This window comes from Caloenas nicobarica, chromosome Z, assembly GCF_036013445.1.
Source record: "Caloenas nicobarica isolate bCalNic1 chromosome Z, bCalNic1.hap1, whole genome shotgun sequence".
NCBI classification, from domain to species: domain Eukaryota; kingdom Metazoa; phylum Chordata; class Aves; order Columbiformes; family Columbidae; genus Caloenas; species Caloenas nicobarica.
The window spans coordinates 15,055,452-15,199,630 of NC_088284.1; the positions used below are offsets into that span (position 1 = coordinate 15,055,452).

General features: G+C 38.9%; 2 protein-coding genes and 1 long non-coding RNA gene across 7 annotated transcripts; 2 read left to right on the top strand and 1 right to left on the bottom strand.

Annotated features, from left to right (window-relative positions):
* Nucleotides 1-3,750: 3,750 nt before the first annotated feature.
* On the top strand, nt 3,751-36,016 carry ANKDD1B (ankyrin repeat and death domain containing 1B). Its single transcript, XM_065657348.1, has 15 exons — nt 3,751-3,826; nt 6,931-7,034; nt 8,309-8,407; nt 10,568-10,666; nt 10,762-10,866; nt 12,008-12,106; nt 14,287-14,385; nt 16,192-16,320; nt 17,200-17,298; nt 18,915-19,013; nt 22,756-22,854; nt 31,451-31,546; nt 34,586-34,784; nt 35,495-35,626; nt 35,958-36,016. The coding sequence occupies exons 1-15, from the start codon at nt 3,751-3,753 to the stop codon at nt 36,014-36,016; spliced, it is 1,593 nt and encodes a 530-aa protein (XP_065513420.1).
* A 1,387-nt stretch (nt 36,017-37,403) lies between these two features.
* On the bottom strand, nt 37,404-67,607 carry POC5 (POC5 centriolar protein). Of its 2 annotated transcripts, XM_065657037.1 has the most exons (12): nt 67,572-67,607; nt 63,731-63,830; nt 59,619-59,766; nt 51,453-51,649; nt 50,890-51,066; nt 48,137-48,241; nt 46,680-46,859; nt 45,411-45,573; nt 41,450-41,565; nt 40,529-40,642; nt 39,483-39,659; nt 37,404-37,826 (listed from the first exon to the last, which is right to left on the bottom strand). In XM_065657037.1, the coding sequence occupies exons 2-12, from the start codon at nt 63,812-63,814 to the stop codon at nt 37,677-37,679; spliced, it is 1,611 nt and encodes a 536-aa protein (XP_065513109.1). In that variant the 5' UTR covers nt 63,815-63,830; nt 67,572-67,607; the 3' UTR covers nt 37,404-37,676. The 2 variants fall into 2 exon arrangements, with proteins under 2 accessions (XP_065513109.1, XP_065513108.1); XM_065657036.1 differs by lacking the exons at nt 59,619-59,766; nt 63,731-63,830; nt 67,572-67,607 and adding an exon at nt 67,447-67,515.
* Nucleotides 67,608-67,758: 151 nt separating this feature from the next.
* Nucleotides 67,759-99,911, top strand: LOC136002368 (uncharacterized). Of its 4 annotated transcripts, XR_010607901.1 has the most exons (6): nt 67,759-68,042; nt 83,767-83,888; nt 87,518-87,632; nt 95,917-96,110; nt 97,277-97,410; nt 99,381-99,911. It is a non-coding gene; the product is annotated as an uncharacterized LOC136002368 (long non-coding RNA). The 4 variants fall into 4 exon arrangements; XR_010607903.1 differs by lacking the exon at nt 87,518-87,632 and having other exon boundaries at nt 67,759-68,057; nt 99,381-99,909; XR_010607900.1 differs by lacking the exon at nt 87,518-87,632 and having other exon boundaries at nt 99,381-99,907.
* Nucleotides 99,912-144,179: the final 44,268 nt, after the last annotated feature.

Genomic DNA, 144,179 nt, shown 5'->3' on the forward strand with positions numbered 1-144,179 from the left:
GGGGAAATGGTTAGCAATCTGCTTCACCACTTGGACATGTATGTTGTCTATGGGGCCAGATGGGATCCATCCAAGCGTACTGAGGGAGCTGGTGGAGGTGATCACTGAGCCACTTCCGATCATGTATCAGCAGTCGTGGCTGACTGGGGAGGTCCCAGTTGACTGGAGGTTAGAGGTGGACTTGGAAGTGTTAGGTTAACAGTTGGACTGGGTGATCTTAAAGGTCTAAGTAATTCTGTTATTCTATGATTAATTTGAAATCTGTTTTCATTAGCATCTGGATTTTTTATATAGTTATGTTTAACTTCATGTATGAATTATTTCCTGTGTGTGAGCCATTCCACAATTACTATATGCACAGTTCTGAAGAACATGAATGATCTGGGTTGGCAGCGGAGGAGAAATTTTGTGTATGTCTCTTATATTTTAAGGTAGATATATATTCTTTATCTTGAGTTCCTCTTGTAGTTATGAATGAAAAATATGACATTTCTGTGATCTTAATGTTTTTCTCTCCACCACTTCTGAAGAAAGGATGACAGTATACGCATGACCACAAGGCATTTTTCTATAAGGAGTATGCTTGACATAAGTGGGACAGGCATAGACATCTCCCCACAAAGAACAAGACTTGCCTGAGTTTATCTTGTAAATCCTCAATACTTAGAAACTTGGGCTTTAGAGTAGCATTTTCCTATTTAATCTGTTTAGTGGTATCTATACTAATATCTTCATTTACTTTTGAGCTTTGAAATATCTTGCCCACAGAATGTCTTACTATGGTTGGATATCACGGTGACCAATTTTATTTATTAGTTGTCTAGCCTGAGTGTCTCGAAAACTTTATTTCTAGCAACTCTCATGTTGGGAATATATAAATACGTTGCTTTATGAGATTTTGTTCTCGAAGTTTCTGAAGATCCATTTTGAAGTGTCGGTAACAGGCAGGAACATCAGCAGGAGAGAGTTTGGGCTTGAATTGCTCTGCCTGTAGCTTGATCCATGTTGGAATTATTTTTGGGATCGTTTATCACATCCCCATCTCTCTCTCTCACACTATAGTTTGCAGATCCAAGCACGAGACTGGAGCCATCAAGATTCATGCTGTCACCAAGGGAGCTGTGAACTAAGGGAGCAGCCCGCAGGTGCCCGAGTTTGTTGGGCAGCTGGTGTTCTGGGGATCTCTGCTGTGTTGTTTCTGATTGCCATTTTTTATGTTGAAACTGGGCCTCTCCGTTTCATTGTTCTAATTACTGCTCGTAAGCAAAGGCAAGTGGCAAGAGGCAGGTGTAACCATACGGGATGAGGGGTGGAATGAGTATAACTCAAAGGTGCTGCGGTTGCACAGGCTAGCAATTCATGCACCACAGGATTCAGAATCCTGCAGAGTTCCATACTTTCAGTAAAAGCACACACTTTAATACAGATTAATACACAGTTCAAACATAATCCTTGCTATCTTGACTTGATCTTCAAATCTCATCTTCTTTTATGGGACATAGTTTTTGATTGTTCCTCTTTGGATACTATTTAACACACTTTTGCTGTACCGTTTTTCTTTATATTGGTTTTACTTTTTATGTATTTATTACTACTGTTATTTTAGATATTAAAAAAACGGGCTGAGTTCCTGGCAGAGAGACAGACGTGTGAAGTGAGGAAGATGTTCCAGTGCTCCCTTGCTCTGGATTCTGTACTTTGTTCTGGATTCTGCATCTCTGATAGTTTCTGCGTCACTCCTTCTGTGGGTTGCTGAAGCCATTTGAAAGAGTCACAGTTGTGGGAAGTGGGTAGGGAATGTGGTAAATTTGCTATTTGCAAAGTCTGAGCGCATAAAACATAGTTGTACTGGCAAAGTAAGTTAAGAGACCAGGAATACACTGTGAAATAGTATTGTATGACAATAATTAGCACTGGAAACTAACAGCTGATTTAGAGATTCACACTCTTAACTCATGCTCTATATGAGGCTGCAAATCTATTCCTCCTTTGGTGCCAGCTTTTTAGGCAAACCTAATCATTCCGCAGTTGTCTGTTGTCTCTCATTTTGAAAAGGAGCATTAATGTTGCAAAAATGGGTCTGTATTACTAGTCCAGTCACCATACAGAAATAAAACTCTTCCTCTTAAGTAATTTCACTGGAACATTTGACTCACAGGAAGCAAGTAAAAGTGAAACTTCTGTGATTCAGCTATGGCTAAATCAGTTACTTGTTTTACTTGTTCTTCTCACTCTGGGTTTATTTTCACAGGGTTTTTTTTGTTGTTGGTTGGTTGTTTTTTGTTGGTTTTGTTTTGGTTTTGTTTTCAGCTAACATTTATCTACCGGAATTACAGTTGATGAAACTGTTGTATTGATCCAAGGTGTACCAAGTGTAAAAATTCTTATATATCACAGCCTGACTGTATAAAAAATGTTTAAAGAAGAAAAGAACTGTGAAATTTCTTCAGGTATGATAAGCAGAATCTAAGTAACTAGTTTTTTATCTGAATCTGCTGAATTTACAAACACTTTTCCATCTTTCAGATTAATTTTACCATGGACATGTACAGTGTTAATTATCCTGGAAGTTAAGACAACTGTGTAATTTAATTGCAAAGAAAAAAATACAGTGAAGGATCTCAAATGTGTCTTCAGGTGTGTAAGGCTGAATACCAATAGTCCTGCTATTCTTTCCAATGTTTGTTTTGAAATGACAGCAATATCAAAGGCTGTTTTTAAAGTAGAGTTAAACATAGTCACTTTAAACAATTTTTATACCCTATCTCAGAAAATCATTGTCTACATGAAATGCAATACCAATGCTGGCTTAAGTAGACCAAAGTAACAGTAGACTTCAAGATAAATTGATAAATGGGTAGATCAGATGGGTTTCAATATGTGACATCATAAAAACCGAATGTTTGGAGATGTGCATATTGATTTAGATTGGACTTCGACAAAAGCGAATGAAACTATTGTCTGCCTGAAAATGAGGAGTCTTGAGACTGGATCAGTACTGCCACTGCACATGCATATTTCTGCCCAAAATTTGACAGAAGCACGTTAGTCTCTCACATCCCGAAGCTGTGTGAAGCTTGCAGGGATGCAGGGACAGTCACCCTCTCTTCAGCCCAGTGAGCACTGGTTGACAGCAGTGAGAATAATTCATAAGAGGAGCTTCCCCCCAGAATGGCCTTCAGCCTGCAGAGAGAGCTCCATGACTACCCGGCAACCAGTGACAAAGCCACCTGGCTCCAGGGGTCCTGTGCACGCTGTGATGCCTTTGTGTGTCTGCACATGTGTAGCTGGGTCATTGCTTTTCAAAAGTGCTGCTTGTTTGTGCGACGGTTTGGGAAGCACTTCAGGAGCAAACAGGACTACGTTTCGGTCTTGTGTGTGCATTTCTGGGTGCGAATTGCTATTTGGATGTAAGGCTAGCCGCTAGAGAAGGCCTGGGGGGGGACAGTACAAGGCTCACCCTGTTTGGTGCCTAGCTAGTATCAAGAAATTCTGTTTATTTAGCTCCTGGTTTCTTTTCAAACAAACTCTTAAAGCTGCTCTGCACCTCTCCCTCCTTGGATGACACGGCCAAGCACTGGGGTGCTGCTGGCGCCGCGCTGGCAGGGGCGCGCTGGGCCGGCCGGGTGTGCTGAGCCAGCTCACAGCCCCAGGAACCGGTTTGTCGGGACCAGCACAAGGCACCTCCCTCGGTGTCCCGGCCTGGGGCCCCTTCCCTCGGGTGAGGAGGAAGAGCAGCCGAGGGCAGTGATGAAGGGGCTGAGCCGCCTGCTCCGCGCCGGGGAGGACGCCACACACGGAGCCGCAGCGGCCAGCCATGACGGCCGTGAGTGCACGGGGGTCGGAGGCGGCAGCCTGGGCCTGGGCCCCTCGCTGCGGGCGGGACAGCCCCAGCTGCCTTGCCTGGAGGCAGCGTGCTGCGCCTCGGGGCTGCTGGGGTGGTGGGGTCCGCCTGAACCCCCTTTTTACCTCGACCAAAGAGCAAAACGAGCAGTGGCAGCGGGGGAGAAAGGAGGAGGTTAAATGTGATCTGCTTTATACATAGTAAAAGACATCCATGAGGACGTGTGGATGGATTGGGAGCTGGGGTTTGGCACGTCCATCTTCCAATGTTCAGGTCCTGCAAACGCCCCAGTGCCCCTCTTTAACTTCAACCCCGATGCTGTCCAAGGGGGTTCGCTGGGATGAGTCACATCCCAGGGGCCGTGCACCTGCCAGCAGTTTCACAACTGGTCAGAGCCCCCAATTTGGGGGCCACACAGGCATTGGACCTTCTGGCCTCCTTGCACTTGGTGGCGCAACTCCCAGTGACGGGTTCTCCAGCAGGTTTCATCCCATGAACCGGTTTATGGAAGAACAGTCTGCTCCGATGTGGGCTGCAGGTTGTGAAAATGGGTTATTTGTGGAAACTGAGCAGTAATTGTTAAACACTACCACGGTCCTGTCCTGTGATCGCAACGTGACATCCAGGACCTGTTCTCCAGGGCTGTGCATCCTGCTTCCAGGCTGGCAGAGAGGGCAGATAAAGAAAATAAATTAATAAAATGTCACTGTTAAACTCAATAGGTAGTTTTTCCCATGACTTCTTTGGATTGGAAAATTATTATTTTAGAGGAAGATTCTTGTGACTTAAGAAAATAATTACTTGCCCCAGTCATTTGATTTCTGGTAAAAAACAAGAAAACATAGAGAAAACATTGAAAATATTACCAAATTATTAAAGATATTACATAATTTTTAGAAACAGTAGAGTAAAAATTATTTCGTTGTCATTTGAATCTGAATATTGTTATTATTTTTCTATTTTACCTCCTTAGAACTCAATTCAGCTTCCTGGGTTTTTCCATGTGCTTTTTGAGACAATGACAGATTTTCGTCTTATGGATATAACACCAGGAAATTAAAAACGAGGTGATGGTGGTGATGGAAAGATTTCCATTCTCTACAAGTACTGAAACTTCCGGTGCAGTTTTTCACTTCATTGGAAGTCATCCTTATTGTGGTATTACTGAAAGACAAATTGAGGCCAGTAAAATAAGAAGTAAATATAAGAAAAGAAAACTTTTAAGTACCTCAAAGTTTGTTGAGGAAGACTTTGTGTTTTCAAGTTAACAAAGCAACTGACTTTTCTGCATCTTTTTACTTCCTTGCCTTTCCAAGTGAGGGGAAATGTTGTCTTGTTCAATACATTGCAGACAGGGCTTGTTCCCGAATATCCTTGGATGCAACAACATTTGTCTTTGCATCCTCATGTAAGATGCATGTATGAGTGTTCATCAGCAGTCAGTAGAAACGAATGTGGCTTAATTATGACTAATTGCAGCTAATTGGTGCCCTTTGTTTTGTTTCCATATTTGCCACAAATTTACCTTGAGCAAGATATCCTGTGAAACTTGGGTTACCCATGTTTGAAATCAAGGTAGTGGAAACGTCTGCTGGATACTTCTTTAGCGTGTAGACTACAAAAACTACACGTGATTAGTTTATTCTGCAAAGATCCCTGTTCATGATGCCAATTTTGCTGTTAGCCACAGTCCTTGCCACAAATGCCAGGGGTGCAATCTTATTTGCAATGGGAGTTTTTTTGTTTGGTTTTTTTTTTGGTTTTGGTGGTTTTGGTTGTTCCTTCATGTTTTCGGACAAGCCAGTAATATTCTGGGATTTGCAGAGAATTTTGGGAGGATGCTTCTGTTGTCACAGGGAAATTCAAAACAGCTTCACAAGTGTCCAGTTTAATTTCTAGCTTGTTTTGTACAGTACAGCTGTGATTAATCCCCCTGTGATTATAATCATGGGTAACATGTAAACTGCAATAAAGTTAATGTCATACTGATTCTCCTTAGTATGCTCTGCAGCCATCCTGACTCAAGCTGTGTTCTCATTAGGCATTAATGAACTTAGACATAATGCAGTGGGACGAACTTGCATGACAGGCCTCTAAGGAACAGATAATTGCTGCAGTTTCTATTTCAGCAGAGAGTGCTGTCCTCCTTGGTGACACAATTGGACAAGTGGCTGTCAGGCCAAAATATTCTAGACGGAATATATCTAAGTTATTAACTTTTAAAGTGTGATATGTGATATGCTGGGAAATTAAAGATATCTATTAACATTTTTGCAACTGATTTAACTGATCCTCTAATTTCCTGTAAGTGTTAAATGTAAAGGTAGAAACATGATAAATACTCTGAGCTCTAAATTAGCTAAACCAGTTATCAGACACTGGAATTTTGTTTTCCAGAGTTACTGAACTATTGGTGTCTAAATGCATGCTGCAGCTACTTTAGTTGTCCAAACATTCATTTTTTAGTCAAGACCTTAAAGGAAGGTCCTAATTTAATAGTAAATTCCACACTGTGACCAAGTTTTGGGTTCAAGTATGCATCTTTTCTTTTTTATTTAATCTGTAAAACTCCTGGTTGTTTTGTTTTGTTTGTTGATTGCTTGGTTTGGGGTTTTGTTTGTTTTGTTGGGGTTTTTTTTAAGATGGATCATACCATTTAGCTACTGCTATACACTTTTGTGTATTTTGGTGGTGTGTTCTGTTTTAAAACTGTTCCGAAAATAGGAAATAAATGCTGTGGTCTGTGCCACAGTTCACTGCTATGCCTATAAAATGCTCTGGGACCCATTTAGATGTGAGAGCTTCATAAATGAACTCTTGCTCCTGTGAGCAGTGCAAATAATGGTAATCCATGCTGTGAAAAGTCTGCCTCTATTTGCACTTAAAAGTTGAAAGTAGAAACATCAACCAGATGTTTCTAGAGGAGAAAAATGTAATCCTGGAACACTTCTATGGTGAGAAGCAAATAATTCTCATAACATATGAAATCAGGACAAATAACAGAAGGTAAGAACAGTACGATCATCCCTTAAATTGCTTATGGCTATTTTTTTAGTAATACATTTTTTCATCATGTTTTTCCACAGTGTTGCCAGATGAGAGAGAATTTCAATATGCTGCTAAAATGAACAATTTGGAAACCATGGAAAAGCTTTTTAAAAAGAATGTTAATATAAATGCTGTAGATACTGTGAGTATGAAGCATCTGACACACCACTGATCTGAGATGTGATTCCTCGGGGTTGCATGGTGGAATCCCTGCCATCTGCAAAGCAGTGAGAATGCATGAGTCCCTTCTAGGAGCCGATTAAGAAACATTTGACACCTCCACTATGGGCAGTAGGATTTGTGCAGCATAACTCACAGGTCTTTGCATTTAGCCACTAGTCTGTGCAACACATCAGAAACTAAGGACTTCTGAATTGTGGTCCCTGCTCAAATATTTACTCTTTGTTCTTGGGTGATTTATTTCTTGAGTTCCCCATCTTTCAGAGTGGGAGGACTTAACCTTACAGTGACTTTGAGAATGAATTTATGCTACTAGCATTACAAATTTCAAGTGTGAAGTGTTATGTTTGGTTTGTGTGGAGCCTCAGGAGCGTTCTACCATGTCCTCTGGCTTCGGGCTGAGATCAGAGTTCGGATTTACCCTAGACAGATGAAAATGCATCAATTATGCTGATATAAACTCTAGGTCTAAAATCTGAGGATGTATACTTCACAGTAACAAAATATAGTGCCATGTTCCGCAGTAGAGTGCTCATGATGTTAAACTCAATTATGCTCACTTTAATTGGAAGCAAAACTCTCTCCACTAAAGTTTAATTCAATTTAACCAATGCCTTTTCAATTCACACCATTAGTTACTTTAGTGAAAAATTATTCGAATGTTCCTGATAAGCCTTGAGCCTATTCACCTGTGTGAAATTACTCACTGTTTGCAAGGTAGAAGCTTTCATTTACATAGATAATGACTCAGTCTGGGAAGGTGACTAATACTGAGTGAAGGAGGAATCTTGTGCATTGCAGAGGTATAGCCAAAAGCAAGGAGGTATCAAAAGCAAATCTAATTGCATAAATCTAGTCCTCAGCTTTTCAAATCAAACCATATAATAAAATAAAAACCATGGATGCTTCTTGTACTGTATGCCTCTCTTATAGGCAGTATATGATTACTTAATCCCCTTAGACACTTCAGTGAATTTCAGTGAAGGGATGATATTACATAGAGCGACTGAATCATTCTGGTTCTACAAGAAATCTTTCAGATCTATACCTAAATTATATTCAAGGGAACAAAAATGTATATAAAGACCAAGAATGGTTGTTGCAGGAGAAATATGCAAATGTGTATATATTGACAAACACATTTGTTAATAATCAAATAATTCAGAAATCCTGATCACCTACACAAAGAAAAGAACTGTAATATAAACCTGACAACCAAAGCTTTGCTTATTTCAGCTGAAGCGCACTGCGTTCCATTTTGCTGTTGCGAGAAGTCATATAGCAGCAGTGGATTTTCTTCTCCATCACAAAGCTAGACTTGATATGGCAGATCAGGTAAGCTGGCTTACATGTTTTGATTCACACAATACAGGAACAACTTAGGAGAAAAACAAAGGTAAATGTTTGTCTTACGCTCTGCATTTTGCAAAGTTAAGTGCTTGCTGTAAATGCTTCAGTTTGTCTCAAGAATGCAGACGTTCATATGAAAAAACATTGTTAGTAGAAAAACACATTGCCCAAAGATCTGGCTATGTCGGAATACTTGAGTGGGAGCAAGGGTGGTTGAAGCCACATGTGCAAATACTCCGTCTGTGGGTATTTAATCATTGGCCACTTTATACTAAAGCAATCACTAAGAGAGAAAATTAGCTCTGGGGATCGCCAGGAGCTCAGAAGGTAATTGCTTGTGTTCTTTTCCTCCGTTTCTATGTGAGTAGCTTAATGCAAAACTGTCAGCTACTCTGCAGCCACCAAGACATTGAGAGTTCAGTAGCGTATGGCTGACTTGGTTGGGCCAGATGGCGATCCACATCCATTTGATTCAGATATTAAAACCAAATGTATGGTATGTTATTAATAAACAGGATATTCAAACTAGGAGTCTTCCAGTCAACTGAGTAATAAAAATAGATGAATCATTTTACGTTTTTCCCCTGCTTGCTTCTTTCTCCTTATGGCAGTGTTTAAGTTGTAAGAAAGAGAAATTCCAGGGTTGTTGAGGGACAAAACTACCTTGTTTCCACATTGAGCTGGAATGAAAATGAGACCTATTAGTTCCAGTTACCAGTGGCTCCTGGCTTGGGCATCTGCTTGCAGTGTAGATAAACTATCCTCATTAGCACTGCTTGAATTGCCCCAGAATGTTGTCCTGAGCCGCTCTGCCAGTGAATATCTCACATGCTGCTTTCAAGAAATATGACTGTCTTTCTGGAACCTGTCAGCTCTTAAGCAAATCTTGGACTGTTGTAAGCAATGTTTCCCTTTTGTCTGGCAAACTGAAAGACAGTGCCTGAATGAAGAACTCTAAAATTAATAGTCTATGTTGTAAATGCTAATACAGGAGTTCTGCTAGAAGTGGACAGTTTTATTTAAGTAGTATTGCTCTCCCTAGCAATAGCTAAGAAATGGATACCTGGATCTTTTATGGGGTACCGTTTGGTATAGTGTTAATGTAGTTTTATTCTGTAACTATGCTAAATTATTCTTTGCTGCCAATTATTTTTCAGTGGCTGTCTTCCGGATTCATTGAGGCAATAAGGTGACTCAAAACATTTTGTGGGTCCTTTAATTACCCTGATAGGATGCATTGAGACCAGCCTGAAAATATAGACCCTTCCCCCTTGATGGAGTTCTGTTAGACACTCCGAGTCTCATTCTAGTCAAGGATTATCTTTTAATTATTAGCTGTCTTTAATTCTTAGATGAAGCCTTTTGTGCAGCCAGTTGTTCAGAAGACAAACTGGGGAAGAGTTGTAACACCTGAGGAAGTACCTTGATCCCTCTTGCGTCCTTTAGGTTCCTCTGACTCCACCTGTCAGGTGGTTTTATGGTGGAATATGAATGGTGTTTACACAGTACTTAGCATGATGAGCCATGATTTATGGTGCTGCACGCATACACAGTACACACAAATTGAAGAAGAGATGTGAAAAAGTTACAGAGATCTGAGGCCAAAATGGGAAGCAAAGTGGAGACACTGGCTGGAAATTCCTTATATCTATTCCTTCTGGCTCTGAGAAGTTAATGACGGAGTTGAGTTTTTTTCCTGTAAGAGAAGAACTTTTAAGAGAACTTGAGAGAAGAAAGGAGGACCTTAAAAAGAGGCTAACTGGAAAATTACCTTGTTTCATGGAAATGTAGTTGTACATATCACCACCTGAAATGTCATCTGCTATACTCAGTGCTAACTATCTACATGGTTTCTGGTGAGAGGAAATAATTCCAGGTAGTATTTTATCCCCCAGCCTTGATTGATACTGTTCTGGAGATGCCAGACCTTCTGTCAAGAGGGGTAGCCTAAATATTTAGCTAGGTCTTGATGCACGACATTTAGCTTAACTTAAGTGAGATGAAACCCACTCACAATGCCAGGTGATAACACTGATTTGCTAGAGCCTACATAACAGAACCCACTCATACAAAGAATTAATTTAAAAAAAAATTTGGCATGAGGTATTTTGATGGTAATTTCTGCCTTTTTCATTGTATTTGAAGCACGGCTTGACAGTGATTCATCTTGCAGCTTGGAATGGAAATCTGGATATAATGCAGAAATTAATTAAAGCAGGTGCTGATCAAAAGGCTAAGAATGAGGTTTGTTGATGACAAATTTTTACCAACTCGAAACATGTTTATGTTGGAAAAACATCATACTTGTTCTTACAAAGTTACTTATTTTTTTTTTCCAGGAAGGAATGAACGTACTGCACTTTGCAGCTCAGAACAACAGTGTTAAAATAGTTGATTATTTTCTTCAAGATCTTCATCTTAATGAGCTGAACAAGCCTGATGGGGTACAGTATGTTTCTTTCTGTTTATTTCTTTGATGTCATGAGGCATCTGTTGTTGGAAAAACAATCCCCCCTTAGGGAATTCCAATGCATTTTAATTTATTGCCAGTTACATACACTTTCAAATACTGGTTTGGGTATTGAGAAACAAGTAAGACAAACAGCCAGACAAGCACCTAAGGAAAACACCTCTTTGCCTGTCTCAGCTGAACTCCACACACTTCTCCTCCTTCCCCTGCTTCCCTTGGTTTTGTGGCACATGATGCTCAGTCCTATTGGTGATCAGTGGGAGGAAGAGGAGGTTGGAATAGGTTGGAGTAGTCCTGATGGTACAAAATTCCAAATTCTTCCTCAGCGTGACAAGGCTGACAAAACAGAGTTTAACAAAACAAACCTTTGTGGTTTAGGCCTTGGGAAGGAAAGGGTAAAGAAGATTTTTCTTTGTGTCAAGTTTATTTCATAATGATCTATTACTTGCTTGCATTTTTTTTTCTTAGACATTTGACATAGGCCACTATGAGGTAGCCTTTGATAACTGATTAGATAGCCTCACCGTCTGACCGGTGGTATTATTTTACATCAAGATAACTTTCTGCGGTTGAGCTGCAAATGGTTGGAAAAGTTTTGTTAGTTTAACCACCATGAACACAACTCCCTAATGTATAGCATTAAATTCAAGCCTCCTGGCTGAAACTTCTGAGATGTAGTCACTGTGGTCTGTACTTGCAGAATTCAGATTAAATATGTTATGTCATGGAAATAAATCTTGCAACTTCTTTACTGCCTGTTTCTGAGCATACTCAGACTTCTAATGAGACAGTTCTTTTGATAAATAGTTCCATACTGAGAACAATTAATAATTAAATATTTTGAGGACGTTTTCTACCCTATTACCCATTCTGAACAGTTCTCAAATATTTTCTTCAGGTGCACGATCTGGTGTATAATTTTTTTACACTAAGTAAATGTTGCATCTTTTAAAAATTCTTACTCTTCTTGTATATATCTACTTTTTTGTTGATTTACTCAGTCATACAACATATAGATTTTTATGCAGATATGCATATATACATGCCAAATATCTAGTAACTGGAAGCAAAGTAGTTTTACTTCCAATATCACTATGTTTCTTTCTGTTTTCTAGAAAGGTAAAAAGCCATTTCTTCTGGCATCTGAAAAAGGCCATGTTGACATGATAAACAACTTGATTACTCTGAAGCTGTTTACATCTGAAAAAGATAAGGTAAAGATTGCTTTTCCACAGAAGTACAACTAAAAATGTGCTTGTGAAAGATTATTTTGTTTTAGTGTAGTTACTACATAGCCAAGTGGCATGAATAAGCTGTGCAGACATCACGGTGGTGGCAGTAATATATATTGGACCAACACATGTACAAGGATGATGATTTTTCACTAATTAAGCAAGGACAATGGAACTTCTGCTCTTATTGCCAAGAGACTTTTCCATATGCATTAATAATTCATGTAAAGCAAGACTAGCATATACTGTCTGTTGGGAGAAGTGAGAAGGTCTGGTAACTAAGGTGTCAGCCTTTGTACTGGGAGATCATGTTTCCAGTTTTTTCTCTGCTCAGCTGTGTCTGTGCGTCACTGCTAAGTCCTGCGTGACTAATTTTTCAAAGTTGTTTAAATACTTCAAGATGCAAATAAACACTCGTTTTTCAGAAGTGCCTAAACACTTCAATTTGGTTGTTTGCTTTTGACACTGCATTTTAAGGTGTTTGAATAACTTTTCAAAGTCTCCCCTTAAATTTCCTTACTCCTTACTTCACTATTTGTGGAATGAGCATGTCAGTGTTTCTCTGCATCTGAGGCAAGAAGAAATACATTAAAAATCATAAAATGGTCACATACTGCATTTATAGACCGGTGCAAACAAGCACGCAGGAAGTTATGCCTTTTCAATTTTTTTTTTAAATTTTAGTTCTGATGATACTTTAAAAGGTGGAACTTGGAACTCTAATATGCTAAGTAGTTTATCAGCAGCAGTTAAATAAGTGTTGTCCCAGGCATCTAGCAGGCTGAACATGTAAAGCAGCAACAATGAGAGGTGAATGCTGAGGTCCTAAAGAGTAAGTAAGAACCCAGGACAGCAGCTCCAGTAACGCATCTCATGGGTCACTGAAAGCAATCGCACTGTCACCATCAGTTAACAAATATACCTCTTCCAAAACTGTATGTGAATTTTCTGCCCCTCCACCTCTGTAGTGGTCTGATTGAAAAGCTGTTCTGGATGCTCAGTTATCTGAAGGTTAGGATTCTTCTCCTAATTGCCAGCTTCAGTTTGTTTCTAGCCAGTTCTATACTTGCTCTTGTGCCAGCATTGTCTTTCAGCTCAAAAGATGTTGCTCTTCCTGATAATCACAGAATCACAGAATCACAGAAAGTTAGGGATTGGAAGGGACCTCAAAAGATCATCTAGTTCAATCCCCCTGCCAGAGCAGGAACACCTAGGTGAGGTTACACAGGAAGGCGTCCAGGCGGGTTTTGAATGTCTCCAGAGAAGGAGACTCCACAACCTCCCTGGGCAGCCTGATCCAGTGTCTGTCACCCTCACTGAGAAGAAGTTTCTTCTCAAATTTAAGTGGAACCCCTTGTGTTCCAGCTTGAACCCATTACCCCTTGTCTTACTGTTGGTTGTCACCGAGAAGAGCCTGGCTCCATCCTCGTGACACCCACCCTTTATATATTTATAGACATTGATGAGGTCACCCCTCAGTCTCCTCTTCTCCAAGCTAAAGAGCCCCAGCTCCCTCAGCCTTTCCTCATAAGGGAGATGCTCCACTCCCTTCATCATCTTTGTGGCCCTGCGTTGGACTCTCTCAAGCAGTTCCCTGTCCTTCGTGAACTGAGGGGCCCAGAATTGGACACAATATTCCAGATGAATAATAATATAGCTCACTCTGTTTTTGTTTCCTTGTTGGTGTGCTGGTTGTGATGGGGTTGGTTGGTGGGTTTTTTTTGGTTGGTTGTTTTTTTCCCCCTTAATTAGGTAGTGAGGATTTGTACTGATGGCAAAGAGGATTGAAGATTATGACGTTGGCATCAAGGCCAGTACAAGATTACATATACTTACCTAGGTTTTGTCTATTTATCTTTAAAACAGTGGTTTTGGGGTCTTGATGTCCCCATCCTTGTAGGAACCAGTGCCCAAAGTTTTCTTCTGATTCATTCTTTAGGAGTCAGAATTTTAGACCTTTTTGAATGTCTGCATACATATGAAAAGGTTCCTTTCAGATTAGTCTGAATCTTGGGACATGCTGTGTGGATCTGCCTCCTTCTTGTATGTAAAAGAGAGGTGGAAAGACCAAAGGCTTTGTGTTTAAGTGCATGGTGGTTTTACTTATTGTTTCAACTTTATTCTCCCTTTTAAATGATCTTATCTGACATTTTAATTTCAAGGAGGGAAACACAGCATTGCATCTAGCTGCCAAAAATGGTCACAGCAAAGTTGTAGAAATTCTGCTTGAACAGTGGGAGGAAATAAATGAACTCAATCAGGTAAGGACACAAAATTATTGAAGGAGATAAAGTCTGAGGTTTGAAAAATTGATTAAAAATAACATTTCAATGGAATAAACGTTGCAGTGAGTAGACTTCATCAGTTCTGCTGCTTTTCTGTTTTCATCCTATTTCATTGTTCCTCCTCCAATAAATTCAGCTCTATTATCTCCTTCAATGTCTCTTTCTCTGTCCTCTGTTCCTCACACAATGGTCCTCCCTCCATCTCACAAGCCGTATCTGCTGGTAGAAGGAAGCAGGAGGACCTAACCTCCACCTTGTTTCCTGCCCTCCAACAGTTCTTGCCATGCGATCCCATTCCTTTTACTGCTTGCAATAAGGCTGTTCCCTGCGTCAATTCAACATACATACCATCGCAGGCACCTCAGCAAACAGGTCTTAGATTTGCACCTTGTTCATTTGATATCTACTAGTTGCACAGAATGGGCTGCAGTCATTACCTATCCACTTTTTCTTTTCTGGGTTAGTGTTGGTGAGTTCAGCCAGCATATTAATAAATTGCATATTAGCTGTGAAGGTTGTATCCCTGAGCTGATGCATTCATGAACATAATATTAAGGCTTAACGGAGGGGTAGCGGAATGAAATGCACACTAAGTATGCAGCTCAGTGTTCTTGCTTTGCAAAGGATCCTTGTGTCTTCTGCTTCTTCTGTGGGGCAGCTGGGATGAACTGGGTGAGTTAATTCACTTTGCTGTGGGCTGACATGCCCATTGCAGAAACCTGTCATGTGGTTGACCATCTGTTCTGCTGGCCCAGTGGGTGAAATGAAGAAGGGACACCCACTCTTAACCAGGGCCCTCCTCTTCCTTAATCAGCAACAGATTTAGGGGTTGAAGGTTCTCTCTTATCCAGCTTGTCTGTTGTTTCCAGCTATGCAAGATTTCAGGCACACAGGCCTCTGTGAGATGTGATGTCCTCGTGTTTCCAAGCCTGGTCTAGTAACGTTGCTTCTTCTCCACACAAAGCTTGCACTGCTTGTGTCCCACTTTGCCATGGCTGCTGCTGCAACCTTCCTGTCCAGCTGGAGATGTTCTGCTCTGTGGATAAACAAGTGTCTCTTTCCCCAGCATGCACAAAGCACTAAAATGTAATAAGTTTACCAGAGTAATGGTGGCAGGACTTCAAGTCAAAATCAGGATTTATTGATGCTTCAGTGAATGCTGAAACAGTAAAGTACTTTTCAGTAAACTTTTGTGTATTTTAGGAGTTGAGAAGCAGGGATTAAATTATTGTGCAGCTGATGCAACTTATTTTAGAGACTTGCTGTGAAGACATGGAGACTTTTTTGGGGTGAGAAGATTTGAAATAAATATGCAGCAGAAGTATATGCCAGAAGTATTCCTTATCACTAGCACTAGAGTTGGGAATCCATCAGAAATCCATGGCATTTGGCTGACAGAAATCAGTACTTATGATATGTGCCAGTATGCTAGCGGTGTTGCCTGATGTTGAACAATAGCAATTGCTACCCACCATCTTTGTTTCTGTGCCTGTTGCTAGCAATTGTCTTCAAAAGGAGCACAATTAATGTTTATGAACTAGTTATCTGTATCATAAACCTTACTGTACATCTGTCAACATAAATGTCATCCATCACTGAAGTGTTGGTGAGTTGCCATTTCACCTAAGTGTTACTTTAGGAGTATTCAGGTTGTGTTCTCTTGTGACCGTCTCCTCTTTTGTATTGGGCTGAATGAGTCTGATCGAGCTAACCTGTTTTATATCACAGCCTTACGGTCATGTGGCTTAAATTGGAACAGATATTTTCTCTCTGTTGCTCTAGAAGGGAGAAACTCCATTTTACTTGTCTGTTGAAGGTGGTCATGAAAAATGTGCTGAGCTCCTACTGGAAGCGGGGAGCGACATCAATATTTTAACTCAAGTATGTACACAGTATGCCTCCAGCATGCAGGTACTGGGACATCCTGGGCTGTGGGAAGAACCTTTTCTTCCCTTTTCTGTATGTACTAATAGTATATTTCCTCTGCTTATTTTTATGAAATGGTGAAAAGATAAAGAAATTAATAAAATAGAAATGAGAAGGTAGAGAGCGCTAGCAGAATAAAACTGATGTGGAAGAAACACTGCATAGATATATTTGACAGAGTACTGTGGTGGAACTTTTTTATTTACTAGGTGTCCAATAATAAAATATATGCCTAAGAAATGGAACCAACTAGGGTAATTGAAAAATCTTCCTTTTTGACAGTGCACATGATTGATCTGATGACAAATGTGTTCTCCACATCTGGTTTCTGGACACCAGTCCAGCTTACATCTGTTGCATGGCCTTGGCTTGCCTGCTGCAAGAAGTTTATGATTCCAGCAGACTGAGAGCTTGTTTGTTTTGGCAGAATTAAGAGAAAATTTTCTATTAATTTTTTTTTTTAAAGCTTGTTAATATGACCGTACATTTTTGTTAAAGGTCAAACTGAATGAATAAGACTAGGAGACATGTTGGCTTTGTCACTGTCCATGGTGCAGGACAGCTGACAATGTTGATTTATCTCTTTCTTAAGAGAGATTGAAAAGGACTAAAGAATACTAGTCGTTTTAGCATGTTTGTTGTGATATAGTAAAAACGGAAAGTTCCTTCAGTATTTACAAAGTCACAGCACACTAACTGCTGATCCACTTCATTTTACATCATTTTATCAAAGGGAGTTTTTTAGAGGGAGTAGATCATAACACAAGTTTAAATGAAGGATTATTGTGTATTAATAGCTCTCTTTAGTACTGTTTTTCCAGCAACAAAAACATAAGTTTTTGTTGCCTATACCATTTCTTTCAGAACAATAGCAGTGCTTTGCAGATTGCAATTCAGAATGGACACTTATCCTTGGTTACTTTTCTTATTGATAAGAATATTGACCTGGTTCCTAAACCTGAGGTGAGTGTAAATCAACACAATCTTTCTGCTGCTGTTCAGCATGTCCTGTCTTTTATGACCTTTCTTGGAATTCAGACAGCTGAATGAGATTAACTAGTTGCTTTATTTTTTCACTATAAACATTATTATGTGGTTTATGGATGTTGGTTAGCAATATGTATGGACCAAAACAGCCAAGGTCCTGTTGCTCAAACACAGTGAGTGCCTGGGCAGACTGGTGCAGAGCAGTGTAGAGGTGGCCAGGCTAAGCCAAGGACTGGGCCTTGTGGAAGATAAGCAACATACCCTGCTTGAACTAAGCAGCAGTAATACAGGCATCCCTGTGTGCTATGGGCAAAGAGTTACCACTTGTAACTGGTTTTGAATAAAGGTGAATAAAAGGTAAATAAAAGGTAAATAAACACTTCAGTGTTTTCACTCTCTGCACTCAAAGCATATGCCTTCGAATTCTGCATGCCACCATTCTTTGGGGTTTAAAAAGAAAGACATATTCCTAAAATTCAAATCTTGCCTCAATTTAGATATTACAGTTTTTGTCACATCTGAGATTTTCTGTGAATAGAAAATTTTTTTCCACCTCTACAGTACAGGATGGAAATGGAAACTGGGCTTCATGACTTATCTGCCATGATCACTGGCCTGTTGCATAATGTTACCAAGGAAGAACAATTTATGTTGTGCTTGAAATGATTTGTTTTAAAGATCAGGAAGTTGTTGTGCTGTACTTTCTCACTGGCTTTCTGTAGCAGAAGCAACTCATAAAATTGAGACTTAGCTTTTGGAAACATTTCCAGTGCAGTGTTGTATAAGCATTTGCTTTATTTTTCTGTGGCCCTGAAGAAATGACTGTGGTTTATAAAGACAATAATGAACTGGTGTCTGGCACCTGTGAATGGCACTGCTATGGAATTATTTTTCAGCTGTATATAACACGAAACTGATGAGTCACCTATTTAACATGATCTCGCCAATCTAATGTTTGGATTGTGACTGGTGTTGGACCTGTGCCTCAGTTATTTTAATGAATAATCACTTAAATTAAAAAAAAACCAAAACAACAACACCTTATTTTCTTTCTAGCTGTAATTTGTCTTTTATAAATATGACAGCAAGTCAGTTTAGTATAAAGAGTATTTCCATGAGCAATATGTGACAAGATTTTTTTTTTCCTGGAATGTAGATTTTGACATCTGTTTGCTCAATACAGAATTAATCTGTCTCCAGCCTATTCAACTGTGGGCAAACTCAATTTTCTGAGGGAACAGTAACATTACCCTAACCTCTCTATTGTCAGCCAAGTCTAGCAGTACATTCGAGGTATGAACACATAAAAGCAGTGTCTTGCTGCATTCCTAAATGATGACACACTGATATACACCCTGTGCACTCAACACTTCTGGGTTTGCAGCTGTATTTGTCTACCTGCTGCTGTAGGTGTTGCAGAAGCAGGCTGCCATTTCAGGATAACTCTGCAGCTCAAGTTGTGTTTTCTGCAGTCTTGAACCTTTGCTAGAGCGTATCACCTCTGGTGGATTTTAGTAACAAGCTCTTTTCCTGTTTGAATGAACTTCTAATAATGTCCCCAAGTTTAATAGTTTATTATTTTCCCTCCACAGCAGAAGAATTCCTCTCTCCATCTAGCAGTCATCAATAATCAACTACCAGTAGTAAAAAGGCTCTTGGATAGCAATCATGATATAAACTCCTTAAATCACGTAAGAAAAACTGGGCATTAGCATAACTTCACTGGTAAAGAGGAGATTATATGGATTTTACTTGATTTTTTTTTTTTCCTTATAAGCTCAGGGTACAAAAGAATAGGAAGGAAGAGGCAGTTCCCTCCTTATCTTTTTGCGTGCATGCATGTGTATTAGTCACTGGTACACACTGTGCTCATATTGTTTGTACAAGATAAAGATAGTAAAATGTTACATACTCAGAAAATATTTTGATCAATTTATTGTTTGAGTGTTACAATTCATGCATAATAAATGACAGAAATGTCTCAGAGGTATTGATCTCAGAGGGAAACCCAGTGCAGAATGTCACTTGGCTGGGAGTTAATTTTTTTTCACAGCAGCCCCTATACTATGTTTTAGATCTGTGACAAAAACAGTCCCTGTAAGGGACCAGTGTTTTATGTGTTACTGAACAGTGTTTGCACAGCACCAAGACTTTCTCTGTTTCACATTGTGCCCTTCCAGTGAATAGAGTAGGGGTGCACAGGGAGTTGGGAGGGGACACAACGGAGCAGATAACCAGAGCTGACCCAAATGATGCTGTACACCACAGAACATCACACTGAGTGATGAGGTTACAAGTCTCTGTGGTGCAATCGGTTAACACCTTTGGCTGTTAACTGAAAGGTCAGTGGTTTGAGCCTAGACAGGGATGCCACCTTCTGTTTTCCACATCATTAACAGGATTGTTTGGCCTCTGCTTGGAGGCCTGGTTGGTTGTTGACCAGTCTGCTGTAGACCACCTCCACCACCACTAATCCCCTGAAGTACAGGATACCCTCCTCTGTGGAAGGCCATGTATTTACTTTGGTGGTGGCTTGCTTGATCCCTTTTTTGCTGTACAAAACCTCCTATAATTGTTCATGACCATGTTCAGCTTTTGCTGTATCACTTGCTTTGCCTGGAAGACCTGTGATAAAAGCACTGATATTTTTGGGCCCCACGCTACTGCTATTCAGGTACTCAGAGAACCATTCCATAGAGAAAATGAGCAATTACACCATTCTCCTTTTTGTCTTTGAGAGATGCTTTCTGGAGAGATGAACAAATAGCACCTACCCTTTGTTGTCCTCCAGGATAGGTGTCTCCCACCTTCTTGTAATGGCCTCTCAGCTCCTTGAATATCCTTGTATATTCAGGCTGTTCATATTAGTGTGTCTTGAGCCTGATTTTTGATTATCATTCATAAGGTTAAACAACTAATTGGGAATGCCACACAGGAATATGCCCAGAGGCAGTCAATCCTTGGGTGGCTGGGTGTGTGGGAGGAGCTGGGCAGGTGCCTGGGGCTGTTATTTGCCTCAAATATCTTCAGAATTCATGCATGATCAGGCATGTAGTCCCAGGTAACTGGTACACCATTTGAAGGAGGGGAGCCTTCCCTGCCCTGATGAAACACAGTAACTTCTAATGCTGTGTTGAGGTCTGATCCATGTCTACTGAGCTGCCATCCAGTGTCCTCAAAAAGTAAAGATGATCTTTCAATCAAGGAGCACACAAAGGGATGCTGAGAAGGTCTCCTGATCTGAAGCCAACCGTATGGACATTGAAAAGGTCACTCAATCTAAGGGCACACAGTGAAGCTTAAGCACAAGTCCAGCCCTCAAGTATAATAGTTGCTCCTGTACTCAAGAAGAAATGGTGGAAGTGAACATTGACTTGGTTAGTAAGAAAAGCAGCAGCTCCTGCTTGAGGGGTGGAAAGGGAAGAATCAGAAGAGACAGCCTGACCTGCAGCAGGACAGGGAAGAAACAGGAAGGAGAAAAGAGGCAGAAACTACCTGGTCCCCATCTTGAACATTGTATGAGACATGCAGCAAGTATTAATCCATGAGCAAGGTGAGCGCATTGCTACCTGGTTGCTCCAGTACTGGTAAGGTAGGGAAGCCCAGCAGCTGGGGTTGATCACAAGGGACTATGAGAGTGACAAAGGGATCAGAAGGGAGATGGCCCACCAGTGAGCCTCTGGAGGTGGCTCTTATCAAGCGTGAAGGCAAGGTATCTCCTCAAAGAAGACATTGTAAACCAGCAAGACAAGTAGACTACCACAGAATAAGTTATCTCTGTAGGAGTTAATGGTGGCGGACGTGGTCTACAGTGACAGCCAGGCCTCCAAAGATCTGGATGACATCCGGAGCTCATGGTCCATGTGGCAAAAATTTGTACAGATCTTGTGGATGCTGTATGCTGGCACCCTGGCCATAATGGACCAGGCAGACATTGAGGCACCAGCCTGCCAGCTGTGGTGCTTTAAAGAGAATCTCTCTTCCTCCTCCTCATCAACCCTACTTCTCAGCTGTGGAAATACTTCCCCACCAGGTCTGTGAAGTCTCACATTGGGCACTACTGTTCCCTGTTTGGGGAAACACACCCTGGTTTCCAGTGTGACAGGTGGGGGGAAATCTATAGTTGGCTCCTTTCCATCCATCATTTTATTGCTAAAGATTGATTTATACACATTTTTGTGGGAGACAGAGGCTGCAATTTGCAGCTGTGGTCAAGTATGAAGATAAGCTCTTCTGTCACATAAACCAGAGAATTTTGTAACCTTCTTGAACACGTTTTAGAAATTATTTGAACTTTGTCTCTAGCATGTCTGAAATTATAGACAATAGCTACATACATACCTATAAATTACTGCAGAAAATACTGTTAGGGGAAATTTATGAAGTCATGTGGTCATAATGTGTATTCCCAAAAGAGCTGATGAGTGACTCTGATGAGGAACCCTGAGGCTGGTGTTTCTTGGTGTGTTAGGTCTTGGTGGTTGACTCTGCAACCTTTAAGTTAAGATCTGACGGCCAAAAAAGTTCTCTAACTAGACCTACAGAATGTAGACTTGCAACATCAGACAAGCACAGGCACAAAAACATTCAACTTAAAAGGATGTTGTGTCACATGAAACATGCTACGGGACTTGTCCAGACATGCAGGGCTTCCAGAAACAATGGCATATCTTATTTGCTGCTGTATTACAACCATGGGTGGCTGGAATTTCTTATCCTAACATTCTGTAGAAGGATAAATAAATAAAAAGGTTTCATTTGAGTATATGCAGCTGTGTAGAGATTACACAACCCTCATTTCAGAGGCAAAGATTAGGCTTGAAGGTGAATGCCCCTTTAGCTGTACTTCTTTATTGTCTAGTTTTGTCTAATGCCTTTTTTTTTTTAATGTGTGTGTGTGGTTTAAGTTTCATCAAACCTGTTATGGACCGGTAGACTTCTTAGACTTTTGCTACATATAACTGTTTTGTGGCGTGGTTGGCAACAAACCGTATTGTGCACTGCGGCACAATGTAGCATTGAAAATTATGGATGACCAGTTGTCTTTGCATGAATATCAGCAGGGAAAAGGTTACTCAAGGGGACAGTATAGGCAAGGGTCGGCAGTTGCATGAAGCACTCTGTCCAAAACACCTTGTTTTAAGAGGGAAGAGAGAGAGCTCATTATGTTACAGTACATTAGAGGGGCATGACATCAACTTTTTCCTCAGCCAGATAGAACTCCTGCCTGGTTTTCCTGCAGAGATCCCAGATGCTCTCTTGTTTTTCTGAAACAAAACTGGCAGTCAGATCACTTAAATTATTTCATTCTGTTCAGTATTTTCTAACCAAGGCTGTCTCTTGTTGTGAATCTTGTTTAGATTCAGATTGTGAGCACTCTGCTTCCAGGAGGGAGTTTGGCTTATTTTATTTCTTCGGTGTCATTAATTCCAGAGGCAGGAAACCCCTCTACATCTGGCAGCTGATCTTGGCAATGTGGAGCTGGTGGAAGTGCTGCTGAAGGCAGGCTGTGAACTCAAGACCATGGATAAGGTAGATTACATTCCTCACCTATGCAAGGATTATGTGATTTTACCGTTTGTTTTATAAACTGGCAGAGATACAGGAAGCACTTGTTGCCAGTTGTCTTTCCTAGGTAAAGCTAACTGTTAGCTGTTACAAAGAAAGCCTCCTTTTAATATTGCCATACCTGCAGCTTGCAGAGATCTCAAATGGTTTTAGTGAAGAGCTGTAAATCTTCCAAGTTCCGTAGTTTGAAGGGTACACAATGCTGCCAGAGGCCTCTGATGGAAAAAAGGACTAGGCTTACAGAGTGAAAAACAGCCTTTAGCTGTTTCAACAGTGCACCCACAGACAGGTTCATTGCCAGGAGAGGCATAGGTACTGCCAGCTTCACTAATCACAGTGACAGCGAGTTTGCCCTTTAGAACTCCGGGCCATCTGCAAGTGATGGTGCTGTGTCCCTGAGAAGCTGTCCCAGATCTGTTCAGGTGGGCGCTTAGACTCTGTTGCTGAAGTTCAGCCTGGAAAGACGGAGGCAAGACTGGCAACAGCTGGAAGAAGTACCAAAGCAAAGACTCTCTGGGGAAGCGCTTTTCAAAGGACAGAGTACCAAATCCAGTTTTTACAAATTTTGCTAAATTACTGGAAGATTGATCTGTCCCTTTTTATAATGTTACCACTATATTGATTTTCTTTATGACTGAGTTGACAAATTTTATGTTTATCATGAGCAAAATCTGTGTCTTTAGTAATTTTAAAAAGTAGTTTTCATGTACAAATTATCCTGATGAGAAGTTAAGCTATGGTGTGGGATCATCTCTTCCTTCCTAAGCCTGATGTGAGGCTCTGGGCTGCGAGTACGGATGACACGGTTGATAAGTTTTGGGAGGCTGAGGTAAGACGACGCATTGCAGTTAAGCCTTCTGACTCAGAGTCATGCCTATGCTTGCCAGAGAGATGTAATTCTCCTGCAGGTTGGCCAAGAATGAAATCTTGTCCACTTTAGACAGTGCCTTGGCCATTAGAAAATTCTCTCTACCTATCACCAGGGGGATCTGAATCGCGAAGCGGATCTGAATCTGCGGCAAAAGTGGCAGATTTTTGGTGCAGGCAGGTGTTTTCTGAGGCAGGAGACTGCCAGGGCAGTGCTAGGAGCCATCAGCTCTGGCAAGAGTCGCTGATGAGACCTGGGCATTGCTGGGACAGCTGTTACCACACCTTTCAAAAGCAGCCTATGGAGGGCTAGTGACCAGAGCAGGTAAACAGAGTGGGAGAATGCAGTTTCGTAACCGTTTGTGCTGTAGGGCCTGCAGAAAGGGCAGGGAAGCTCTGCCAGCTCAACCAGGCAGTATGGTGTCCACCTGTCAGAAAGCCGTATCTTCCGCAAGGCCGATACCCAGTGCAAGTGATGCAGCCGGCCAGACCAAGACCTGGTGGGAAGACGCTGCCACCCAGGTGTCAGACTGCAGGGTGTGCCCTGCCCTTATACCGGTGCTGGATGGCAGCAGCGAGCACAGCTGTGGGAGGTGTGCCCAGGCAGAGGAACTCCTCTGCTTAGTGACAGAGGAACTCCTCTGCTTAGTGACAGAGCTCGGGGAGCAGGTGAGTAGGCTGAGGAATGCCAGGGAGTCCGAGAGGGCGATAGACCACTAGAGTTGCACCCTGCCTTCCCTGAGGCAGGTCCAGCAGGTAGACAGGGCACACGGTACAGAGGACTCGCTGTCCTCTGCATGGCGGAACGCGATGGCTCAAGGGATAGGGGGCAATGGCAGCGTGTTTCTGCCTGGCACAGCGGGACAGTCTCTGCTGTGACTACCCCACTTGCCCAGCTTCCCTTGCACAACAGGTATGAGGCTCTGCAAGTGAAACCGAACAACAAAGCTGAGGATGATGGTTCAACTAAGCTGAAGGTGCTGCAGAGATTGAGTCTATGCCCTTCATTAAAACTGGTGCTATAAAGAGCAAAAGGGAGGTCACTGTCACAGGAGACTCCCTTCTGAAGGGAACGGAAGGTTCTATATGCAGATTGAACCCACTTCTTAGGGGAGTTTGCTGCCTCCCTGAGGCCAGGATTAAAGGCGTGAAAACTTCCTGCCCTAGTGCAGCCCTCTGATTATTATCCTCTACTAATTTTTCAGGTAGGCAGTGATGAGACCGAAAAGGGAAATCCAAAGGCAATCAAGAGAGACTTCAGAGCCTTGGGATGACTGGCTGAGGGATCAGGAGCACAAGTAGCGTTCTCATCTGTCCCCCCAGTTGCAGGGAACAATGAGGGAAGACCCAGGAAGACCCACCAGATCAATACCTGGCTGCAGGACTGGTGTCACTGGCAGAATTTTTAGTTTTTTGATCACAGGTCGGTTCACATGATACCTGGCCTGCTGGTGACGAATGAGGGCACATCTGTCTCAAAGGGAGAAAAGGCTCCTTGGGCAGGAGTTAGCAGGGCTCATTGAAAGAGCTTTAAACTAGGTTTGAAGAGAGGAGGAGAGAAAACCAGGAGAAGCAGAGATAAACTCAAAGATGGCATGCCAGCATTTGAGGGATGGGGTGCTAGTGAGGCCCTTTGGTCTGCTGTCTCGGTGGACATAGGGGATCCAGAGCTGTGCGGTAGAAGAGACGTAAGGGTTATAGATCTGTTAGAAACCACGGAAGCACCTGAGAATGGCCACAAAGGAATTAGGGCTTCTGTAGTGTCCTGGTTCGATTTTGGGCTCCTTCAAAATGATCCCAAGAGTGAGATAAAGACAGAAATGAGGTTAAATGCCACCTATTGGGCCGATTTATTCCATCAATTAATTATGCAGAATGGCGAGAGAGAGACACAGGGAGAGTAACGAAATTCAGAAGGAAAACTAAGCATGTATTTGAGAAGATAAGCAAGAGATAAGCATCACCTGGATTCAGCGCCGTCTTCCATCTGCCCCATTGGTACTGGCAGGTCTCAGGTTTCAGGTTCTCAGTCGTGGGTGGCCACACAGAAGGTCTTTTCGTGTGCCTTCTTATTGCACTTGGTGACAGGAGTTGCCCGGACAAACTGCTGGCCTGGTCCCAGATGTTGGTAGCTCATATTGCTTGAGCTTCGATTAAGCTTACACAAGCTTTAAGCATGTTCTGAGTCCACAAACTGCAACCCACAGTGGTAAAGTATTTTCTACCTTACATGAGCTTTCTTCACAAAATGCAACTCACAGTGATCAAGCCTTACTGTGATTAAGCATTTAGAGCAAGTATTTACAGCAAGCACAACAAGCAAGCACTGTGGGTAAACATTTTCCTGCCTTGTTCCCCTGAGCAAGCAGGCTTTGAGACAATAATTCATATTATTTCAGCAAGCAGGCTTTGAGATAATTATTCACAATCCCTCAGCTTCCCACGCTCACACCATGGGCTAAGAACCACCGTTTCTCACAGCTTCTCACTGGAAAAAGGGGACAGGATCAACAGCCCATCTGAAGTGCATCTATACGAATGCAGGCAGCATGGGCAACAAATAGGAGGAACTGGAGGCCACGGCGCAGTAGAAAAACTACTATATAGTTGCCATCACAGAAACATGGTGAGACGACTCCCACAACTGGAATGCTGCATTGGGTGGCTATAAACTCTTCAGAAAGGATGGGTGAGGAAGGAGAGGAGATAGAGTAGCCCTCAATGTTAGGGAGGATGTTAGAGAGTGTTTTGAATGTCTGGAGCTTGATGAGAGTGACAATGGGGTCCAGTGTTCATGGGTAAGAATCAAGGGGAAGGGCAACAAGGCAGATATCCTGGTGGAGTTTCTTACAGACCACCCAACCATGGTGCAGAGGCAGATGAAATATTCTATAGGCAGCTGGGGAAAGTCTCATGATCGCTAGCCCCTGTTCTTATGGGGGACTTCATCTTACCAGATGTCTGCTAGAAATACAACACAGCAGAGAGGAAGCAGTCTAGGAGGCTCCTGGAGTGCATGGAAGACAGCTTCCTGGCACAGCTGGTCAGTGAGCCTACTAGGGAAGGCCCCCCACTGGATCTGTTGTTTGTGAACAGAGAAGGACTTGTGGGCAATGTGATGGTTGGAGGTTGTCTTGAGCATTGCAATCATGAAATGATCAAGTTTACTATTCTTGGAGAAGTCAGGAGAGGGGTCAGCAGAACTGCTGCCTTGGACTTCCAAAGGGCAGTCTTTGGTCTGTGTAGGATGTTGGTTGGCAGAGTCCCTTGGGAGGCAGTCCTGAAGAACAGAGGAGTCCAGGAAGGCTGGTTGCTCTTCAAGAAGGAAATCTTAAGGGCGCACAAGCAGGCTGTCCCCATGTGCCAAAAGACTAGCCAGCAAGGAAGAAGGCCAGCCTGGCTGAATAGAGAGCTGTGGCTGGAACTCAGGAATAAAAGGAGAATTTATAACCTTTGGAAGAAGGGGCAGGCTACTCAGGAGGAATACAAGGATTTTGTGAAGTTATGCAGAAAGAAAATCAGAAGGGCCCAAGCTGAACAAGAGCTGAGCCTTGCTACTGCTATAAAAGGCAACAAAAAATGTTTCTATAAATCCATCGGCAACAAAAGGAGGGCTAAGGAGAATCTCCACCCAGTGGTGGATGCGAGGGGGAGCATAGTGACAGAAGATGAGGGAAAGACTGAGGTACTAAATGCCTTCTTTGCCTCAGTCTTTAACAGTAAGACCAGTTGTGCTCCAGGTACCCACCCCCCTGAGCTGGAAGACAGGGAAGGGGAAGAGAATGAAGCCCCAGTAATGCAAAGGGAAACAGTTGGTGGTCTGCTACACCACTTAGACACCCACAAGTCTATGTGGCCAGATGGGATACATCCAAGGGTATTGAGGGAGCTGGTGGAGGTGATCACTGAGCCACTTTCATTTATCAGCAGTCCTGGCTAACTGGGGAGGTCCCAGTTGACTGGAAGTTGGCAAATGTGACATCCATCTACAAAAAGGGCCAGAAGGAGGATCCAGAGAACTACAGGCCTGTCAGTCTGACCTCAGTACCAGGGAAGGTCATGGAACAGATCATCTGGAGTGCCATCACATGGCACGTACAAGAAAACTGTGCGATCAGGCCCAGTCAACATGGGTTTAGGAAAGGCAGGTCCTGCTTGACCAACTTGTTCTCCTTCTTCCTGGGGTGTACCAGAAGGGGTATGGTTAGTAGGTCGAGGGAGGTTCTCCTCCCCCTCTACTCTGCCCTGGTGAGACTGCATCTGGAATATTGCGTCCAGTTCTGGGTCCCTCAGTTCAAGAAGGACAGGGAACTGCTGGAGAGAGTCCAGCGCAGGGCCACAAAGATGATGAAGGGAGTGGAGCATCTCCCATATGAGGAAAGGCTGAGGGAGCTGGGGCTCTTTAGCTTGGAGAAGACTGAGGGGTGACCTCATTAATGTTTATAAATATGTAAAGGGTGAGTGTCAGGAAGACGGAGCCAGGCTCTTCTCGGTGACAACCAATGATAGGACAAGGGGCAATGGGTACAAACTGGAACACAGGAGGTTCCACTTAAATATGAGAAGAAACTTCTTCCCAGTGAGGGTGACAGACACTGGAACAGGCTGCCCAGGGGGTTGTGGAGTCTCCTTCTCTGGAGACATTCAAACCCGCCTGGACGCCTTCCTGTGTAACCTCACCTAGGTGTTCCTGCTCCAACAGGGGGATTGGACTAGATGAACTTTCAAGGTCCCTTCCAATCCCTAACTTTCTGTGATTCTGTGATTCTGTGATGAGATGACCTGCTTAGTGGATGAGGGATTGTGGATGTTGTTTACCTAGACATCAGTAAAGCCTTTGACACCATTTCCCACAGCATTCTCCTGGAGAAGCTGGCAGCTCAGGGCCTGGATAGGTGTGCTCTGTGATGGGTAAAGAACTGGCTGGATGCTCAGACCCAAAGAATTGTGGTGAATGGAGCCAAATCCAGTTGGTGGCCAGTCACGCGTGGTGTTCCCCAGGGCTCAGTGTTGGAGCCAGTTCTGTTTAATCTCTTTATCAATGATCTGGATGAGGGGATTGAAGGCACCGTCAGTAAGTTCATAGATGACACCAAATTGGGTGGGAACGTTGATCTGCTGGAGGGTAGGAAGGCCATACAGAGGGATCTGGACCAGCTGGATCATTGGGCTGAGGCCAGTTGTATGAGGTTCAACAAGGCCAAGTGCCGGATCCTGCACTTGGGTCACAACAACCCCAGGCAGCGCTACAGGCTCGGGGAACAGTGGCTGGAAAGTGCCTGACAGAGAGGGATCTGGGGGTGTTGACTGACAGCAGCTGAACACGAGCCAGCAGTGTGCCCAGGTGGCCAAAAAGGCCAACAGCATCCTGGCTTGTATCAGGAACGGTGTGGCCAGCAGGACTAGAGAAGTGATCATGTCCCTGTACTCGGCACTGGTGAGGCCCCACCTTGAACCCTGTGTTCAGTTTTGGGCCCCTCAGTACAAGAAAGACATTGAGGTGCTGGAGAGAGTGCAGAGGAGGGTGATGAAGCTGATGAGTGGCCGGGAGCACAAATCTGATGAGGAGCGGCTGAGGGAACTGGGGCTGTTCAGCCTGGAGAAAAGGAGTCTGAGGGGAGACCTGATCACTGTCTACAACTACCTGAAAGGAGGTTATAGCATGGAGGGTGTTGGTCTCTTCTCCCAAATAACAAATGATAGGACAAGAGGAAATGTCCTCGAGTTGCACAAGGGGAGGTTCAGATTGGATATTAGGAAAAATTTATTCACAGGAAGGGTTATAAAGCATTGGAACAGGCTGCCCAGGGAACTGGTTGTCACCATCCCAGGAGGTGTTTAAAAGATGTGTAGATGAGGTTCTTAGGGACACGGTTTAGTGCTAGAGTTAGGTTATGATTGGACTCGATGATCTTAAGGGTCTCTTCCAACCAAAATGATTCTATGATTCTCTGATTCTATTCATACTCCAAGGGCAGGCACAGAAAATTACTTCTTATTGCCTGCTTTGTCCTTAAGCACCTGTGAGCCTTTGGGCTGGATAGTGCCCTGGTATTACAGCAGTGTTGATAGAATTCAGGGCATATTAAGAGAATATGGCTTTGAGCCAGCACAAGTTCTGTCACCTTTCTGCATTGGTTTTATTTCTTGGAGCTCTTCCCTTGCCTTTTTGCTGGATGATGCCTGAGGCCATGCCACTGCTGGGAACATTTGCAAGTACAGCCCTTTGTAAACTGAATTGGTGCTGAGATGCCAAAAATATTAATGTCCCTTCTGAACAGGAGGGAGGAAAAAGGGAAGCCTGCTTTGATTGCACAATGTTTTGCTGGCCTCCATCCCCTGGCAGCAAGAGTCTTCAGTCTCTGGATCACGTCATGCATCTGCATGAGTTGCAAGCTGTTACAGCTTAGGAAATGCTCTCTTGGGAGCTCTTCTTTCCTCCCATCTGCAGACATAATTGTCGTTGGTTGTGACTGATAGTGGAGAGAGTGCTCCCTGCTGTCCTACACGCGGATGCAGGATGCCAGTGGTGTCTGCACAAGCACAGGAGGCCAGAAACACCACCTTTTTCCACCTCTCCACTTCCCTGTGAAATGCAGAGCACCTTTCCAGAGATGGGAACCAAGAAGCTCTTGTGGTCTCTGGACTATTCACATATAAAGTATGTTTATGTTTTAAAGATTTTATGAAATATACATGCTTTGGCTTCCAATGTGATACTTTTCTGAAAACAGGCTAACTAGACTGATCTTGAGTGGAACAAGGAGCTAGAACTCAAAAGGTATATATTACAGAATTTTATAATAGCTGGAGAGTTGAAATGCCTTATAATTTAATTACTGAACCTTCTAATTAAGGGGTTGGCTTTTTTTAGGTCTAATTTTCTAGAATGTCTAGCACTTGATATGTGGAGAATACCTTGAACATTTACATCTGAGGCAGCTCCACTCTGCAAATTTGCTCAAAACAGACAATTGCAGAGAGAGCTGGACAACTGCAGAGAACCCCTTAAAGCCACTGAGATGCCTTGATATCAAAGTGCTGATAGCAGAGATGGGTTCAGGTAGACTGAGAAATCCTCTGCAGCTGGAATTAAAGCAATGGCTTTTAATTCCTTTTGCTGCCTGTAATACCCATGAAACATCACCCTCAGTTGTGCTCACTTCAGTTGCCGTAAGAAAGTAACCCTCTTTCCATCGTGTGAGCCAGCTTCTTTTACTATGCAAAACAAGATGCAGGTTTGCCCTTAAATTTGGAGTTTTCCAGCTTTGCCAGCCTATCGGTCTGAAATGCCAGTTTAACCATAACCTGGGAATGAACTGTATTTGAGGTAGTTTTTGGCCTGTGGATGCCTGGGCTTGCATGAACTTGGAAGCAGTGACTGGAAAGTGTAAGCTGGTATAAGGTAAGCATCAGTCTGAGTGCAGGAGGTTTCTGGAACCAGCTGTACCTCACCAGAAGTACTTTAGGGGGAGTTCAGTGAGGGGGAAAATTGACCACCTCTCGGCTGAGGGAATGCAGCTCGTGCAAAGAATAGAACTTTGATTGTAGCTACCCTGAAGCCATAAAATTGTAGTAATATGTTCTCTTGAAAAAACTGAATGGGGGGTCTGTAAACAAAGATCCTTTGATTCTTCTATGATATACTTATCCTCACATATATAATGTTCCGATTCACTACCTCTGCTTTCAGCATGGGAAAACTGCATTAGCTGTGGCATCAAGGAGCAATCACACCCTCATTGTAGATATGATCATTAAAGCAGAAAGATACTATGCCATGAAACAGGTAAGAGACGTCTTTCCTTACACTGAGGAGAACTATAAGGGAAAAGCTGATTCTGATCCTGAAGTGCCTTTTTCCTGAGGTGGTTCCTTTTGGCAGGTTGCAAAACTGGCCTTGATGAACTGATATTAGGAGTGGGAACGGGGAGGTCTCTACTCTATCTGGGTTTTATTCCTGACTGGCTGTGAAATTGTAGGCAGATCTTATAATTTTCCTGCATCATGCTCTACACACAGAGATAAAGGGATGGTGGGAGATTCTGACCTAAATTCAAACTGTGCTGTCAGCATCAGGGCTGGGATGACCTAAATCCACATTGATCATTGTGTCCTCTGGGACAGCAAAACCTGTGGAGTGTGAGTGTCTCACTCCTTTGCTAGTTAGGGCTCAGATGCTTTGGCAGGAGCCCACTCTTCTGTTTTATATGTGTTAATTATAAAACACAATCAATTAAATGGGAAAGAACCGGGCAACAAATATGAAGGACACAGCTTAGATTGACCTCTGATAGAATTTCTAACCTTCTTACCTTAGCTGTTATTTAAACATAGGCTGTTTAATCACGGCCCTTGGTAATGGGCTGAGAGTCAGATGTATTAGAGTGTAGATGACAATTATTTTGGCCTGTGTTGACTATTCCATGTCACTTATGAATCTGTACACACTCCATAGGTGATGTCTGAACAAGAAAAAGTAAGCTTAGTACCTCTTAAAATCAAAGGAGTGTTTGGAGCTTGACTGCTGGTGAGGCCCATTCCAGACTCATGCCTTGAAACTCTGACCCAGCCCAAATGGGACTTGAAAATTCAGGACATCTCATGTCACAGGGTGTTAACTGGGACCATTTAGAATTCTGAGAAAGCTTATTTATTCCATGAGCACCAGAGCTAGCAAACCAGGGCAAAAGGACTGGTGAAAGGAATCCACTTGACTGTCAGCTCTTGCACTCTCATTGCTGAGCTGCCTGACAAATCTGTCACTTCCTTCTCATTCCTGCTTCCTGCTAGGGAGTATTTGTTTTACCAGGTCAGCCAAGCGCCTCCCAGGGCAGTAAAAGCACACTGATCCTGCCCAAGTGCAGGCACATGAATTAGCCCGGCTTCTGCCACCCATGCATGTTCAGATCTGCGACACTTAATGTTGCTGGGCATCCTGCTGGTACATCACAGACCTGGATCAATTATCATGAAAGACACCTGCCCACATTCCCTGTGTTGTGCATATTTGATCTGTGCCCATTCAGCTGGAGTTGTCAGGTATATTATTTTATTTTTTTGTTTAAAGGAGAATTAGAAGTCATCTGCTGCCAGAGAAGACATGACACATCTGACAGCAGTGAGCCTGTAATGCTCCTAACCTCTTGGCATTGTTTACTGAATTGTCTGAGGAAAAGAAAACATGCTTAAGCAGATGGTTTTCTGCAAGAGCTGCAGACATGTTGGGAAAAAGAAACCTAAGTGTCAGTATCCCATTACCTGAAGCTAAAAGCACAGCATTTGGGAGCAGCTTAGATCTTACAGTTATGGAATATGACATTGTTCAGGTGGTGTTGCCATTCAGGAAACTACAGCACTTTTAAACCATTAATGTAGGAACTTGTCTTTTTGTCACATTGAGATGACTTATCACCTGTGACAAGGCGTTAGTTACAAAAGGAAGTGTCATGTTGCTATGAGAAAGCGCACAACACTGGTCTGTGTGAGAACATTTTGTTCTGTTTGCCCTTTTCTCTATTTACTGCTTCTGCCTAATCGCACTCTATCGCTGCCCAGCCTGTTTTTGACTGCCGTTGCCTAGACACACAATTAGCAGCAAAGAGAAGCTGTAATGCTGCAAAGGGAAGAGAAAAAAAAGGTTTTTCTTTGTTGTTTGCCCTATTAAATTTTTTAAAAAAATATTTTTTCTTTTTTGAAGCTGTCCTGTAGAATGTCCTAAACCTTACCTTGCATGTGTCAGGAAGCATGAAATAGTCTGCACCATAAAAATGGAACCAAACATATGTGACAATGCTAATTGAACTAAGTTTTTCTTTTTCTTGCAAGACTCTTATAACATTAGGAAATAACTCTCTTGTTGTATTTTTCTGACTTAAATCTGGAATGGAATAATTTTTGCTTAGCACTTCTCAAATGTGGCGTGTTGCCATTTCCTTCTTTGCTTGGTATCTGCTTTGTAATCCTGGATCAACCTCCTGTTTGAAGCAGGACTAGCATGTAAACAAAATGAAATATCAAAGTAGTTTGAACATACTTGCACTAGCAGTGAGGCTCTTCCCTGGCACCACTCTGTGAGTGCTGAAATCACTGCTAGACATGACTTTTGCAGAGGTGCCCAAAGACGCAACCTCATCACTCCTGTTCCAGGTGAGCCATTCATACGGTAGCAAAATCACTTCTAATCTGGAGGGTAAAATGCTTGTGGTTTTGGTATCTACCTGATTTTGCTTATGCAGGCAATAAAACTAGATCCAGGTTCAATGTGCACATGCCTACTGGTGCTCAGGCACTTTGCTGAATTCTGAACTCTGCAACCTAAACCCAATGGCCCATGCTGCCATCAAGTGACCTGGTAGTCCCACTTCAGCCAAGCAGAGCTGACAGGGCAGAGGCAGGAGTGGCTTGAGCAAGTGCCATGCCAATGCTGCAAGCTTCGTCTCAGGGAGAGTAAAAACTGTTCTTGAAACCCAACCGTGTTCAAAACATGACATATAAAGCAGAGGGAGCCAAGGAACACAGCAATGCTAGCGTAGTACTTGCTCTTGTGTATCAAGTGCCACAGCAAGAAAGTGGTTTATTTTGCATTTAACTCAATAAGACACAGCAGCAGACATGGGAGGGCTTTTTTTCTGTTCTTTTCAGACTGTAATAACACCGCCCATGCTAAGACAATCTTCCAAAGAGCTCTAATAGCCAAAAATGGTTCCTTTTCCTGCACTGAGCAAATCACCTGTCAGTAGCTACGTATGGCTGTACAGGACACACTATTTACTGCTTGCTAAGCAAACATTCCCAGCTTCAGTAAAAAGTTTGGTTTCTTTTTCAGGAAAATGTAGCTGATAGTGATGATGGGTCAGACTTTGGCTTGTCTTTCAAACAAGATCATGGTACACAGACCAAGCAAATCCGTTCTGCACTGTGGAATCTAGCATACAACCAGTTAAAACCCCAGGAATGGAAAAAACTGGCCCAGTGCTGGAAGTTCACAGATGAACAAATTAAAGCTATTGAAGAACAATGGACAGGTAACAACACCTGAATGGCTAGATATAATTTATAAGCTATAAAAAACACAAGGCAGAGTCGCTTTTTAAATTGGGTCTCACAGATATGTCCTGGCCATGCTGTTCTTATTTAAATTATGAAAAAGAGCAGTGAATAGATAGAAGCCTTGTCCCTGATTCCTGGGAAGTGGTGCTGTAGAAGTACAGGCCAGTTCTCCCTCTTGGCTTGAAGAAACCCTCATCTTTGGAAATCAAAAACAGAGGCAGTGAGCAGCATGCAGTGGTCTTACAGGTCACGCTGCAAAGTGAGAACCTGGGGGACCTCATGACACACGAAGACCTTGTTCACACTGTGTCTTCACAGCTGCCATGAAACAGCAGTTTCTGGTTCCAGGCATCTCAAGCACTGGGAAAGCAATAATTCTATAGCACACATTGTTTGTGTTTACTACTATTCCAGAGTATATTTCCACACATTGAGCAAAAATGAAAGGAAAAGATTAATTTTAAGACTTATCAGCTTCCCCCTCCCCTTCCTTACAGTAGCCTTAGGATAAAACTAGAATTTTTGTTTGGGGCTTTTTTAACCTTTGTAAACCTCAGTGTTACTTTTGCTTCTAGGAGAGAAAGGAAAACAGGCAAATGAGTAGGTTTTAAAAGGTCTCAGAACTCTAAGAGGGCAAAAGCACAAAATACCATCATATGCAACAAATACTTTGTGTATTGCATAGGGAAGAAAAGCTATAAGGAACATGGAAACAGAATGTTGCTCATCTGGTTACATGGTATATTGCTGGCTCATCAGAATCCTGTCAAGCACATCTATGAAGATCTGGTGGAAGCAGGACTTCAGCCTTTAGCTGGTAAGTTGTGCTGCAGTGTACAGAGCACCTAACAGTGTCCTCTGTGCAGTGCTGCAGCCCCCGCTGCTGCTGGCGGGGTGGGACTGTGGTGGGGCTGAGGGACAATCTGCCTTCCTGGGAACCTGCCCTTGCTGGGGAAGGGGGTGAGGTTGCTTGAGGAAGAGAGTTTAGGTGCAAGGTGAGATTTCTAAAGGAAGATAAAAATGCACAAACTTTGCTTCCCTCCTTTGTCCTGCAAACACCATTAAAATGATTGACTATCCTTCAGTTAGATTGGTCTGACATTGTAAGAAGTGGAGCATTTCAAGCGTTTCCTCCTCTTCCTCCACAGAGAAGATCAGAGCTGCAAGGAGTGCTGACATGGACTCCAGAAAATGTGCGATTTCATGAGTTCGTCAATAAAACATGGCATATATGATGGAATCACATGCCAGGTGGAAAGTGACTTTCAAATACAAATAATATGTTTTCTAGAAACAAAAGCCTATTTTGAAGTTGTACGACTTTTTCCAAGCTTGAAGAACTTGCACTCCTGAAATACTGGTTAGTTTTTTTTCTCATATGCTTGCTATAATATCATTTAAAGAATTTAAGAGTGAATGGCCTGCTGGTAATTTATGACTATACTGCTAAGCAAGAACCACCCCTTGTACAATTTCTACACCTGGTTTAACATTAATAAACTAATTCTGTATTGGAACTGCAAATTAAGCTACTCTGTGTTTGACATGAAATGTAAATGAGATGTTTTCTACCTGAAAAAAATTAAATTTAGTAAGTGAAAATTACATGTATAAGTCAACACTTCCAGAAATAGGTCTCATTTGGGATTTAGGTGTTTATAAAGTCTTGTTAGGATTATAGTGTTCCTGTGTGAAGGGGGCTTTTCTCTTGTTTAATTAGTGAGAGGATTAGGACAAGTCTTTCCTTTTCAGTATTTGATTTATGTAGTGAAAACACACAAAAAAGTACTGTCTAAAACCACGTGTGGCTGGCTGCAGAAGTTTCTACAATGGCATAACCTTTGTATACATACTCAAAAAAGAACATTTGATATTTAATATTTAACACATTTATCATTTATTTACCTATTTCTTGGTCATATCTTGAGTTGATATTTGGTAGTATTTTGCTGAACATGTTTACATGGTTTCTCATTGAGTATATTTTACATCTGAAAAACTATGTAAAATGTCTATCTTTGTAGTCTTCTCTATAAGAAAACAGCAGTAGTTTTATCATGTAATGAAAGCATTGAATTGCCTTGTCTATGTATAGCTAGCACTATTTTGTACTAAATCTTACTGTTTGTAATGAAAAGATGATGATTTCTATCTTAGTCTGAAGTTTTACTCCTAACCAACCTCTTGCGTGAAACCTGTTTTGACACAGCTGCAGAGCACCACAGGAATATTAAGAACAGACTAGTAAATCCTCTGGTTTTGGAATTAGTGACCTAAGAACACTAAATCTTAGATACTGAGAGGTAGGCATCAAGTTCTGCAACATCAGCTTGGAAGACGAGAATGTTTAACAACTTGACAGACTCAGTACCTCGCATGGCCCAAGTCGCACCGTGGGTGTGAAGGCTGCAACCTTGTTATTCTTCATTTCAGTATGCCCTTGTAGGATATCATTAAAATGCATGTCAACTATATTTAGTTGCATAAGCAACTAAAAAAATGTGTAACAAATTAAATTTTCACTTGAAAATAGACACTGGTAACATTAGAACTAAACAAAGAGATTCAGACAAAACCCACATTCTATCCTTTATTTAAAAGCGTGCAAAAGATTCCTTAAATAAAAAGTGTTTATCTTAATAAAATAAGTTCTCACACAGTCTGGAGGTAGAACAACATTTCAAGTTCTCTTATCCCCCTTCAGTTATTTACTATAAAAGCACTTTTACTTTAAAAATCAATTTTTCTAGAAAAAGTTAAAAACATGATACATACTTTAGGCCTTGCTACGTCAAATATGAAAAGACTGGGAAAAGGTTTAAATTGTACCTTGATGAAAACCCCCACTGGTCGAGAAAGATATTCACTCAGTCAACAACTTTTATTGACTGAACACTGGTATGAGTTTGGCCCTGAAGCATTCGCCCAACTTGTCCTGCAGGTCTCACAGTGGTAGAACCAGAAGAATGGAGCATGGTTCGAGGATATTTAGCAGCAGTGGCTTGGGATATGGTTTGCTGAAAAGTAATCGCATACATCAACACTTAAATTCCCATTAAAATAGCTCTAAGTGAGCTGTAGTTTAAAAAGAAAGATTTGCAATCCAGAAAACTGAGATAGAGTTAAAAAAAACCGAAACCAAAACAGATTACTTTAACAGAATGAGTAATATTTTTCCTTCCTTATCTGTAACATACTTTTAAAAACAAAGTACTAAACTTCCAGTTAACTATGTACTCTGAGCTTTTATCACCTCAACTTTATTTCAGGGATGGTTTGGTTGTTTTTCTACCAAATTGTTCAGAATTCTCCTGTAGTACTAATATAATCATAATTCCTTTTGAAGTTCAGTATTTGCTATGAGGAAGTCTCTGAAAGGTGTCTGGTCTCTGAAAGGAAAAGGTTTGCATTTATTTAACAAAAATTAATTATCTCCCCAAAAAACTAGCCACCTTATTGTAATAAACAGCAGTCATTCTGCTTTTAATCAAGGTAAACTCGCTCCTCTGTCAGATTAATTCAAGAGAAATACATCAATTTGATTGACTTCGACTTCGGCATTTATCTGTAGAAAGAGTATATGAAATATCTCTGTGACTGTCATATTTATTACATTCCTAGAAGTCAGTTTTTTTGGTACAGTAGTTCAGGTACCTGTCACACTAGTCATACAATCTGAATCCAGAAACTGTTCTTCACGAAGGAAGTCTCACACCAAACCTCTAATCCACTAAGGACATTTAATTTAAATAAAAATTACTGCTTAGGAGCCTAAATTCATGAAAGCTGTGTGCGGCCTACCACAGGGCTCTGTTTCACTGCAGGAAGTGCGTGAGAGCAGAACATTCCTCAGACAGACAGTTACCAGTATCTCCAGCTCAAATTAAAGGACCTGATGTAGCTTTCCTTGTTCTGGCAGTATGACTGAAGAGAAACTGGACTTTCAGATAGCACAGAGGAAACTCAGATCCTACTTTACAGGTTAAAACATAAGAAATCATCTTCAACTGTTTCATACACCTCCAATCAAAACCATTTTTTTACTCAGATTGGTCTAAAAGTGTAGCAATTGCCTAGGCCATTTAAGCCACTTTTTACAGTCTTTTTGTATATTTGTTTCATACCCTATTAATGCACTTATTTCAGTGTTTTCTTCAGGATAAATGTGAGGCGTATGACTCAAAACACAACAAGCAGCAGGCTTCACAAATCTGATTGCCTTCAGACAAGTGTTTGACTTTTTTCAGCAATAATTTGCTACGCTCAGTCTGTCACTCTCATCTATATCTCTATCACCTCTGGTTCAGTCTCTCTTCCTGCTATACACCATGAAGCTTGTCTTTAAGCGGTAGTTGCATGGTGACGACACCAAACATTGCTGTATGAACTGACCACTTCTGCGAAGAGGAAAACTCACAGAAGAGCTGGCTTAGAAAGAGACAGCCAAAACTACTATACCTGTGAAATAACAACTGCAGAAACAAGACAAATAGATTAAAGTGCCAATATTTACTTCCTCTCATCACCTTCTACCCAGCACAAAGACAGTACTGTTTGTATTTTAAACAGGACTCAAGTCTGGGCCTTATTTAATCTCTCTTCATAGGGGTCATTTTTCTTTAAACTACTACCACATGTGTTGCAATAAGAATACAAATATAATTCTGACTTACCTGAGTGACTGGATGATGTTTTTCAACAATGATGGAACTCACGGGTGGAACAACTCCCATCACTGCTAAACTACCACAAATTCTGGCTTTTTGTCCCACATCAGCTCGGCCTGTGATTCGAGCAGTGATTGTTCTTCCTGCTTTCTGTCGAGCAGATGTTATTACTTTCGCCACAGGCTACAAATAAATTAAGTATTAGTTGGTAAAAAATGCTACACATAATATTTATAATGCTCTAGTATGCCTGCTTAATCAGCCATATGCCTAAACAGAATATGGGATGTTGCAGGTAATCCAGTTATGCTATATGAGACTGAATTTGCTCCAGATAGTTGTAACCTGGTTTATTCCATCTTTTTCCACTCTTAAGCATGAGACAGCGTTTCAAGTAAGTGACTTCTACACTGAGGGGAGTATGGCTAATTTGATAACAAGCAGCATGGACAGTTTATCTTTGCTCACTGGCTGCATACTTGAGTGACAGCTGTACGCACTTCCATCACCCTGGAAAGTCTTTCTAGCAGTGACAGCACAGATATAAAAAAGCTTCCATGCAGTAAAATGCTGCATCTTTCTCTGACAGCTGGTAGCAAACTATATCAGATGGGAAAAAGAAAGGAGAGCAATGCAGAAGACAGTGGAGAAAAGTAAAAAGGACAGTATAGCAACAAATACGGAAGAGGGAATGAGACAGACATTTCAAACAGCAGGATGCTAAAAGCAGAACAAAATGGTATCATGTGAAACACCAAGTGTTCCTATTGCGCCATATTTAAGGGTACATGCACTCTTCTATTCTTCATTCTGTCACACTTCCCCCTCCAAAAATAATTTAAAATTGCTCCTAATATAAATGGGTTTCTGTAACATTAATCGGCATTTGCAAGCGAGTGTCTTCACTAGCAATCTTCACATTTGAGGAAACTAGTGGCAGTTTCCTCAAATCATCTTTGTGTTGCTCTGAAAAATGTGGAAATACTGATATCAAAGCTAGTATCTCTTATAATTATGCCTTAAAAAAAAAAAAGTAAACTTTAGCATGTTACCAGTTTTTGAGCTGATGCCACACCAGATCCTGCAGCTGTGCTAGTGACAATTACTGGAGAATCTGAGTCCAGTCTGGTCTGAGAAGTGCTTGCATGACCCAGGTGGGTAGAAAACTGTGAATGAAACCAGAGTTCACAAAGAATTAACACAACCTTCTAGAAAATCAGTTTTATTACTCTTTAGGTAGTCAGGTTTTTAACTATTTTAATTACCCTTCTAAATTTAAACTCTTTGCAGATATTTTATCTCCAGGTTTTACTGTTTTCTGGCTAACTTAAAAATATTAGTCTAAAAATTGTAGAAATAGCATGAATAACATTTGATACTATTATAATAAGAAATCAGGAAGAGAGGCAAGCCCATCTTCTCTTTTCTAACCTCTACTTTAGTGTGAAATTGTTCTACAGTGGCAACATCTTCAGCACGGCTCCAGGGCAGGTCTGGAACATTTAAGCTGGATAATGATCTGGCTAAGCTGACATGACAAGACAATCAGCTGAGTTCTCTCAGTGTCTCTATGTGTTACACTTTTAAAAAAGAAGCTTCAAGTCAAGCCAGCTTTTCTTCTTTTCAGATTATATTAAGCTCAAGTGGGTTTTTTTGCAAAAAACTCTTCAAAGCTTTTTTTCCAGAAAGAACCTTGAAGAGCAAATTCTGCTTATCATAGTGACCCCGTCTTCATTAGTCTAATGCATTTTCACTAAAATAAAAAAACAGAGCTTAATGAAAGTACAGCAAGCCACAGTAGCTGTACCCCAGTCACTTCACTTACACAACACAGTCTGAACATACCCACAGGTTTCTTTTTATGCTTAGACTGTCTTCAAATTCCTTCCAACCAAGGAAGTTCATTTTTGTCACTACGAAGTTATAATATATAATTATATTTTAAAATAGTTCTGTTCCAGCTACATGCTTACCATGTCTTCCAGCTGAAGAGTAGTTGCTGGTGGAGGTGGAGGTGAGGGCGGATTTTGTGAAGAAGGTAGCCTTCCTGCAACAATGGTACCATTATAATTTCTCCTGCCTCCTACATCTATTATTAGAAACATAAAGTAATGGGATCAACACATAATCTAGCAAACCCTAAGGGGAAAAAAAAAAAAGAGAGAAGTCACAGTAAAAATTTTACTATTCTTTTGGGATTTCTGTATAATCTAATTAAAAGGATCAGCCTGTTCCTTATAAGTGTGTATACATATATACATAAAATTTCCTGTATTTTAGCTTTCTTTTCAGATGCTTGGAAATAATATTTTCCAAGGGCCTTGTTTCTGTGCTTTGCCTCAGCATCCCTCTGGCACTTGTCACACATGGTGCAAATAACCGAGGTTCTCCGTACTGCTTACCAATACTAAATCCAGCGTGCAAGAGCTGCTTTTACACGAAGAACCAGTTCAGGTAGAGAGCAGCAGAACCCAGGCCACTCTGGGCTTCTGTGTGGGTAGAAGATCTTTAAGGGGGTGTCAATAAAATAAGACGCTATTTTAACTTTCCTGAGAATGTACTGCAATTTCAAGGAGCCATAAATCATGCTCAGCAGCACCTTGTCTCCATGTACAATGGCTGGACACTGGCCACATCCTGGCTGTAGGGCTGGGACAATTTATGGGCACCCTAGAGTCCTCATCTCCCCCCACCAGCTGGCTAAGCCTGGGCTTGTGCAACATCCAGCCAGGATTCATTTGCCATGCAATGCAGACATCCTGGGGAGGTCAGATCTTCAGACCTATACTCAGTATCTTTTTCAAGCAGTTTCAGCTTCTTCCTTCAGAATACAAACTTCCTTAAAGGAAGCAGATATTCTTATTTACTCTTCTATTTCTGAACCAGATGATGCTGGCAGCAGCTCCAGGGCAAGGAAACTTTGCTCATTCCAGGGACTAGAGTGACACCAAGTGGTAGTTCATGGTTTTTTGTTTGTTTGCTTTTTTTGTCTTGAAGTGAATGTGAAAAATATAAGGAAGGTAGTTCAAATCAGTGCAATTCTCAAAGATTTCAAGAGTGACAGTATGCCAGAATATGCATTTTGTACATATATATGCACACAAACACTAAGCTTAAGCATAGACAGGACCAACACATAGTTACAGACCAGTCAGATCTGACTATGTTCCTTAAGTTACTACGTTACAGTGTTAGGCTTTTTCAAGTCATGAACTCTTGTGGCTTCAATGTTCCTTTAAACAAAGAGTTTAAAAAGAATAATTATAAAAAAAGATCACCTGTCAGTAAAACAGCCAGATAGATTTTAGACCATCAATGTTGTTATAGACTCATTAAGGTTGTGATACTTGTACACTATTAATAACCTACATTATAATGTATACTATATGTATGTTATTTGTATATTCTATGCATACTAAATACACATTATAATAAACTAATAAGAATTAATCTGTAAAAGAACCAAATTCTGCTTTTATTTGGAATGCCAGTAGGTGGCACTGCAGTATTCACATAAATACATAATCACTGACTGACGCTGGCACATGGAAGTTTTAATGTCCACAGATTACAAGACTCAAACAAATCACAATAACCATCTAATCTGATGTTTGAAGTCCCCTGATGTCCTGATCACTGTTCTGTTATGCCCGAGGAAGAATGTAAATAAATGGTTGTACAACCATATTAAATAATTATGTAACTAATTTCACTAAAAGCACTGTCTGGCTGTAGCAAGAGAGATACTGTGCCTGGGGCAGGGGAGAAGGTGGTAAGAGAGGCAGTGGGAGAAGACGACAGGCATGGGACCAAGGACAACAGAAACTATGAGATGTTATGACACCTGAAACTACAGGAAATTAACTACAGGAAATTAAAAAGCATGATGACGCACACCCAAGAAGTTGGGTACAGGCACCTTAGTGTTGTCCGGCACAGCAAATTCTTTAGGTACTGTGCCTGTGCAGAGTATAAGCTTCTGCTTCACAGTGCCAAACAAGCAAAATGTCTGGTCCATGAATCCCAGGGGTTGGTCATGGCAGCTCTAGAGCTCAGTTTTCCTCATTTCCTTCCTACTTACCCTCTTCTTTACAGGTTTATAGAAACAACACTTTCCTATTTCACACCACTCAGATACTCAGCATCATTTTGGTGACCCACTGGCTGTTGCATGTTTTTGGAAAACAGTAAAAAACCAAATTTAAGATAAAGCTTCAAGAGAGAGTAGTTCTTAATTTATAACGCAGGGAAAAATAAAGTACCTGGGCAATGGCCTGTAACTTTATTCCCAAACTCAGTATTGTTTGACAAATCCTTCATTATTAGCATTCCCCAAATACTGATCCTATGTTTTTTACTAGCGCATAGCTACTGCACTTAGCCAATGTCATATTCTAGTTTCCTAAGCAACTGTACAAATCCTGCTTATGTTTAACAGGCTCAGACCGCTGCTCAGGTAGGTCTCCTCTTACAGCTTCTTCAGGTTTTTATTTCCTCTTCATATCTACATTTTTAGGAGGAACTTCTCTGAAGTAGTTCAGAAATTTCTGGTATAAGATTGTTAAGTTTAGCCACTGCAGTTACTTGTCTAGCGCCATTAACAACTGCTGCCAGTACAGCTGGTTGTTAAACCACATGTACTGCTGTGACATTCCTGCTGGCACAGCTATTTTCTCTGTAATGTAGAATGCTGCACCAGCATGATTATGCTTCTACAGCTACAGATTGTCTCACTCTGAGGGGGTGATTTCATTGCATCAGTAAGGGTGTGCATTTCTTTCCCATGTAAGAGTGTGCTGCTGATATAATTAGACTGGAGTTTCCTTTTCTGGCACAGAACTCCAACCAAATACAGAACCTGGGAGATTTACTTGCCCTTTTTGCATTAAAAGGAAAGATTAAGAAAGAATGGAGAGCTGTCTGGGACAAGCAGATTCATTGCACACTGAGATTCCAGAGAGTAAAGAAGGGTTTTCCAGGATTTCCCCCTCTCCCTCCCATAACCTGGGTGCTGACAGAATTCTGGGTAATCTTCCACAGTATTTTAAGAAGTTTACCATCCCTGGCTTCTTGTTCTGCCTTCAGCTGCAGGCTACCACCCTCGCAGCAAGGCAGAATGAAGAGAATATGTTCCACCTTTCAACTACCCCGTTTCCCCAAAAATAAGCCCCAGCATTATTTTTTCAGGATTTCTGAGGATGCTCGAAATATAAGCCCTACCCCAAAAATAAGCCCTAGCTACAGTTCATTTAAAAAGTAAACTTAAACAGTGTCTAGGCAGCTATACATGTAAAAAAGTAAAACTAATTTGCAGTAGAATGCAGCAGGACAAATAGAGACTTCGCCAAGAAAAGCAGGCACCTGACAGACAACTGACAGTTGTGTTGCCAGTGTCCTATGAGCAGGCTCCACGGACAAGAGGTGCTCATTTAAGAAAAGCACTGTCGCTAGACATGAGAAACTGGGGCCACTGGTTCTAAAGGAAATACAGTCACAAGAAATTCATGATGGAATTCAGGGTTTGGAGAGTTATGATGATGTTCCAGAATGTGATGAAATGACTATATTTGAATAAATGTTGATTTTTGTGTTCAAGAATAAATGTGGACTGTTGTTCATGGAAAAATAAGACATACCCTGAAAATAATCCCTAATGCATCTTTTGGAATAGAAGTTAATATAAGACCCTGTCTTATTTTTGGGGAAACAGGGTACAGCAGTACGAAGTCCAGCATCAGAATATTTCTCAACATATTCAACAGGACTTTTTAAAGCAATAAGAGTTTGCTAAACTACGTATTGCCACATGTTCTCACATTAAACTAAATTTAAAAAGAGGGAAAAAGTAAAATCCTTTAAAACAAATAAAAAAACCCAACCAAACTCAATAAAACTCCCACACACTACCAGATTAGAGCTGCTTTTTATACTGACCAGAATCTGTCCTACTGTCCTTGCTCTGAAACATGGTCATCGCTTCAAGATTCAAAGCACATACACCACGCATAAAGGCTTTCTTCATGGTGTCTTCATACTGTTCTCTTTCACTGTGCAGTTGCAGAATCTCAGTTTTCGTCTGTTCCAAAGCAGCAGTTAGCTATGAAAGAGAATAAGGAAACAGCTGTCTTGTACTTCTGAATGCAAAATAAAAACATATTCCTCAATTAGCTTTAAAAGTCACCACTTACAAAGATAGGCATGTTCACTTCAAAATCTCTGGTTCACCAGAGATGAACAGCTACTTGTCATTTCTCTGTACTACAGCACATTATTTGTACTAGAGCATGCCAAGGACAAGAGTGCATTCGAAAGGACTGCCAGACCCCACCGAACCAGCTAAGCACCACTTTATCTTGCATGCTTTTGTGTTTTAGAAGTTAGGCAACCATCACAAGCTAGATTTCTGCAGGAACATGAATTTGCTCAAGAGAAGATGAAGTGGTGCCAGAAAACTATTTCAGCACAGACTGAATTGTCATCAGCATTCTCTTTTCTAGCTACTGTATAAAACTACAAATACTGAAAAAAGACAGACCAAGTTACCTTTTTAACTCACTACTTACCATTTCTGTGCTGCTAAGCCACATTTGGTAAGCCTGTTCTTAAAATTCTAGATTTTATTTCTTGTTAAAATACAGAACTTTAAAAATATGTATTTTAAAAATTTATTTACTTACTGTGCACCAACGCACACCTTAATAACTCTATCTTAAGCTCTGAAAATTCTTTAACAAGCTTAACTGGCAAATTGTACACAAAACTAAAATTAAGCCTTTAACAGAGTAGCTATTACAGGAAAGAAGGATTGTACTCATCATGATCATTCATAATAATAATGGTCTTCTATTTCTATTGTCTTCTTCAGTTAGACCTCAAAATGCATAGCCAATATTAAAAGCGTGTTCTTAGAAAAGAAGTATCATCCCTATTAGTGGGCAAATAGAGATTTGTCTCATTTCAGCAAGAGTCCAATTTACTTCACCTGTGCATGCTGATCAGCAACGTTTTACATCAGATGCAGAGAAAAAAAAAGTTACATCTAGAAACCATAGTAGGTATCTTAGATCTAAGATTTTCTTATGTACTGGGAGCTCTGTTCTGCTGGCAAGACCCCATGTTTTTGAAGTTTGCTGAGAAAGAGATACTTCGGAGGGGTGGGGGAGTGAAGCAGAGAAAGTATGAAGAAAAGAAATCTTATTTTACCTCTGCAATTTTGGCTTCATAATCATTGGTGAGTTGGACACAGACATCTTCTGCCCTCAACTGACAGGCTTTTGCTACTTTTTCTTTCCATTTTTCTTCACTAAGAGAGCGCCATGCTGCCCATACTTTCTTCAATAAAGCTGTCCGGAATTGTTTGTCTGCTATTCTATTTGCATATTCCTTAGGAAACAAATGTAACCACATCATATGCAAGTTCAGATTTCCTAAAAATTTAAGTACTCAAGAATGCGTGGATGATTGTTTTACAATCTGTTAGACAGAGCACAGTGGGAATGCCTAAACCGAGTCACATGTGCCGCAGTGAAGTGGTAGCATCAGCAGCAAAACGTTTCTTCCTACACGTCACACAGTGTAACTGTCCCATGTATGAGAAGCCACTTTTGCAAACTCCTAGGTTACACAAAACAGTGTTTTTACTCTTAGATTAATGGCACTTGAACAACAACCTCACATATATGGTGTAACCACGCATGTGTGAAGCCATTTAATGATTATGTGGCACATTTTGATCCACTGATGTAATCATACAAAACCTGCAGTTGCAAAGATGGCAGATGATTAGCATAAAATGCCTCCTTTTTAAATAAATTTAGACTTCAGGATACTTTAAAAAGGCTGTAAGACAACTCTTTTATTCTACCCTGCTTCAAAATATTCACCAGACAATGTGTTTCAGCATTATTCTTTTTCAGAAACAAATCAGAAAAAATAAAAAGAGCTGAGTAAAAACCAGACTCCTAATAATTAATAAATTCTAAGATGGGAGGGAAGGAAAAGAAAAAAGGCTATCCCTCTCTGCAAATCAGCAGTTTTGGATAGCAAAGAACTTGAGTTTAGCCATGAGTGAACAAAGATCCTGAATACAGATTTTCCTTCTTAACAGTCTGGAATGGGAAAGGTTTGCAGTCTTGACATGGGATCCTTCTTTTCTGTCATAATTCACTTAGTAGACTGTTTACCATTAGATGCCTGATGCAATGTCCAATATTTTGTGTGTGACTAGCTCTTAGCTACTTCACGGTTTGGCAACATAAGAAAAGAGTGCAGCAAAAGTTTTAATTGTGAAAGTGGCTTCCTCCGAAAATATGATACTGTATCACATCACTATCCAAACAAAGCGTTTGAAATTTAGATAGAGATTCCCTTGGCATCTACTTCAAAATACAGATATGTAAACTATGGTGATTTGCTGTGAGCTGATCACGGTAATTGGCGCAATAAAAGACAAACATAGGTTTGATTTTTTTCCCCATCCCAGAGAGTATTCCAATAGCGTCATTCGAGAACTGATGTTTTCAAACAGTTATTTGACACTGTCAAACATATCAAAATAGAAACACTGTCATTTCTTCAAACTGTAACAGGAACTGCAGCAACTCTGACCCTTTTGAGTTCAGAGGTTTCATTTTAATCTCATTTTTATTTTGCACACATACCTCTTGTTTGGCATTAACGTGCTGAATTCGCCACAACATAAACTTTCTCATCAGCTCTGTTCTCTCCTTTTGTCTCTCTAATGCTTGGGTCAAGTTAGTAATCACCTGCAAAAATATTTATTAACACAATAGCTATGATCTTTGTAAGGTCAAATAGAATGTAATTTATGCATCAGTTATTTTTCACTTAAAGCAATTCTTTTAACAGATGCTTTCTACTGAATCTTCCCCTTACTCTAATCAAGAAGAATAATCAGAGTTCAAATCAAAAGTAAAATTCCGGGGCTTCAACACTCAGACTGTGGTACTTAAACACTTTAACTGTGTAGTTTTGGGAAAAGTTCAACTGAATTGTTATTTCATCCTGCATCTGCAGGCTTTTGTGCTACTTCCTTATAATTAAATGTTACTGTAGCAGAAGTTCAGAAGAATTACTTATTTCAAAGACAATTTTGATAAATTAGGAAAACTTATATTAAAATTTTGGTTTAGTGCTTTATTAATTAACTGAAGTGTGAAGAAATAATTTATCTGCAGAAAGCTTATTCAATTGTCTGAACAGAATAAACAAGCTAAGCAGTTGCAAAGAACCAGAAAAATCTTAAGTAGTGTTAGTCTCTTTAAAAATTCTCATGAAAGATACTGTATAGACCTATAGCAACCAAAATATTGGGAGGCAAGATGGCCTTCTTGACAGAGAATGCAACTAACAATTTTTACCATCGATCTCTAAGTATGTTTTAATTAGTATACAGAAACAGCTGAAGTTACCTGATTAAAAATTAGTCCAGGCATAATGCAAATTAGGTACACCAAATCAATAAGTATTTCTCTATATTTTTGCCTAACTTCTTAAGCTAGATTCTGCCACCAGTCATATCTGAGCAACTCCAGTGGGCAATAGTGACCAATCTTGGGACTCGTGGGAGTAAAGCTATTTTAACTACCACACAAAGATTGTGAAGAACACTATTCTATGATGTTATATGCTAACATGTCTTAATATGTCACATTCCATATGTTATGTGCAATAATTGAACATACATCAATGAAATGAACAATAATTAAAACAAAATTTACCCTTTAATCAACAAAATTATCTAGAAAATAGTAAAAAAACTCCTACTTTGTTTCAGTACAGAATTTCATACAAACTGCTTCAGTCAATCTTCAGAATTTTTAATGAAATATTATGAGGCAAAAGGATGGTTTCTTTAAGGTGTTAAAAATATCAAAGCCAAAACCAAATAAAGGTCAATTTGATACATATGAAGTAATTTAAAACTGATCCATCTCTAGATTTTTAAGAATGAGGTATTCATAATAACATTAGTAGATCTAGTATCAGTTACTTTTCTCTGCTTAAACATGACTGATTAACTTTTTATAGTTTCAGAATAACTGAATAGTCTCAGCTATATAAGTAACAAGACATTTATCTAAAACTAGAAGTAAATTTGCATAAATTATCAACAAATCAATAAGAAAATAGAAAGCAAAGGAAATTAATATAATCACTTTTGTTGAAAAAATGTCATACACTAACATAAAACGTCAACTTTTGATATTTCATACTTGCTGATACATGCTAGAAGTCTTGTTCTAAATCTATGCTTGTTAATTAGTATATTTTGGCTATTAAAAAGCATTTGTGAGGTTTATAATGTGAAAACAAGAATCTACAGTATTCATAATCCTTGAGAGGCTGATGGACTTTGGGTTATGCCCAAAACCAGCAATTTTGATAAATATGGTGTGATACACGGAAACACTGCTACTTACTGTCAAGATGGTAGAAATAATACTTTTCTATTGAAAACAATTTTATTTTGGAAACAGAACTATAAAATTGACTGAAGAAATAATTTCTTTGGTAGCGGAAAAAACCCCACCATTTTCAAAGTGTCATCAAGAATTATAGCACATTAAACATGAGTGATATACAATGATACCCACAGAATTAGATATGTTTGAATGATATACTCTGAAATAACAACAGATCTGCATATATGTACTAGTTAAATGATATTTTACTAATCCTGTTTTTGCAAAGTTAAAACATTTATATTTACTTGGTCTGCAAGACTAGATTATTTTCCAAATGGACACAGAACATCATCTTTCTCCATCTTTTAACTCCTTCAGTGGGTATTTTTTCTACAAAAGGTAAATAGGGGTCAAGCCCTCAACCTCCGTTAAATGTTCTCAAGTCCAAGGTTAAAAATTCAGGATAGCAATAAGAAGATTCAATTATGTTATGTGGTTGCTGGGCTGCCAAAATTTTATATCCTTTTCCACAATTCTAGTTCATGTTGAAGCTATTGATGTCATTGATAGAAAAGCTTAACTCAGAGATCCCAAATGTACAATCCTAAGAATTTGTACAAATGTATAGTTCTTAAGAATCCTAGAACAGAGACTCTGTAACATTTAGGAGACTGATGCCCATTTAAATTTCAAGAAAACACATCCAGTCATTGAAAAATTAAATGCTTTTCAAGTGTGAGAGTTAATAGACTCATGTAAGCTCGTGTAATCTTCATGAAAGAAATAAGGACCAACAACAGATCCTACACTTAAGAACAAACAATGCAAAACATACAACACTATTAGCAACAGTAATCCTTTTTCTAATTTACAGTCTAAATATATTATTTTCTTATTTATGTTACTTGCTGCAAGTAGAACTTTGTTCAAAGAGATGGATCAAAAAATTCAGTGTGGATATTTTTAAAATTAAATTGAACTACCACCTCATCTTTTCTGCCAATAGATATTTCATAAGTATGTAGCAGCTCCTTCAGGTTTTCCATCTCGTTGGTCAGTTGTCTCACATGTGCAGTTTGTTTCTCTTTTTCTTCTCTCATTTGAAGCTTGTAATGTTCAATCAAACTAAGTCTCCATTTTCTCAATTCAGTCAGAACATTTGTCTGAAAAGTTAAAGGGGTGACAGCAGTGCAATTAGTAAAATTATTCCTTCCTCCCTAATCTTTAAATCTTAAAACACCTAGCAGTTAAGGAGACGTGGATATTTACAGCGATCCCTCCATTACACAGGCTGTTTATATCTCTAAATATTAGCAAACATAATGACCTTTTGAATGATAGCAACTGAACATCCCTAATGGAGAAAGTTATTCCAAAGTTCTGAAACAAGATATTCTAATGCTTATATGCAATGCACAACAAAAACAATCAAAAATAAAACTATCATTTCCCAGTGCAGTCACACTGCAACTTTTCCTGCACTTATGCTTATTCTACACCACACTGATATCTGTATATGATTTTTAAGAATTCCATACAAAATAAATACCTTAAGACTTCCACTCCAGAGATCTAGTATACTTTCTATTTGAGTTACTTTTTCATCGGGTAAAATTAATTCAGTTGTTACAGTTTCATTGATTTCTCTTGGACCATGTGTGGACCCTTGTGAAGAAGTCTCTTCTGAAAGACCAGGGCAAAGTCGTTCCATGTTGGCCTCAGAAGGCTCCTTCAGTGATATTAAAACTAAAATGAAACAGAGAATAAGGAGTGATAGTCTGAAAATGCTAACTGGTCTGCATTCTGGATGTAAGCCAGAAGCCAGGCATTAACAACAACAAAATAAAGCCATCAGAAACCTCCCTTCCCCATGTAAACCAAACTTAATTCAAATATATGTTTTCAGGACAAAGTATATTTAAACCAACAGTCCTACTGTAACATTAGTCAAATCAAAACTGCCACTCCCTTAAAGAACAGTCTTTTAATGTAATTTCATTTTAAAGAGGATGCTCACAGAAAGCACCAAAAAATAGCGTTGCCAGAAACAAGAGCCATCTGTCTCAGTAAAGACTTTTTGTTGATTAACATCTCAGGTCAAAAATTTAAAAACTTTTGCTGTTTTCCTTAATGAGACTGTAAACTCCTGAGGCCAGGGGCCTTACTTTGTGCATTCCCAATGCAACCTTTGGATGTATTTCAATGTTGGTATGTACTCGCATCCATTTTCCTTGCAGGCTTTAAATTGCTCATCTAATTAGATTTAAACTCTTTGAGAAAGGGAATATCTATTACGGATTCATGTAGTTCCTTAAACAATAAGGCCTCACTTTCAGGTGCTGTGGCTAACTACCACTGCAATAAAAATTAATCCATGCCCAGAAGCGAATGGGCATGTATGTGAGTTCCAACTGATGGGAAGAAAAAAAAAAATGGGCCAAGAAGTTAATAATTAAGTAAACAGATTAAATTAAATCTTGTTTCATATTTAGTTATTCCTGACAGAAAATTTGTTATTTGAGTGGACAGCTGAATAGAAAAATTTGAAAAGAAGAGGGATTAGCAGATTCCTGGTATTAATAACAATCTGGACAACTTCAAAAGAATACTCTCCTTCTTTCATAAATGGAGAGGAGAAACCTCCAAAATTTTATTCTTCCCTTCTGAAAACAAGTATTGTCTATCCAACTGGTTTCGTAGTGGACTGGTACTATTTTTGTTACAAGCATTCAGAGATAAGCTTAACTATTTGTCACAGAGCAGTATCTTCAGTGGACACCAGAAATGTGTGTTTCTAATTTATTCAAGGCTGAGCCTGATGGTTGACACAGTTACTGTAACTGTCAGGCCTCCCGTTCAAAGGAAGTGAGAGAAGCTGTCTGGCTAATACTGCCCCACATCAAGTAAGCTGAATTGCAATGACTACACTCATGCTCCAAAACAAGATGGAAATAAGGAAGAACTGTGATGCAGAGGCAGTTATAACTGCTTTTTGGTGTTCCTCACCAGGTCACATACTGTAGGTCAAACACCACAAAATTAAAATTGGCTTGAGCTAAAGTAGCCCCATCTAATACACCATTTCTCTAGACTAAATTCCCTGCCCCATTACATAAGCAGAAGTCAATAAACAGATTCTTCCTAATCATATCAGCATATTAAGATCAAATTCTGGCTTTTTTTCATTGCTTCCCCTGTAAATAAGAGAAGTATTGCTTAGCTAAAGGCAGAATTTGAACACTGTTGCTTGTAAAGATCTCCAAAAATACGACATGCTAGCCAGATGAACCAGACTACTTGAAATACATCTAATTTCAGTAATGAAGAATCTGGCAGATGTTTCACAATATAAACTACTTGGCATTGCTACTATTATCAAGTATTCCCAGTCCTGTCCTTCACTGCTTGTTCCTATTCCTGAATCACTGTGTTCTTCCTTCAACTGCGACATTGCTGTAAAATGTGTGCTTTGTTTTTATTTTTAAACTTTTATTATTTGCTTGTTTTACAAACATATCCAATTTTCACAGCACAGTTTCCAAGATATTTGCAAGGAAAAAACAGAAAAAAATGTAACCAATAAAAACAGGATATTAACATAGACTGACAATCGCCATAGTCTGTGATGGCAGTAGAACAAGTTTGTTGCTGGTTCCCATTAACCCTCCCTATGTTCAGAATATCCTAAATCAGCTTCGACTCTTTGTATTTACCATTCACCATAGGATGTATCCTTCACTGAATCCACAGAGTGTATCTGTCACATGTTTATATCATTGTCGAATTTAATTTATAGAATAGAAACATTCCGGTTGCAAGAGGCCCTCAACATCAGCGAGTCCAACCATAACCCAACTCTAGCACCAAACCATGTCCCTAAGAACCTCATCTAAATGCCTTTTAAACCCCCTCCAGGGATGGTGACTCCACCATTTCCCTGGGCAGCCTGTTCCAATGCCTGACACCTCTTTTCCTAATATCCAATCTGAACCTTCCTTGGCATAACTTGAGGCCGTTTCCTCTTGTCCTATCACTTACTACTTGGCCTTCCAGTATTGACATAATTTTCTAGTTGTATACATAATAATTTTGTTCTTATTCCTAATGCTCTCCTTTTGTCCCTGTTCTGCACTAAATGATGCCATTTAGTTACAACGCACTAAGTCATCAAGGACATGGAACTATTTGGATATGAAAAAGCATAAAAATGTACTCCATTAAATAACTCCCACTTGCATCTACTCTGACAAATCTCTAGACTGTATTTTTGTTTATAGTAGCGGTTATTAGCTGTTTTTCCAGATAACTGTTATCCCAGTACTACTTTTTTTTAATGTTCTTCTAGTGCTTTCATCAAGTAAATAAGCTCTCACAGATTGTTCTCACACATGATCTGCTATCAGTGGCCCAAGCTGAGGGTAGCAATTTGCTAAAATATATATTTTTTCAAGAAATCTTCTCAAGTTTAATGGATCAATACTGAGGACTGGTACTCTGAAGAGAAGGAATTTTCCCACTGTTTGGGTATGAATCATCATTACACATCTTTGCTACAAATAATTTACTGCTCCGGTCTTAGTCATTTTCAAATTTAATCAACTAAACTGGTAACAAGAACAGGAAATTAAGTTTTAGGTTTCAAGGTTTAAAAGCATTTGGACATTGAATTGAATAGCACAGCATGTTTTATTCCATTTATTTTTCTCATTTGACTGGAAGCTTTTAGTGAAGATATTATGTATTACTAGATTTACTGCAACAAATAGAGAGTAATTAGACTTCAACTCTTGAAGTGCTAACATTCACTTCAGTTTCAAAAACCTGAGGAGAAACTCAAAATGCCAGACCAAAGAATACTACACAAACAGAACTCAATTTAAGAAAGCATCATGTGGCACTGGAAACTCTGTTGTTTTCAATAACAACATCACATGGAGAAGGGAAAAGAAACATTGCAAGCTGTAGAAGATCTACAGAAGAGAAAACTTCGAGGCATCAACACTATACTCAGCACAGACGTGCATTTTATTTTACCAAGTTATAGAACACTACACTAATAAATTACGATTTTGTTATTTTAACACAGCAATGGCATTAGAGCTGGACAGGGAAAGAAGAAATATCAAAGAGCCTGATTTGTAGTATGAGCACGTAGCAATGCCAAAAGAATGGAGCTAAACAACAAAAAACCCTCTCCGCCCTTCAGAAACAACCTGCTAATCTGTCCCACTGATCAGTATCGCAAGTATGGCACTGAACTTGAATTTACCTACTTTCTCACTGTCCATCCAAAGTCTTGTTACTAGTATCATGAAAAAAGAAAAATGTATTCAGAGGCCATTAACACTGGGGCAAACACCACCCAAATACGCAATAATCCTCAATCAGTAGTAGAGGTTATATAGAAGAGTTGGACAGATTTTTGTCAGATTCTTTTAAAAAAGTTGAAATAACCTTCTTTTTACAACTAGATTGTTTCAAGATTGGTCTCAAGGAGATACAAGACATCTCTTTTCCAGAATGACAGTGACATTTTAAACAGCAAACCTATGTTTTGATACAGCAGCAAAGCATCAGAAATTTATTTATAGTGTGTAGTTAATAGAAGCATTATGGGGCCACGTAAATATTCTCCTTGCCTCATCCTTTGAGAAGATCAAGAGCACAATCTTTTTTATTTTTAAAATGAAAAAAATGGTTAAAAACAGTAGACAAATTGTATTTTGCAAGGTGCTGCCCTTTGCAAAGGTAATAAATATCGGAGTGTCTATAACTGAGGGCAATATGCGGCTCCTTGCATTGAACAACACATAAAACCACAATGCAAAATTTTGATCACCATCAAGTATAAGAGCATGTCTTTTCCCTCTCCCATGACAATTAACTACAGCTTGCAAATGACTATTCTTATTCAGTAATACCAAGCAAATTCAAATATAACTCCATTCAAATATTTCAAGAGAAGTAATCAAGGGAATGGAAATTTGTCCTCTCACTTCTAATGCATACCAGTAGGCAGTCAAAAGGAACAAAGGGTTCATAGACTACATGTTTGGCCCCAGAAAAAAGAGAAAAACAAAAGACTCCACAAGAGCACCACCTCTCTCACAGAATTAAAGAGACAGCAGACAGTGCTGGCTAAAATCTTATCTTCAGACAACGATGATTGAACACTGAGTATACAGTCACCCGCCAAAAAAAGTACAAGTCTAGTACTTTGATTCTGATTTTCTTTCTTATGAACAGTAGTATCACACATCACAAATATTCCATTACAAAACAATGTTTCATTCAAACTGGGAGACAAAACTCTACACAGAGAGTGCACTGGGGACAAGACCTGAGCTGCAATTTGCTCCGTAATATAATTTGACACAGCTGGGCTTGAAATTTTCTATTCCCCTTTTAAGAAAAACTTCTCAGGCTGAGAAATGCTTCCAGCAGCTGACTGGAACTGCTGTACAACTTAAGAAGTTTGCAAGTGTATTTGAATCCTGGCAATCTGCTAGTGTGACAATGGATGAAGATTCAGGGGCACTATGCTCATGAAGCTCAGGGAAAAATACGGGGAGTGACAACAGTTATTGTAAAGATAACTGAACTTAACATAGGAAAGGCAGAGGGTGGCCTTCATTTTTCATAAATGGCCATACCAGTTGAGTGGATCCACTGGTTGTTCAAGTGGCCTTAGTTGACCAAGAAGTGTGAATGCATTTCTGTGCTAGTCAGATGAGAATGCAGGAAGTGTTGGCTCAGTCCAATACAGTATAAAAACTGAGCAACCAGAAAAAACAAACTTTCAACAGAACAAGGGGTTTGAGCTGGCTTTAACCTACACAGTCTTTCACGGCAACTGGGGACACCCAGTGTCATGATGGTTAGAGTATTGAGACCAGTAACAGGAATCATGTTGGTACTGTTATCTAACTGTTTATTACAATTACTCTACTATGCTGTGACTGTTCACCAAGTCCTGCTCAGACTTTGGCTAACATACAGCTCATGCTAAAGCCTGGTGTATCCTAGGAGTAGTGCCATTAGGTCAAGGCAAGAGCAGCATGTAGGCAGGACATGATGGACAGAAGGGCTACAGGTCATTACGCAGCCGTTATCACCTGCAGCTTGCTGTCTCCTGCAGCCATAATCCTTGCACATCGATTGTCTGGCAGTTCCCTCAGAATCCACTGACAAATGGAAATGTTATGGAACAAACTTCCAATATGGGAGATATAAATATGTCAGCTTACCCAAAAAGCTTATGAAGCATACCCAACAGCAGCTGGACTGCTGAGGCTTTTGTGCTTCCTGGTGTGATACAGGGGAGGCCTGCGCTGTGATGGAGGAGGAAGGATGAGCAGTCTCGCTGTAAGGCAACTATTTTGCTCGTAGGGTAAGAGCTACAAGTTGGAAGTTATTAAATAGAGAACTTGTGAGTTAGAAACCTCATGAACTAAGGGATGAATTAGTAAGTTTTCATGTTAGACTAGTCTGTACAAAAGGGATTGAGCCCTTGTTTGATGTATTTGTTTTCTTTCCTAACGAGCTCAGAAAATAAAGTTTCATTTACAGAGTATGCTCTCATGTAAATTTGAGACAGCCAAGCAGACTGTGACGGGTGCTTGCATTGTGATTTCAGGATACTGCTTTATCACTCTGATAAGCCAGCATTCCATGTAACAGCAAATAACTTCAGACAAGTAAACTGGTATTAGAAGACTAAACCCTCCCCATGTGCAGGATCTAAACAAACCTCCTCTGAGAGTATCAGACTCTTGACAGTAGCCACAGAATATTCTTTTGCTGTGGAAATCACAAACAGTTTAAACGTTACCTTTAGCTGAATCTATCAGACTGCAATTTTTGGTACCTAGATCTGATAAAAGAGATGAGGATATTTTATTCCCCCAATAAAAATATTTTGTATCATAACTTTTTAAACCCAAAGCAACTGCTCTCCTTCTAGGAAATTTTTCTACAAGTTTTGACTGTTCAAGAATAATTGTCATAGTACAAAATACCAGCAGCTTCTATTGATCTGATTTCTTACGCAACTTGGTACAATTTCCACACAGGACATAACTACACTGGACTAAGTAAATAACCTTCAATATGTAAAAATCATAATGCAAAGGCTGCACTTGAAACGTTTAGGTTGGCAGAAGTTTTTCGAACATTATTCATATTCTAAGTCCAGATCTACATCGATTACAGAATATTTTCTCTCTCCAAATCTCTGTTCCCATTCTCTCAATGAAACCAAAATCAAGCCTCCTACATTCCTGTGGCAGTCTGATATTCAGAAGAACAACCACACTAATTCTGCATGGGAATAAGTTACAGATGTGATGCCCTTAAGGACTAAGATTCTCCATTAGTTTATAAAAATGATAGAACATTTCTCGTTATGGCATACTTGAAAGAGAGGTATTGGCCTGGGTGTCTGAATGTACCTAAAGTCCACTGCACAGACTCATTGTGGAAGGATACAGAGCATAACCAATACTAAGACCCTCACTTTAAAGACTATTTCTTATCTTAAGAACCTGCTTCTAGATTTTTTTAAAAATTATATTGTACTAACATGAGTTGACTAAATGGTAATTGACAGCTTACTAAGCCTGCTTTATATTCCAGTGAAAACAAAGTACAATTTAAGAAGATAGATTTATTTTTACTCATGGTTCTTTTTCTGATATGAAATAAACAGCTTCCGGTGTTTGCATTTCCCTTTGCAATCGCACTGGTAAATTCCTCCTAGCAGAGAGTTATTTAGCTCTGATCAGCATAGCCAAGAGTTCTTCCATACATTAGCCATGAAAAACATTTATTCCAAGATAATGATTAGCACCAGATTTACACAGCACTTCAAGACTGCTTAGTCTCTAGTAGTAAAATTATTCGCACATTTTGCACCCCATGCTCCTCTAAATAGTACAGATAAACCCATCCTCAAGGATCACAAAAAGAGGAGTGAAGAGAAAAGAGTAGGTAAATATTTTTATAACGAAATTGCATGATAAAGAATAGAGGTTAGTTTAAAGTAAGTTCTTCCTGATTAAGCTAAACTCCCTAGTAAAGAAATAAGGCAGGCACGATTGTTTACTGTTTCTTCTGAAGCAAAATTAACTGAGCTTCCTCAATCGAAATGCTAGTGATAAAAGCAAACAACATATAGCCGTAAGTACCAGTGTTACTAACGCATCATAGGACACTATACAGTCCTAAATACTAACCAGTAAAGTAAAACTAGAAGAGAGTGATTGAACTAAAAGAGCAAGAATGACATTCATGTGGTGATACAATTAGTCATTATGCAAAGCCCTTTTAAGGTAACACCTACTTCCAAATAATCCTATTTTAAATATTAATTTATCATGGCAGCACAGGTATGAGCAAAACCAGTTGTGACCCGTCGAATTTCAGTGAAGCATACTGTAAATAAGGGCAATCCTTTTTGCATTATTACACCAACCACTTTAAACATCTGCATCACGAACCACAGAGAAACATCAGCACACCAATGCTATCATCTGAAAACAATGTCAGAGAGAGAATTCTTCAGTGAATATGCCTTTCTAAATTTCTTGTGCAAAATGTAAATATACTATATATCAGCTATGTATATTTTTTCTGACAGAAGCTATTAGAAAACTTAATTCAAAAAAAGTTATATCATTGCTCTTGTAAGCTCAACACAGAGATTTGCACATACTACCTGGAGTCTTATGGTTAATGGCATAATTTGTTGCAGCTGCAAATCTGACACCTGCTCTCAGTTCTGAAGCAGGTTCTGACCTCTTCAAGACACGCTGTTCAAACTTCGGAGTCACTACAGCATAATGAAGCAGCTCTTCATATTCATCCTGTCACAAAATGATGACAAAGACTTATAAAACTGCAATTACATTTCTAAAAACTATGTATGAAGGAGTGGAAATGGTTTTCGAGTTTTATTATTATTATTATGGTGAAAACTAAGAGGATTTCCCTTAAAGTTGCAAAAGCAAGCTGTTTTCTAACCATGATTATAATAATTTAGCTTTCTATTGTTTCATGTTCATTCCAATTACAACTACATAGTTACACAGAGAGACTTTCCTAGATGTCAGAATTGGAAATTATAATAGGCACCTTAAACAAAAACATGAACTAAAAAAAAAGTTCCAGATTCTGTAAGCTATTAATCACCTGATACTATTCCTAAGCATTAGTATTACTGAAAAGAAACATACGTATATTTATAGCCATGAGAAAGATGCTACTGAACACAGCCACATTTCACATTCCATAACATTACAATTTCTTTGGCAAGAGTTCTAAAGCCTATCAAAAGACATTTGATTATCCAGTATTTCCTTTAGATTAGATATAATTGTCACCTTATATTATGCATTTTTTAAATCACATAGGTATAGGGAATGTGTATATATAATTAAAATAAAAGCTTTCCAGTTAAGAAGTTATAAATTAGTCTAACTGGTATATGGCACTATACTATGTAGGAAAGTAAGCCAATTAACATGTTTTTGAAATCCCCTAGTTAAACAGATTTTCAGAATGCAAGTATTTAGAGTTCAACGTGAAACTGTGAACAATCTGTACTATAACTTAAAGATACAGTATGAGAGGCGGTTAGTCATATGAGGAGCGGTTAAAGTCACTTGCTTTGTTCAGCCTGGAGGAGACTGAGGGGAGACCTCATCATGGCTACAGCTTCCTCACAAGGGGAGGAGGAGGGGCAGGTGCTGAGCTCTTCTCTCTGGTGACCAATGACAGAACCTGAGCGAACGGCAGGAAGATGTGCCAGGGGAGGTTTAGGTTGGACGTTGGGAAAAGGTTCTTTACCCAGAGGGTGGTGGAGCACTGGAACAGGCTCCCCAGGGAGGTGTCACGGCCCCAAGCCTGACAGTGCTCAAGAAGAGACTGGACGATGTCCTCAGACACATGGTGTGAACTGTGGGGTTGTCATATGCAGGGACAGGAGTTGGACCCTTGCAGGTCCCTTCCAACTCAGGACTTTCTATGATTCTATGATACAATCCAGTAATTAATTTTAAAAGCTCCAGTAGCAGTTAAATGCTGAAACCAATCAAAACCACCAGTAAAACATTTGGAAAAAAATGCTAGTTGGAAAGTACTAAACCAGGACACTAGTAGTCATTCTTTCTTCACTTAATACTATCTTACTAATTCTGTTCAGTATCCTAATGTGGTCAAACCTGAGAAACCAACTGTGAATTTAAAAATTTTCCTCTTCAAGCTGGGAAAAGTTAGAGTAGAAACAATCAGTTAAAGGTACCAATTACATGTAATAAGTTTTTGGATCTACCAGCTGAAAAGGATAATATTTTAAAACTTTTAGTGTAATGATTACTTCTATGTGGGTTTCAACTAATTAGACGCCACTTAAAGAAGCTAGGTTTTGTGCATTTTAGCTGAATTATAGCTTCCTTTCTATTTCCCATCTTGTATTCTATCATGTTAAAATTGAAATGCATGTGAAGCTATATAATTACAAACAAATACATATTGTATCTTTTTGATAAGCAAAAGGAAGTATTGCATTCCACATAGAACATATAGTTAGTTGTGCATCAGTAAATCATCAAATTTTCCATATCCATGTTTTAGGGAAGTACAGTTTAGATTTTATCAAATGTCAGAAAAAGAAAATAGTTATCTTCAGATGATTTACTCAACCAGGAACTACAAGGATCCATACAAAATTCCCTGCAGCAAAATTCAGTAGAATAAAAAAGCCAATATGTTAGTCTTAGTTCCACTTCAAACAATGCTGTCAAACTGTTATGTCAACTACAAAAATTCTGTTAGAGCATAAGGCTACGGGAATATAGTTCTAAGGCTGGAAGGTCAGAGAAGTTTTGATCATTTAAAGCATACTATCTTGGTTTTGTAGAAGTAAATAAATTAGTGTTGCAATGAGCAAAGGGCACAAGAGCATTCAGGAGGTTTGGTTTTTAAATTCCTTCTTAAAATTTTATAAAAGTCTACAGATGCTGCATAGAATTTGCCCTTAGGATTGCAGTCAAGGTTACTGAACAACAGGAAAAGAATGGATTAAATGGACAAAGTCTTGCAACTCAATCATCAGTAAATGGAAATTCTCTGAAAGCCAGTGGATTTTTTTATAAGGAAAAGGTAATAACCTGGCCTCTATTTAAGGCATCAAATTATCTAAAAGGCCCAAACAAAACAAAAAAGGCCCTTCAAAATTATCTAAAAGAAGTAGAGTACTTCCCTGCCAATATTCCTATTGCTTAGCTGTGACCCCAGTGTTCTTTTTCAGCAGTAACAGGCTCCTATGAGGAGTTGCTGAAGACTCTGGGCTTGTCTAGGTTGGAGAGAAAGAAGCAGAGGGGCAAACTCATTGCTCTCTACAGCTTCCTGAGGACAGGAGGTGGAGATGGAGGGGCTGACCTCTTCTCACTGGGATCCAGTGATAGGACACGTGGGAATGGCTCAAAGCTGCACCAGGGATGTTTAGACTGGACATTCAGAAGCATTTCTTTACTGAGAGGGTGGTCGAACACTGGAGCAGGCTTCCTAGAGAGGTGGTTGATGCCCCAGGCCTGTCAGAGTTTAAGAGGCATTTGGACAATGCCCTCAATAACATGCTTTAACTTCTGAATTGGTCAGGTAGTTGGACTAGATGATCATTGTAGGTCCCTTCCAACTGGAACTATTCTATTCAAGACCTGTTCTCAGTTGCAAAGCAGTCATTCATTAATATTAGTTTACTTCATTATTCTCTACAAGGTGGCTTTAGAACCTCCTTGATAATCAACCAGATCACAAAAGTAAAGTCTGCTTTTTCAAAATTTATTGCACAATATCTTCATCCTGTTTTCCAACTACAAAAGTCATTGGAAACACAGATTAATTACTATTGCTGAAAATGGGTTAAGAGAACTTATCCATGAGATATGACCGCAGAGAAGCATACAAACCACAGAAGTGAATTGCCCATGAACAGGTAGTTCAAAAGGGACAAAGTCAATCTACATAAAGAAAAAGTCCCCTTAATTTAACAAGGCTTGTGCTGTACAGGCCCATTCTACCAGGTGACAAAAGTGGAGATGCATTTCTACAGGGCAACTAGCAAAACTTATTTTCTTCAAACTAGCCTGTTTTGGATAGAATCCAATCAAAGGGAAAAAACCCCACCCGTTACTCAAACAGGAACAACCAATTACTAAACAATAAAAATCTGCTGCTTTCAAAAGAATAAGACTTTACTCAGTATCCTTCCTTCCTCTCAAAATAATGCTGAGCACAGAAAAGCACAAAACCCCACTTTATAGTTCTAGCATATAATGACATATTTGATGCAGAAAACAAAAATAACATTTCCTTTCTGAGATTAACTTGGCCACAATCCTACTCCAAAGGAAATACATTCATTAAAATGAATCAGTTCTTACAACATCATGTATGAAGTCTAACACACACACTTCATCCCTTAAAAACAGTTTCTTCTTGATCAGACTTAACACACATAAAGAAATAACACCAGAAAAAAAAAATGGTATCATTTTACTTTTAGCTGTCATTGATCAACTTCTTAGGTTTAGATAAGAATTTTGTCATAAATTGAAATTTCTTGTGAAATGCACAAAAGAGAATCCAAGTGAAGATATTTTAATCTTGGATTTTTTGGTCTAATTTGCTTCTCTTCACTAACATTTTTACTATTTTCCTGTGTTCGTAAAACAAAAAAGATGCAAGTTTTGTTAGACTTTCTCTTAATCATGCTTTGCCAAATAAAATGCCATAACAGTGAACTAAATGAGGTTGCCTCTTTCCTACCTGAAGATCTGAAGAAACAGAACTGCCCCAAACAGAGTCTTTTGGCAAAATTGGACTTGTGCTTTTCTCCTCATTTGATGACATTCTGCACAAAGTTAGTCTATAAAACAGTAGAAGCTGAACTTCATTTTTTAATTCCAACATGTTTACTGTATGTTCACCAACATTTTCCCCAGAGACAGAGATTCTGATGTAGAAAACACATCAATACACATTCGGTGGGCTAAACTGATCATACAGTCTCATTCTATAATGCTAGGTAGGAAACTGCCTTATACAAACGATACTAAAAACCATGAAAAGACTTCCACTAACTCTAAAATAAAACAATGGAAGATCCAAAAGCAACAATATGAAAGTTTTATTTTGCATTGATTGAATATGTTTAATACCTAATGCTTCATGATATGCAATATAAAATTTTACGTCAATAGTAACTAAAATACACTGCTAGAGGAAAAACAAGAAACAGATACATCAAGAATAAGAGAAACTTTCATTTACAGATACTTTCCTGTGTCAATTCCTCCTTCTAATTCACACTGTATTGTTTTGGAGCTTATCAGTTTGTTTCAGTACAAAATTCCGACAGAGCAATGCAGGAATGACTAAGCTACACTGCAATTTTTTACTCTTGAACTACGTCAACCACAGCCCCACCTGAGAAGATGTCCTGAACACTCCAGTTCAATACCCTGAAGCCTTAACTTAGTGGTCAACATCAGTCTCTCTCCACTTTTTTGACTCTTCTTGTCTTATAGGCCCACGAAGAAAAACAGATATGGAAGCACAGATAATGCCTTAGGTTCAGGTAGCACTACAGCAATTTCTAAGCAAGAGAGTGAGGTATTCTTTGAACATCTGGGAAGCAGGTGATGTAGAACTGAGAAGAAACTTGAAGTCTTCTTGAAAGATATATGTCTCTTTTAAATCTACTGCAGCTTTGAGTAAGTCCTTCAGTGAAGAACTGAAGTTCTTGTGATAAAACTTGATAGGATATGGGGAAAAAGAATTCTAAAGGATATGAGGAGAATGAAAGGAATTACAGAATGAGTGGGAACTGAGTATTAAGCACAGTGAATTTGTTAATGAGTGAATGGCAGAGTGATATAGTTGCCTGATGCACATGAAAAATAATAATGAGTCATGTTGAGCAGGGAGCTGTCAGCAGAGAGTAAGCACAGGAAGACCACCACAAATAAACAGAGGAACCAACTGCTTGTACAATGTAGCAAACAGCCACACAAGGAAAATTTATTTTTAGAGAGACCTTTAAATGGTCAATTATATTCTCAGTTGTTTTTTAAATGGATGCATTTTCTGACAGAAATGTTATTTTTAAATTGCTAATTGTACTGTCATTAATTTGGAAGGAATACTCTCCTTAAGCATCATCATCTTGTTTTCAAAATGTTAAAAAAATGTAATAATCTCATAGCTCTCTATGTAGGAATACAGAAGGAAATTGTCTTTTTGTTGAGTTGATTCTCCCTGCCTCACAAAAGCTCTCTCTGCCATGAGTATATACACCTTTCAGAATGGGAAGTTCATTCCTGTGCTGAAGACGGACATTTTTTAAATGGTATAGAAACAATTTTAAATGCTGAGAATTCCTACAGCCCAAGGTTTAAAAGACATGATTACCTTCTCCCTGCTTCCTGCTGAGCCCTTATATACCAACTGCGTTTTTTAAGTACAAAATATGAAGTCTTGGGAAGGTTTACTAAATACTTTCATTGCTGTATACAGGTGTGTAGGTGAGAGAATAAATACTAGCTTCCTCATCTGCTCTGTTTTCATTGTCTCCTGCTCTGATAATTTTCTTCTTTCCTCTCTCCCATAAATTATTCCCTATCTGTTCCTTTGGTTTTGGCCTCTCTACTTAATCAAATAACTTTATACTAGCACTCCTCCTTCCTTTAGTCAATAAATTCTATTAATAACCAAAAAATACTTCTTCAGTAATCTTAAAAGTCAGCTTCTACTCCATATGCCTTCCCACTCATACAGTTTCTCAAATTCTGGGTCCTGAGTACCCTAGAGGTTCTGGAGGTATTCAAATGTGCATGTGTGTGGCGGGGGGGGTACTAGGGAGGATCACAAAAGACTGGCTGTTATAGGTGTATTTGCAGGCAGAAATTACAAACGCTGTTGTTTTTCCTTCTCAGTCCAATTTAAAATATCTAAACTACCATAGATTCTTCTGAGAAACGGGAGAGCGAATGGAATTTCACGTGAGCACGGATGAGCTCAAGGAAGCTGAGAAGAAAGGTTTCTTCTGAAAAGTTTGTTCAATAACTTAAGACCACTGTCCTACTTTTATTTGCAATTTTCTGAGATCATGCCCTTGACATTCGGTCTAGTGCTACTTTCAAGCTTGTGGTTGTCCAAAACTCAAAAAGCTCCTTTGTCGTAAATGATGCTACCTCTCCACTCCAGGTCACTCTCACCTTCAAATCTATAACCACAGCTTACCTGTTTGACATTGTCTTACAAGAGTCACTCACTGTTACCTCAAGCTCAGCATGTTTGCCCCCTCTTCCCATCCCTTTTCTTTATACCCATGGACTAGGCCTTCCCAGTGTTTGTTTGGTCTCCCCTGACTGCTTTTACTTACTGGAATGCCACTTTAAGTTCCACTAACAGGTTACTACTTAAGTTTGAACTTTCCCCACATTTCTTTGATTTGCTTGTCTGTACCTCTAACGTTTGCATCTAGAGTCTAACCTTGCATTTTGATTTATGCAACATTCCAGTGAAAATCTCAGTAAACCTAAAATTCCAGAAATCTGCTAATGTACCGAACGACAGATTGGATTACTATGATAAATTAAGATAAATACACTTCTCTTAAGATGTTTACAGACATCATTGCCACATCATGCTAACAATAAGTTGTCTGCTTTGATCTCAGTGAACAAGCACTAAGTTCAAGAAAATATTGGATAGGTTTCTGAATGAGGGATCAAGGGTTATTAAGTAAGACACCACCTCCAGGTCAATAAGTTGATTTGCTAAGATGCAAATCATTATATGGTGAGAGACAGGTGAGAGGAGCATCTTCATGCTTACCGTGTTCTTCTAATCTTCCTCAAGCATCTGCCAAAACATATGTCTGACTTCACTAAGGAAGAATTCCTGTTAAGAGCAGTTCCTTCCAAACCTAAGTGTACAACTACAATGTTGAGAGCTACTTTTAGGAACAGGATGCAACTATAAAGACCTTTGGTCTGACCCACCATGGCTGCTCTCATCCTGAATTTTGAATGGTTGCCCTGTGATCAGGAATTTGTGCTTTTGGGTTTGTTTTTGACTAAAAGTCAAAATAATTTAATGCTGCATTCTGACCACAGGACTCAACACCCAGGAAAGAGAATCACTCCCTCTCCCAGCACACATAGGACATATTCCTTCCCCTTCACAAGTACACCATGGCAAAGCGGCACTGCTCAAGTCCACGTTTTTAAGCTCCTCACTACAACATCTCTGCGACGAACCCTGACGCCTGCAGAGCTGGTGCTACAGCGACCGCCGCTGTCACGTCAATAGCGACCACAAGGACAAGCCGCAGGGTGTCACACAGACACCTGGGCGGCACAGCCGGGCAGTCACACGGGTGGACAGGCACGAAGGAGCACAGTTCCGCATTAGGAGAGGATATTTTTCTTTTTTTATTTTAGCAACCAGCCCGACTACCCGGGGGCAGGGGTACCTACCTGAGGGCGGTGGGGGTCGGGGGTGTTGCGGCTAAGCCGCCGAACGGGAACAGCGGGGTTACGGAGAAGGTACTGTGGAGGCCGCGGCCCCCGGGGCGCAGCACCCCCGGCCACCCCCCCCTCACCTGCGGGCACCGGCCGCCGAGCCAGACGGTTTCAAACTATCGGGGCGGAAGAAGAAGCACCTCTCTCATAGGCTCAGCCTCCCTTTAGAAAGCGTCACCTGATTGGGCAATTTGGTGACAAAAGAGCCAATTACATCGCTCAGCCGGAGGAAGGGCGTGCCAGCCCGTCCCAGCGCCGTCCCGCTTTCGCCGGCGGCCGCTTCGCCTCCCGCCGCCTTCCGCCTGCCGGCGGCTGCCGCGCGCTGATTGGCCGCAGCTTTCCCGGGGCTGGCGCGCGGGTGGCGGCCGGCCGTTGGCGGGGGCGCGAGGAGCTGCTCGCGGGGCGGGGCGGGGCTGTGGTACCGGTGTGGGCGGGCGGTGGCCGGAACGTGTTGAGTTCGGTCCTGCAGCCCCGCGGAGGCTGTGGTGGCCCCGAGATCCTGTGGTGGCCTCGTGATCCTGGTCTGCGCCCGGCAGCGAGCGGCATAAGCGGTGACGAGTGGCTTTGTCAGTGCGGGGGAGGGAGTGGAGGCATAGGGGACCGTGCTGGCCTAAAAGCTTGGGCTAGGCAATGTGGGGGAGCCTGGTGTTCTGCATGCTGGAGAACAGCTGTTGAAAGGCATTCCTGTGGAGAAGGAAGTTTGTTTTGTTTTGTTTTGTTTTAAAAAAGAGTATTCTGTGGTGGAACTACTCATTCTTACCCGTTCCCACTTATGCTAATTATGAAGCTAGAAAACCTCCCTGAGTAGGTGCTTTACATAACTTTAGCAATGATGTTACAGACGGTACTATGGGCTCGGGACTTCCAGCATTTCTCTCCAATCCTGTGTTTTTATAAAACCTTTCCTAAGTAGATGTGCTAAATGAATTCGGGTGTTAAATTCAGTCTAGCCTGTGGCAGAGCATCCTGCATTTGAGGCAGAGCTGCTGGGTCAGCAGTTGGAGCACTGACTGCTTGATGTGTTCCCTAAGAGACTTGCTTTTATTGCTGTTATGTCAGGGCTATAATAAAAAGAATTTCAATGCCAAGTTTTAAAGATTTTCTATTGGACATCAGGGAGTCCTGTTTGCCAGCCTTCATTTATCCTGATACCATCTTAATTGTTCCTTTTGTAATGCAAGCTGTGATATATAGAAAATGTCTTCAAAATAATTTACAGCATTGAACTCTGGCTACAGCTGTACCATCTGGTACACTAGAGCCACAAACATCCCTGTCATAATATGTGAATATACCTTATATTGCACAAACATTTTCTCTGGTAACTTGAGACAAAATTTCCAAACATCCACAGAGTTGTTATTTATAATTTGCCCTTTATACACATTTACAGTGTCTTGTTCTAGAATCTTTTGCATCTATGAAACACAGTTAAACAAGGAAACTGTCACAAGATTTTAACTCTCTTAGAGGCATTATGTTCTCCTAAAGTAAGCCTTTTTTCCGTAGTGAAACTCCTACTTCAAGGTTGGTTTGTTTGTTTTCCAAAAACTCTTGACTATTGCAGTATCCACTTCATTGCTGGTTTTATCTGATGTGAAGCTTTGCTAATGTAGAGTGCTTTTGCTTCTGCTGCTTCCCACTCTTAGATCTGAGCCATACTGAACATGATAAAACCCAAGACTTTGGTTCCGCTTTTTTGAGTACTTTTCAAACTGTGTAAGATATATTAATGCAAAAATGTCTACTTTCTAGATCATCTCTAAGAAAAAGACCACCACAGCCTCTAGATAAATGAATAGTTTTAAATTATCCCAGGGATAGTTTCGTAAAATGAGTAGGCTGGTAGAAATATGATCTTTGTGCTTTTTTTCTTTTTAACAGTTTTTTTCAGGGATTTCAAGAGAAATCTTTTACCATGGCATATGTTGGTTATATTTTTTACATTTTCATAACTTTCCTGTTTTTATATATGTTACATTGTTCTCTGTTGTATTTATAATGTGTTTATGCATTTTTGATGCAAAATTGATTGCCCAAATCTTACCTCAAGCTCAGCCCTAATTACAAGCAGGTCACTAATGTCTGTATAGGCATCAACATAAGATATTTCCTTACCTCAGTCATGTGCTTTCATGCAGTAAGCTAAATTCTTCATTTCTGCTTTTCTGAAAACTTATCTTTAATCCCAGTCATAACTTCAGTCTATACCAAATGACCAACAAATGTCAGAATTAATAGAAAGCATTGCCCTTTTCAACCTCAATTCTCCATTCTAGCAACTGACACAGTAACCATCTGTTAACTTGAGGTATTCTATTTTTCTTTGCTAAAAATTAATCATAATTTCAGTTTAGCATTAGCTAAAGAGAAGTGCTGACTTTGTTAATATTAAATGCTGTAGAAATTGGACTTGCCAATATTAGACTTTCCCATAGGCCTAGGAGCTCGAGAAGTAAAACAAATTTCCCATATTTTTTGGTAAATTTGTAACCCTAGTTATAACTAGAATCTTTCCTAGGTTATAATAAAGTAAGTGTATTCTGAAATTAAATTTGAATCATTCCTTACCTACCACTGTGGCATCAGCAGTGTAGTCTCTTGAAGATCTTGCAGTGAACCAAACGTTTCAGCTCTTGATTACCAAACGATAATCCAGCCCCAACCTTACACCTTGTCTAAGTCTTAACCAGTATATCTGTATTTGTTCAAAACCTGGTTATGACTGAAAATGGGAAAGGGATTAGGTTCAGTTTTGAACCCGACAGGGTTGGAAGAAAATTTTCAGTACAGGACACTGAGATCTTCAGGAAGGGGATGAAAGCTGTTAATCTATAGAAATGACTGCCTGGTGACTCTTTTTGTGGCTTTTATGGAACTTGTTTAAGAACAGTTTGGAGACATATTTGGAGTTGGGATTTAGAGAAAGTGGCAACAAAGGGCTGTGTTTAACTGCAGCATCTAGTAAGTTCTGCATGATTTGATGAGCAAAAACTGCAGCCTGAGTGACTCCTCATTATTGTGCAGTCATTGTGTTTCACTAAGGCCTGTGATGCTATTGTTGAGGTTAGTTTCCAGAAAAGCAGAATGGAAGAACTGCATTTGCTGATGCATTGTAGTGACCATGAAAGAGTGGATGGTTTCAGAGGAGCATATTTTTTTAATTGATTTGGTTTTAGGTTTGTATGATAGGGTCTTTGGTTCCAGTTAGGGTTAAATTTGAGTTAAAGAGGAACTGCATTTTGTAAGGTCTGCATGAATAGGAAGAGCACTGACCTCAGATCTTGTCCCAGCACTTTTTTTTTTTTGAATGCTAAACTGAACCTGACATCCAGCTGCAATCGTATCTTCTTGACCAATGCCTACACCAAAGCAAAGCATGATCTATTTTCCCTTACAGCGACTGGCTCTTCTGCAAGGTCACAGCTGAGGGAGGATTTTGTAATAAACCAAATTATTCCTGGACAAAACGGAATAGGGTCTTTACTGTACCCTGACACAAATTTATAGGATCAAACCATCCCTAAACTCTAAAATAAGAGTCACAAGGAATAATGCTGTTTATCAATGGACTGAGTTGGCCTCCATATCAAAGGGCAGGAAGCACACTGGCATTTGTAGTCATGAAGTGTGGCAGGATGTCTAGCTGCAGGATTTCTTCCACACACTTTTCTAGTATTTAAGAGAGAATACAGTTAAGAGTGAGATAAAAGGTCCTCCAAAGAGCAATTTTAGATCACTGAATTCAAATGAGCTTTTCTGACCCCTGTAACTACTGAAATTCAGCCTCCAAATTCAGGTATTTGCTTGGTGTTTGAAATACGGTCACAAAAATGTAGAACTACTGCAGTGTTTTGAAATGCTTGTCAACACTAACTTTTCAATAAAGCTTACGTTTGTCTGGTGCACATTAGTGAAACGGAGCACAAGTTCCATATCTCTGACCCAATAATGTAGGAGTATTATTCAAAACAGAGATGATGTATGCTTCTGGCATGTTGTTCATGCTGATTTTTGTTGCACGCTGCTGGTGTAAAAAAAGATGATGAATCTTTCTGCATAAAATAATTTTTTAAAATACATTACTACCATTGGCACATAAAACATAGCCTTTAAATATGTGTTTAGTTTTCAGTCTTACATCTTTGGGAAAATGCAGACATTTGAAAATTGAAGGAGATTGCAAGGAGCACTCAAACCAGACTTTGTGATGCAAACATCTACTGCTACTTTGTAATTAGATGGATAAAAAGCAAAGGAGATCAAATGGTATAAAGCTGATTACTAGTATAAAGAGATAATTGTAGATAGAGAGAGAGCAATGAAATGACAATAATTACCCTACTCCTACACTGCAGATTTCATGGAGTATCTGATAAAACCTTCTGTTGAAACTTTCTGATTCTGAATTGCATATCAAAAATACCAGTCATCTTTAATGTTGGAGTCTATAGTACAATAGAACATACAATTATTTTTCACAGAGGGAAGGAGATTTTTCCATGCTTTTATGACCTGATAGGTTCATATGCTGCTCTAGCCAAGCAAATGTCACAGCAGTGATTTGAGCCAGGAAAAGTACAGTAATCTGTGCAGACTAGTAGTTAGTTTTGAACTGTTACTGTCCTGTGCCTTTTTGAAAGAAACAGGGAGAAGGGAGGCAGAGAAAAGAGCTTGAACTGATTTGATAGCATTAGCACATCTAATGACAAAAGGTCATCTCTGTTCTTTGAAACAGTTTTTGAAGGATTCAAAGTACAAAGTGAACATAGTCTAGCTTATATGAAATATTAATTTCTAGTGTTGTCTGCAGTTTTATAGCTTGTTGTAATATCTTTTCTGTGTTTTCTCTTCCCCCCATCCCCTGCCACCTATTGTGATTACTGTGATGGAAAAGCAGATGCTTTGTAATAATTTGGGTGTGGATACTGTAGTGATTACTGTTTGGCTCTACCAGATTAACTATTTAGCTGTTTACTGTGTGAACACAAGATCTGTCTTCTCTCGTGCAGTGTTAGATGCAGCTCTGGCCTCTAGATAGGTCTGTACCTTGTACAACACAGTCTCACAATCTCTTTTTCGGTCCATGGCTCTACATGCTTCAGACAGAAGCATCGAGTGTCTGGAGGCAAAGAGCCAGGCAGAAGGCACTGAGCTGTGTCTTTTGTGGCTTTAATTCAAAAGACTGTATGGCTACTGCCTTGTGCAGTGGGACCTTCAGAATTGCATGGTCTAGGATGATTCCTTTCTCATCATGTGAACTGAAATATTAAATATACCTGATTGACAGATCACCTATTTCAAGACTAAAATAATTTTTTTTGTTCCAACTGAAATAAACATTTTTTCAAAATACCAGCATTTCGTATGCAATTGAAATACTAATTTTATACAAAAAATAATGGCTAAAGGTAAGGCATATGGGCACTGTGACAGTGAAGTTCCACATAGTTTGGAAGCTACTGGCATTCTTGTCTTTAGTGGGAGGAACAGGAGACCAGCTGATTAAAAGGAAGGCGTTTCAATGATTATTCTGTTCTGAGTACTGAAAAGAATTGCAATGGAAGATGCCTGAATATTCTTGCATCCACTCTATTCTAAATTCCATTCTGTGGCTTTATGTGACTTCAGTAATCATCTCTTCCTCTGTGGCAAATAGTGGTAGCACTACAGTGACTAGAATACATCATTTCAGTGAAATAATCTGATGTGTAAAGTACTTAATAGCAATGCATTGCTTATATTTTTAATAATTAAAAGAGTATTTTCTGTTGCAAACTTCTGAATTGAAAAAAATACAAGCAGCTTGATAAAATCTTACAATGCCATGGATACTCTGCATAAACCAAAATAGCATTGTAAGTCATGGGGTCATGGGTATGTTCCTGCTATAAGAAACACTCTTGAACCAGGACAAAAATGATCTGTCAACAATTTTGCCAAAAAACACCTCGAGTATTTTTATGGCGATGTTACTTTACTCCCTTTAACCTATAGAGAAGATGTGATCAGTTAGGTCTCTCTAATAGGGAATCAAAAGATCAACGTCCCTGGAGATCTTTCAGTGGCAGGGTGCACATGTACAACATATTTGTGGTGACATATTCTGCTTCAGGGATAGTAGAACACCACTGTGCTACAGAGTATTGAATGACCGTAAAATGCACAGCATCAGCTTCTTTCAAGACTAGCATCAAGGCTGCCCGTAAATCTGCTATTTAAAATCGTATCTGAAGAATGAATACTGATTTTGGTTGTGTAATTGTTCCTTATGTCAGCATGTAGGGCTTTAAAGAAAGGTAAAATGCTGTTTCTTGTAAGAGTCTATAGAAAGCAGTTGGCAGCAATTAAACTGTTTTATTTGAAAATAAGTAAAAGGTTTTCCAAGCTTAATTATATTAATGATCTGTTCCTAAGGAAAACATAATCTTTATAAATAACAGTTGTGATATTCATTGCTGTCTTAAAAAAGATATATGTGCCGTACTTGCTTTAGCACTTTTAAGAGGTTCTTTATGCGAAGGAAGACTAGGCAGGTTATTTGAATGAGGTTTCCATTATAAAACACAGATCCATTTGGGAAATGATGTGCAAGAAAAGCTTGAAATGATTAATGTGAAGCAGACTTCCATCCTCCCTCTAAGAGCAGCCCATTTACATGAGTGATTGTACAACAGTCGTAATGTTTCAGCATCTCTCCAGCATCTTATGGCAGAATCAACACGTTGGCTGTTGAGAGCTGTAAACACGTACATTTGCACTCTGGTTTGAATGCTTCCGGCTCGTTTGCCTGTAGCCTTCATTCCCTCTCTCCCCTTTTCTGGCAAGTTCTGCAGTCCCTGTGCTTGCCTGCTTTGCATCATCGCAGGCTGAAGGGCAGTTTCTTTCCTCAGACCTGGTTACTTCCCAAGACGTGAGTCAGCAAGCAAGGGAGCTTACGACATTGCTGGGATGGACCATGCAGAGATGTGCCTCTGCAGTGACAGCGTTTGCTCGTACAGGAATCAGCAAGGATTTTTACATCAACTCTACACCAGGTGGCAACATAACATGCAGCTCTGCTCATGAGCTGGATTTAAAGACACAAACATAATATGCAGCAGTCTGTAGAATTCAGTCAGTACAGAAAGGAAAAATCAGCTTTAGGTGTTGAATCCTCATTTGTTCATATTCTGTCCACTGCTCATCACCCTGACCCCCCAGCTCTCTGAAAACTCTACAATCTGCTCGAGATGTTCTGCAAGAGGTGTTGTGACATTCAGCTATAGGATATCTCTCCACACGTATCCCAGGACCCAGTGTGTACTAGGATGAAAATACACTAGGCTGAAGCTTGAGCTTGAATTGCTTAAGGTGTGTGGAAACGCAAAGCTGTCTAAAAGCCACATTGTGTTTGCCAGGATGACAAAGCAACAAAGTTCAGTTTGGTCCCTCTCCCTTAGATCACAATGTAGAATATGACCAAGTGTTTTGGATAACTTTTAGAGCTGTAGAATTTTCTTGAGTTTGGGGCTTAGTGCTAACTGTTGCTCTTTTGGCAGCCAAAAGATAAGACTTGATATAAGCAACTATTCTTGATTACTCCTAGGATCACAAATGTGGTAGCAATATCCTGGCCCTTCCTTTTTTTTTGAAAATCAGATTTAAGTGTTTCTGGAATGTTTATTTTATATTATATTATATTACATTACATTATATATGTTGATAAAGACTAGCGAAATGTCATTAACTGAAAGGAAGAAAGTAATTTAATGAGTTGGTCTGGATCAGGGGTGTCAAAGTCATTTTCACTGGTGGCCACATCAGGCTCACAGTTGCCTTCAAAGGGCCGAATGTAATTTTAGGGCTGTACTCCTGCATTTATACAGTCCTAAAATTACATTCAGCCCTTTGAAGGCAACTGCGAGCCTGATGTGGCCTCCGGTGAAAATGAATTTGACATCCCTGGTCTAGATGGTCTAAGAGTGTACACTAAAAGTACCTTTTTAAGTTTTAGAGGGGATTGTTGGCATTCATTTTTAGATGCAGAATACGATATATTATGACAGATTTTTTCTTCAAATCGTCTGGCGTGTAGTTAATAAAAAAATTATCTCTGCCAATACAGAAAGATTCCTAGTCTTTGAAGCACCAGCACCCACAATTCAGACTGTAAGAAAAACTTTGGTTGCTATTAAAATACCTTTTAAACAAGTGTTCAGAAAAGCTGCCTATCTGTATGTCTGTGACATTCAGGCTGAAGTGTTTTGTGTGGTATTCATCTTACTAACTTAAGGCCTTTTTATTACAGACATCTTCTGGGCTGTTCATTCTGGATTCCCCTTATAGTTGCTTAATGGACATCTGAAATAGCATAATCTGAAAAGTCTTTTGGTCTCTTATAGTACTAGCAGTGAAACAAGTGCCTGCAGGGGTCAGTTGATCTCATATGTTTCTAAAAGGTCACATGAATCATAGCAGAAAAGTGCTTATCTCTCTGTTGTGATTGTAAAAAGAGTCTAGACAACTAATTCAGATATCTACATTTTAGACATTTGCATTTGCTCAGTTGATTCCTATATTTTGAATTTAATCGTACTTCAAATGGAACTACAGACTCAGAGGGTTTGGTTATTAAAGCCCAGAATTTGGGGGGTTTGGCACCCAAATTCTGCAAGCCTGACTTAAATATTGATCTAAGCAATTCAAATCCATTTTTGGAGTAAGTAGACACAACTCCTACTACATCAGGTGAGGAATGAATCTGGTAGGGCCTGTCTGACTCTGTTCCAGAGCACTGTGTTAACATAATAAAAACATAGTAAAAGCAATATAAGGGAAGAATCCTTGTTAAACATTTAAATGGCTTCTTCTGTGGTGTTTGTACAACAAATGTAAGAAGCAAAACATAGCTTTCATTATAAAAAATTTTGTGAAGTATTTAAAATGCAAATGAAAAGCAAACTGACAAATGAGACATTTACAGAAGACAGTATTATGAAAGACAATGGGAAGATAAAGACTATATGAAAGAAATGATATAGAGAAAACCAAATCCATGGACATGAACTGAAATTAAGGGAATAAAAGTGTGGAAATTTTTGCAGCCTTGAAGGAAGGAAAGAGGAGGAGAGAGAGGAAGATAAAAGCATGTATGTGTAGATAAGCCACAACATTTTAGGCAGAATGTCAAAGGCTTTAACATTGGGATGAAGCCAAACAGAATCAGTGACAGGGTAGAAGGTAAGCTTGTATGAGACTGCTTTACAATTAGTTCATTAATCAGCAAAGTCAGAGACTAGTGTTCTGGAAATCCTGCAAGAATATCTGACTTTTAATTATTAATTTTTGGAGTCCATAAGCTACTACTTAGGAAAAGCTTCTTATTTCAACGAGACTAGCAGTGCAGGGTGAAAAAACACTGCCTAGCACTCTCAGACCATCTCTGATTATCTTCACAAGAAATTTTTGAGACAGTGATTGGAGGTTGAGGTGGGAAATGTTGAAAAATGAATTGTGATATTCATAATCATTCATCACTCCAGTCTTCAAAAAGGGCAAGTAGGATGACCCAGGAAACTACAGGCCAGTCAGCCTCATCTCCATCCCTGGAATAGCTCATTCTGGACATCATCTCCAAGCATGTGGAGGAAAAGAAAGTTATCAGGAGCAGTCAACATGGGTTCACCAAAGGGAAATAATGTTTGACCAACTGGATAGCCTATGATGGTATGATAGCTGGGTAGATGATAGGAGAGCAGTGGATATTGTCTACCTTGCCTTTAGCAAGGCTTTTGACATGATCTCTCACAACATCCTCATAGGCAAGCTCAGGAAGTGTGGGTTGGATGAGTGAGATGGGTCATGAACTGGATGGATGGCAGAGTTCAGAGGGTTGTGATCAATGGTGCAGAGTCTGGTTGGGGGCCTGTAGTTAGTGGGGCTCCCCAGGGGTCAGTGTTAGGTCTAGTCCTGTTCAACCTATTCATCAATCGCCTGGATGAAGAGATTGAGTGCACCCTCAGCAAGTTTGCTGAAGATACCAAGCTGGGAGGAAGGGCTGACGCACACAAGGGCTGTGCTGCCATTCAGTGAGACCTGGCCACGCTGGTGGACTGGACAGAGAACCACCTGATGAAGTTTAACAAGGGCAAGTGTATGGTCCCACACCTGGGGAGGAATAACCCCAGGCACCAGTACAGGTTGGGGGCAGACCTGCTGGAAATCAGCATTGCAGAGAGGACTTGGAAGTTCTGGTGGATGACAGGTTGACCATGAGTCATTGATGTGCCCTTGTGGCCAAGAAGGCCGATGGTACTTGGAGTGCATTAGAAAGAGTGTGACCAGCAGGTCGTGGGAGGTTATCCTACCCTTCTGCTCTGCCCTGGTGAGGCCACATCTGGAGTACTGTGTCCAGTTCTCGGCTCCCCAGTTTAAGAAGGACAAGGAACTACTGGAGGGAGTCCAGAGGCGGGCTATGAAGATGATTAGGGGCCTACAGCACCTTTCTTATGAGGTGAGACTGAGAGATCTGGGTCTGTTCAGCCTGGAGAAGGCTGAGAGGGAATCCTATCAATGTTTATAAATATGGATGTCAAGAGGATGGGGACAGACTTTTCAGTGGTGCCCAATGGTAGATTGAGGGGCAACGGGCACAGACTGAAGCAAAGGAGGTTCCATCTGAATATGAGGAGAAACTTCTTTACTTTGACAGTGCCAGAGCACTGGAACAGGCTGCCCAGAGAGATTGTGGAGTCTTCTTCTCTGGAGATGTTCAAAACCTACCTGGACACATTCCTGTGCAATCTCCTCTAGGTGAACCTGCTTTAGCAGGTGGGTTGGACTAGATGATCTCCAGAGGTCTCTTCCAACCCCAACCATTCTGTGATTCTGTGATAAGAACACCTCCAACTTTACACATAATACATTGGATTTCGAGCTGCCCATCTTCACTCAGAAACAAGATTTTCGGTTTACAACACATTTTTTGAGAACACGAGTTTAGTGCTTAACAATTGTTAACACTTGCGCTTAATAAAGCTGTAGCTGAACTGGAAAATGTTCCAAGAAAGGTAAAAAGATGATCCAAAGTATAAAGTGGCTATAATAGGAAGAACAATTAGGCAAATTAGAGTTCTCCAGCCTAGAGAAAAGACTATTCTGTGGAAAGGTAATAGATAAAACAAGTGGTATGAAAGTGGTGCATTAGGGATTTCTTGTTTACTCGTTTCCAATTTAAAAAGCTGAAGAGGGTCTGTTGAAGCTAACAGCAGCTTCATGCAAAGCAAACAAGAAGACTTGTTTCTTCGCCTTCTTTTAATGCCTGTAGTTTCTTTTGCAAGAAGCTCGACAAATTCACTCTACAAAGTTTACATGCCTTCAGAAGAAGAGTGGACAAGTTCATGGAAAGAAAGTCCATCAATACCTGTTGAATACAAAGACATTATCTCTGATTGAGAAAGTCACGATGTAACGTATCTTTGGAGGTCAGGAGATCGTTTGGGAGAGGTCTTACTACATGCCATATTGTTCGCTTTTTTCTTTGGGTGCTCTTTTGGAGACAGAATATTAAGCTTGATAAATCACTAGACTTTGGCCTGACCTAGAATCACCGTTATGTTAGAAACAGTCCTGATCTTAAATAATAATGGCTTTAAATGATTGTGTTAAAATAGATTTACAACAGAAGTATATAATTTATACTGAGATATCTTTCAGGTAATGAAATGGAATTTATCAGATTTCTTTTAAGGTAGATCAAATGCTTTTCATTCTGTATGTGAATTGCAGTTGTCCTTACTGTCATTTCAAGAGTATGCTTAAAAAAAAAGTTGAAGGTTTTCACACATGTCAGTTCTGTAGCAAAAAAAGTGAAGATGATAAATAGGAGAATAAATGGTGAAAGGATATTTTACCTTTAACCATATTTTCTAGTTTTCTTCTTCAAACATATGTATTTTGCTTCTCTTTTTGGTTTAGTTCACGAAGTTTTGTTTAATTTATTATCTCCCACTTGCTTTAAATTTGCAGTAAGTATAGTTATGCCAAACCCAAGAACATTCACTTCTTGTTTTCCATTTTTATCAGTGTGTTTCTTTTCCATTTATGGGAGAACATATCTACTCAGTGGTATCAAATCTGTGGTAAGTGCTGCAATCACTCAAATCTTCCTGCTTCCCTTCTTCAGGACTACAGATTACACACTTTCAAGCATGTTATGTGAATACAGATGGCTTTTCTATTTGTGGGAAAGAATAGCACAGTAGCAAGAAATTTGGCCTGGAAGAAGAAAGGAAAAGGAAACAAATAACCGTTTGCTTTGAGGGTGTCATGGCAGGGAGAAGGCACCTCTTCAGTGTAATTTTAATTTTAACAGACTATTTGAATGTGTAAGCATAAAAGTAGTTAGCATTACCTGCCCTACAGTCTTGTATCCGGTATGATGCAGGAAGTCAGAAGAAACATATGGAAACTGGCATTCACAGAATCACAGAATGTCAGGGCTTGGAAGGGACTTCAAAAGATCATCCAGTCCAATCCCCCCGCCAGAGCAGGAACACCCAGATGAGGTTACACAGGAAGATGTCCAGCCGGGTTTTGAATGTCTCCAGAGAAGGAGACTCCACAACCTCCCTGGGCAGCCTGTTCAGTGTCTGTCACCCTCACTGTGAAGAAGTTTCTTCTCAAATTTAAATGGAACCTCCTGTGTTCCAGCTTTTACCCATTGCCCCTTGTTTTATCATTGGTTGTCACTGAGAAGAGCCTGGCTCCATCCTCATGACACTCACCCTTTACATATTTATAAACATTAATGAGGTCACCCTTCAGTCTCCTCTTCTCCAAGCTAAAGAGACCCAGCTCCCTCAGCCTTTCAGTTGAAGATGAACTGCTTATATTCTGTTACATATATCTATTAATATGAAGACAATAATTTAGAACACCTTTAAAGATATTAAATTAATACCACCTTTAAAGATATTAAATTAATACCATCAAGCACATACTCACTAAAGCCTATTGTGATAATGTCATGTAGGAATTTATTTTTGCAGTACTTGGAAACATACCACCCATCTGTAGGCAGACATTAAAATTCTCCCAGCTTTCTTTTCCATTACATAATTAATCAGTACTGAAAGTTATATTGAAAAAGAGCTTTTCAGTATGCAACCTGCAAAAAATAGCATAGCAAGAGTCTTTATCAAAGTGTGCATAGTTGTCAGTGACTGAAAGATTGTAGTAGGAAACAGAACTTTAAAGAATGCCTCAAATGGATGAGCTCTTGTGTTAAGTCTTGCTCTGTTGAAATAGAGAAATTAGTTCCAGTAATGTATCTGACCAGTACAGTACTGACATGTGTTAGTGCTGCTCTGTTTTCGGGATATAAGTTGACTTTGATGAATGGTACCCAGGGCTAGGGGCAAGAGGAAAAAGTGGAGGAGGAGATGCAGCAGAGGACTAGAAAACCTTAAAATTATAGCTCTCTTAGTCTGAACAAAGACAGAAGGCAATGCAAAAGTGACCAAACAAACTCTTGCTTAAAACGGAAAAAAAAAAAAAAAAAAGAAAAAAAGAAAAAAAAAAAAGAGGTGCTTCATGCCAATTTAGAAGACATTGTAAACATTTGAGATCAGATTGTGCTTGCATAAATTTAGTTATATGACTTGGACTTAGATCGGGACTAGAAGTCGAAACTCGCTTTCCCATCAGTGGAGAAAACCATGCATGTTTAACATGTGATTTATTTCATCCTAAACCAGAAATCTAAAACCTATTACAGGACTCATGTGACTAGTTCAGATGCAAACCTCTAAACCTAGGTGAGAAGTATTCTGCTGGTGTGCAGGAAGAGGAAGATGAGTGGGGGAAAAAGTTTTGTTTTGTTTTGTTTTGTTTGGTTGGTTTTTTGTACAAAAGCAGCATGGAAATTTGTAACGAAGAGGGAGAGATCTTGGGCTGGAAACAACAGTACTCAGAATTGTGGTTTGACACGGTGAGAAGTTGCTCTGCTGGCATCAAAACCTCTGCCTAAGCAAGAAGCATCCTCCCTGTTGGATGCTGTGAGGTGTCTGCATCCAGCTAGCGAAATGTCAATACAGGCTGCAACAATGTGTACCTACACTTAGGGCGTGCGTGTGTGAAGCTGTGATTCAGCAGGCTGTAAGGAGCTGCACAGATACACAGAAAGGTGGAGTGCCCACACCTCTAGCAGGAGATGTGTAAGGAGGGGAAACAATGCTCCCAGATGAGGTGTGTGTGCTTGTAAATTCTCACAGGTCCTGTGAGAAAGAGATGGGCATATGTAACTGTGTTCATGTGTGTGTGAAAAGAGCTTTTTGGGGGGGTTTTTGTAGGAGGTTGTTTTCGTATGTGCTTATTATAAACATTGCACATACATCTAATATTGTGGTTTATTAGCATTTTGTATACATCTAATACTATGGTTTACTTGTACTACTGAATCTCAAATATACAGCTCACTGATTGCTGTTGTTAATAAATTACTTCCATTCTGATTTTTGTGTAAACTGAGTAGCTTTTCCCTGCAATAATGTATCATGTTTAGCAGAACTCTGTGGCCAGTACGCTGCTACTGCTGCTGTGCTGTAAGCACAGCTGTGGAGTACAGCGCCATCATGGAAGAAGAAGGACAGCTTTTTGCTGTAGAGTAGTAGCAACATTAATAGCTAGTTGATAAATAAGTTTTTGATTTATGGTGAGATCTTGTCAGTCTCTGAAATGCCTGCCATTGAAACTTTTCAAATTTGCCTATAGATACAATGAAAACATCAGGTCAAGGTCTTAGTTTTTTATCAGTTACAATAGTTCTTGAGGGATTGAGGAGAATCCTTCTAAAACTAGGAGTTTGATTAAGAAATACAATTCAGGAAAGAAAGATCATAGTTCATTCATTATGACTTGAGTAAAAAGGGAAGTAGAATAAGCATTACTGATAGTAATTAATAATGCACCAAGAATGAGTCTTGTGAGACACTATGGGAACTGCTGAATTCTAGAGTTGTATGATGAACAGATTCTTTAAAGACAAAGTCTTGATTAAAACCTTGGAAAAAAGGAGATAACTGAGTAATAGTTGGAATCGATTTTCCTTTAGTCAGAAGACATAATTAAGATATCATTTAGTATTTCTAACCCTTTCTAGAGTTTGTATCACGTTCATAGGCTTTAGTTTTTAAAATGTTATGACAGTTTTAATTGACTTAAAGCTTTAAACTTCCCCATTCGAGCTACTACGTGTGAATAGATTTTGGTCTTGAAGAGCTTTGTTAAAAAGCCCCGAAGTTATGTGTACAGTAAGCCAAGACTGATCTGTGTTAAGGCTTTTAATATACTTTGAGGAAATAAGGCATTCATTGTCTTAGCCATCGCTGTGAAGCATAGTGGTGCGATCCTTAAATAATTAATTTTGAGTCATTAAGACATTATTTGCAAGATTGCATCTTAATTTTCTTCTTAATGTTGCCTCATGCTGCAGTTTTATCATTGCAGTTTAAGTTCTTACAAAGATACTGTAATGTCTTGAAAAGAACATTTTTCGTACTTCTAAAGGGAACAATTGAAATGTGATATTAAGGTGATTTCATAAAGACTCTAGCTGGTGGCCTTGGCAATCCTTAAGAAAACTCACATTGTTATGCAAAAAGTAGGGTTTTTTGGTGCTTGTTTGTTTTTTCCTGATCACACAGATGTATCAGTGTAGAACAGTTAAGTATTATAATCACTAATGGCAAGAATATATCATGTCTAGACTCTGTCAGAGTTTTCTGTGCACTGAATGCAGATGCGACATCAGACTGCCAGCTCTGTAGCTCATTTTATTCCTTTTACCTAAGGGAAGTATAAAAGTGTTTATATGTTATTATATATTTAATCAGAGATGGGGATTTTGGCTAGCCCTTCAGTGATATGGAGTCTTCGATTTTCTCTCTGTCATAATGACTACATCTGTTTCTAACATTAGGCATGCATCGTTCTCTTTTTTTTTGTGTACAGAAAATCAGGCTTTCCTGAGATACTCCTGTCTGTCTCTGCTAATATTTGATAAAGAGAAGGATCTTATGTTCCTGATCGAGAAAATAATTGTTATTAAGGAGTTCTGCATTGTTGCTTGATATCCTAGTATGTTTGTGAAGCACTTTGAAATATTGATAGGAAATATACTAGTATGTAGAGCAAAGTATTCCTGTTTGTTAGATAATCATTATTCATAATGAGCAATCAGATCCAACATACCTTTTAATCTATTTTCCTTTTACTTACTCCTTCTACATTCAGATCATGAACACCACTCAATGAGACCAGCAGCCCAACAGACTGAGAAACGGTAAATTTGAAAAGACAGCTCAAGGGAAACCAAGCAAATGCTAACTCTGCTTCATGGCTGGGAAAGCTACAAGGTATATGGATTCTTAATTAGTGACTTTGAGAAGCATTAACTGTTCTGGTTTTTTTTAACCACACATAGAATCCTACATTTCTAAAGCCTTAAAGTGGATCCAGGGTAATAATTTGTTTGATTAAGTGATTTATTGTTGTAGCACATCTTCCAAAAGCTACATTTTTTCTTTTTTACTGGTGGTAGCTTACCTTAACAGAGCAGTAGTCACACAGTTTATTTCACATTTAGGAAAGCTTTCAGTAGTGCCAGAACATCCGCTGAATATTCCGATACAGCTTTTCCCAGTAGACAGTAATAGCGTGATGGTTATACTTGTCAGGCTTATTACAGTTCTTCTTCTCTCCTTTATTTTTCTTTTGCTCTCTTTTTTTTCTTTTTTTTTTTTTTCCTTGAGGTTACGTGCAGTTTAATATTCATATGAGGCGAAAACTACTGTTAGCCTTTTATCTGATCTCATTCCCATTACACAATGTTTATTGTTGAGATCCCTTCAAATTTGGTCATGGATATTTCAGTTATATTGTGTTGCAGATTTAGCACTTTTACACTGTGTCGTGCTCCTTCCATGCCTGCATAAATTGATAGCAGTATGAAGTCTCCTTTGGACTTCATAATTTTCACATAAGTACAGATCCTCTGTGTACTTGTGTAGTTTGCTTTGTGTTATTTCCTTTCCCAAAATAGCTAATATGCAAGTACCTGAAAATGTGGTATTAAGAGGAATAATGCTTAGAATTCTTAACTTTTATTTTGTTTGATACCCTGTGTAATTATTTATTTGTTTACCAATTCATTTCACACAATCTTGCATAACAACCAATTCAGGCTTTTGGGACCAGTTTTGTGCTTAAGATTTCTGAGTACTTTAGGGAGGTTTCTGGAGAAAGGCAGCTTTTCTCAGGGAAGTGTGTAAAATTTCAAAAAGAACTTTCCAAGCAAACATGTTGTCCCACATTTTGAAAAAGGAGAAAGGTGAATGAAGAAAGGAAGTGATAGTGTCCACAAGAAATGATCCAGTGGAACAAATACAGGGCTGGTCAAGAGGAAGATTCGAGTCAGCCTTGTATTCCTACAACTGATGGGTCTTATTCTTGGTTTGGTATTTGAATATTATTTAATGATGCAGTAACTAGATTCATCATTACTGTTGCTGGACTTTAAGAAACTAAGAAACTGAAACGTAGAGAATTGCAATCTTACAGTTTTCAAATCAGCTGTTAATTTTGCATGTGCTCGTTTGGATATGCTCACTACAAGATAAACAAGAAAGAGCTCAATAGCAAGATCCTTCACTGAGGATAGGACTTCATGTTGTTTTTCTTCAAATGTGCCGAGTACTCAGGTTCATTCAAAAGCAGCAGAAGCTGCAAGTGTTCACTACACATGGAGCTGAACAGTATGTGTGAACTCACTTGTCAGCTAACATTATTAGATACTTGGAAATGTTCACTAGTCACAAGCCATTCCATTCCTTCATTCATGTATAATAGAATAGGCACTCTTTAGCTTAACAAATAGCTAGTCTTAAAGACTTGTGTGAAGGAACTGTAACTTTCAGAGCTTGGCCAGTAAGATTCTTACAGTCCCAATGCTTTTCATCAGGCTAGCTAGCCCAGTGATGTTCAGCCTAATTGTTTTCTTAGTTCCTGTTGGCTTCTCTGATTGTGACACAGATCTCTGCTGATATAAATACCTGTAGTGGAGCAACTGGCTGTGAGAACACTCAGCAATATACAGCTGGATCTGACAATGTACAGCAACTGGCTGTGACAAGACTCAGACCTGGGATTCTTTTTTCTGCTAAGTTGATGCCATTGCTGGGTACTTTTTATTGTTTCAGTCCAATTCCTCAACAAAAGAACGATGGGAAAATGTGCTAATGTCTTCGCTTTTTTTTTTTTTTGATAGAGCACTTTATAGTTTTCTTGCAACAGTAAATGAAAAAATAATTTCAGGTATTTGGGCTTCCAAAAGAAATGCACTTTTCTTAAGTAAAGACATCTTTTGCTGAATAGATATTTTTAAATAGAAAACATGCCTGTTTTCTAGCAGAAACATCTGCAATTTGAAAGGTAGGAAGGAGGGAAAGCAGTCATATAAGCTCTATAAAAATGTATGTTTTTGAATATGGTATGTCCTGCAATGACATGAGTAGATGCAGTCTTCCAATCATTGCTACAAGTAACGCACACATGATACAAAACAGGTGGAGCAAGACAGATAAAGGTGTGATGAGCCCTTATTGCTTGTTTCTTGACCTCTCCCATCAACTTCTCTAGCTCCTTGTTTGAACGTGGTTCTCTAGCATGATGGTTTGCAATTAACTTTTTGCTGCCAGTGCTTTTGTGGCATTTGTTATATTCAGTGGTACTTCATTCACTCTAAAATGAACTCCCTCACAACTGCATTTGAATGCTTTTGAATATTATTATCACATTCATGTGTAATCTTGTGTGTCCTCTCTCCTTGGAGGCTACAGGGAACATTTTTTTCTTGAAGTTGGACTTCAGAATAGTCAGTAGCCCTCAGGAGCCATGCAGGATTTCCCTAGGACTGACTCATTAATAATATTTTCAACATCTGCCCAAATAATGTTGGCCAGCAAATGAACAATGTCAGTTTCTACCTCTACCTACCTATGTAAGAATCTCCTAGCTATCGAAGTTAAGACTTTGTCTAGACTAGTAAATTAAAACCTCTCCCAGGCACTGTGACTAACTACCAGTTAGTGCCATGGACATATGTTAGTAAACTCTCTTATCCTCTGAAATGAGAGGGTGGTTGTACACAAACTGCCTTTTAGGAATAGTTGTGGGAACATTGTACCTCACAAATCATGCTCATGAATTCTTTGTGAGAGGTACGTGACAAAATTGTTTTAGGCAACATTTTAAGAGTTTGCTTGTGCAGACAAGTATGTTCTAGTGTTCAGGGATGTTTCTGAATGTTGTCTAGTTCAGTACTGTAGACACAATCTTTAACAGAGTCTGAAAATCGCAACATTTGGAAGAAATAAAAGGGTAATGAACAGTTCCAATCGGGGATCTAGGCAGTTGATAGTGTACTGGAAAACAGCGGAAAAATATTTCAGCATGCACATTTTGAATTCTGTATATGTTCCTTAATATCAAGTAGTTATTTGAGATGAGGGCTGATTATTTGCTAGAAAACCTGAATTAATATCACAAATGGTGGGGCTCGTTGCATGCCTTACAAAGTTCAGTTTTATAGCCAGTATAATGTGAGAATGAATAATAGTCCCCTCTCTGGCACTAAAGATTAAATACAGATTGCAAGTGTTCTTTACTAAGGGAAACTCATAGAAGGCAAAAGATGCAGAAAACTCTGGAGCTGAACCTGTGTAACTCCTGAATGTTCTCTCAAGGTATGGCTTGCTGACATTTGCATAGCACTCCCTTCCTGTGGCTCCTGGGACAGTTATGATGGGAGCAGATTCTTCTTCAGCAGCCAGTTTGGCACATACTCACCACATTAGATACAAATATGTTCCAGCTTCAGTAAAGGTGAACTGTGGACTATGTCCACAATTACCTGAGGCAGAGACAAATAGACTCAAATTTCTGTTTCCTGCATTTTCTGCATTGCTGTATTGGGCTATACAAGCAGAAGACCATCTCTACAAGCTGTGTATTTGCCTGCCAAACTGATGAATGACACCACCTTGCAAACATCAGAAGTTGAAAGGACTGGGAGACATTAAACACTCTGCAGCAAAGCACAGGTAAAGGAGAACCTTCTAACCAATCAGTTAGTATAGTGTCTAAGAGATGAGAAATCGGAATCAACTAAAATGTAATAAAAAATTTTGGAGGTCTAAGTTGAAGATGTAAATTGAGTTAGAAGTTTTTCAAAGCCATGATGCCATCAAGCTCAATAAGATACTAGCCTATTCCTTAGCTTAATGAAGGTCTTTCTAATCTGACTCTTCAAGAGTCTGAAGCTTTTTTTCACTCAATGGATCTGAGAGAAAGCTTAAGAGCAGATATAAATGTGCCAAGCACTCTGGTGCTTTCAATCTCCATCAACTCTTCTGGCTGTTTCCAAAGGACACTGTAATATTATCTTGGACATAGGCCTGGATGTAGCCTCCTGAAAGTGTAACCCTGAATGTTTGAAGTGTGTTTTAGCATATAGTGGCATTAGGAAATAGAACAGTTACATGGATTCCTATTATAGTGTCTTTGTTTAACAATTGCCATTACAGTGTCATAAGGAAGTCTGTTGTGTTCTGGGATTGGCAATTGTTTTACATCTCTCCAGCTCTTTTTTGTATGGCTTAATTGCTTGGCATAGACAGTAGCCAGTATTTCCATTTTTCCTACTTACTGGGATATCTCTTCTCTGAAAGATTCAAACACAAGTCCTGGAGTCAACTCAGATGCCACAGGGGAGGCTCAGGACCTTAAGCAAAGTGTCCAATGATAATGGTCCTCTTCGGTCATGAAACCTACCTTCTGTTTAGCACAGAGAAAATACAGACCTTGTTCTTTTGGTATTAGTTATTGTGAAGTTCGGGGCCTGGACTCACGGAAGTATTGATTTGACTGGGTATGTGGATCGTAAAAGTCTAGGGTTGATTTATGCGTTCAGTCTTTTTAATATCTTATAATTTGGATTCTTTAGATTTAAATTAACTGGCTCTTCTCAACTGGAAGCATTCTAATAAAGATGGGTTATTTTGTGTGTGTGACTAGACTCTTTTCTCAAGGCTATTTCAGCATTGTCCTCAAGACCATGCTCACAGGTTCTGCAGGAAACAAACTAAAAACACTAGTTCTATTGTGAAAGCCCGGTGGGGTCTGTGTGTCTAGACAGCCCAGTGGATTAAAATGCTGCCAAGTCTGCATTTCCTTACTACTGTTAATTTTCCTCTACCTGAGCAAGCTTCTGAGAGCCTCGCTGAAAGCGAGTCCTGTGCAGGCTGTAGTGTGTTCTGAGTCAAGGTCTGCAGAAGAAAAGCCCAAATCACGTCTGTGCTCCCCAAGCCTCTCTCTGTTCTGCTGGAAGTCAGTACCATAAAGCTGACATTTAGGTGTTTCAGAGATTGCCTGACAGAAAGGCGAAAGACACAAAAAAGACCAAATGAAGTTAGGATACCTGTACACTGACTGCAATTCCGTCCAATATCCTCTTTCATTCTTCCATTTTCCACAGGGAGAAAATGACTTCAAGGTTATTGATATAACATATGGGGCCTCTGAGCCATTATCAGTCTCTTCCAGGAAGATCCCAGAGCTCTTTTATTTTGTAAAGAAGTGCAGCATAGTAGCTAGACAGGAAACCAAAACCAGTAGGCAGTCATCTCTGATGGAACAGAAAGCTGCTAAAGAGATTATAAAATGAAAGTAGGCATAACTGCTGGCTTCTGAGATCATTTATCACAGAATCACAGAATGTTAGGAGTTGGAAGGGACCTTGAAAGATCATCTAGTTCAATCCCCCTGCCAGAGCAGGAACACCCAGATGAGGTTACACAGGAAGGTGTCCAGCCGGGTTTTGAATGTCTGCAGAGAAGGAGACTCCACAACCTCCCTGGGCAGCCTGTTCCAGTGTCTGTCACTCTCACTGAGAAGAAGTTTCTTCTCATATTTAAGTGGAACCTCCTGTGTTCCAGTTTGTACCCATTGCCCCTTGTCCTACCACTGGTTGTCACTGAGAAGAGCCTGGCTCCATCCTCGTGACACTCACCCTTTACGTATTTATAAACATTAATGAGGTCACCCCTCAGTCTCCTCCAAGCTAAAGAGCCCCCGCTCTCTCAGCCTTTCCTCATAAGGGAGATGCTCCACTGTATCCCATATATTCAGGTTTTTTCACCTTTGGAAGTAAGAAAATGCTGATATTTAAACTGTTGAGATTAAGAAGTGTTGAAGTAGAACTGTCAAAGAAACATGTTCATACCTTCCTTTCGTCCTGTGGAAAAAGCTGAAATCTTTCAAGGAAGCCCTTCCTGAGGTTCCGGCCCTAGGGATGTAAGATGTTGGCATTTTGTTCACGACCAAAGGCGATGAACTGAAAACACAAATAATTAATGTTTTTTAGTAAAACTATGCTGCTCTGATACCCCTGAGACACTACCTCAGGGAATGTAGTCCTCTTTTGAAAAGTCAGGGAGTACTGCAGTGTTTTCAAGCCTTTTAAACAAATGCAGTTGACCGTAAGATGGTGCAGTACGGGACATCCCAAGGGTTTTTGATTATGTGCAGTGATTTTAAATATTGGACTTCTTCCTAAAAGTGAAGGAACTGGGCTTGGTGACTTTACTGTGGTTCATTGCCCTTTATGGTGGATTGTTAAAATTTGATCTACAACTGTTTATTCTTATAAAAATACATGAAAATAAGAGGCATCATGCAAATAACAGAATAAAAGGAGACCTCTACATAATGTAAGAAGGAAGCAGATTAAATAGCCATTGATCTTTTAAGCATCAATATATGCAAGAAAAAGCTAGACAAACCAAACCAGAAAGTAAATAATGGAGGATTAGGGAGGAAAAAAAGAAACATGATATGAAAATGTAGAAATGTTATTGTTGTTTTTTCTTATCCAAGATAGCTTTTAGTTTTCTTTTCTACTGGAAGTACTGTATGTAATATTTTAATAAAGGGATTGTTCCTTTTTGTTTTTATAGAGAAATAGAGTAGGATTTTCTGTGAGTAACAGCAGCTGCCACAGACCTGTGCTAAAGAGATGGGAGTGGTGTTCTGAGCAATATGTGATGAGTGAGAGAGCAGCACTCAGCAGCAGGACAGCTCAGTAGAAGCTTTGGCTGGGGTAAGAGATACCTTCAGTGTGTATATCTTATGTGGATTTTGACATCACCACTCCAGAAAATGAATCTGACCCGGTTTTGGATGTGTATTGGGTCTTACGCAGCTGTGATGGCTGGTTAGAGTCCCTGTTCTGACGTAAGGCTGTCTATAAGTTGTGTACTTCCACAGGAAAGATTCATGTAGAGTCACTGCAGTGATAGGAGTCTACCAGTGCCTTTCCAGAGCTCTTTCCAAGGGCTCTGCCCCAACTGCATGCATGTGGTAAAGGACAGAAGCTGTTAGGAGCCTGATAATATCTATGTGGCTTTGCTGTGAAGACTTGACACCTGGGCTTCTTAAATAAGTGACAATTTCACTGTTCCTTTGGAGGACTTGGAGATCAGCCCTGCTGACCCTCTAAAAGCAGTAAGCATTCCGTTAGTATTGAGACCGACTGTGTGGAAGGGCTGTATGCATAAGCATTCTCCAGTTTGGAGGACCTTGAGTCCACGACTCATCATGCCTGGCCTTTGTGTTAGATATTTGGAAGAAGTGGTTTTGTGCCTCCTAAGTGATGTGCCCCCTCCAACAGGTAGACATCGATCTGGCTTGCAGGGGCAGAAGCATGGGCTTAGGAATGGAGTTCTTAATAATAATAATGCATCTAGGTTTATATCAGTACCCGGTTATGACTGATTAGGGCTCGATATTTTCCATGAAGGGCACTGATTAATATTTGTGGAGCTCTTTAGAAGCATGATCATACATCCACACACGTATCCTATTTAGGCATGCAATATAATGTGCAATGCAATTAGCTGTGGGGCGGTAATGATTAAGCAACATAGGATCTTTCTTCCAAATTGTATGCTGCTGTTTATTATTTCTGGGACTGCAGTTATCTTTCCTCAGTCTGATTCATTCTGAGTCATACAAAACACGTCCTCATTGAAATGGGGTGCACAGCAGCAAGGGCTGTCGTGCTAGTTCTGCCCCGTTAGGTAATTGAGTCTTTTCTAGTGGAGATGTCTGTTATGCAGGCAGTACAAAAAGACTAGGAGAATGTGGGCGTCTGGTGGGAGGAATCAAAGTTAGAGGAAAAATACCTATTAGAAAAAACTTCGGCTTGAGATTACTTGTTACAAACTCGTCAATTTTTCCATTTAAAAATATTTGTACAATGTAATTTGAGGTATGTAAATGATTGTTTGTATGCAGAACTAATCCTCTTTAATACAGTGAAAAAGGGTAATGAAGATTCATCTGTTTGGGGGTAGATTTGGGGCCCAGTTTTGATATTGAATCAATTCTCATGACAGATATTAGTGAAATGGTATTTGGAAATACATCTCAGAAATCAGAAAGTGGAATGTTTCATGATTTTGTAAGGAACGTTTAACGAAGAACTGTTGTTTTTACATAACTGAGGACCTGGCAACTGACCCCAGAGAGGGGAAGGACCGAGAGACATCGGACTATGAATTCTTAATGTAAAACACAGTCTCTTCCCGGAATACATACTGATACCTGTATACATACTGATACCTGTATTTACAAGTTAATTTAGGGGGAAATGTAGCCAAAGTACCAGGAATCCATAACGATAAGGAGAAGGGTATGGTATGTCTTGCGGTAATCTGTAAACCCTGAAGTACCCAACCAATGGGGAACAGGGAAGGGAAACTGCGGCCAGGATTTTAGGGGGATATAAGCAGGGGCTTTTTGCCCTATTCAGTGTGCATACCTTTAGGTAGAACACCCGGTCTTCCAAAATTGTTATTAAAATATGCTTTGCTGAGAGATCCTGCCTGGCCTATTATATTTGCAAAATAATTGTTTCCTACAATTTTTAAGGATTATCTCGTCAATCCTACTGATAACAGCACAGCAACTTCTTTTGATTGTTTTAATCCTTCAGTCTCATTGGGTAAGAAGTTTAATAGGGGATATTCTGACTTACAAACAGTGTTACACTCTTTGTGTGAAAGGTAGAATTTGAAGAAAGCAATACAGTAAATGTATTTTAAATTTATTTTCTCATCGACTGACTAAAATTCAAAAACTGTTTACTCAGAAACAGGCAGCCTACTCCTCCACTGCTTAGAGAGATATCAGATTAAAGAAAACAGGCACCAAGGGTAGCACATCAGAAATGACGTCTATAGTCACAAAGGGAGGCATTTATGCAGAGATGAGGCACTTCCCTTACCCATGCTGTGAGCAAGTCAAAAAGGATCATTATGGATAGCTGAAAAATCACCTCTTCCCTCATCTCACTGATGGGAGAAGAAAATGTCTGAATAGTTCATTTGGAGTAAGAAATAGAGGAAAACCGAATGGCAGACATGAAATATGCTTTAGTTTTAAAGAATTGGTTGATGTACAGTTGATTTGATGTGCTTTGGTAGCAGCAAGGACTTACATTAGATAGAAACACAAACCGAACTGCCTGAACACAATAGGGGGACAGTTGCTGTGTAAGTGCAAAAAAGTCAGAACACAGCACTATTAATAAAAATATTTAAAATAAAAGTAAATAATATTATAAATTTTCCTTTCTTGGAAATAGAGTGCTGTATAAAGATAAAATGTGTAAGTCTGTTGTTTTAAATGTAATACATTTCTTATTTATTTTAAATCCCTTTTTGCTTTGAGATACCTTCCATGGCTATGAATTATGAGATTGTCTTTTTTAACTGTGTAGCTTTCAGTAAAATCCATTATCAGTTCTTTGTTTGAATTCAGTTCACATCGTCTTCTCATAGGCTATAAAGAGGCTCAATCTGTTCCAGAACAGTAATCACAGTCCATTAAACTCTGTTCCCTGTAGTCTTTGTTCCCAGTTACATGTGATACTGTAATTGCGTGTGTGTGAGAGGCAAAAAAAGTCTTTAAGCAGCCTTGCAAAATTGTCATGAAGATTTACCAGTCCAGGCAAAACATATGCTTGCCTTCCCTTTAGAGTGATGATAATTTCCCTGAAAAATATGTGTTTCACTTGCCCAATTTAAAAAACAGAAAAGCACTCTGCAGCTCCCCTGCCCAAACCAGCCCCACCCTGGAGTAGTAGATTTTTGCAAAACTGTATCTGAAAGAATTATTCCTGTATTAAATCATTAATGTTCTTGATCACCAGCTTAATCTGCACACCATGAAGAGCAGCTGGAAAAAAAAAATAGCCTTTCATGTTAACTTCAGAGATAACAGAGTTCATGATCTAAAAGGCTGTCTCTGTAGATTGAAGGCCTAATATTTTTCTGCCACATCAAAACTCTTTTGAACTGCTTTAACTCCATTGATTTCAGCAAGGCATATTATAAATCTGGTGTAAGATCATAAGTGTATTGACAGATTTAAGTTAAATAATAAATACAGTAATAAAGGATGTTAGATTAAAGCTGCAGCCCTATGTGGTTTTCAATGTGTTTTCAGTGTAAAGGGATGAAGTGTTTCAAAAATGGATGTCAGCTGGGCAGCCTGTCTGATCACAGCATTTGAGAGTGCTGCAGAAGTAGATTTCTAGTGTTTTTCCATGCTCTTCTACTGTTAACAATATGCTAAGAGTAGTGGAATATACTGTGGAGAGCTTCAGAGAAGCTAGGGTATTTTGCTTTTTGTTTAGCTATGTAAGATAAATCTGTTCAAATGAAGAATACTGGAAGAATAAGTTTCATCAGGAATGATCTGATTAGCATTTTAGCCCCAGCTCATTCATATATTTGCCTTGAAACAAACAAGTTAGTTTGGTTTCAATGGGCTTCTCACATAAAGTTCAAATCTTTAGTTGTTTTGCTGTAATAATACCAATGTGTTCTGTAGTTTTATAGGCTCAAGCCTAACAGTCTCAGAGCTATCATCAGCTCCAAACCTTGCACAGTATGGCTGAAGGTCTTTGGTCTTTTGTGTAGGCTGCCTTTCCCACAACCTGCTGGACAGTAAATTCATGCAGTGTTGTTACAATAAGCTTTAATTTCTTCTCTTAACTGTAAAGAGAAAATACTTATGTTTTAATGGAAAAATGATTGCAGCTAGTTTCAAGAGAGAGCTCTGATGCTGTATAGTAAGATGCCAGTCAAGAGGCCACCCTGGGCATCCTTTTCCTGCATGATTCTGCTGGGATTCATAGGAGTGTAACCTGTTCTTTTCTGGGTGCCAGGGAGTCCCTGGAATTAATATTGCAGTCCCTCCTGTAAATTATTTGCTATTACAGAATGGAAAGGAGCTTCTAAAGATAATATATGGGGAATTGTCATAGGTATTTCTCTTTTTATAAAAACAAGCATAATCAAACTGCAGTATTTACCTATTCTTTTCTTGCTAAAATAAATGCTTTACTGATGTTTTCCAAAAAGAATGAATACCTGCTAGCAAGCTATTATTCCTGAGGAATCATGCAGAAACATGCAGTATGTGTGCACAGAGAGAAGACAGAGATTGGATGAAGAAAGAGATTTCCATTTCCAGTATTCAGTTCTTTATTCTAGAACAAAAGAGAAAAGTCTATTTTATGAAAATATTTTGACAGTGTCCTTTTAAATGCAAGCTTTCATTTCAAGGCATTTAATTTGCAGCATGGTTTGACTATGAAACAGACATAGTAATTATCTGGCCGGTTCTTCCTAGTTTGTATAACAAATTTGTTAAATTGGAAATTGGAGTGCAACTTGAAACTGGCTACACTTAGTTTGTATTTGGGTGAAATGGGAAGGATCTAGACTTGAAAAAATGTGTGTTATGCAGTGAACAGGTGTACTGTGTTCTGTGAGCTTAATTTATTTGTGCTGGGGTAGCAGTTTATGAAAGCCAAGGGACATGGGTGTTTATATGCTGTTAGAAAATATGATTCGGATAGATGTATATTAGGGTAATGAACAGGGAATGGGACACGGTCAGTGGCCAAAAAATCAGATTAAAATACTTTTGGGAGTCATCTGAGCATAGCCTTACTCTGTTACAGGTGTGAAATGTTTAACATTATATTCTCATACAATTAAGAGGATTCAGTTCCAGTCAGAGAGGATATTCTGTGACATATACATGTTATGTGGATCAACCATTTTCTCTGTAGAAATGTGTAAGACATGTAATACATTTATAATGTGGCATCCATATGCATACTATATACAACAGAACACTGGCAACTGAAGGTTAAAATTAATTCTCACATAATTTCCATTGAGATGAACTTCTGTATTTAGTTTACTTTGGATAGGAGCCTTCAATAATTATATACATATATTAAATTTTCAGGTTTTTACTTCGTAATTTCAGAGAAGAATTAAAGAAGACTGCATGTGTACACACTGGATATTCTGGACTGCTGTCTGAAATTTAACATAAGAAGCATTCCTTTGTCAAATTGCAAGAGAGCCTTCCTAACGTGTAGTTCCAGAAATACCAGGGCAAATACAAGGTTTACACTCCTATTTGTTTCTGTCCTAGAGGTAACTAGCACTGACATCTTGGGAATCAAAACTCCTTTTAAACAAGTTTCATCTTATGCTTTAATACAGATAATGCACAATAAAATGCATAGTTTGAGAGGAATATATCATTAAACGAATATTAATTTTGAAAGGTAAAGCTCTGAAAAGCACCTCAATTAAGATTCATTATTTATGTAGTATATATGTACTAATACAATACTGTTGTACCATGAAATCTGGAATTATAAATCCCCTTTCTCAAAACACTATTATGTAGCAGCATAGCATTTGATTCAATAAACTGAGTTACACAAATGTATCAGCTTGTAATACCACGTGCTGTTTTGTGTGCACTCACAAAACTGACTAGGATAGGCACATAGTAAAATGTTCCATGTATGGAGTACTGAGTCTAGCTCCTGTAGTAAAGTTCCCATTCATTTGGAGTTTTCAAGATTGCATTTGGGAGTGGTACTGTTACCTTTTACTAAAATTGCCCAGCATGTTCTATAGTGCTTACAATTGCCTGAAATTTTGACCATTTTTTTTGTAGACAGCTTACTTCAATATATTTGTTTTCAGCCATTCTTAGGAATAAAGATAAAGAAAAAGTGCCTTTTCCCAGTGCTTAAAAGAAGAATAAATGAAAGTTATTTAATCTGACATTCTTATGCCTTTTGGGACGGTACTTGCAGTCGGAACAGCCTTTCAGTCAAGTATGCACTTATTTTGTCCTTAAAACATCCTGTTTATATACATCCATGAAGGATTCTAATATGCATATGCACAAGAGCAATGGAACAGGCTCCCCAGGGAGGTGTCATGGCCCCAAACCTAACAGTGTTCAAGAAGAGACTGGACAATTCCCTCAGATACAAGCCGTGAACTGTGGAGTTTTCATATGGAGGGACAGGAGTCGGACTCAATGATCCTCATGGGTCCCTTCCAACTCAGGACATTCTATGATTCTAAGACTTCTAGTATTAATAAACTCAAATTGCATATCCTGGTCTGTCAGGACATGCTTCAGTGTCACACAGCTCGTAGGGCTGACAAGGCCATGCATGAGACATTTAGGCAGAGTATCTAAGCCTGGTGCAATGTCTCTATGATGCTCTTACCTGTCCTGCAGCAGGTTGAAGCTGGGCTTTCAAACTTGTGTTCCTCTTTTCTTCCTTACCTAGGTGTTGGCATCTGCACAATATAGAGGAAAGTTTCAGTCTGACGGGCTCCTAAAGGACAAGAAAGCAAGAACAATAGCATGAGTGGCTGGGAACTGCTTTGCCATCTGGGGCCCTGTCCCACTGTCCCCAGTGAGGTAAGAAGGGAAGGCTTGGAGGTGATAGCCAGTTTCAACCAAGAGTCCAGATCATCAGGCAGGTGCATGGTGACAAAGCAGGTCCAAGATAAGCTGCCAAGTCAGCGAGCAGGTCAGGATCAGAACCAATGATGGTAGCCAGGGTCCGACACAGTTCGGTGATCACCAGGAACGTTTGTAATGATGAGGCAAGTTCTAGGTCAAGCTGGGAAATCAGTCTGCAGGTCAGGGTCTGCATCAAGGTAGTGAGAGAGGATGGAAAGGATTCAATTAATTGTGGAGGCTGAGGGCAAGGAAAAGAAGCAATTAGAAATTACTTTGCACTCTGGGACTTGGGTGAAGTTTAAAAAAATCTGTCTGGATGTAAAGACTTGGACTGGGAGGAGGACTCTGAGTACCAGACACATTAAATGAAGGGTGAAAGAAGCAGGCTGGATGTCATGAGCTGGGACCGGAGCAAGAACTTGTTGAAGGGAACAATGCAAAGGGTCCAATTTAGAATAATGGGTTGAAAAATATTCATCTATTGAAGAAAACGTCTCTGTCTTGTGAAATGATGGCGAAAGATTCACTTCCTATGCTTTCAGGACATATTTGTACAACACAGTGAGACACTTAAGAGAATGACAGGCTGTCTGAGGTTACTCTGTTTAAGTAGTATAGGCATGACTTATAGAGGTGTCACTGACATAGTCATTAAAACTGAGTTTGTGTATATATTATCTTTATTAAATTCTCACAAACGTACCAAAGATGAGGTCTCCAAAAAAAAAAAAAAGAAAAAACAATAATACTGCTAGCAGACATCTGTACTGCAGTCTTTAATTACAGGCTCACCTTTTTTCTTTTTTTTTTTCCCCCCACTGGATGATGATATTTTGCTATAGATGGAGACCTAGAGTTTGTAGGATTCAACCTCATTTATTGCATGAATTGAATACTTTACAATCAATGTGGTGGGGCATTGTAGAAAGGGGGTGCTGTATCATGAATATAAGCTCTACAGAGTTTAGATTGGTTGCGTGAACATAGGCATTTTTGATACTGTAACCTATTGCAAGTTGGCCAATTTTGAAGGACATGAATCTTCTGTAGATCCTGTGTCATATGATGGCCTTGTGCAGGTATCTCATATGTCCTGTAGCATAGCACTAGACATCTATATTTAGGCACCTGAATTGAGACCCTAATCTATGCGAAGCACTTAGATATTAATGACTATACTGAAAAAAATTAACAGATACTGTTTTGAACACCACAGAAAGGCTGGAGAGGAATGATGTAAGTTAGATTTAGGGTCTTGCACCAGAAAATGTAGATAAAGTCAAATAGATTATCACTAAGTTAGAATAAACCATTTAATGTGGAATAGGATAGGTATTCCATCTGACAAGTGGCAGAATAGGGATGTAAATGATTATTCATACAAATGCTAAGATCAAGTTTGAATAAGCATCACAGACCTCCTTTTTGGTTCTTTGCTTTAGAGGCCTTTACTCTTTTAACAGTTTGTGTGTGGAAGCATACAACAGAAAATAGTAAGAAAATTTTGATTTTTCTCTATCCACAATGAAGTTAACAACAGTTAAATACCTTACTTCTGGTGCAATGGAAGGTGATGCTGCTGGTTGAAATCTGTGCAGTGAGGAAAACCCCTAAATATAACCTTCGAAAGAGTACATATCTAAATGCCTCGATCAGTATCACAAACACTCTGACAATTACTGTAAGTATGAAATTATGTAAATAATACAAACAATAACACAGAGCCATTTAAAATTAGGAAATATTGCAGGTGCATAACAGTTGAGCTATGCTGTATTGCCAAAAAATTCCAGCGTGCACATGCACAAGGTTAAGCTTCTACTTTACAAATACTGACCCAGGTAGTCAGCCACCCTGTTTGTATTCTAAGCACCTGGTGAAAAGTGACTTTATGTGACATTTATTCTCTCTGTTTCAACTCTCAGGACCCCAGTTCCCTGTTTACCTTGTGGTCCATCTGAGGAAGTACTGGGCCATTCCAAGTTGCATCCAGCTCTGACAACCATTGTGAATCTGCTGTTGACAGCTGGAAAATACTGTGGTATTGAGGGACATGAGCTTTCCTGCCATATATTTTGGACATCAGACTGTCAAATTACCTCTTACGTTCCCTTACATTGAGAGAAAATCTGTAAGAAAAATTGTGCCAACTTTACAGTAAGTAAGGATTCCTCTTAAACTGTGAAACAGCTAAATAGCTGCTACTTAAGCATTCAGGATGGTCTTGGTTTCTCTAGTGGTGTAATACCCAAAGTCTGGACCATAAAATGTGTCAGAAGCAGCAGTTTTGTTTTTCATTGGCAACATACTACCATTATTTTGGAACTGTAAAGATAAACATGATTTGGTATAAATTGCAATTAAAATGTTAATTTGAGCCTCCAATCTTTGCTTTCTTTCTCTCTGTTCCCCTCCTCATTTCTCACTTATTTTTGGTTGGAAATCAAAAGAAGAGACCAGAATGCTAAAAGCTTTCCTCCCAGCAGTGTGTGTTATGAAAGCCTGCGCTGATTGCAGCAGCGGGAGTCGGCTTCAGGGAACAAAAGCTGTTTTCTCTCCCTGCCATTTTCTGTTCAGAAATTAATCTTGCATGTGTGTGTGTGCATGCATACACACACAGACACACAGACACTCACACCTTGAAATATAATGGGGGCTGGATTTCACTTCATCAATGTGTTCCCCATAGCTCTGTGTGAGATAATCTCAGTTGTAATACACGATCTTTTTTTGCTTTAGCAAATTTATTTTTAATATTCTGTTGATTTTGTGTTTCGGTAAACCTAAACCCCATTTTTTAACATAGAACATCATTTATTATCATACATAAGATCACTGGTCCTTCTCAGAAAGGAGTTGCATGTGTTCTTTCTTTTCTAATAAAAGGTGCATGAGATGGCATTTTCTGTTTGACAGCCCAGAATGAGAATGTTGAGTTAGAAGTGCCAGGAGTCAGCTCATCAGTTATCAGGAGAAGACTGGAGATGAACGTGAAAATGAGACCTTAGACATGTGAATTATATCACTTGTGACAGTGTCCAAATCAAGTGACAGTGGCAAAAATTCCATCTGGAAAGGTTGTGTATAAAAAACTGCAGGCATGCCCATTATGTCATGAAACTACAACCTTACTGACATTTTTAACCACATTTAAGCCTGTGCTTAGGTTAATGTAACGGTGGAAAATGTTATGTTAGTAGAAGACATCAACATTTATGGACAAGACAAGGAACTGAATGTCAATTTCATAGGTGTGCAAATTCAACACGGTTTTCAGTTTAAATTCTGATGCCATACTTGAGGTGGAAGGCTACGTTTTCAACTAGTATTGGAGTACCAATGAATTTATAAGCTTCTTTCTTTATAGGTACAGGATTGGTTAAAACACAAAAGTGATAGGCAGGATTTGAAAAAATAGCCAGCAGTAAGTGAAGGACCTTGCCATCCAAACTCTGGGCAGGACAATAATGGTTTAGGTTTTGCTTCTTAATACTGACATACACCACCTTTTATGGAAATCTTGGTCAGCTTTTCTACTTCTACAAAGACATCTGAGAGTTATTTCTTAAATCCCTGGACAGTAATAGCTGGTACTTCTGGGTTTCTTTCATGACTGAAACTCTGACATTCCTGACATGGAGGAAGAGGTGAGAAGGAAAAATAAAGTAGCAGATACAACAGAAGATTCTTCTTGCTTTAAATGACAGAAGAAAAGGTGTGAAATTACAGTATCCAAAATGCTACTGCTTTCAGCCTTTCATGGGTTATTACTGGTGTTTGAAATCCATCCACGAAGTGATTTTCACTTTGTGAAATGCAGTCCTGTTGTGCAGCATTTTTTTTTGTTTGTTTTTCTAATGGAAGGGAAATGGTAACAGAATGTTAGCTAAAGAAAACCCTAATATTAGTGCTGAGAAATGAAGCTTTGCAGTAAGGTTGTGCAGGGATTAATTTGTTAGTTTCCAGTTATTTTTTGGATGAAGCTGTCAGCCACTCTTCAGTCAAATTGACATTACATCCCAGTGTCTAATATCTTTCCTGTAAACAGCTGTTGGAAATAGCATTTCTTCTTGAGGCTTAGTTGTCTTCTCAAAATTGGCTTTGTTGGTTTCTGCAGTGTATGAAGCCAACTAATTTCTTGGCTGAAGCATTTAAATGAATTATTTTCTAGCATGCTCATATATGCCTGTCTGTGACCAGTATTCCATCTGATAAGAATTGGAATGCACAAATGAGAAAAAATTAAGAACATGCTGAGGTTCTGCACTTGCAAAAGCACATTTCAAGCTGTGTGTATCAAGTTAATCTCTGCCTCCCCTTTTATCACCTGCCTGAAGTGGAAATTTGCAAAAATGACAATAATACAAATTACTTGTATCACTAACTTTGGAAAGAGTTTGAACAAATTCTTATGTCATGCTGGGGAAAGTTTAACTAAAACATACACTCAAAGGACTCGAGACTTTGCTGAACAGGGATCACATGTGTTTGTGTACTTACGGATGTTGCTCGACTGGAATATTTGTTAGGCTTTTGTCACATTTACTTCTTCCCACAGCTCGTTTAGTTAGTTTTGATTTGTATCAGTCTAAATTAAAAGTCTTTGATAGTGCACTTTTCTATTTAATACCTTGGGTGCTAACTGAGATTTTCAAGTTACTTGTGAAAGGCAGTATGAAACTCTAGGAATAAAGATGCAGGAAGAGAAAATAAAACATAACACCATCTGATACTAGAATTCTGGGAGTATGGACATAACTAGAGAGATACTAGGTTGGAAGCAGGATGGAAGTATGTCTGGAACTGCTACAGTTGAGATCCATGTTAAATTTTGCAACTTCTAACATCTGCTAAAGATAATTACTTTTGCTTGGTATTTTAAAATTCAATGGTAAAAATGTTGGTAGCCCATTAGAATTATAACTCTAGCACAAAAACCCATGTGTAAGTATTATTTTCTCTGTGTTTGGGAGCATGTGGATATCTACGAGAGCAATACTTCCTCAAGAGAGATGGAGCAATATCTTTTCTGTAATAATCTTTTCTATGAATGTACAGTGTTCAGGCCAGCAATATTCAGGACAGTGAAATAAGGGGAACTCATCTCTGTTAGCAGAAAGTCATTGGCCTTTAGTCTCAGAAGTGTTTATGTGCAAAGCTGTGATTCAATGTCAAACGCAGCTGAAGTCCTCTGTCAGTGCCAACACTGGGTTAATTTGCTTTTCTGATACAAAAGATAGACAATGTTCTGGTAACAGCAACAATGGAGGTTGTTTTCAAGAATTTGTTATCAAACCTATCTACATCAGGCATTGTCCTTGCTGATGATAGAGAGATCTGTGCAGGACTTACATGGGACTAGGATTTCATCCACTGTAGTTACAGGCTGCATGCAGTTTGTCACGCAATGTCATGTAAGCATGTAGCGACATCTCTTCCTAAGGGCTGCTTACCAATTTTTGTTTTATTAATAAAAAATAAAACAATTGGTTTCAGTAAGGTGACTCTAAAAATGAGATTTTAATGAGCATGTTTGACTCTATGCTGCAGAGTTTTTCCAGGTTTATGTTTTTCCACTGTAGTTTAAGTCTAGAAACATCTGCCTGGAAACTTTTTAGTGGCATATCTGGAAGGCAGTTTTACCACCCAGATGGCAGAAGACTGAAACCATATCACTATTCAACTGTTGCTGATTTATTTAATGAAAGAGAAAGGTCAGAGCTGAGCTGCAGATTGAAAAGGGAGTCCTAGAGAGTTAAGCTTGCTATTCCTCAAGAGAAAGCAAGGCCCAAAAGTTATATTTATGGGTACTGGGAGGGATCATTTTCCTTCCTGTCTTTCCCCTAGTGGTAGCTGCTGATTCATCTTTCAGTGGTGGCAGCAGTAGTAAATATTTTTTTAGGGCTCTGATAGCGGTAGTCAACTATGATGATTTTACCGCTGCTTCTGAACTTATCAGCTTCAAACCTTTTTTATGACTAGCATGAGCCCAGCATTTAGTTCTAGCATCTTCATTTGGTCAATTTAGGTTTGATACTATGCATGTTTCGGGTGGCGTTTTGGATGGCTTTAACTTCATTTTTAACTGAACCGTTTGTTGCAGATTGTACAGTATGTATATGGACACGTACAAATGTGTCTTGCTTGGAAAGTGCCGTTACCTGTTCAGCAAATCTTTTTGAGACTATAGCACTCATCTTATTTTGCCCTGAGGCCACCTGTAAAGAAAAAGTAACCTGTGCAGGGCCAAAGAATATCCATGTAATAATGCGCCTAATGGCAAAAATTATACGTATTTGTGAGAGTGCTTCAATTGTCATCTGGTCCTCTGTTGCTGTCTGGTCCTGCTTTTTACCTGTTCAAACACGTCTCTCTCTGTTGTTATAGACAGCAGTTGTCCAATTCCAGGGCTGCTGTTTTGTGCCTCCTGTCAAGGTGCACTAGTAATAGACTGGTCAGATCCGTTAATATGTATTAGTTTTCAGAAATACTTCATTTGTAGCTTTGGTAGAATTAGGCTCAAAGTTTAATGTTTGAATTGAGAATTCTTTGACATATCCTAATTTTAAGAACCAGGCTCTCCTTTTGCTTTTTTGCTGTTTTCTAAATTTTTATGAGCTGTTTTTCAGACATGCTGGATCAGCTAATTTGTCAGGATATATCTAAAATAAAAACTAGTTTACACAGTCTCAAAATTTGAAATATACAGAATTAGTACATCTTTCCACGGAAATTTGATTATTATGATATCTTACTGACAAAGACCAAAGTATTTACCTCCTGCATAATTACGTTTATATATTTGTTTGTTTGTTTGTTTGTTTCTCCTTGGGGAAGTTCTGACTGTCTTGCAGAATAACAGGCAAAAGAACAGCACTGTAAATTATATGACTTTCTCGAAGGTAAAAAAAAGTATTGTAACTATCATATTCTTTTTTACTGATCTTTGTACTGAGTCATGACAGAAGATTCCTCTAGAAGAAGAGAAACCTACTTTATTTTATATTAGTGGATACTACTTGCTTTTCCCATCATAAAACTCATACTGATGACTAGCTTATCTATTGATATCAAGCTTTGTGTCACATACAATTGCACTTGATGCCTGACGTATTCTGGTTTTAACTGGTCCACATTTTTTTGTTTGCTTCAGATTTCTTCTCCAGGTGTTGTGGGTTTTTTTTTGTTCATTGCATATTTAGTCCATAGTAAAAGTTGGGCTACATTTTTTTTTCCCTAGCTCTTCATTTTTAACCTCAATAATAACAAAATAGTATGTTTAGGATCTGATTTTTCTGGATCACTGGGAAAACATAGGTCCTTACCAACTGGGAAAATCTGCTAAATACTTGCAAATCTGCTGAAAAAAACCCAAAACCTGTTGGCAAATCTACGTGGAAAACAAGCAAACGTGTACCATATAAAATCCCATAAGGTTTTCCAGTTCTCCTGGTAGTACATATTTGTCCTGTCTGTGATGTGTCCCTCTTCACAATGCCTAGACGTAATTTTTCTCCTGGTTTATAAACAGTATCACAAATTGTATTTTGCTTTTCTTTCTACCAAGAAAATATATTGTTTCCTTGACTTTGTCATGTTACTTGTGTCGATTTTAAGTGTGGTTTTATAGTGCATAGGGTAAAATCAAGTTAAACTGAGTCAATCTGAGGCTCAGGCCTTCAGGGAGAGACAAATTGAGAAACTGCATTTTGAAATTCTGAGTGAAATACTTCATTTGGAAGAGAGAATGCAGCAAATGAAATTTTTCCTTCCTGTGACTTAACTGAAGTAAATGAAGTTCTGCTACATAAGTATTTGGATCAACTTTACTTTGTATATTCTTTTATTGTTATTATTGTTGTTATTTATCTCTTCCTTTGCTGTCCTGTTAAACTGTTTTTATCCCAACCCATGAGCTTTACCTTTTTTGTTCCAAGTCTTGTCCCCATCACACCGATGGGGAGGAGTGAGCAAGCAGCTGTGTGGTATTTAGTTGCCGGCTAGGGCTACACCACAACGTATACATACCTGCTCATTCTATTCAGACCTTAAATCTAGCTGCCTTTGTCTTTGCTTTTGAAGTGTCAGAGAGACATAGTTAACTCAGATTATTTTGTCTGTAACTGAGCAACTTAGTTCAAATCTTATCTTCCCATTGTGAACCTTACAGGGTCCAAACCTGCTTGTCATTTGGCTTTTGTTGGACTGTCTTATGGCAGTAGACTTTTTGAAAACTCATCAGAATTATTATACAGTTCAGAACTGAAGCTGCTCGGGAATTTTTTAGTACAGTTTTATGAGCAGTTGAAAAATGTTCTTTTATTAAGACTGAAAGCTTTTTTGGAAAGGATTGGTTATGATCAGCTTACTGATGATCTTTAGAGAAAAAGCCCAAACATCAGGCATTACACATTGTGCCTTTTCCCAAGGCTTTCATTTAAAGAAAGAGTTCTGCCTTTCTTGACTTGAGGAGTGCTGTACAATGGTAGACCAAATTATTTCCAACTCTTGTGTGATGAGAAATTGAACTCATTCATATGGAATATTTGAAAGATTTACATTCTCCATCTGCACTCTGCTGTACTCAGTGTCCTTGCTTAAGTCTACAGATTCATTAATGAACTAAGCATGAAATATTTTGGAGGTTGCTTCTTTATCTGTGCCCTTGAGAGATAAAAATGGATGGTGCAGCTTACAGAACTGTTACTCAGTTTGATACTGAGAAGGCAAGTCCGTGGGACTTTATTTTGTAATACTTAAGACAGTTCTAATCCGATACACTGATACTAAAAAAAAAAAAAATTGTAAAGTCTCTTTTTCTTAATTTTTCAGTGTTAAAGTCTCTACCATTGTTCAAAACTCCTCCAAATTAGGGGGAAAAAAAAGAAAAAAAAATGAGAAAAGATAAATGGGAGAATATAGAAGAGGAAAGACAAGATATTTTTAGCTGCCACCTGCTATCTATGTTGTTTCTGAAGCTTAGCTATCTGGGAGTGAGTGACCTATGATAATGAGATCATTAGATCTGTCTTCCAGTCCTGTGAACTTCCAGTTTGAATTATATGTTGGAGAAATTCCAAGCTCCGTCTGGGACTGCTAGCCTTCAGGAGGCTATCAATAAAATGGATTCCTTGCAAGTCAAGTGAAATCAACTCCAAGCTAGAGACTTAATGCTCTGAAAAGACTTCATGCTCAGTTCGTCTTGAGTCCTAGATCCAGTGTGGTGAGAAGAGCTTAATGTTGAACATCAGTAAAGCATTTTTTTCCCCACAAAAATCCTGTTCAGAATCTTAGAAAAGGAGGGAGAACACTCTTTGGGATCTTTTGCTTTATTTTTTTCTTCAGTTCACCACTTGGGCTAGTAACTGAGAACATAAGACTTACTCTGCAACAGCTGCTACTGATGCACACCACTAGCTCATCTCTAATTAGAATAAAAGACTTTCTTAGCAGCAGTATATCTGTAATAACTTAAAAAATAACAATGAGAGCACAGAATGGACAAATTTTTTGCTGTTTGCCCTAGCTCTTTTTTTTGTTCCTTTTTTTTTTTTTTTGATTCTTTGTACAACTTTGAACTCTTCCACCATGAAAAGAAATGCTTGAAAAAATTATTCTACTGGTCGTTTCATAGCAACAGCTGTTTTATCCAGATATTTTCTTTTGGGCATGCATCTCTGCCTCACTATAAAAGAACACCATGCTTCTACAAATCTAAGAAATTTAATTTAATGCAATTCATAGATTCATAGAATAGTTTGGGTTGGAAAGTACCTTAAAGATCATCTAGTCCAACGCCCTGCTATAGCTCTTCCACTAGACCAGGTTGCTCAAAGCCCCATCAAGCCTGACCTCAAACACTCCGAGGGATGAAGCATCCACAGCTTCTCTGGGCAGCCTGTTCCAGTGTCTCACCACCCTCACGGTGAAGAATCTACCCTCTTTCAGTTTAAAGCCATTACCTGTCATGCTATCACTACATGGCCTTATAAAAAGTCCCTCTCTCGCTTTCTTGTAGGTCCCGTTTAGGTAGTGGAAGGCTGCTATAAGATGTCCCTGGAGCCTTCTCTTCTCCAGGCCGAACAACCCCAGCTGTCTCAGCCTGTCTTCACGGGAGGGGTGCTCCAGCCCTCTGATCATTTTCATGACCTTCCTCTGGACTCAGTCCAACAGAATCATGTGCTTCTTATGCTGGAAACCCCACAGCTGGATGCAGTACTCCAGGTGGGCTCTTGTGGGAGGGAGTAGAGGGGCAGAATCACCTTCTGCAACCTTTGTCTGTAATAAAACCTCAGGTACAATGTTTTGTTGTTGTTGTTTTAAATTTTAAAGCTATTTTGATTCTTAAAAGAACATCATTCTGTTACTACATTTGAATTGGCAACTTACTAGTGACAAAAAAACAACTGCCATACTAGCCATTTGTTTGTCATAATGGAGCTGTTCCATGTCTTGGCTGAACTAACACTCAGAAGAGTTTCTTAGATGTTCCTAGCCACAACCTAACTAGCAAAAAATGCAAATGACTAGGTTTAAGACAACATTTGGCATCCTCTCTCTGTTGTATGTATTTCTGCTGAGGAGCATAATTTTGGCTTCTTCAGGGTAGCCAGAATTATCCATACAACCAATTAACCTTGCAAAGGATACGGGAGTTGAACATGAGCTGTGCTGATGAGGCGTTCCAGGGCATGGACTGTGTCCCACTTTGTGACTGAGTCATGTGCACATCACATATACTTAACAAGTGTAACAAGGAGCTGATCATGAAACACCGCAACTAATGAGAAGGAAAGAAAATACTTTTGCAGTACATGAAAGATTTTAAAGGTTTATTTGCCTTTTTAAATTTATGAAGTAGATGCAAATCACAAAAATTATACAGAAACTTAGGTAGCTGTGAAAGGACTTTTTGTGCATCATGAACTGATGGTTTCTGTTATCTTGCAAGCCATTTTTACTCCTCCTCTGGATCCCATAGTCAATGGTTACTCAGTCATCCTTTATCATTTATTTGCACCTTTTCCTTTGAACATGCAGCCACTGTTGATCCCACTGCCTTTCCTTTACATTCTTTCCTCCCTCAGATCTATCCCTATTATTTGAAAGAAAAAACACACGATCATTCATTTAATGCCATTCTCTTTCCTCGACTTATCAAGGGCTGAAGCAAAATTTTGTGGCACCTCTGATTTTGATGACAAGGGTGATCATTATAATGACTGTTGTTCACTTTCATGATTTATAATGACAAACTTGATTAAAAGCTTGCAAGTAAACCAGGTACTTATCAGATCTACTTTTAGTGATTTACCTTCTGTTTTTAGTTTTTCTAGTGTGCTAAATGAAGTATGGAGTATACACAATTGTATATGTAAATGGTGCGTTCTGCTAGTTCCAGAAACACATAATCAATAATAAATAGGTAAAACTAATTCATTAGCTATTAAAAATTAATTCAGAAGCCCAACACAAAATAATGCTTCCTTATATAGGTGAAGTTCCCCTCTCCCCAGATCCTTGTAGTTTGATCTTTTGGCCCTGAAAATGTGTTTGTTACAGTATTCTCAACATTTATGACAACTAGATTTCAATTGCTTTCAGGGTATATTATTTGAAATGGAATATGGGTGCAATAAGACACATGATCCCTATGCCTGACCTAAGCAGTTCAACAGTGTTGTGTCCTAGAAAGCATCTTTTTTTTGCCACCTGAGAAGAAAATGGATTTTCTGTGCAAACGCTACTTTGTGTTGATGTAAATGTAGCTTCTGTTGCTTCTCTAGACATATCCCACAGTCCTGGCCTTTCTCTGACTCCTTACATAATGATGTTCACAGAGCCTGAATTCTATATGGGATCTGTAGATCTTAGCACAAAGCAAGGTGGGAAATATCTCTGTTCTTGCAGCTGAAGAGAGGTAAATTTTTCCTGACTGAACAAATTTTCATGAATGCAGTAATAAGGAAAAGAAAATAAGGTCTAAAGAGTTCTGCAATTAGAAGAGGAAAAAATGCATGAAGAGGGAGAATAAAGTCCACGTTCTAGAAACAAGCAAACATTATGTTCTGATTTCTGTCTTTCAGATTATTTGATCATGTTTGGTTTTTTGTGGTTTTACTGGAGTACAAAAGAAAGCGTGTGCCTTCTTTTCCTTCAATTAACCAACTAATAAGCCAACTATTTTCACATTTCTTTATTCCTTTTGGTTTATGACAAGAGGAATCTAATTGGAAAAAGAGAGGAAAAAGACAATACTGTCAAATAAAATGTTTTTACAAAACTTCAAGTCCTGTTTTACAGTGTCTGTTTGCTGCTGACAGTAAGAAACATGCTGAGTACACATTCAAGTACTTTTGCCATCATTGCAACAGAGGAATCAGTTCTTATTATGCCAGCCGTATTGCTAAAATTGCAGCAATATCAGCTTTAAAGCTTTCAAGCTTTATTTTTAAATTTTCCAGATTAATTTTGAAAGTAGATGTGTGCTTTTTTTAGATGTAAAGATTATAAAGAAATTCATGAAGTTGTCAGAGAAGTTAATAGTGGATTTCTTCCTGATTTAATTTAGGCCTCAATTCTGTCATATATTCAGAAAGTCACCAAGGATGGACCTTTGGGAAAGTGTGATGCTGTTATTTATTAGATGCCCAGAAAAAATAATCATAGGCCATAGTCCTATAATTTACTGTGCATAGACTGAAGGTTACACGCATGCAGAGCCTCAGTGAAGTTAACTGTGTTTCATGCTGGCACAACAATCTGCCCATCTGCTATAATTGCAGGATCAAGACAATGATTTGTAAATTACAACATTGATGGGCCAAACTGAAATGCTAATTCTTCCTCTAAACCTCTGGGGGAACTCAGTCCTGTCTTCAGCCAGAGAGCTATGCCAGAGATGTTTGTCTGGTGTATAGATAGTAGTGATGTTTTAGAGGTAAATGGCCATATTCTTGGAAGCATTCTCGCTGCATTATGTGACTACTCTGAGATATCCTAATATTTCGAACTTACTGCAGTTGTTTAACCTGATCCATGTATGTAGGATATAATTGCTCTCTCTCTTGTAGGAGGTAACACAGGAAGGAAATGGCATGATTCTGCATGTCTCTGTTCTGTAGTGACAGCCTGTCATTTCCCGTACTCTGCAAGAGAGTATGAATAGACAATGTATGTAGGCTGAACATAGTTGCTTGGTAACCATTTTTTTACTTTCTTAAATGTAATTGCCTCTCTTCAGAAAAACATCGATTAGTTTAATTTCTTTTGATGTTGAAGCAATAAATTATCCTTCAACTCCACTGAGTATCTCAATAAATAGAGGAGAGGTTGTTTGAAATTTCAAACTGTTAATTTTCTTGGACTTTTAAAGGCAAGTCATCTAATAAATGTTAATGTGGACGTTATCATAATCAGATTTATTTTTTTACTCAAGGAGAGATTATATATAGCATACATTAAACTTTGAAATCGTTATACTCTGGATCATTTTTGTGATTCGGGAGTGAAATGTTTGAAAATTTGATACAGGAGTGAAATATTTGCAAATTTGACACCCTTCTATTTAAAAATCAAGTTTGTTCACCAGTTAACTACATTAATATTATTATGACTGCAAAGCCACAGATATATTTGCACCATACTATAAATGTTAGGAAAGACACCAGGTTTTTACTTGGAAGTAAACTCTGAACGCTGTAAAAAAAACTGCTTAAGTTGATGGAGAATATGTTAAAAGCCCTAAGATGAAACACTTCCAAAGTATAAATTAATTTGGTGATGAAACTAATTTGCTGCTGTACACAGAACATATGGGAATAAACCCCGGGTTGCGAAGCAGAATAGTTTTAACAGGGTACGGCAAACATACTTCAGTAAAACTCAACCAGCTTGAGTCAGCTAAGGACTACACTCTGAATATTTTGAGAATATTCTGGATAACATGGAAATCAGTGGATTTTTTTAAAAAAATATATCAGTGCAAACAAACTTTCTGTGCAGAAGTAAGAAGCAGCTAGAAATAAAATGCTAATAAATAAATATCTTACTTATCTCCAAAGACCTAGAGAAATTTGCAGTGCTTAAATCTCTCCCAGTGGTTCATTTGGGGTGTTCATATGTTTACCAAAAAGAATCCTCTTCTTTCTACTAAATAGCTTCATCATAGTATGGACCATGGAATTTATAGCATCTCATTGATCAGCAGAGAAGTATTATGAATAAAAATAATTTGTGTCAGAGACTGATAAACTGTTTTGCTGCTCTTTGCCTCTGGCTACCTAGAGTTTGAATACTTTTCCTCCAACATTTATGTTTTTGTGAGCCTATTACCTTACTGTTTCCTGATGTTAAGTGTTTCTACCCACTAATCAGCTGGTGAAATCTTTAAAGATGAAAGGAAGTTGAAATTTTATGTCATACCAAAAATGTGACATTTGCAGACAATTTTTATCTACTTCTATTACGATTGTGCCTAGGAGTCACCATGAAGGATTGCAAAAATGGGCATTTCGAAAAAAGGTTGCAGTTGGTCCTGACAAAGTATTGGTTATGACAGATCAATGAGTGTTCAGGTTTCAATGGATTTCTACAGACTGTCCCAAAAGATCATTATTTTAAAAATTGCTCTTTTCCTATAGGGATAAATCAAGGACAGTATAGGGACTGATTAGGAGGTAGAGAAAAGTGTTATCTCGAAATGACTGCATATGCTTATGCAATGTGCAGAGTAAAATTTGGAGGTCTTTCTGAAATAGATAATACCAGAAAACATACTGCCAAATTGTGGGGTTTTGTGAAAATGTTCCTAAGGCATTCAGTACTGTATACTGCAAAAGTGTATCTGTATCTAACCAGCTACCCCTGACATTGTGTGGCAGTAAAGAGTATTTCAAACCAGGTAGACTGAAGATCCAAAACTTCTGAATTGAACAGTTATTTATTAGTGCTTCTCGCAAAGTGCATACAAGTTCTGCAGAATGTGCCTCAAAACATTTTGTCTGATCTCTACAGTATTTTCCAGCTCTTCTTACAGAGATCACTTGGGTGGACTTTGCAATTCCAGCAATACAGTGTTGGTTATGAAAATGAACCTCAGCATTGTGTTAAATATGACAGATATTACCTATAATATCCCTGTTAAAGTGATATCAGCATATGGGTTATTATTATTGGAATTTGGTATCTAACTGAATGCTTAAATCATGATCATACAAAAATGTCTGATCTTTTCTTTTCAATTACATATTCTAGTCTCCATGTTTGTCAAACAAATTTTAAACACATAACCTATATATATATTAAGCACTCTGTAAGAAGAACCTCAAATTTACAGTTTTGCATAAGTATAATTTTTTGGTAAACAGAATTCATTATTATGAGATTATAATATTCCCTGTTCTCTTTAATATCTTTGTCAATGATCTGGATGAGGGGATCAGGTGCACCCCCAGTAACTTTTCAAGTGACACCAAGATGGGCAGGAGTGTTGGTCTGCTTGAGGGTAGGAAAGCCATGCAGAGGGATCTGAACCAGCTGGATCATTCATCTGAGGCCAGTTGTATGAGATTCAACAAAGCCAAGTGACAGGTCCTGCACTTGGGTCACAACAACCCCAGGCAGCGCTACAGGCTCGGGGAAGAGTGGCTGGAAAGCTGCCTGGAAGAAAGGGGCCTGGGGGTGTTGATTGACAGCTGGCTGAATATGAACCAGCAGCGGCTGAGGTTTATGAGGTTTTATTATAAAGCTGAGAAGACTGGGTTTGGTAATAATCATGGCCATAGTACAGGACCACTTTAGTTAGTATCCATTTGAATTTCATACTAGAATTTCCTTAGGAGGATGTATCTCAAAGGTTTGTCATTCATCTTTTATGTTCATGAAAAGTATCAATCATTTGAGAACTCTGCCTGTCTCCTCATCAGGTTCAGTTTGGTTAGTCACTCTCTGTCTTTTTAGGTACAAGGATAAATTTACATGCCAGTGCTTGAAAAGGGAAAAAAAACCCTCAGACTTAAACTATACAACATTACTGGAAGGCTGGACTATAAAATATTGCTGAGCTGATTGTGCCAATTAGAAATGTTGAAAGAAATCACCTCCCCTAAACAATTTCTTTATGCTTGTGAAGTTCTTTTATAGATACATGTTATAATGTCTTTTTTTCCAACCTATTTCTCACCCATTCAGGGTGAGATTTAAGTGACCTGTAGAAAATCTCAGCTAATTTGCTGCAGCTCCTGCTCTAGAAGTGCCTACCTATATGACCAGAACTGTGTCATTGTATATAACTGTATCAACAAAATATTTGCAGTATGGAGTTGCTGTTACAAACTGGTTATTTTTTTAATGTGTTTTCTGTATTAGATAATTGTCATATGAAAGTTTCCTAGAAGAAAACCCTAATCACTGGGCTTTTGGGCATCTTATTATGCTAATGTATCTTTGTGAGTTATCTTCCAATGGCACATCTTAAAACAAGTTTTGCTGTCCTGGGCTGTGTGTCAGTTTATTGGAGGAGGAATGTAAGATGGCGATATTCCTCTCATTAAAAAAGTTAAAATCTCCTGGTCATATTAGCTGGTTGTGGTCACATGATTACATACTCCTGCATTCAGGTCAAAATTATGTCTACTCTTATCCCCCCAGAATTCTCACCAAAATATGAAAATAAAATGCAATTGATTGAAGTCATTGAGATCAGTCTTTGCTCATTCCTTAGAGAAAGATGTCAAAGGCAGCTGATTCTGCAGAAGTATGTGCTAATTATGCTGCCACTGAAATATAAACAAATGCTTAAAATGAAGGCTATGCTGCAGAGGGCATGGTCTGTTTGTGTGGCTTTTGATGCATAGTCCGACATGTAACTACAACAGGTTGCCACCCTTCTGGTACCATCTCAGAGTGTATCAGGATATCGTTAATGAAGTTAGCTTTGTGCTTTCCAGCTGCTTATATGGTTTAGAATGCTAAGGAACTAACTACACAATAACTGTAACTCTTAACTGAATAAATATTACAAAATGCTAAAGTAACCATCAGACAACAAAAATGAACATCAAACCTGCAAATTTCGTTTATGTGCAATATTTTGCTTGTAAATTAATTGAAACATAAGGTTCAGCAAGAATATTATTTCCTTTTTTTCACATGCCACTTTAGTATGAGTGATTAAACATATGAAATTAGTTTCTTGACTTCTGCCTACTTAGTCAGATTCTTACCTGCCATAAAAGGAAAAAAAAAAGTGTTCACCTTTAAAAAGTATTTCTCAGAAACGGTAGGCATAGCTGTTTTCGTATCCATAGAGACTTATATATAGGTGTGTTTTTCCACATCATACAATACTTTCCTTGCAGTTTTAAAAAGGACAGTAGTTGTTAGGCATCCTCTGTTTTTATTCCAGTACTGCTGGGCAATCTGCATGCCATAGTGTTTAGGAGGGTAATACTACACTGTGAGTTAAGAGTAGTCACATTCTGCTCTGATGAGCTTCCCTGTGATACCTTACAAATACTTAAATATTTAGGGCATTTGCCAGGCTATTTTATTTGGTGGTTTGATAAGTCAAACAGCAGTGATGGTTTCCTTGAAATATCTGACAATATGATGGGTGTGTTTAACTTGCCGCTTGTATTTTCAGTTTCCATCAATAGCTTGACTTGTCTTTTAAAATAATTACATAGGCTAGCTGTTATCAGAAGTCTGATTGTGTCATGAATGCTATGACTCAGAAGTGCGGTTAATAGTAGTTCCAGGAATTTCACAGGTCCTCCTTTACATATGACTTATGGATGTAGACTTAGGACTTTCGTGGTGTTCTCATAAGACAGATCATTCCTTAATGCTCGCCTTCCTTTTGTGCCTGTTGATACTTACAGCGGCCTGGAGCCAGTAAACAACATGTTGCTGACATGAGGCAGACCTTCATTTCCTCTAGCCATTTACAGGCAAATTACTGAGATAAGAAGTTTCCTTTGATGACAAAGAGTACAGCTTCGAGGACTAAAGTAAAGTAGGTAAGGCTGAAATTATTGTCTGCTTCCATACTGGTCTGTTGGAGCCAACGCAGGGATACGGCAACTTACGACAGCACATGGCTGGCTCATATTCAGGTCTAATTTGTAACCCCTGCTAGTCACGTATTCATGTCTGTTCCTGAAGATGTATCCTTCAGGAAGACTTGTGTGCCCTGATTATTTTCCCAGTATTGTTTGGACAATAATAGTATAATTAAACACATGGTTTTGCCAGTCAAACTCCCTAATGTGGATACTCTGATCTGTAACAGGAGTGGGAAGGGCAGACTTTGATCTGTTTAGAAGGCTGGTTGGCAGAGTCCCTTGGGACACAGTCCTGAAGAACAAAGCAGTCCAGAAAGGCTGGTTACTCTTCAAGAAGGTAATCTTAGAGGCACAGGAGCAGGCTGTTGCCATGTGCCAAAAGGTGAGCTGGAGGGGAAGAAGGCCGGCCTGGCTGAATAGAGAGCTGTGACTGGAACTTAGAAATACAAAGAGAATTTATAACCTTTGGAGGAAGGGACAGGCTACTCAAGAGGAATGCAAGAGTGCCGTGAAGTTATGCAGGGAGAAACTTAGAAGGGCCAAAGCCCAACTAGAGCTGAGCCTGGCCACCGCTGTGAAAGGCAACAAGAAATATTTCTATAAATACATCAGCAACAAAAGGAAAACTAAGGAGAATCTCCATCGCCTGATGGATGAGGCAGGAAACATAGTGACAGAATATGAGGGAAAGACTGAGGTACTAAATGCCTTCTTTGCCTCAGTCTTTAATAGTAAGACCAGTTGTGTTCCAGGTACCCACCCCCCTGAGCTGGAAGACAGGGCTGGGGAGCAGAATGAAGCCCCAATAATCCAAGGGAAAATGGTTGTTGACGTGGTACACCACTTGGATGCCCACAAGTGTGTGGGGCCAGATGGGATACATCCAAGGGTGCTGAGGGAGCTGGTAGAGGCGATCACTTTCCATTATCTACTAGCAATCCTGGCTAGCTGGGGAGGTCCCGGTTGACTGGAAGTTGGTGAATGTGATGCTCATCTACAAGAAGGGCTCAAAGGAGGATCCAGGGAGCTACAGACCTGTCAGTCTGACCACGGTGTCAGGGATGTTCATGGAGCAGATCATCCTAAGTGACGTTACACAGCACATACAAGAAAACCAATCGATTAGGCCCAGTCAACATGGGTTTATGAAAGACAGGTCATGCTTGACCAATCTGATCTCCTTCTATGACAAGATAACCTGCCTAATAGATGATGGAAAGGCTGTGGATGTTGTGTACTTAGACTTCAGCAAAGCCTTTGACACCATTTCCCACAGCATTCTCCTGGAGAAGCTGGCAGCTCAGGGCCTGGATAGGTGTGCTCTTCACTGGGTAAAGAACTGGCTGGATGGCCAGGCTTAAAGAGTTGTGGTGAATGGAGTCAAATTCAGTTGGTAGCTGGTCATGAGTGGTGTTCCCCAGGGCTCAGAATAGGGGCCAGTTCTGTTTAATCTCTTTATCAATGATCTGGATGAGGGGATTGAGTGCACCCTCAGTAAGTTTGCAGATGACACCAAGTTGGGTGGGAATGTTGATCTGCTGGAGGGTAGGAAGGCCATACAGAGGGATCTGGACCAGCTGGATCATTGGGCTGAGGCCAGTTGTATGAGGTTCAACAAGGCCAAGTGCCGGGTCCTGCACTTGGATCACAACAACCCCAGGCAGTGCTACAGGCTCGGGGAAGAGTGGCTGGAAAGTGCCTGACAGAGAGGGATCTGGGGGTGTTGACTGACAGCGGCTGAACATGAGCCAGCAGTGTGCCCAGGTGGCCAAAAATGCCAACAGCATCCTGGCTTGTATCAGGAATAGTGTGGCCAGCAGGACTAGAGAAGTGATCATGTCCCTGCACTTGGCACTGGTGAGGCCCCACCTTGAACCCTGTGTTCAGTTTTGGGCCCCTCAGTACAAGAAAGACATTGAGGTACTAGAGAGAGTGCAGAGGAGGACGACAAAGCTGGTGAGGGGCCTGGAGCACAAGTCTGATGAGGAGCGGCTGAGGGAACTGGGGCTGTTCAGCCTGGAGAAAAGGAGGCTGAGGAGAGACCTGATCGCTGTCTACAACTGCCTGAAAGGAGATTGTAGCATGGAGGGTGTTGGTCTCTTCTCCCAAGTAGCAAGTGATAGGACAAGAGGAAATGGCCTCAAGTTGCACCTGGGGAGGTTTAGATTGGATATTAGGAAAAAATTCTTCATGGAAAGGGTTCTCAGGCATTGGAACAGGCTGCCCAGGGAAGTGGTGGAGTCACCATCCCTGGAGGTGTTTAAAAGATGTATAGATGAGGTTCTTAGGGATGTGGTTTAGTGCTAGAGTTAGGCTGTGATTGAACTCAATGATCCTGAGGGTCTCTTCCAACCAAAATCTATGATTATTTGGGAATAAGGTGATATTCTGTACCTAGCAAGTGGATGCAACAGAAAGTATTGTATATATTTGCTGTTGCTTGTGTACACAAAAGTTAAGTTCAAATTTGATGTGTGTCTTTAGAATGTGAAGAAGTTCATATAATACTTCTACAGCACAGTACTTACTGTCTTCCTGGAGTACTTTGTTTTGGATGTTTTCAATGCATACTTTTCATACATCTTCTTTATTATTCAATTCTAAATTTTTTCCAAGAGAATAGACAACACTCTTCAGTTACATTGTTATGTCACCCTTTATTCCAAATTAGGGAAAGATATTTATCATTTATTGTGTTACTGGAACACAAATCAATTAACATTGATTTGGTATTTCAAGTAGAAGCCAGATGTATATTCTGTGAGCTGTGTGTCTTCCAGCATTGTCCGACATTGTTGTTGTCATCTTCTTCTTTCATTGTTTTTGAAATAAAAGTGAGAAATGAAAGAAATACAGACAGAAACTCATTTCCACCTTAACACTTTTATTCTCTAAACTTTCTGAATATATAATTAAATCTATGGGATCTTTTTTGAAAGACATTATTGACAAGTGATGTGCTGAGAGATGCTAGATACAGAACTAAACACACATGGACTAGAAATCCATGACAGATTGTCTGGATTTTTTGTGACAGTATACTGGTTTATTCAATAGCATTTAAGAGTTCACATAGGAGTTGGATGTCTAAACGCCTTTGAGGATCTTCGCCATGCACAATCTGTATCATACATAGCTTTGTATGCTGGTGCCTTCTTTCTGTAGTTAAGCACAGAGTTCCTTTTTGTTATTTAGAAGTAGCTTTGTGATCTGCTTTACATCTTGAAAGCACCTTGTTCTCCACATGCCTATTGGGAGGCCATAAAAAGTCGTTGATAACTTTTGAAATGGGTCCTTGCTTTGTATGCTGATATTTTTTGCCATGGCTTTTTACACTCACACTTTACTATGATGTGGAGGACAAAATGTTGTATCCTGTGTTCTTATTTTTGGTGTGAAAGCAATGAGAGAAGAATGGTTGATTTTTTAAAAAAATTATTTTTTAAAAAAATCTTTATGCATTCTCATTATTACGCCATTGAAGTTATTTCTCAAACAGATGCTTTGGGTGATCCTCTGGCTATCACAGTCCTGTGGGAGGGGCACTTAGCAATGGAATGAAATTTTTGCTTACGATGGAAATACCTCCTCAAAATCACAACTCTGGTGTGAATTATGTGCTTCCATAATAAGCCACTTCTCCTTGAGGAGAGGCAAGAAACCAGTTATAATTTTTAGTAGTAATTGTATTCTTGAAGGTATTCACACCAGAAGCAGAGAATGGCTCTCCTATAATTAACCACAAAAGAGAAGCTCTTCAGTACCACCTCCCTTCTTCCCCCCACATCTTTAGCTATAGTGCTGTAGCTTTGGAGGTTTTTTGTTCCTGGCAGGTGATATGCATATACTGAAAATATATTAAAAAAAAAAAAAGATAAAGTAGAGAAATGCAGATAATCTGCAAAAGTAGAGAGTACGGATAATTGGCACTGCCTGTCAAGATTACATTGTGCAGAGCAGAATAATAGTACATATAATTAAACCTCCCCATCTTTATGGTTGCTAATTCCGCCTACAAAGATCTCTAGGGAATTTTTTCTTGTAATCACAAATATAATCAGCTTCCAACAGGGCTTTATTTCTGCAAATGTCCTCCCAAACCCTACAAAATCTCGGCAGCACTTCTACATCAAAATCAGTAGCCCGAAAAATTCCTTTGTAGAGAATAAGAAACTAACTTCTAAATAGACTGTATCATGAAGTAGCTAACGACTTCAATTGGAAAAGCACAGGAGTTTGTTCTAATAAACTACATAATCTACACCTCCATCTTTCTAAATATAGGGAATCTTCACTATTCCTTCTTTCCCACTGTTCTGATATTTGCTCCCTCTTTTACCGACATGTGGAAAGATAGAAGAAATAAAAAATAATATGTTGTGTCTGCATCTGTGCAAAAACAAGAGTTTCATTAAATGTTTTGTGTGAAATTTGAAGGGAATGCTTGAAGGAAAGTTAGAAATACCCATTAGATATAGTGGATATTTTCACTTTAAAGACACCCATCATGATTTTTAGTTGTAACTCTGTTCCTAAAACCAGTCACATAATGAGCTATCACTTTTGAGGGCAGAACGTTCTCTCTGGGTTAGTGGTACTGAGCTGCCCTCCCATGCAGTAATTTTGCATTGAAAAGCTGAATCATGCCTGTTTTCTGTTCTTATACAGTAATAAAATATGTACATACTAGATACTACTTTTTCATTTGGATTTTTTTTCCCACCTGGGGTGTTGGATAGGTTATTCTTGAGAGCTTATTCATTCTTCTTCATTACTTCTCTGCAAACACATTACTTTTTATTTCTAGCACCCCTGATTTTGTTAGCTGTAACATTATTGAATTTGACATTCATCTGTCATTATTTAAATTTCGACATGGAATGTGACTGAAATATTTAAAGAATAGAATAAAATATTTTTATTTTCAAAAGTTTCTCTGTGATGATGCTCTATGATTTTGTACTGTTCAATTGTTTTATTGTTTAAAATACACTTGATTGGGAGGAAGTAAAAAAATATTAGAACTTTGTAGGGGTTTTTCTGTAAAGGTACATATTGCCCCTGGGTAGTGTAACCTCTTCTTTAATTTTTATATCTTCACTGGCAAATAAGAGGCATAAGGGAAGCAGGCTAGAAACTGGAGAGAATGAAATTGATAGAGTATGTAATAATTTCTCCCTTCACTCTGTTTCCCCCAAGGTAAAATCAAACACAACAGCCAGCTGTTGCACCAATGGTAACATGATTACTCAGTGAGCTCCAGCACTGAGGAAGCCAGGGATGGAAAAGGCACAACAGCTGGTGCTGCACCTTCAGGGAATGATCCAACTGCTTGACCCATCCGTTGTATACAGGAGAGCAAGGATGGTTTAGGTCTGCATCAGACCAGGTGGAGGCTGCGTCTGTGCCATAAATAGCTAAATGATTTAGACATTATATCTATCTAAGTATAGTGTGATCGAACCTGTATCATGATGACTGGATAGGTCTTTGTGCCCAGCAGAATACATATGGACATATGGTTGTATTGTGCAGCCTCTCTATTTCTTTATTTGTCTCCAAATTAATGATCTATTAAATGATGCTTTAACTTATTTATTTATTTATATAGGTGTAATTAGTTAAAGCCAGTAAGTTATTATTCTGATTCCAAGATTTCTATCAGCTTAGGCTCCATGGGTTACAGCTCTGGGACAGAAGAGAAGCAGTTGGAGAGAAGGCTAAAACTGGGACTACCCTGACGAATGTTATCCAAATGAGAAATACATTGGCAGAGATTATTGCTTTTGTGAGGACTCTCACATGTAGAAAAAGAGTGACACAAGCTGGCAAGTATAAGAGAATGGGAAAAGGTATCAGCTTGTCAATAGCACCTGTTTGTGTGGTCCAACTCCAGAAACAATTGGAGAAAAGGATTAATTATTGGTATTTCTAGTTCATGTACAAACATAATTCCCTTCATGCTATTGTGCACTTTACTTCCTTTGAATGTCCCTTCTGGTGCTTTTGAGAACACTTCTCCTTTTCCCTCATATTAGCTGTTTATAAAAAACATCAGACAATGTAAGAAGCAGAACTAGAATTGGGTTTTAGAGACCAAGTCATTCCACATGTATTGCTAGTGTAAACAGAAGTGCCAATGAGAGGAACGTTTTGGAAATACCATAACTTTTATGACATATCAGAGTTAAAGAAAGAGTCTTACTCTGGGCACACACTGTTGTAAGGTCAATTGTTTTTCTTTGCAACAGAGAAAATATTGGTTATTAAACCAAAATAAAGTATGTCTTAGAAGAAGAAATACAACTCAACAATGGCTATGGGCTCAGAAAAGTGAACAAGTTACCATCAGGCAAGGAGTAACTACATTTCAGGCAATTCACAGAATTTGCTGAGAGAAGCTTCTACCCTGTAAGAAACACTAAGTAATTTAAATAAGCTTTCATGTCTTCCACTGGCAGTTAAGCTAGGTTCAATGACCTCTCCTGGTAATTCTCTTCTCTCAGCTGGCTCGAAGTGCATAGATGAACAGTTTGCAAATGTAAACTGATAGGTGTTAACTAGTTAAATCACCCTAGCTTGCTTGTAACTTCAGTTACTATTTTCTAAAATTATTGGTGATTACAACAACAGTACTGTTGTACAGTAGGTTTGTACAGTTTTCTTTTAGAAATACAAAGATGCATTATTAGTTATTAGAATTAAAACAGCCTCTAATCATGCACAGCTTGATATTAATGACATAAAAGCAATTACAGTGCAATCATGCAAAGTAACATTATTGACAGTCTCCATTTACAGTTTCCTAAATCACCACATCCCAAAAGTCAAGTATTTATTAATGTTATTATTAGACCCATCATATACTGTGTTCCTTCCTGCCCTTTAGACCATCTACTATTCTTAAAAAAGAAAGCATGTCGATTTTACTGCCCAGTCTTTTAATGTGACTTTTAAATCAAATAATGACATCAAGTGCTAATTTCTGTGGGTCCAGACTGATATTACTTTTATCTTATTAAATCACATTTTATATTTGCAATCGGCTGAACATGTTCTGTCTCAACAACAGTTGTTAAACTGGAGCTTCCAGTTTTGTAAGCATATATTTCTAATAGAAGTAGATGGATTATGCATCTACTCAAACTAAAATGCAAATGGAAAGCTTTTAGATTTTTGATTTGTGGTTCAACAGAAAGAAGCATTATAGTTTCTAAGACTTGTGTCACATATTATGAATTTAAGAATGTAACATTTAAAGTTTTATCTTGTGTGTTTAGCCTATGTAAGTGTAAAGAAAGAAGATGATAACAGGAGAGTGGCTGCATTCTCTAGTCTGTCTTGCATGGTCTATCATAACAACTACCTTGCAATTGTGATGCTTACCTACCAGCCTGGCACTGCCTGGCACTGCAAGCGCATCTAACAGAGTACTGATGAGATCCTTTTATCCTGATGTAGTCAAAGCTAGAAGAGGCAGGCACTAACAAAGCTGAATATCGACAGATTCAGAAAGAGAGGTGACATAGTAGCTGCCCTTGGGTTTAGAGATATTTTAGGAGATTTGAGGGAAACAGTGTCAAGCACAGAAGACATGGATTTACCAGAGATACTACTTAACTAATAAGCTAGGATAAAGCAGTTAGCTAGATGTTGCTTAAGTTTGTCTCAGCTTTGCAAGGCAACTCAGATCTGTTTCACATAATGGAAAGGCATATCTCTTGACCTGAAATACAGGTAAATTGGTACACTAATTTCACGTAAAAGTTTGCTTAGAGTAGTCATGGCCTTTAGTGCAATCTATGGTTCACTCCTTTCATTTTCCTGTGACTTTCTCTTACCTCAACCACCGTTTTCCTTTGTCAGAAGTTACAGTAAACAATGAACACTCCAGCTGAGAGACAGGAGAAATCACCACTGATTTGGCACATAACTGGTGATTGATAGGTATCTTTCTGTTCCAGCTTTGAAGGAGACATATTCCCCAACACACTTTTGAATGATTTTTAGTACCACATTTTATCCTTTTTTATTTTTTACTTGGTAAGCCGCTGAAGGATTGCATGACAGAATATCAGAGATCTTGGTGGGAAAAAAGTAACATTTAAAGTTTAAGAATATTGACTCTAATGATATCTCCAAGAAGACTTATAATAAGACTCTTCTTTATTTGAATAATATATATCTTATACTAATCTCATGCTTCAAAACTCATAACAAGAAAAATTTTCTTTTCCTCTTAGTGCATAATTTAGTGTAGAGAGATATTTTTCTGTCATCCTCTCAGATATTAAAGATCATAACAGATAAAGGTGCATGTAGATGTATGTACATACATATACATACGTTGTTAGTTGAATGAGTAGTGGGTAGCTGGTTGATTTGTGGTCCTTATGCATTCATGGTTAATCAGCCACATTTCAGATCAGCCAGGAATTCCTTCCACTCTCATCAGATTAGCAACATCCATTAGCCTATTTTTGTTCCCCATTGTAATATGTAACACAATACACTTTTTAGGAGTATTTAGGTGTATATTTCTTCTAAACATCCTCAATTATGGGACCTAGGACACTGGAAATAACTTCTTCACTTTTCCTCTGGAACATTACAGTTTTTCTGCAGTTCTTAAGTTTCTTGAAAGGTGTTAAAATAATTTTATTAAGCTGGGTTTGTGAAGCAGATGATCTTTGTGTCATAAAAAGTCTGCACGCCTCTTTTTCTCATTAACCAATGCTTATTTAGTTGGCTTTAATGCTTATTTACCACACGTTGTCCTGGGAAGGCAACACTTTAGCTCTTATTTTCCTACTAGATGCTTGAGAGCTTGGTAAAGATCTTTACACATTAGGGCTATATCCTTGTCAAAATGACATGCAATAACATCTAATTTCTAATTGTATTCTATTTAAATTGACGACTTGACAGTCAGCAGTTCATTCAGCCACAGCTAGTAGACTTAGTGCTCCAGAGTAAAATTCTGTTGTCTCAGAGATCTGCATATCACTATAGCAAATACAGATCACTTCAGAGGCAAAAGGAATATTTCTAGTTAGTAAAATTAATAAACTATGTACCTGCATAGTTATATTTTCAACTTTTAAATATGTTGTTATGTTTTCTTGAAGAGTGGAGATCAAGTGCTTAGTTTTTAATTGATTTTTATCACAGTTTCACCTGTGAGTCATCAGCATGGACTGGAATAATCATAAATATTTTCCTCCTGTTAGTAACTGTTCAGATTTCTAGACCATACATCAGGTAATGATTCCTTCTTGCTTTTAGTTGATGATATTTCTAGTTTGGGGATAGAAAGTTTGTTGCTCCTTTACAACAGTTACAGAAGTCTGCAACTGCTTATTGTACAGTCAAATTGAACTTATGGAAAGAAAAGGGTCTAATTCCTGTGAATGGACATGTTTTGATTAATTCATGTTAATAAATGAGATGAGTAGTTGATATTTTGAGTACTGATACTTCTTCAAATCATCACTTTCCAGTGAAGAATTGTTATTTTGGAAACATGTTCACTAGCCCTGCTTTGAGTCACTTAGCCTGCCATATGGGAAAACCTGGCAAGATATCTGGGACGCTGTTGGCATGGGCACCACTTCTTTGGAGTTTCTAATTTCCTACAACGTAATTGCATTCTAGGTGGTATAACATTTTGGGATAAATGGCGTGTTTGAATTTAAAATAAGAAAACACATCCTAGTGTTGACTTGCCTTTACTGAATTATAAGGCAACACTGTCAAAATAAAACACTATGAGGTTTATTACCTCTCTTTCTAGAAAGAGAGGAGAAGGCATCTTCAATCTTTAATTTTAAGTGAGCCCAAGGAAGAACTGGTCACAGTGTAAATGAGGCAGTATGAGAGGGTCTGACACTGTGCATACATTTGTAGTACACGTTGTAGTACGCATTATAATACAGTGTACTCAAGCTTTGGGAGAGCTAATTTGAGAAGCAGAATAGTGCAGTGCTGGTAGTTTGAAGTTCTACTCTACCATGCCTAGCCTGTTGGGTGTTAATTGTGATATCATCACACTGCTTCTCAGTGATGAGTGTGGATCTATACTTTGTTCAGGCAATAAGTAGAGCCCCAGAGAGCTTCCATTCTTAATAAAGAAGTGTGTTTTTCTTTTTAGTTCATAAGGGCAATTGTTACTGTTATTACTATTAAATATAATAATTCTGTAGCTGTGTGAACTTGTCTGTCTTTAATTCAGCATTACAGTAATACATTATTATTATAATAAGTAAAAATGACTCATGGAACTGTGGAAATAACATAGGATAAATGGTCTTTCCCAGACTTGCTGTTACTCATTCCCTCATGTAAGGAACCTACAGCCTCTGATAAGCCTTGGAAAAGGCCATATTCTGATCACAGTTTCTGTAAGTTCTGGCTAGACCTAACATCACAGACATATTTTCCACTCTTCAGGGTGTCTGACAACTAAAATAAACCCCACATGTAATTCTATAATAGTAATATCCATTGAACCTTATGAACACAGGAGAAAAAAAACAATTCAGTGAAAACCACAAACAACACATGTATATTAAACCACTTACAGACAATTCTAATTAAACTGTTGACGGTCCCTAGCCAGTAATACCATTCTTGCCTTGTATTTCTTATCATTTTATGATGCAGAAGAGATGAGGAGCAAATAAAATATCATTACAACTTAATTTTCCATCTTGTTCTCCCTTTCCAGCAGATGTCTTACCATGATACTCATTCACTTATATCTGTTGTATTAAGAAAACAGAGTACTTTGGAGGAGACATGCCAACAGATGGTCTTGAGCCATGAAGTGGGAGGAAGAGAGGAGGAAATTATTCTCCAATTTTTACTGAGAAGCAGGATCATTTTTGCAGGATGATTCTGGAATATTTCAGAGTACTCATTGATGTTTAATAAATAAAGCTTTTTATGCTTCTACCCTACATATAAGAAAAACCACAAGTACATACACAATTTCTTATTGTGGCTTTATTAATGATATGTAGTCCAAACACCCATAGTCTCAACTACTTGATAGTTTTTGATTCCTTATGAAGGTTTTTCTTCTGCTTGTTAAAATCCCTGATTGATATTTTAGAGTAGGTCAGTCTTCTCTAAGTAAGGGCAGGACATTGTTTTAAGGCTACTGTAAAATGAGTGTTTGCACAGATCATCAAAAAACTTTCCTTGTTGATCTTTCGCTCTGGGAAATGCCAGCTTTTTAAGTCTCTGTGGAGCAGTTTAGTCTCCTTAGGCACCTGACCCACAATGGCAACAGGGTAGAGAACTATTCAAAGACCCTTTCCCTTTAGTGTCCTTACATGCTCTTCTCAAAGAGGTCAAAGATAGAGGGAAAGGCCCAGGAGTAGAGCAAAGAAGCAATCTTTGTTGGGACAATGTAATCCAGTTTTAAAATGTTACAACAATTTTCTGATGTAAAAATGTCTAAAATATGGCTCTGTTAATAAATAAGCTCAAGTCATAGTTTGTAGCCTCCACTTCAGTGAATTGTTTCCATTGAAGATGTTACAGTTGTACATAGGTGAAACATTGATTCAATTGAAGTTACAGAATCACAGAATCACAGAATGTCAGGGATTGCAAGGGACCTCGAAAGATCATCTAGTCCAATCCCCCCGCTGGAGCAGGAACACCCAGATGAGGTTACACAGGAAGGTGTCCAGGTGGGTTTTGAATGTCTCCAGAGAAGGAGACTCCACAACCTCCCTGGGCAGCCTGATCCAGTGTCTGTCACCCTCACTGGGAAGAACTTTCTTCTCAAATTTAAGTGGAACCTCTTGTGTTCCAGCTTGAACCCATTACCCTTTGTCTTACTGTTGGTCGTCACCGAGAAGAGCCTGGCTCCATCCTCATGACACCCACCCTTTATATATCTATAAACATTGATGAGGTCACCCCTCAGTCTCCTTTTCTCCAAGCTAAAGAGCCCCAGCTCCCTCAGCCTTTCCTCATAAGGGAGATGCTCCACTCCCTTCATCATCTTTGTGGCCCTGCGCTGGACTCTCTCCAGCAGTTCCCTGTCCTTCTGGAACTGAGGGGCCCAGAACTGGACACAATATTCCAGATGAGGTCTCACCAGGGCAGAGTAGAGGGGAAGGAGAACCTCTCTCGACCTACTACCCACCCCCCTTCTAATACACCCCAGGATGCCATTGGCCTTCTTGGCCACAAGGGCACAGTGCTGGCTCATGGCAGTTAAATGAGTTTTGCTGTTTTCAGCAAACACAGAATTCCATTCTCAGTTTTAACACTTGATGCTCTTCAGATTTTGATATACTGTGAAGTCCCTAGATCTAATGATCGTGTCACCCAGAATATTTAATAAGGATTTTCCTTCTCTTCTGATCTGCTTTTAACCTTATTTTTTTAGAAACAGTGTAGTAACAAATTGCTAGAATTACAGTATGGTGATTTCTTATTACTAATGGCTTGTAAATAACCAAACCAATATTGGAACCAATTGGTTTTGTTTTATTGAGTCCTTCCATTGAAATGAATCCTTGGCTTTACAGCATCAATACATTCAATAAAAATAGCTCGTTGTCTTTTGATGTAGATTTCCCAAAACATGAAGAAGCTGCAGTGTGTGCTGTCTGACCTATTTCTAGGCAGTAGTTGTATTAATATGTTTTAAAATATATTGAGGGGTGAATATGTTTTGTCACTGGTTTTTTGCTCTGGTATTTTGTTCACCTGCACAGAATGAGACATCATCCATATTCTGACAGGAAAATTTTAGCCGTTATTTTTCCTCTACTCAAAAACTGAAAATTCATCTGGATAAATGGCTGCTGAGGATTAAGATGAGTATGAAAAAAGTGAGATGGATTTGTAGAAACCAAAAGTATTTCCAGAAAAACTCAAATGTTCTAAAAGAGACTGTAGCAAATTTACAAGAGGAGGTCAAAGCCCATGTTCAGCAAAAATATATTCAGTAGGAACAGCTGATCCATCCCATAAGATGGATCTGGACTTTCTGGCTAAACTTGAATTGTTGAAATAAAATTCATTTACTGTGGTTTCAGTTTCAACTCTTTTTGTCTCTGAGAGGCGTGTGTTCACTGAAACAATTATTTTCTTGCTTTTATTGTGTATAACTTATTGGGCTATTGAAGGATATTCTCTCTTCTTCATTGTAGCATGAAACAATGTTGGTGGGAGGCAACTTGTTTTTAAAATTTTTTTAAACAAATTGTACTTTAAATACATCATTTAAAGGTAGTTGTAGTAAGGGCAACTCTGGATATGTTTTCAACCATGTGTATTGTACAAGTCCTTCTATTTGCCACTCCTGTCAGGATTTTAAAGTCAATGACATTTCCACTGAGTAGTTTCTTTGATATTTTCCTTGACCTTTAGAAGAATACTTTCATTCTCATATTAAATTTTTCGCAGCATTTCCTTATCTTTGCTGAGCTATAACTTTTAATTAATTGCTTCTCTTATAATGGATTTCTTGTCTACTCTTCCTTCACAGAAAATATTGTCCTAACATAGACACATTAAACTAACTGAATTCAATTTTGGTTTTGTTGTGGGTTCACTGTGTACTCTTTCATATCAATCTGTTTTAGTGGCAATGTTATAAAATCTGGACTCCAAGTGTATATAACTGAGCAAGATTTAGCCCATTTGTACCTTTTTGCATATAGGATGTATGCAGCAATTGCAGTTTTCTTTTTTTTTTTTCCTTTTGAATATGTGACAGAGGTTTTATTGACACTCATTTCTATGCTTGCAGACAAGCTGTTACTCTAAATAAAAAATGCTCACAAAGATATTCCTCATAATTTTCTTGTAGTCTTTTCTTTAGATGTTACTATTATCCTTCCACCTTTTGTCAATCGTATCTTTCACAGTTTTGCATACAGAGGTAAGTAAAACTGTTCACTTCATTATTTCAGTTATGATTTCATCAAATAATATTACTATGACATTTGCTGTGAAGTCTACTGATAATGTGTGTACTTGCCCCAGTTGCTTCTAATGGACCCAAGTCGAATGCTTTGGTGTTTGTTATGTTTTCCGATCCGTAGAAATAAAAGTTCGGAGATGACTGTGGCATTAACAGTTGTGAATCAAGTAAAACCCAGTTGGCGGCCGGTCACAAGTTTTGTTCCCCAGGGCCCAGTATTGGGTTGAGTTCTGTTTAATCTCTTTATCAATGATCTGGAGCAGGAGATTGAGTGCACCCGTAGTAAGTTTGCAGATGACACCGAGTTGGATGGGAACGTTGATCTGCTGGAGGGTAGGAAAGCCATACAGAGAGATCTAGACCAGCTGGATTGTTGGGCTGAGGTCAGTTTTATGAGGTTTAATAAGGCAAGTGCTGGGTCCTGCACTTGGGTCACAACAACCCCAGGCAGCGCTACAGGCTCAGGGAAGAGTGGCTGGAAAGCTGCTTGGGGGAAAGGGATCTGGAGGTATTCATTGACAGCGGCTGAACATGAGCCAGCAGTGTGCCCAGGTGTCCAAAAATGCCAACAGCATCCTGGCTTGTATCAGGAATAGTGTGGCCAGCAGGACTAGGGAAGTGATTGTCCCCCTGTACTCAGCACTGGTGAGGCCTCACCTTGAACTCTGTGTTCAGTTTTGGGCCCCTCAGTACAAGAAAGACATTGAGGTACCAGAGAGAGTGCAGAGGAGGGTGGTGAAGCTGGTGAGGGGTCTGGAGCACAAGTCTGATGAGGAGCAACTGAGGGAACTGGGGCTGTTTAGCCTGGAGAAAAGGAGGCTGAGGAGAGACCTTATCGCTGTCTGCAACTAGCTGAAAGGGGGTTGTAGCATGGAGAGTCTCCTAAATAGCTGTGCTATCAAACATATCTTGGAGAAACTTGCCCTTAGACCTAAAAGTGTAGTAATACTTTCTCTAAGCCAATAGCATAAACCTGAATCTATTACATAATACAAGTTTTCTGGTCTCTGTTACTATTGCATAGTGAGAAGACTGACAGTGGTCAGAAGATATAACTCTGCTGAGAGTATTTTAACTGTAGGTAGGTTTATATTGGAGGCAGTGAAAAGAAGTGTAAACTAAACTGGCTTTAAAATAATTAAACCTGGTAAGAGTGTAGCCAGCACAGGAAGTAAAACATCCGCAAAGCAAGGTAAATAAACATCTTCTGTAACTTCACTATGGGTCTATACAATAGCATTTAACACAACTCTATCACTTATATTCACTGTGATGTCTAATTTTAAGAGACCTTATGGTGATCATAGATTAAGATACAGCCCTCTAGTGTGTAGATAATAGGACCCAGCACCTAGCAGCACTGAACAGCTGAAAGTAGGTGATACAAATTCTTCATTGCTCAGTCAGATTGTGGGAACTAAGTCCACGTTTCCTGCCAATAGTAGTCTATTTAAATGTGCTCTTTTGATTATTTCACTTTGCACAGGCTAGACTTGTGTTGTAGTGGAATAAGGAAAAGAAGAGGCGGTGAATATTTTTGTCTCATCTCAGCAACTGGAAGGAAAATTTCTCATTCAGAGGCAGAAAGAACAAGATCTTGAAGTGGCTTCTCCATAGCTGTTCATAGTAGGCTTGTCGTTACTGTTGAGTTTCTCATCATAAGTTCATAATTTCTTTAAATAAATTTTCTATCTTGGACATTACAACATAACTTCTACAGTCTCGTGCCTATATGTGACACCAAAATATGTCTCTTTTCCAGAATAATAATTTATTGAAATTCTTAGCTGCATTAATAGCGTTAGTCTTTACATAAATAGTGAGAAAATAATAACACTGAATTCTCACCATAAATTCCTACTCTGAATTAATTTGCACTTCGAATCACCATCCTTGCAGGTAGTCTGTTTAATGCCAGATACTGTCCTCTGCCCTTTAAAGGGCAAGAAATCTTCAGTGTAACTTTACCATTTTTGACTTCTGTTTCTGTTCTGTGCTAGAGGATTCATGAAAATTCACTGCAAATGCAGAGAAAGGAAAGTTATATTTATACCCTTATTAGGTATATTTATAATGTCATTTTGCTTAGCTGGCAGAGCTGAACAGTTTCTTGTAATCTATCTGACTGAGTAGTTGTACAATTGCAGTACATGTGCTTTATCTTCTGAGTAGCTGTGGGTGGGTACTGAAAGCAAAATCTTATGCTTGCTGGCCTTGTACAAAGAATTATATCAGCAGTAGTGTAACAAGAAGTTTGTCCACAATTTGGCAGTGAGGTTTATTTTAGCACAACATTGTTCTCAGAGCGCTATAATTATGGGTCAGACAATAGTTTTATTCAGAGCTTTTCCAGTGATTTACGACCTTCCAAAACTTATATTTTTGCATACTATTTTCCTGCTTGCTCTTCATAAAAAAAGGAAAAACTTTGGAAAAGCTTTTGGAAGCCTGGAAATAGTGCAAATTCTAGTTTAACTTTGCTTAATTATTTTAATTTATGTATTCTTTCATGTTACTCATGTGGGTTTTCTTGAATATGCTTTCCAATTTCTGAGCCAAGTATTAAAAATGAATACAATTTGTGAGGTACAAAAAATTTTAATAAGCGTAACTGGTCTCTCAGTGCTGTCAACAGAAACAGTGTTAGACTGGTGTCTTGCAGGCAATATGCTCCTTTGGAAAACAACTGCCTCACCATGTTAGTGAGGTATCTTAATACAGTGTGTAACATATTAATAATAACAGCAACATTATTTCTTTTTGGAGGTTAGGGGAAACAGTCAAAGGCTGTTGCATTTTTTCAGTACTGACGTGCTACTAACCGAGTGAAATTCTGATTATGTTCTGTGGCAGATTTGCTACCAACTCTATTGACCCCATGCTTTCACCTTTCTGGTCCAAGGTTATGTATCAAGAAACCCTGAACACATTCTTTGCTGACAAATCAATTAGGGCTGAACTTCTGGTAAGATGTTAAACGCTCTCATGTTCTAATAAAAGGCATGAGAGTTTACATATTCATTGATTATCAAGCCAGACACTACCTTTGTAGGTATTTTGACTGTCTTCACTCTGTAGGCTCTTAGTCTTCCTTTAATTAATTGCAGTGCAAACTTGAGTATATCTTTGAAACAATATCTGGGCTTTATGTCAAGGATGGAAAACCCATCCTAGTTTTTTGAAGTTGCTCCAACTGTTAATTATTCTTCCTGTTAAAATGTTGTGTCTATTTGTCTCATGCTATCTTGTTTGAAGTTTTAGGCATTGGTACATGTTGTTTCCACATATGTCAACATTAATCAGATTGTACTGCTTCTTTCTTTCTGATGAGAGATCGATCTTTTTTAGCATTTCATGAGAAGATGTATTTTTTGACATTTTAAGGACTTCTATGGGTTTTCCCTTAATTTTTCAACACTATAGTATACAAGAGGCACAATATTAATATCTTTGCAGAAACTTTTCCTGGACAGTACATAGTCACATTGGTACTCGAAAGGCTGCACTTTCTATTAGAACAGCAGCAGTTACTCCATTTCTGACTTCTCATCCTATAAAATACAGTATGTTTTAGAATATGAAAAATGCACTGGCTAAAAAGTTGATCAGCATAGTTTTTTAGTGTGTTTATCTAAAGAGGACTACCACTCAATAGGAATATCACTGGGAAAAAAAAAAAAAAGTATTTTTGTCCATATTTTAGTGAAGTGGAGGGCTTAGCTTGAATTTAAATGTTTTCTTGTTTATAAACTTACATGTTGTTATGAGTTATTTTAATGCTTGCATGAAAACCATAAATGTATTTCAGCTTTTCCAAATATCGCTAAATTATTTCTATTGACTCATAAATCTTTCCCTTTTTTTTTTTTGCATCTTTCTGATTCTCTTTGCTCCACTATGACTTACCCATAATCACGAAGCACTGCATCTTTCACTTTTCTACATCAATCAACATATTAATCTTTAATGATAGAACATAGAACATAAGAAATTATCAACATGAATATTATTTAATAATACAGTCAGGAATAAAATTTCCAGGATTTTTCTCCATGTCTGCTAATAATTAGTCAAATAACACAATAAGGAAAAATCACATTCAACCTGTTATAAACCCAACTTGTTTAGGATCATTCTTGTCCATGAAGATGTTAGAAAAAAAAAGTATACTTCTCTAAAGCTTTTTATGGATAATGTACTACAGAGAAAAGACCTAATTGGATTAAAAAAATAACTAAACAATGCAGCCAGCAATACTGTTCCTATTAGTTCATCTGCATACTACAGTTAAATTTCTCAGTGTTTGCAAATTAGTCCTTTAGTTTCAATCTGTTCTTTAGGATTGATTGAAGTAGTTGGACTAATTACCTTCCCCCCAATTAATAGTCCTTTCTATACTTGTAAATATAACTATTCCCCTCAGTTTTCTTCACACTAAGGAACATCAGTGCCTGCAAAATTCTCTTGTAGATCATATTTGCTAAGTAAATATTTAATGCTCTATTTAAATGCACAAGAAAGTTTTACACTTAATATTCAAAGAGGACTAAACATGACTCAGTTAGCAACCAGCATTCCATAACAATATATCCACAAGAGACTGCTGGTCCCCAGACTTTTTGAAGTCTGAATACCCTGCACTCTGTAACACTGAGTGCATCATCTTGGAAATAGCAGCTTATTGTCGCATAGTATAACCTGAGTTTGTTAAACACTTACCATCTCAGCTATATCCTTAGTCAGACCACCAGGTACTTAATCTCTAAACTACAGCAATGTCTCTTCTCTCACTCCCTGAAAACATATATTGATAAAGTGAGGTAATAATTTTAATTCCAGGTCAAGAACTCACATATTGACACAGGAGAATAAAGATATGCTTGGATGAGACAGCTCAGAAAAAAACAAAACAAAACACCAAAAACCAACCAACCAAAAAACCCAACCCAAACCAAACCTCAACAACAAAAAGTGAAACCAAACAAAACGAAACAATCCAAAACTCCAAGGGCACCCAGTTCTTCCTTGGTATTACACTTAATGTTGTTACAGAAGCAATAATAAAAAACAGTATTATACAAATTTGTCTACTTTTAGAATGCATTGTTTAGACATTCAAAACAGATTTAAGAAAACTAATTGGATTCAGCCTTTTTTTTTTTTTTTCCTGAAAGACTGGCAACCTTTAATTCACTAATGTTATTTGACTAAGTCATAATCTGATTTTTTTTCTCTCAAAATCTTGTGAATTTATTCTTCAATACAGATCACAGCTTAGACGTTTTTTTACTTTCTTACTTTCATTTTCTGATTTTGTATTTTGAAAAAAAAAATATTCCCACTACAGTGCTTGCCATAAAAAATTTACGAACAGGCAAAAATTTCTAGGTAGCTTTGAGGATGAACAGAAAGCACAAAACACAATGGAAAATAGAAGTGTGACGAACTAGGTACCTTGTTGTGACAAATAAACTGCCCAGGGAAAACAGTGAGTTATTCTGAAAACTTACTTGTCTTCATTTTTTTTAATCCAACACCTCACATTCTTGATTCTGAGTGAAGCAAAAAGGTATCTGCCAGGTCAATGCCTCATTGCACAGCTGATGTCACATGCAAGCCTTTGTTTTTGGTAACTTCTTGGATCACTTTGAAGAATAACAACCACAGGGGAGAGATGGACTGTCTTGAGGGGGCAAGAGTGCCTGTGCCAACAAATGAGGGAGACTTTACTATAGATTTGTCAGGAAATGGTGAGCAAACCCTGAAGAGAAGTGTAGGGAGACATGAAAGGCAGTAAGGCAGTGCCTGGGGACACAGCATGAAGGAGTCTTTCATATTTCCACTCAGAAAGCAGTGTTGCTGTCTATCTCAGACACCTGTGCATCAATGCACACAGCATGGGAAACACACATCAAAAGTCCAGGTGTGGTTCCAGAGCTGTGATCTCAATGGGATCACAGAGATATGGTGAGATAGTTTGCTTGAATAGAGTGTTGTACTGAATGGACATGGAGTCTTTAAGTATGACAGGTAGGGAAGGCAGGAAGGAGGGCCTGCAGTCTACGCAAAGGCACAAAGCCCAAAGCAGCTCAAATTTGTATGTTTATGGGGAAAGGGGCATCAAAGAGAAAACAAAAGTGACTTCATGGTGGCTGTCTTTTGCAAACCACCTAATAACAAGAAGTAAATGAAGCTTTCTTTAGACAACTGAAAGAAGCCTCACAGGTGCAGGCCCTGATTTTAGTGAGGACCCTGAGCTATTCCAACACTTTCTGAAAAATGGATGAGCAGAAGCAATCCAGGATATTCCTGAAGTGTGTTTAATACAATTTCTTCATGGAGAAACTAAATAGGGAAGATGGTCTGCTGGATCTGTTACTCTCAGAAAGAAATGGTTGGGAGTGTGAAGGTCATAGAAGTCTTGGCTTTAGCTGTCATGAAATTGTAGAGCTTAAGGTACAGAAAGAAGTGAGCAAGATTAATAACAAAATGACAAACATAGAGTTCAGGACAGCAGAAACATGATTGGCTACAGACTTACGTTAACTTGATACCAAGCACCTACTGTCTGTGGGGTCACTCATTCTATTTGGTTGTGTATATGTTTGTGTAATTTATCAGACAATTGGAACTAAAGCTTTAGATTCAGGCTCTTTCTCACATTTTTACAATTGAATATAACCACTAAACACAAAGCCTCTTTGAAACTCATTTATTTATTACTTTTTTTTCTGTTTACAGCTAGTATATTCTGGATTTCTTTGTAGATTTATTTTAAAATAAATCATTTCATCCCCTGTGTGGAAAGGGGACGTGAGTTCTTGGAATTGATTTTCTAGTTCCAAATCATCCGTGCACTACATAATGAAATGTCACTGGCAAGAAAGAATGAAGAGGTCAATAGGTGAAATGTGGAAATGAAGTGCTATAATCCTGAGGAAACCACACAGTGAATTTTCCTGGTTTATGAGGCTGTCCTAACTTCCAACATTTGGAAGTAAACTATGTGAGATGATCAAGTGCTGCTTTACTCCATGGGAGTTGCATATATTTTGTTCTAAACCCATTTTTCTCCACAAGATTTTCTTATGGAATGATGTCAACAAACCCTTACTTAAAAGCCCCATGCATTTTATCTTCCTTTCATGGTCTCTAAATTTGAGAAGCTGAAGCAATGAGAACTTTAGAGGTGAGGCAGTTAACAGTACAAGCAGGAGAATTTCAAGCTTCATCGGTCTGTCCAGGATATACATCTTATGATCAGACTTTTAAGTATGCTTAGGGCACCTTCACAGTCTTCTGTTAACATAGCCTGCTTTTATGCTGGTGCTGTGCCACTGAAAACTTCTGTCTAATGTTTAAATGCCTTCCTATGTCCTGAGATTCAACTCGCCAAGCTAGATGCCCTCTTTCCCTTTACATTGCATTGGGAATGTCAGGTGCATAGACATGGTGTACATGAAGACATTGTGCTAACATGTTAAGAGTATCATAAGGCTAATGTACATACCTATGCTTAAGCTAAATTTCCAAGAGAAAAATTTATATACAGACAGAAGAAATCTCAAGACAGTTCTTCCAGCTTCTGAATAAGTACTGTATTTAGCAGTAGAGTATGGGAAGTATTGTCTCTTTTTGACTGTATTTTTTAGGACAGTTTGTCATTTTTGTAAGCACTACTCTTAATAGTAGGCTTTGGACCCGAGAAGTTAGCTATGTGTGGAATTCCTTCTATGTGATTTTTGATGGAGCTCAGCATGAGAAAAACTGAGTGTGGCCAGTCCATAGGTGGCTGTGCTGCTGCCCAGTAACAGAAATTTAGTCCTGACAACTATAATGAGAAAACTTGTAGACCTCCAGGATTAGATGGTGAATTTTAAAGGACATCTTTTGGACATGGGTGCTCACGTTGTCATATAAGTACCTTTAGCCTCCCTAAGACTAAAACCTGAAGTGCACACAGTGTTCTTTATAATCTAAGAAAGACAAGGTATCTTAGAAAAGTAAGAGAAATAAAGGGCAAATGTAAATTTTAGATATCTGCTTCTTTATGTTACTTGCTTCTAGTCTGAGCCACTTACAGTTATCAGTGTTCGTGGTTTTTTTTTTTTTTTTGGTCTGAAGTACATGCCTATGCAGGGCAGGGAAGAGGCTTCAATTTGCTGAGGGCAATTCTGGGGCTAAGAGAAATGTAGTCCTGATACAGTGACTCGGAGAGAATTCTGTGCAGCTCTAAGGAACTGTAACAGACTGTCAACTTCAAATGATTCCTTCCGCCCACACACTTACTATTGTCTATTGTGGCACAGAGGGAAGAAAAAGGATGGAGCTAAGTGAGCATTACAGTAAGGTTAGGTCTGCAGTATGATGCTGCAACCTTGTGATCCCTGAGCTGTTTCTCAGATGGTACTTTTGTGGTGCACTGGCTTTTTGGAATAAATTATGTACACTTAAGAAAGAAAAAGAAAATGTTAGTGCCTTTGACCTGAGGAAATGAAAGTAAAATGAATGCTTTTTGACTGAATGATAGGTACATACTGTGGCACACCCTGGAGTTCTGATGCTCTGAGGTGATTTGTGGATCTCTTCTGCCACTTATCCACATTTCCTTTCTGTAGAAGGCGATGTCTGAGGCAAAGTGAGTTTGTATCTCTGGTATTTGTTGAAGAAGAAGAAATCCTGTGTACTAGTGGGTTTGACTAAGTCTTTTGCCAAGGAAAAGCCTAATGAACTCCAAGCTCAGCTTTTCTCCTGCAGACTGATAGAACAAAGATGATCCTGATCTTTTTGAGAACACTCAGTCCCTGATCCAGAGACTCAGGTCAGGTCCATCAAGCAAGATAGGTACAAACAAACTGTGTTAACTCAGCTGAAGCGTTTTCAGTATTACAGCCAGAAGAGGTTTAAGCCTGTTTGGTTTAAATATATTTTGAGGTGAAATTATGAAATGCAAGGTGAAGTTACAATAACAAAAAAAATAACCAAGACTAGCTATTGATGTGAACCTGATAAAAGTGACTTGTGTAACCAGTTGAAAGTATGTTGCCGCGTACTCAGTTCAGCTGAGAAATAGCTTGTAAATGAATATTAAAGTACATAAGATAGAAAAATGACATCCCTAAATAGCATACCACGTTACTTCTGCTAGCCTGGATTAGAGTGAACAAACAACTGTTTTGGTTTTCATCATACAGCACATTACTTCTACCTTTTCTGTTAAACAAGCTCGAAGTCCTTCTGCAATAATTCTAGTGTGCTCAGTAACAACCTTATTACCAGCTAGCTATCCATCAGCTAACTGCTTCAGGATCCCAGCTGTTATCTCAATGCAGTACTGCGGTACACCTTGTTTATATATTGGTGAATGCTACGAGCTTTGAAGTCTCTTCTTCACATTCTGTTGGGCAACAAGCACATACTCTAAAGCAGTTATGCCCATTTTATGACTGGTGTCTTTAGGCATTTGACTATGGCATTATGATACCAAAAAACTAATGTACATCTCAAAACATAGATTTTCTTTTGATATTTCGAAGTTATGTCAAAACTTCTACAAATATGCAGCTTTAGTAAGGCTGGTGACACCAAGCTCGTGACCCACAAAATTTTCATTTTTGAAGCTGAGAAAGTATGTCTGGATGAGTGGACTTATAGATGGATTGAAAATTAGCTGAACACAGAATGAAATGGCTTGGTATTTGGTTAGCAGTCAGTAAATAGCAAAGAGAGTACTCCAGGAGCCAATACTGGGGCCAGCATTACTCAATGTCTTCACCAGTGACCTGGATAATGAGCTAAAATGCATGCCTAAGAAATCTGTGAATGATACTTGATCAGAGTGGCCTACATACCTAACTGTAAAGCTACACTCCAGAGAGTCCGTAAGAAACTTCAAGACTGGATTAACAGAAACCTGATAAAACTCAGTTAAGAGGACAGAGTTGTGTATCCAGGATGGAATAATCCTGCACATAGGTTCAGGCTGGGTAACAAGTGGCTGAGTAGCAGCCCAAATCAAGATCACAACTAATATCAAGTTGAATTTAAGCCAAAAGTGTGTTTTCAGTCCAAATACATCATGTGTTGTAAACTGGGTTACATTAGGAGGCATGTGGCCAATGACTTTAAAGAAGTTACTATTCCTTTGCGATTTGTGAGGCTGGACCTTGGATGACCTGTTCAAAACAGTTACAGAGAAATGGGAAAGTCCAGCAGAGTGTGATAAAAATGGTCAGGGGCCTAGGATTTACGGATAGAGATTGAGGGAACAGGGCTTGCTTAGTTTGAATAGAAATCTAAGGGGCAAAGTAATAGCAGCTTGCAACCACAAGAAGGGGAGTTAGAAAGATGATGACAAATTCTTCTTGATAGTAGCAGGTGGTAGTGACCACAAATTGTAGCTTGTGAGATTCATATTCTGCATTAGGAGAAACTTCTTAACCCTAAAGGTAATGAAACAGTAGAATAGCTTGCCTAGAGGAGTTTGTGGAATATCCATCCTGAGGGATTTCTGAAATTGAGCTGGATGTATCCAGAGCTAGCCTGCTCTAAAGTTGGCAAAGGTCCTTCTATGAGCAAGAGGCCACCCTACATGTCTTCTAGAGGTCCTGTACAGGCAACATGTTAGCAAAACCCAGTAACTGTAGTTTTCAAGAAATCAAAAAAAATGCCAAGGGCTGTAACATCAACCTTCTTTAAAATAACCTGATGTTTACAACAGGAAAAAAATAAAAAAGGTTAACAGAGAGGCAGTCTGGGGAACTACAAAAATGAACCTGGGGAGCCACAAGAAATTGAAAGATAGTGCAGTAGTTTGTTCTTTAGTAATTGACAATTGGAGATGCTTGGTTTATCAGATGTGCTCTATGACATATGAAGCCAAAACAGTGTCATGACTTACATTATGATCACTAGCAGTATACACCGTGATATATGTCACTCCACTCTGCACTGCTGGGATTGAGTCAGAATGTTTTGTCTATGTTGTTTTATAAAAGTATTTTATTTAAATTTTCCCCTGTTAAAATACTTTCTTACCATTTTCCTTTGTGAAGTAACATCAAAGGTAGATGTTGCACAAGGCTAATCTGGATCCTTGGACTGAATACCTTAGGAAGATTTCTAAGATTGCATAGGAATCTCAATGCCATTTCACTGTTTTAGAAAAAGAGAAATTTATGACCATTGCTTTATTTTTTATATTTTGATGTAAGGTCTCGTTTTTTTGGCTGAATATCTGGTTGTTCGGGCATTTTAAATGCAGAGTTATTCCCATCCCTTTGAAATTCTATGGACTTTGGCAGTGAAAAGTGGTGTCTTCAGATTCCTAAGAGAATACCAACAATACATTTTTGTAACCAAGAAAGATACATATATATACTCTGTTAAATATTTGCAGATTGTTGGAACATTTGTTATTTTAGTGTGATAAGGCCTAATAAAAAGAAAAAAGAAAAAGGATAAATTAGTTGTCCTTAGAATTGATTTTGCTTTTAGATATAAATGTATCTGTGAGCCAGGCTTATTTTAACCTTCAAGCTTGATTGAAACTCTAATGTGGATAAAAGAGGAGATGCAGCCAGCAGCCATTACTATAGTGTCTGAAAAGTGGCAATGCTACAGTGCAAAGTGTTGGGGGGGAGGGATGGGGACAAAGAGATGAGATCTGTCTGCCTCAGAAAATCTATTTCTGGCCTCATACTGCATGACCTCTCTTATGTATCCTGAGGATCTTCATCTAAACTACAAAAAGGGATGATACTTGCTTTACATTTAGTTGTGTCTTACTTCTTTTTTTGCTACCCAGAGTTTTATGCCCACATTGTTTAGCTAGGTCAGCTACACAATTATTTCTTTTTGATGGAGTTAATAATTTCTGGTGAGTCATGTCTTAAAATGTGCTGCTTTACCAGAAAAGGTTCATAGGGAGCAATGACTTGTTGGCTTAATTGCTTGCCTCCCCCATCGGAGTTAAAGGCTGATATTTCTGACCATCTATTTACAAATCGGTTCCAAATGGAGTAATGAAAAATGTTTGTATTTGTATGAACAATCTTTGAACAGCTCATACACATTGCAAACTATTTTTTGGCAATGTCTAAGGCCCAGAACAAGCAAAGATTTATGCACATATTTAGTTTATGCAGAAGTAGGTTTGTTGTGCATAAAATTAATTGTGTATGTCTTCACAGGATCAACCTTGAAAGCATAGACAACTTTGCCTATCAGATATTAGTCCCATGGCACATCAGAACTGTAGAATTCTGAGTTTTAAGATCTACAAACCACGCGAAAAAAGAAATGCATGCTCTCGAGATCATGTACTTAAAAGCAGAATTCAAAATATTTGGAAAGAGTTGTCAGCAATATAGAAATAAAAATATGTAAATGATGACCAATAATTATAAAAATCCTATTTGGCTAGTTACCAGTGCAGTTTTAGAAAGCAGGAATGAAAATGCGTGTTCCTCCACTCTGTCTGCTTCTTTTTTGTGACTGTTCACGGTATTTACAAATACAAAGTTCCTTTTTCTTTGAATGTAGATGACTCAACTTTTGAATAAGTATTGGCCAGTTCCTCAAAGAATAAATCCAGATCAGAATCTGGTTTGGGTTGGGTGAATTAGGTTTCATTAAATGTGGAGTGTGACTTCAGGATGTCAAGTCACTAAGATCTCAAGACTTTGAATTTCAGTTTTGCATTCGTGTTTCTACTGACTGATAAATGATGACAGGACCTTTTTTCTCTCTTTATAAATATGATTAAATTGTATATTTTGAACTATTTGAGCCCAACAAGATGGGAGAAATGGGAGAAAATGAGAGCATATGCATCAACCCTTTTCCATCTGTGGTAACTGTTCAGGTTTATATAAAGACACTTACGAAGTATTTTCGTTAAAATATTTTTTATAGCGTACATATAAACCTGACAAAAGCCCTTCTACCTAACATGCAAGTATTATTCTGAGGTGAAAATTAAATGATCTCTGACATTACTGTTCATCTCTTCTTTGTGACTTGGCAACAGGAATAATTCTTCAAAATTGCTTTGTTTATTTTACATCATGTCTTAGGCCAATGAAACTCTTTTCATTTTCCTTCTTTCGTAAGCAATGGGATTCTGTGTCCTATTTAACTTTTAGGTTAGACTTCTGTTTAATTTCTGGCTAAGGCCTACCTTTACTGTGCAGGTCATGAGTCATACTTGCATATTTATTCAAATCAAGTATTTTAAGATTCCATTACACAGAACAGACAGAAATAAAAACAAACATAAAATACAAGGCAATTTGTGAAATGATATGTGTATAGCATCTTAGTTAAGGAAAATTCAAGAATTGTTTATCACTGTACAAAGACTTATATATGAGGATATGCAGTACATTGTCATTTAAAGTCGAAAATCCTACGTTTTATGAACTGGAAGTTATAGCCAGTCTAGTAGTAATTGTTTGCAGAGGCTTTTCTAGATTGTTGCTTCAGAACTCTTTCCAGGGTTCTTATATGAAAACTTACATAGTAATGATGAAACCAATACAATAAGAAAATGAATAGCTGGAAGATTCTTCTCAGATCTATTATTTATTACTTACTCATGACTTTTAAAAATGAGATTTAGAGGAAAGAAATTGAAGATCAGGTTCTTGTTACTTAAAACTGGAGAATGTTCATACAGCCATTACTACTACTATGTGATTGTGGATAATTACACGGAAAATATTAAATGCCTTTCCTAATTTTAGTTTTCTTGTTACATATTTCATGAGACTATATTTTTTTTAGGTATAGAACCTCATACTTTCAAAGCGTTCCTTTTGGTCATATTTAATAGAAAGTCAGGAATTGGGAGAAAATAAGTTCTGAAAAACACAGCAAAGTGATCTGGCCTGAATTAAAAAGGGCTGTTAGCTGCCATGTCCCCTAGAAATATGAAAGTCCAGTACACAAAATAATTGCATTGTTTGCCAACAATTGCAAGCACACAAAATGCAAAACATAGCAGTGGATTATTGCTAAAGTTATCTCTTTCTGTAACTTGTTAAGACCTTCTAGCTTCTGCTAAGAACTTCAACAAAATGCATCGCAGAGAATCACTAGCTTTTTATTTAGTTGCAGAGTCACACACTCGAGTCACACACTTGATTCACCAAGCCATACTAGCTGATAATGAGCACACCAGACTTTAGCCAGTCAAATCTATTTGCCTGAGTTCCCTCAATGCCTGATGGAGAGAGACAAGTATCTCTAGGGTGGGAATTGTTACATCCTGAGACAATTGTCTGTGAGAAATAGGAGGAATAGGGGACACAAATGGCCTTTCCGAGTGGTGTGCAGTGGTAGGTCATTATCCAGCTTCATAGACAGCATCAGAAATCACAAGAGCAAAATAACCTGGTTGTTTAAACAAAATCTGGAGGGGAAATCTCAGGTTCTGACTCTGATGTCCTATGCATTTCTCACAGCTTGTTGGCAACAGTAAGAGTTCCACATAGATGCCTGAAGAGAGAACATTTCTGATCATTGTTAGTAACTGAGCCCAAGAATATTTTGTGCCATAAAACAGAATTATGATGAAGCAGTAAATGTCAACTTCAGGCACATAATAATAGGGTTAGAAATATCCCTTAGTCTTTTAACTAAAGAAGATTGATTTTGGATCAACAGACTGAAGCCTGTCATGTGTTCTTACTTTTTCAGTATCTGTG

Bases quoted from the DNA above. Each gene is read 5' to 3' on its own strand.
- ANKDD1B (XM_065657348.1), top strand. From the start codon at position 3,751: ATGAAGGGGCTGAGCCGCCTGCTCCGCGCCGGGGAGGACGCCACACAC. The intron at 12,107-14,286 runs GTAAAGATTGCT...TTTAATTTCAAG, and splicing joins TTACATCTGAAAAAGATAAG to GAGGGAAACACAGCATTGCA. The intron at 14,386-16,191 runs GTAAGGACACAA...CTGTTGCTCTAG, and splicing joins AAATAAATGAACTCAATCAG to AAGGGAGAAACTCCATTTTA.
- POC5 (XM_065657037.1), bottom strand. From the start codon at position 63,814: ATGTCATCAAATGAGGAGAAAAGCACAAGTCCAATTTTGCCAAAAGAC. The intron at 51,067-51,452 runs GTATTTATTTTG...TTAACTTTTCAG, and splicing joins TCTGGAGTGGAAGTCTTAAG to ACAAATGTTCTGACTGAATT. The intron at 48,242-50,889 runs GTGGTAGTTCAA...ATATTTTTGCAG, and splicing joins CTATTGGCAGAAAAGATGAG to GTGATTACTAACTTGACCCA.